Source organism: Sus scrofa, chromosome 1 (genome assembly GCF_054392235.1).
Source record: "Sus scrofa isolate SSC_HxYL_T2T_F1_AM1 chromosome 1, Sscrofa_HxYL_maternal_Yorkshire_Landrace_v2.0, whole genome shotgun sequence".
NCBI lineage: Eukaryota > Metazoa > Chordata > Mammalia > Artiodactyla > Suidae > Sus > Sus scrofa.
The window spans coordinates 85,718,001-85,845,718 of record NC_139383.1 but is presented as its reverse complement, the minus strand read 5'-3'; the positions used below and the strand labels follow the sequence as shown (position 1 = coordinate 85,845,718).

Sequence of the window (127,718 nt, the reverse complement as noted above, 5' to 3'; positions counted from 1 at the left end):
CTGGTCAATGCCTTCTTGCCTAAAGGTAGTCATCTAATCTGGCATCTATTCCAGCAGATTAGATTTGCCTTTTTTCCCTTCTTAATATCTCTTTTGTTTATCTTATATTTATAGCAGCTTTTCTAAAGTCTTTTTTGTTTAATATTCTTTTCCATCATAATCTCTCCCAGGAGGTTGGATGGAATTCCCTGTACTATACAGCAGGACCTCATTGCTTATCCATGCTAAATGTAATAGTGTACATCTACTCACCCCAAACTCCTCATCCATCCCATTCCCTCCTTTCCTTTGCAACCATAGGTCTGTTCTCATGTCTGTGACTCTGTTTCTGTTTTACAGATGGGTTCACTTTTGCCATATTTTATATTCCACATCTGTGACATCAGAAGATATTTTTCCTTCTCTTTCTGACTTACTTCACTTAGTATGAGAATCTCTAGTTGCATCCATGTTGCTGCAAATGGCATTATTTCATCCTTTTTTATGGTTGAGTAGTATTCTGTTGTGTATATATGTAATACAACTTCTTAATCCCTTCATCTGTCAATGGACATTTAGGTTATTTCCATGTCTTGGCTATTATGAATAGTACTGCTATGAACACAGGGGTGCAAAGATACTTTAGAATGAAAGTTTTGTCCAGATAGATCCCAGGAATGAGATTGCTGGATCATATGGTAGTTCTCTATTTAGTTTTCCGAGGAACCTCCATGCTATTTTCTATAGAGGTTGTTCCAATTTACATTCCCACCAGCAGTGTTTCTCCATACCCTCTCCAGTAGATTTGCCTGGTTTTAAAGCTCATAAACATGGAGTCATACAGTATTCAAAATATTATTAGTTAACTTAGTTATTGGCATCATTCAAAATAGTGGTGTGGTGTTTTGCAACTTTATAGGCTCTTTGTGTTCTCTGCAACTAAGAAGATTTGAGTAATTTTATTTATTGTGCTGAAAGCTACTTGGGTGATTTTCTTCCAAATGGAAATATCTTTTCTTTTCAAACAGGACTGTCCAATTCTCACTCAATATCAGGATCTAGTTCAAATCCACTATCTCTGTGAAGCCTTTTTCGTAACTATTCCAGTTCATATTATTGCCTGTTTTCTGATCTCCATGTTGTTCCTAGTCAGTAATGCTTAACATAGACATTAATCATACAGTGCCTCACATTATTTAACTGTTCCACATATTTTTAGTGTCCTCTTTCTAAAAAAATTGCATGCGGCAATGAAAAGATAGTTTTGTCTGTTGTTTTTGATTTTTAAAAATTTATTTTTATTTATTTAAACATTTATTTATCTACTTATTTTTTGGCGGTGTCCCATGGCATGTGGAAGTTCCTGGGCTGGGGATTAAACCTTCACCACAGAAGTAACCAGAGCCACAGCAGTGACAGTGCCAGATCCTTAACCAGCTGCACCACCAGGGAATTCCTGTTATTTTTTTAAATCCCAGTATAATGTAAATACCATTGTGTAAAAATGAGTGACACTCTGTGTGTATGTATGTTCTCCTTGTTACACAATCACCGTTTAAGGACAAGAGCTCCAGAGTCAGCCTGGGTGTGGGTTGCAGAGATCATTTATGATCAGTGAGCTTGTGCTCAGTTACCTACCTCTCTTTAAGTCTTCCTTTTACCATCCTTCAAATGAGGTTCATGGCAGAATTTACACATGCATATACACTGCTCAGCACTTTTTGTCTGGTCTAGGATTTTCAATCTTACTCCATTGTATCTATTGTAAAACCATCCTTTATCTGGGGTGCTATCACATTTTTCACTAATTGCTCTTGTCTTAGATTGAGCTAGTGAATTGTGTTTAAGTGCTTGTCCCTCAGAAAATTGTTTCAGAATGATGTCTTTTATTTTGAAAAAATATTTATTTATTTATTCATTTATGTTTATGGCTGCACTCCCAGCATATGGAAGTTCCCTGGTGCCAGGGAATCCTAGCCACAGCTGTGACTTATGCTGCAGCTGTGGTAATGCTGGATCCTGTAACCCACTGAGCTGGGGTGGATGGATCCTGCGTCCCTTCAGCAACCAGAGCCACTGCAGTTGGATTCTTAACCCACTATGCCATGGTGGGAACTCGAAGAGTAACACTTGTTAGATGACCAGGTAAAGAAATAAATTTCTTTCCCACTTTGGCCCCTATGTGTTGGCTTTAATCCCTGCTACTAACAGGACTTGCTTACATTCTGAAGTAGCATTTACTGGGCTCCTAATACTTGCCAGTGTTGTGACAGGTGTGTTTGTGCTATATTAATTTTTTAGTAGATGACCTCAGTCCTCGATAACAACATAATGGGTATGATATAAAATATTATTATCTAAGTATATAAAGTAGTTTTTCCTAAAAGTTTTTTTTTCAGTAAAATCTTTGAAATTAATCAAATTAGAAGTAAAATACTAGACAAAATATCAAACTATGTGACTCTTAACTAGTTTCAAACTCAGGGAAGCAAGGCAAGGTATCATTTGTATCCCAAACTGTAGTAATGAGTATATAGTTGGGTTGGAGAATTCCTAGGGGAAAATTAGACCAACATATCTTAAAAATTAGTGCAGTATTTCTTTTGAGGATTATGATGGAAAGGAATGATATTCTTGCCTACAAATATTCTAAAAGTACCAACCATGTTAAATTAAGCCTGAAGATGCAGGATGGGGGGAAGAGGAAGCCCATCTACAGACACTGACGTGGTCACAACATGGGGTGCACACCTGTGCCATGGATCTTTTCCTGAATCAGCCTTATGCTCAAGTAAGCATATCATTAAACAAATTAACAAAAACAAAAACAAAAGCTCCTTTCATTTTTCATGGACTCTCAGATGAATTTGGGTTTCCTACCATATTAGAATTAATTGAATTCTGACATAATACCCCATTCTTCTCCTCTCTTCTAATTCCTGGGTATTTATATAGCAATTTTGGTCATATTTTGGTAATGATGCAGACTTATGAAGAATTATAACAGATGACTCATATAAAAATTTTCTTTCTTTTCCTTTTTTCATTTCTGGAATCCTCTTGGCATGACTTTCAAAACTCAGCCACTAATAGAACATAAATACAGAGTGGTTATATTTCTATTTCTAGAGAAAATGTAGTAACCATAGTACTGAGGACCTGGGGGTGGTTGGATTTTGGTACTTCCAAATTAGCAGAACATACTCATTTGCAACTCTTTAGGGTCATGTTGCTGTGTTTATCTTGGTGCTTTGTAATAACATGACTGGATTTGGGAAATTCTGTTTTACATAGCATTTTATATTTTTTTCCTTAAAAATGTTCTACTCTTGGGAGAGATTTGTTTATGTTCTAAAAACATTCTGGGAAATTTGGGAACGAAAGGTGCAGTGCAAATATGTGGAACTTCTAGATAATGTTTTTGTTAAATTTGCTGATGTTTTCATACCTCTTTCTCCAAAACATTTAGTGTCTAGATATTCACTGGTTAACATGGTATTAAGATTGGAACTGGACTTCATTTGGCTAAATAAATCTTTTGTAATTAAGGGTAAGAAGAATCTGCCCCAGCTTGTCAAAGCATACAGAAATAAAAGACTAAATCCATTTGAATATGAAAGTTCAAACTTGTCATTTAAAAGTGTTTATTTTCACCTTTTTAATCTAAATTTGAAACAACCAGTAACCAGCTTCCTTCATGTTTGGGAAGAAGAACCAATTTACCTTTTTTAAAACAGAGATTTATAATCCTCTCTTCATTCACCAAATCTTTACTCAAGGCCTGCTATGTGCCAGATGTTTTGTTAGGGCCCAGAGACTCTGGGATGACCAGAACAGATGCAGAACCTACCCCGGCCCCCTGGAGCTTAGAAAAGGGATTCATGCATCTTCTTCATGTCTTTTTTTTTTTAAATCTTTTATTGCAGTTTATACACTAATTTCATGTAACTGACTTTTCAATAAAATATGGGTATTTCTTAATTATATCACATAAATAATGACTGATTTAAGTATGCAGATTTTATGAAATGCTTGTTTATAGAAAAGAAATATTTATATTAATTCCCAGTGTTTTTGAATTTTACATTTTATTGCTGTCAAATAAAGATACAAATAATTGCTAAATAATGCTGAATATAAATATTCATAATGAGACAGGATGTCTGTATATCTAAACTGTATTTTAAACAGATACACTCTAATCAGAGGCAGACTCTAAAATGATAAGATAGCTGGCATTTGCATCAACACAAAACATTAATAGAAGGTACATTTATCAAGTTAGGCACAATTATAGCTGGATAACTAAAATAACTTTTGCATGGGAGTTTAGAAACATATTGGGAAATTAATTTCCATATGCTCTGAGTTATAGTATTTTAATATATTTTTCTTCTCCGAAGTGGGTATTTCATTTATATTTTATGGGAATACAATGCATTTAAATTTGTTCTTTTTCCAGATATATTAAGGAACTAGTGGATACTATAACTCTAAGCTGTATTTATTCCCAGCTGAGAAATAGTTAATCACTTTTGATATTACATTGATGGACTGGGCTTGGTCTGGGTGTTAAAGTCTTAAATTTCTATGTCTCTACTGAAAGGATCATGACTGTTACATTTTATGCACACATGCTGGGTAGACTGTGCCATCCAGTTCTCTCTTATAGGAGGAGTGATGTTGGAAGAAGGCTCTCAGCTATCAGTCCCCTTTGGGACTGTGTCACACCCCTGTCCTGAACATCCCATGACCAATGGCTGAGCACTCTGGAGCCCCTGTGGGGTCAACAGACGCTATTGGGGTGTTGGGATTGCAGAGCAGTTCAACTCTGCTACCCGCTCCTGATTTCCACAGGCGTTGATGCCAAGAGCATCAGCAAAGAAACCACCTACCTTAGAGGGTGTGGCCTGGGGAATTCAGGCTGTGAAATCTGCCTGTTGATTCAGAAGTCAAATGTCTTGAGGGCATTACCTATAGACAGTAAATTCTAGCAGATATTGCTACCTTAACATTTCTCCTGGTCAATGAATTGTTGTCAATATTAACAAAGATAGAGCATCTCGATCTCACTTACATTTTCTGACTCTGAAACAATCCGCTCCTTGATTTTTTTCATTATGGTCAGCTGATGAATAATATGGCAAGTAATTGAACTCATCAGGAAAATAAAGTTAACCTATAGTAATCATATTTTTCTTTAGTGACAGTCTTCATGCTCTTTTGATCTGCAGACTGAGCAGGCTTTGGTCTGATTTTAAACAAAGGAAAAGATGAAACAGACGCTTGTTAATCATGCTAGAACTTCTCAAACAGCTGTTGCCATGGAAGATATTGTCCTGGTATTTCTTTTGAATTTTAAATGAGGACATTTACTCTGTCTTTGGCATTGCAAATTTCAGGAGTGATTGGGGTAGTTCTAAGACTCCCCTTCCTATTTGAATGCATGGCATTGCTATTTGGCATCTATTTGCAGGTAATACCTTTTCAGCAAAGCAAGGAAACAACTCGGTGAACTGTAATTGCTAACTGAAAGCATGTTGGATTATTAGCACAATCTCTCAAGCAAGCTGTAAAGAATAGAAACTGTGTTTAGGGAGTTAATAAAACAAGATCGCTCTTTCCCTAGGCAGTTTTTCCAGGTGCAGTGTCTGCCCCTCTCAAACAAAAGCTATGGTTTCAGAAGAGTGAGCCGTGTGCATGGATCCATGGTCAAACCCAGAGAAGTGGGACTCATCCAAGAGAAACAAGATTAAAAATTCAGTGAGAGACAGAATTCTGGACATGCACCAAACAGCTTTTCATCAGTGTGTCTGTCCGGGAGGGAAACATTTTCCTGTGGCCTCCTTCCTTTTTTCTTTTGAAATGAGCTCAACTGCCATTTTCCTGAGTGCTATAACCTGCAAACTGCTGTAGGCACAGAGAGGCAATCGTAAGTGAGGCTGTTTCCTGCAGGTGTCTTAGTTGTCCCGCCCCTCAAGTCAATGTCAAACCTAATGAGATTTCGTGAAGTCCACATGGGGACTTATGGGTGTGATTTTCCTAAGAGTCCTAGACTGGGGTCAGGCAGACAGGGCATATGCAGAGGAGGAGAAAGCACTCTTATATTTGTTGACCTCTGTTAGGGAAGGACAGAATTTTTGGAATTCATTAGCTAGCTGCTGCCTCTCATTCATTTATTTGCTACTTGCACTCCCTCCAACCTCGGTTGTGGATGCAGAAGCCATGAAGGCAGCTGGAGCAGGCCTGGCACCAGCAGAAAGTGCATCCCTTAGCCAGAAGACAAGGAGGCAGCCACCTGCCCACTGATATGTACAACTTTCTTGAAGATGCTAGCCTTAGTCTCAGCCTGATGCTCTGTGGCTTTAGCTAATAAACTGCCCCTATCAGGTCAGGACATTTGGAAGCTGGGGCAATGAAAACACACAGGGCTCAAGTGTTTTGCACCAAGTGATGTTTATGAGAACAGGAAAGCCTGGAGACTCATCTATTTTTAACTAGGAACTATGGGCGAATTCATATGTGTACATTGCCACTCCATGCGTTTAAATCAACCAAGCATTAAATATGAATATGCTACGAGGGTGATGACGTAGGGACTGAATGCTACTTACCGAATAGCTATAGTAGAGTGATTTTGAAATTCTTAGCTGCTTCATTTTTATCAATCTTGGCAACAGGGGGACTCTTCAGTATTCAGAACGCAGCAGGGGACATAAAGGTCACCATCATCAGTAAATCTGAATTACAACAAACTCTTTGCAAGTGGCACTCTGTCAACAGGCCATGATGTAGCTTCAAATAAAAGAAAGGAAGCAGGGCTCAAGGAGGAGAGAGGAGGGTTGGGGACGGGTTGTTTTGTTTTCTGAATGTTCTGTGACTTTCCTTTCAATGGGTGTGCTCCACTAATGCTTTTCAAGTTATTTCATCCCACATTTTTGCAGAGTCCTTCAACTTGTCATCAGTAAACTAGGTGAGTGTGCCCTTTTTTGTAGTCATTTAAGCTAATATTTATCTGCAAATATTGAACAGAAAGAGACCTATTGCTATATGTTGAGGAATCTTCCTCTGAGGAACCTGTTCCATTAATCAGTATTCCTGGACATAGTTGTTGAACAAAATATAAGTCCTGTTAATTGCTTTAATTCACCTTGCATTTCTTATATTATCTATGAGATCAAGACTTGCCAAGTGACTTACTGAATAATGATACACAGAGCTGTTTTTTCCAAGGTACCATGTGGAAAGCACAGACTTTCAGGCTAGCCAGCCTGGGGTTTGAATCTGAGCTCAGCTCCATACTATTAAGCTGTATATCCTTGGGCAAGTTACTTAACTCTGTGCCTTAGTTCCCTATCAGTAAAGTGAAGGCGAGAGTGTCGTTCTTGTAGGGTTTCTATGCAGATGAGTAGTGACAAGTGTTTATTCCTAGAAGAGTGCTGAGTCCATAGTCAGGTGTTTGCTGTCAATCATTGTCGTCATCATCAAACAAATGGTGAGCCTGTCATAGCTTGTTAGTATTGACCCTGTGTTGCCACCCAAAGACCACTGTTCACCTCAAGGAGCATGCAAAATAAAGGTTTAACAGCCAGTTCTAGGATTTTCCTACAAATCATTCCTGTTGAGGCAACTCTCTTTTACAGCACAGATTATATGCACTAGGAAATGCTCAATGGAATAAAAATGTGTAGTGAATATTAGATATCTCAACTATGAGAGCTCCCAGAACATACCATTAATAGGTTTTTCTACCACTAGCTAAAGTTGTGACAGCTGGGGAAAAGTGTATGGTTCTGCCACAGCACTGTGTGTCCTGGAGTAGTTTACTCTAGCTCTCTGAGCCTCAGGTTTTAATTTTTTCCCCTTCATCTTCATTTGAAATAGGAATGAGAATATAAATTTATTGAATTCATCTATTCAAAAGCATTCTATTGAGTAACTAATATGTATCTTGCATAATCTAGCTTCTAGACAGGTTTTATTCACATTGATTAATGTTGAAGTCTTTACTGTGACAATAAATAGATATAAAAAGCATCTAATGTATTCAATGACAAAATTGCTATAGGAATATGAAGTAGAGTAAGGGGCTAAGGAGTGAGCAAGGGGCAGCTATACGATTGCTTTTCTAATGGTAGATGTTCATGTATTTGAAAATTCTTACCGTCATCTATAACACTATAAATTTTTTGACAGGAACTGAAAGGTGAGGAAATCTCCTTTAAAACAGTCCACAGGTGTATGAGGCTCTTCTCCAATTATGTCCATTTTTGGAGCTCCCATAGCACAGCTTGAGATTTGCTGGGGGCCAGGGTAAGGGTGTTTTTTGGAGGATAGCTTCTCACCCCCCAGGTAAGAAGCCTGGATGATTGGGTCCTAAAGAAAAGGACATTTGCCCATGTTTTCATGGCTTCAATATCTCTTCATGAGAAAAGAAGGTAATGCTATTTGTAATTATTTCAATGATGAATCGTTTGCTCTGAAATCACTCAAAATAAACTCAACACTGGAATTGCCAATATTTTCCCTGTAGACTCTTCCTTCTCACACTGAAGCTCCTTGAGGCATGAGGATTGACTTTGCTGGCTACCTTTATTTCTACCCTCTAGAATTTTGTCCAGAGAAGTTGGAAATCCTCTTGGGCCTTTTCGTTTCTTGTGGCTTAGAGCATGGTCCCCCTAGAGAGTGTGGCAACTGAGAGGTATTTCTGGGCTATTTTAAATACTTAATAAAAAACTCTAGGAAACTTGGCAACTTGTGCCCAGCACATGTGATCTTAATGTGGAACTCTTGTTTGTCTGGCAAAACCCCAGGCAGCACAACTGGATTGGTTCCTTAAGAAATGTCAGCAAGGCGCCGAAAGGATTCACAGACTGAGCTTGGGTCAGAACCCGTAGGTTTTTTAGGACTTCAAATTGTCCATGACCGATACAGAAGACCCCTTGCTGACTGGTCCTCCCACCCAACCCCTGCAGCATTCTTGTGTCAATTTCATCTTTTTGCTGGGACCTTACCCTTTTACAGTTGAGGAGCTTCAATGTGTACATAAAAAATGGAAGTTGGACGGGGAGATTGGACCTGAACTTAGGTTTGTTTTCTTTATTTTCTTCTCAAATGGGGTTGTTTGAATTTCTGGCCATGTTAGTGTGCTTACTTTGGCTGAATTTCTTATGTCTTTTGTTGATTAATTCTTGATCTTAGATCGTAATTTGAACTAATATCATTTTCAATTATTTCCAAAGAGATCGTTGGAAATAATTTCATTTTCAGGGAATTATTCTGGGTTTCCCTCCAAATTTATGAGCCTTGTCATTACGAGCCAGATCTTGGATGTCTGAACAGGCCTCCCATGTAGTACGTTCTCCTGGCTTTGCCCTCTGAATTGCTGTATGGGATAGATCCTGGGTTTTAAGATTCGACAGGAATGCTAGACCCTATGTCATCACAATATTTCTTACGCGTACAGCCGGACAGATGGGTGATATAAGATGACAGTTGTGAACTTTATAAAGTTTAAAGTTCTTTTGTGTAGAGGAAATGTGTTTAAACACTTTAAGTTCTCCTTCAATTTGAACAACACTTGCATTAGTCATCAGCAGCACCAGGCTACCTGCTCAGGTTTAGGGCTGTTTTTGAAAGTGCTTTCTATTTGGGCTTTCAGAGATGCAGGTGGGATGAGGCAGAGTAAATAGTCACCATCTGTTCTCTGCCAGGATCAGATTACATGATAGTTGCTGAGGTGATGTCTTACGCAGACTATGTACCTTTATGTGTAAACACGGGGTTTAAAATTGCTGTAGATATGCCCTGGGTTGGAGAGGTAGAAAATTCATCCTCTTGGTTTCTCCCAAAAAGGTACTGGCAAGCTTGTGGGTGATAGGAATGTAAACAATGAAACAGACCTCCTACCAATGTTGATCCAAAATAAATAAATAAATAAAAGAAGAATTGGTGCCTAACACCCATAGTAGTAAAAGGTAAAACTAAGTGGAAAATGTCTCAGAAGTGCACGCATCTGTATACCAGTGCACCCTGTGACACTGTTTGCTTCGCTTTCTGTGAGTTTCCCATTAACGTCATCAAATATTTATAACCTACTTCCTCCCTTTCCAGAACTGTCTATTGATTCCATTCAATACTTAGTCATTTGGTGCTAAGTACCTTGTTCTTCTGCTGGTGCTCCGGGAGAGACAGGATGTTCTGATTTGGGTCTCAGCAATGCCTTTGTTGCTCTAAACAGGGCTTTGCAGGAAACTACCCTCAGCAAGAAGCCCCTTTTCTCTCACTTGAGCAAAGCTTATTGTAACTAACTTTTAAACCAGCCACCCCCAGGCAGATCTTTCACATCTTTTGATCACACTGTACCTTGCCTAAGCTGTTGGTTCATTCCATAGACCAGAGGAGTAGCAGTGAAGAAATCAGTCATTAACAGGTGACCAGATTTCTTCCCTAGCTTCGCTTTCCAGCCATCTCCTGAACAAACTGTGTGAAGATAACATCTAGAGGAAGATCACAAGAGGTCAATGAACCTGCAAGCAGTGGGGGGTGGCCATGACTCTGACCCTCCATCTCCATGATTAGCTGAGATACTTTTCTTCTCTTTAAAAGTTTCATGGCCAAGCAGAATCTTCAGAGGTGGTTTTGAGGGACCCTGAGTCCACCATCTCCCCAGATTGCTGGCTTTCTGATTAAAAGCACTTTTCTTTTCTACTGTTTGTCAATCTCTCTCTGAGTGTTGCTTTTTTGGAGCAGCCAGACCTGATTTGGTAATGCTGCTATTCCTTTCCTCCCAAGTATTGATGGTGTTGAGAGACAGAGAAATGAGGGACAGAGTCTGCAGAAGCTTTCCTTTCTCTTCTTTCTCTAGAGGGGCTACAAGGAAGATAAACCAGCAACTCTTGTGCAAGGCATTTCTCCCAAGGTGGAAAAGTGGTTCTGAAAATCAGGGACAAGGGGAGGGCTGATGCTTATATAAGCTCCTGGTTAAATTTTACTTAATTTCAACCCAAGCAGCCTCTGTACTCTTCCCTTTTTTGCTCTTAGAAAAAAAGCCCTCTTACAAATATTTAACCTGCAAACTTCATAGGTATGAAAACCCCTAAAGAGTCCAGTCGAAAGACCTCAACTCTGCCAGCATCCACCACCCAACGGCATCAGGGGCTGCTTGTTGAGGGTTACTTTGAAAGTTCAAGCAGGTAGATTGAGAAACAGCTTTTTGAAACCTAACATATTCTTAAATAGATTGTAACTCTATTATAAGTCCCTAAGAAGCTATCTTTAAATTACTTCATGTACAGTGTCCCAGAAGTTTATGAAAGTCCATTATCCATTTTTCTCTCTTTCCCACCACCTTCTCAAATTCCCTCACTTGATTTATTTTTCTAATTGGATAAATGAGCCATTTTCCTATTCTGTTAGAATGTCTATGAGATGATAAAGAGAAAAAAAAAGTTAATCAAATGGAAGAATTTGCGTAGGGATATTAGATTCAGAAATAAATTATTTCAGCATGTGAGGTTTTTACTGGGCTGCCAAAGAAAATCCATGCAGTAGGTCACAAGAATAGAATCAGTAGCTGGTAGGTTTAAGTTTCTTGGTTTAGCAAAACTCAAGATGGGTGTTCAGATATTATGTTTTCTAAGTTGGGTGGTTTGGAGTAGAGTATGCACTTATGAGTAGAATTTCAGAATGTAGATTTTGGCAAACTTGATTAGAAATAAATTTCACAATGATTATTCTTTGTCATTAATAAATGATGCACTATATTTTGTCTCATTTGAAATTACATGTACTGAGCTAGAAGAAAGGAAATTGAATTATAGTTATAATTTTGTCACTAACAAGTAATATAATTTTGGGAGAAATTCATTTAAATTTTAGGAGCCTCAGTTTACCAAAGATGAAAATTGTAATATCTATTTAGATATTTTCTAACTTTCTAAAGTTCCAGCTTGAAAATTCACCCCTAAGCAAAGTGGAAATATTTCCAGCATTGCTTCAGGTCTGTCCTCTGCTTTCCAGTTAGACTTGGTTTGAGACAGTACCACATTTCTGGATGCTTTTTAGTTATTACAAATCTGTTCTATCACAGAAGTAAACTTTTCTCCTTTAATGAAAATTTGAGAGCTGTTGGTTCTCTGAATAAGACACATGAACTGCTCCAGGTTTTCTAGGAAAAATTACATTTATTTCTTTTGTAAGCAAGAAATACTTTCTGCATGACTCTGAATTACATGATATTTTTGTTCTCATTTTACATGAGAATCTAGTTCTCAAACTACAATAGGGACAACTAGTATGATAAAATTAAAAAGCTCCATTAAGCTGGTCATTGGTAGTCAAAAAGCAAAAAAAAGAAAAGAAAAGAAAAAGCTCAGGATCCATAAAAAGAAAAATCACAATTTTAACCCTTTTCTAATAATTTTTTTTTTACGTTTTAATGAAGTGTATTTAATTTACAAGGCTGTGATAATTTCTGCTGTACAGCAAAGTGACCCAGTCATACATAGACACATATCCATTATCTTTCAGAGTCCCTTCCTACCTAGATTATCACAGAATACTGGGCAGAATTCTCTGTGCTATACAGCAAGTCCCTGTTGGCTAATTATTTCATATACCCCAGTGTGCATATGCTAATCCCAAGCCCCCAGCCTATCCTTCCCCACAATCTGTCCCTTTTGGTAATCTGTTTTCAAAGTTTGTGAGTCTGTTTCTGTACTGCAAATAAATAAATTCCTTTTTATCCTCTTTTTTTTTTCTTTTCATCATGTGATATCATGTGATGTTTGTCTTTTTTTTTTTTTTTTTTTTTTTTTGTCTTTTTGCCTTTTCTAGGGCCGCTTCCCGCGGCATATGGAGGTTCCCAGGCTAGGGGTCTAATCGGAGTTGTAGCCGCCAGCCTACGCCAGAGGCACAGCAATGCGGGATCCGAGCCATGTCTGCGACCCACATCATAGCTCACGGCAATGCCGGATCGTTAACCCACTGAGCAAGGGCAGGGACCGAATCCACAACCGCATGGTTCCTAGTCGGATTCGTTAACCACTGTGCCACGACGGGAACTCCTGATGTTTGTCTTTTATTGTCTGACTAACTTCACTTAGTATGATAATCTCTAGGTATATTCATGTTGCTGCAAATGACACTATTTCATTCCTTTTTATGGCTGAGTAATATTCCACTGCATATATATACCACATTTACTTTATCCACTACTCTGTTGATATACTTTTAGGTTACTTCCATATCTTGGCTATTGCAAAGAGTGCTGCAATAAACCTTCATGTGCATTATCTTTTCAAATTATCGTTTTCTCCAGATAGATGCCCAGGAGTGAGATTGCTGGATCATATTTTATCCCTTTTTTGAATCTTAGACTTTAGTAAGTTTGAGAAGAGCTTTGGAAGCTCCCGAAGTACGACAGGCATTCTTATATACATACATTTACATACAGTGTCAGGAGGTTCGAGGGCTAAGGAACTACTTCAGGGCTTTCTGAGTCCCAATAGGTGGTTTCTCTGTTTCAGTCTTTGCAGTAATCTTTGTTGTCTGTGCTGAGACATTAGAGGAAACTGCAGTAGACTTTCATTACCCAAAAAAGGGAAGAGTGCTGTGGTGCAGATAAAATGATGGATTATTCTCAAACCCTTTCTCTTTGATCTTGGAACTTCTTTTAGCTTCCTTTGCTTTGTGCTAATGTTGAAATCTGGGCTTCTTGTGAACATACTAGCTGTTGGTTAGCCATATCTGCGGTGAATTCCTGGGGCAAAGCCAGCTTGAATTTAAAATATGCTGTGAATGTTCTACAAAGCATATGCAATATATGTGGATAATCACAGGCTTTCAACAGGCTTTTATATATTAATCAGCATTTACTCCAAGGAGAAATCTGAGCACGTTCAAAAGAGTTGTAGTAATTTCCACATGGATAGATACATTTTACTGCAGTGTGTGAAGAGATTTCAGAGGTGGCTATAAATTCCCTTTGCAGATTTTTCAGATATTAATAATATTCTTTATTTGGAGGTGTTTTCTGCTCTGAAATTGCATGGAAGGGAAAAACAAAAAAATGTTTGGTCTCTCCTTCCTCTGTCTTCCCCAACCATCTTTTTTTTTTCTCTTCACGTCTCTGGAGTCTCTCTTCTCAACTTCTGAAGACAATTTTAGTCTGGGTTTTACTCAATGTGCTGTTCTGGAGGATTCTTGGGGACACCCTAAAAATAATGGTGAGTGTGATTCTTATTAGGGTCAGAGCTGAGCAAAGTTTTCAAATAAATGAAACCATTTGTAAGGTTTTCTTTTTCTCATGCTTGTATAATACATTTCACTGTTACAACAACATTCTCTGGTAGATATTATTAACAGTGTTTTATGAAGTGTAAATGAGGACCCTAAGGGCCTGAGTAAATTGTCTCCAGCCACTAAGGTTTTAAGGGCAGAGATAGGTCCAACTAAAGGCACATCTACATTTCCTTTATGCAGTTTTTTTTAGGGGGCCATGCCTGAGGCATGCAGAAGTTCTAGGGCCAGAGGTCAAACCTGCACCACAGCAGTGACCCAAACCACAGCAGCGACAATGCCAGATCCTTAATCTGCTAGCCACCAGGGAACACTGATATTCCTTTTATAGATCTTTAGCTTCAACTCCAAGCAGGGGTATACTAGATGCACAATTAATATTTAGTATATGTGGTTTGAAGGATAGAGCTACATTCAAAATGGTACTAGCTTCCTGATGTGGCATCTAGCCAAGCACACTGCCATTCATCATCCTCTATTCTTGTCACCTAATCAAAGCTTATACTGTTTGCTGCAGGATAAGCCAACAAATCAAGAAATGGGTTATTGGGACATGGAATAGCAACTTTATTTAGAAAGATAGCAGACTAAGGAAATGGTGGACTAGTGTGCTAAAGAACCATATTACCCAAGTTAGAATTCAGCCTTCTTTTATATTAAAAGGGGAGGGGGGTGTTGGGATGTCGCAAACTACTTAGTGTCAGAATCCTTTGCTCTTGGAGTGCAGCTGTCTATGTAGGTCACTGTCAACAAGACAAATATTACACTCTTTTCTGCAATTTTTTATCTCTCTATAAATGAAAAAGTGCTATATCCTTAAAGATCAGAGCCTTGAGAATGGGCTATCCTGTATATTTCAAGCTATAGGCAACATTTTTAACTGGAAACAAAAGCAGTAGAATAAGACAGAGGGTCTGATAAATTCTGTTTCTCTTGGTTGCTGCAAAAAAAAGGAACAAAGTTCATTGTGCTATAATTGTTTGCTCTGTATCCTCCAGTGTATTTCTGTGAGATGAGAACTCCATTTGAGGCATACTAAAGTACCCTTTCCTCTGTGTATGTTGTTACAGGTCTGATGATCAGAAGAGTTTTCTACAGATTAGCTTCTGAGTCTATGCATTTCAAGTCTTGTTTCGCTTTATATGATCCATATGTTTCCTGGATAGTGACTCATAGGCATGCTTATGTCCTATAAGCCTGAACTTTGTGTCAGGATGGAGAGTGAGTTTGTGCAAAGATAGGGAAGTATTTTTGGAAGATGTTCCTATGTTGTGAAGGAAAAGTTGTAACAATGAGGTGAATGCGAAGCACAGAAATATATCCCGCTAAGCCCAACAAATATGCCCCCAACTTAATTTCTTCTTGGCCAAATCACAAATACTCATGGCCACTCTAATTTACAAAAAAGAAAAACAAAATTATGACTGAACACATGGCTAAGCCCCCTTCCAGGGCCTTGGAAGTGTCTTGTGTAAGTGAAGAACCCAAGGCTCAGGTTTCATCAGCTTCAAGCTAAATTCACTTTTCTACCATTGGATTCTACCCTTTTCTTCAAATGAAGATCTTGACCTTCACAGTATGTTGTCTGCACCCGTCTTAGAGTTGTGTTCACCCTGTCTTACACTGTCTTGTCTATAATACTTTAGTGTGTGAATATGCAAAAACACATTCATATATATTCATTAACTATGTGTTTTTACCTCCTCTAGGACTGATCTCAGAGCTCTTTGAACTGTGAAATGCTCTTTTTGGCTTCCTATAGAATATTAGGCTTTGTAGATAAATCTTCCCACATGTATATAAACTTTTCTGTCATTGATGAGCAAAGGTAACATTTAAACAGATTTCTTTCTTTTTTTTTTTTTTTTTTGCTTCACCAGTAGCATATGGAAATTCCTGGACCAGGGTTTGAATCCAAGCTGCAGCTGTGACCCACACCACCACAGCTGTAGCAACACCAGATTCTTTATCCCAAACTTCCAGGCCAGGAATCAAACTTGAGTCTCTGCAGCAACCTGAGCTCCTGCAGTCTGATTTTGAATCCCCTGGGCCACAGTGGGAACTCCTCAAAGGCCTTTTGTTATAATTTCCACAGTTATCTTTCAAAATGTTCAGTTTTGTGGGCACTCCTATCACAGATACATTGTTTTACCACACTCTCCAAAAATGATTGCCGTGATTCAAGTTCCAAAACAATCCCATTGTGTGCATTCATTTAGGATCATTTTTATTTTTATTATATTGAGTTTTGTCATGTGGGATCATGGTAAATGTTTTTTCATTATTCAAGTAATCTTTACATGTCTAAGCAAAGTTTTACCATTTTCTCTCTATGCATTTAAAAATTTTCTGGCTATTTCATACTTTTCTGCTATTATGAAATAGTATCTTTTTTCTCTGCAATTGTTTATATAGTCATTGCTTGTATATATATATATATATATATATATAAACTATTAATTTTGTGTATTTATTTAGTAGTTATTAGTCATTTTGACTTGTTAATTATATAATATATATAATTATTACAATTATAATAGTTGTGTTAAGATAGATTTTTTTGAGGATGATTTTTTGGTTTACTATGGATTTATTTACTTATTTATTTATTTTAATTTAATTTTATTTATTTATTTATTTTGTCTTTTCAGGGCTGCACCCATAGCATATGGAGGTTCCCAGGCTAGGTGTCTAATCCGTGCTATAGCTGTGGGCCTACGCCACAGCAACACCAATGCCAGATCTGAGCTGTGTCTGTGACCTACATCACAGCTCACGGCAACACCGGATCCTTAACCCACTGAGCAAGGCCAGGGATCGAACCCACAACCTCATGGTTCCTAGTTGGATTTATTTCTGCTGTGCCATGGTGGGAACTCCCCTACTATGGATTTAGATATCAAGGTTAAGCCAATGTTTTGGGGGCTTATATAAAATTAATCATATTTAATCATAGTCTTTAAATCTACTTATACGATAAATTTGATTAAAATTTTCTTTAAGTTATAATTTTATTTCTGAATAAATCCTTTTTGGTCTGGGTATCTTATTCTTTTAATATTCTGCTGAACTTTCTCCTAAGAATTAAGGAAGACAAAGAGTGTTTATTGCAGCAGTATATAGGAAAACAAAGTGCTATGAACAAGTTAAATGTCAAAAGTAGGATATCAGTTAAAGAAATTAAAGCATATATCTCCAATTGAGACTTAGCAGACATTATAAAAATGTTATAATTAAAACCGTATCTCCTACATGTTTATGTTATTTGGTGAAAATGCAGTAAGCATGGAATAAGCCCATTAAAAAATTGTGTGTGTGTATGTGTGTATGTGAGTATATTTGTGTGGGAGTATATGTGTATGTGAAAGAGTGTGTTTGTGTATAGATATCCATTTGTGTGTATATACTTAGAATGATCTGTACTGGAATTCAGTCATGAAGATTCTCCAAGTGAATGCAGATTATATATTTTGTTTTATTATTATTATTTTTTTAAAGTGACACTATAGATTTTTTTAATAAAAATTTTTATTAAAAATTTTATACCAATTGAATAAGAAGTACCTTAATATCCTTACAAGGAAACAACCATTGCTAGCAATAAATGAACATCATTCCAGGTATCTCTTACATATATACAACTTCAGAATATTATCTCAAGGCTCTGCTCCATCCCATTAATATAACTTTTAGCTATTCTTTCCTGTTGTGCCTAATTTATCAGAAGGTATATAATGGCTCTGTTATTATTATTTTTTCAATGTTTTCTTTTTCGTGCAGCAGCTTGATGTGGGATCTCAGTTTTCAGGCCAGGGATTGAACCCAGGCCACAGCGGTGAAAGTGCTGAGTCCTGACCACTATGCCACCAGGGAACTCCCCAATGGTTGTAATGGGGGTCTTGTCCTCTCAGTGTATCTCTGCAGGCTTATTATTGTTTGTGCACTTTCTCTGTTTCTTCATATCCACATTAAGTTCCTGTACACTCAGAGTCAAGTGCAAGGAATCTCTTCTACTCTTAGAATATGTTTTCTTGCCAGCTGAAAATTTTCTGTCTCTCTCATAGGCCATGTTTCTTTTTCTCCCTTATTTTTTTTTGAATTTATGTATAACGGTAATGCCATTTTAAAAAATCTTGTTCATGCCTAATGAGGGCAGCATCCAGACCTTTGATTTGCTCTGTAAGTGTTTTGATGTGAATTTCTCAGGACACTTTCTGTGAGATCTCTCTCTTTGTACTTCTCTGAGCTATAGGCTGAGGCCCTGGATGTCATAATCACTGTTTTTTAGGGCCACACCTGTAGCATATGGAGGTTTCCAGGCTAAGGGTCAAATCAGAGCTGTAGCTGCCAGTCTATACCACAGCCAAAGCCACGGGGGATCCGAGCAGCATCTACAACCTACACCAGAGCTCCCCATAACACCAGATCCTTAACCCACTGAGGGAGGCCAGGAATTGAACCTGCGTCCTCATGGATACTAGTCAGGTTCATTACCACTGCATCCTCATGGATACTAGTCAGATTCATTACTGGGAAGTCCTATCACACAATTTTTTTCTCTCTAGCCTCTGGTCATGAAAGTGGGGCAGGTGGAAAGCTTAGGCTGTTTTTTTCTTCTCTGATTTGGGTAAATTTCCTGTTTGATGATCTGTTCCTTCTAACTGGGGATGTGTTCTCTTCTTGAACCCTTCAGAGCAATCTTCCGATTTGTGTGCAATAGCCTGATGCTTCCAGTAAAGAGAATTACTTTAGGTTTTTTCCTTTCCTTATTTCAAGTACACATTTCTCCTAGTAGTCTTCTGTGTATTCTCAGCTCTGCACCACCCCAGTCAGAATAGGAAAAAAATCACACACACTTCCCATAGGTTTTTGCCCCATTATAACATTAACTGAGGGCCCTCCATGGGGTTTCACCTTCTGCTTAATCTCAATTTTTGCCTATTGCAGACATTTCTTATTCTTGCTTCTTTATCTGCCCTTTTGTCTTTACTTCTGCAGCTTATTGCAGGCGGTCTTTCTTGCCCTCTCTTTTTCCCTCTCCAGCTGGGAGGGGGCAGGTGGCCTTCCCTGGAAGTTTCCTTCTCCATGAGTTCCTTTTGGGGAAGATGTTTGCAAAGATCTTCTCTTGGTTTTCTGGACAGCAGCCTGTTTTCCCAGCTTTTCTCTATTTTTAGGAGTATTAATAAGACTTTTGAAGACCTGGCTGAATCATCTGCTTTCCCTACTATGTCTTCTGAGAGATGTCGATAAGATTAAAGGTCTTCCTGAACCAAAATAAGCATCTTTTATTTATTTGCTTGGCCATCTCTCTTCAAAATCTGTCATATACTTTTGTTCCTTTCATCAAGTGTTGGGGTAGATAGATTCCTTCCTTTTCTACAGTTAACTGGGGAGACTGAACTATTTTGCTATCTTTTCTTTCTTTTCCTTTTTTCCCTGTCTTTTATGAGGTGTGCCCATATATGTTTATTTAATTTTTTTCTACCGTAGACATATGTTTCTTTGCTTAATAATTTAAAAAATTCAAAGCAGTGTGTAGAAATATGTTTTATATCATTTACTTAGTGTTGCATCTCTTTTTAACGCATCAGACCACAGTTTCTTTTTGAGTGACTGGTGTCAACTTTTATTTATTTATTTATTTATTTATTTTTTTTACATGGCCATACCTGCAGCACATGGAAACTGCCAGACCAAGGGTAGAATTGGAGCTGCATCGGCAGCCTACGCCACAGTCACAGCAACACTGGATTTGAGACTCATCGTGACCTACACTGCAGCGTGCAGCAATGTTGGATTCTTAACCCACTGAAAAAAGCTAGGGATTGAGGGTCCTCACAGAGACTGTGTTAGGTTCTTAACCTGCTGAGTCACATGAGAACTCCTGATGTCAATTTTGCTACCAGAATTATTTTGGTTTTATATAAAGACATGGAAATTGAAATATTTTTATGCATTCTGAAAAAATTTAAATGGCATGGAAATTGTTTATGTCTTGAAGATTTTGTTGAATTTACTCATGCATATCTGGTTCCAGTGGCCATTTCAGGGGTACATTTTGGTAATTGTTTCATTGTTTTTTGTGGTTATCAATCTATTTTTGCTTCTTGAATGAATTTTGGTAATTTCCTAGAAAATTGCACATTTCATCCAGGTTCTTCATATTTGACATCTCAAATTTTTGCAGTTTTTCTCTGTGTTTGTATAAGGCAGTTCTGATTTCTCATGTGTATATTTGTATTTCATCTTTTAAATCTTTACAAATTCTAGAATTTTCTTTCTTTTCTGATCTTTTCAAATAACAAAGGTTAGATTTCTTTATCAGGTCTAGTTTCCATTTTCTTTTTTTTTTAAATTGAAGTGTAGTTGATTTATAATGTTGTGTTAGTTTCAATCCTGTTTTCTAATACATTAATTTTCTTCTTTATTTATTGGTTTGAATTTTTATATCAGAATTTTTTCCCTACACTTTAGCAGAGTAAGTGTTTTTTGGATTATATCTTTTTATTTCCCCTAGATCTATAGATTTTTCACTGACAGCTTTTAACTTTTGATATTTTAAAGGGAAATATAAGGTCAGTCTCATATTTGCAACTTTGTTTGTGACATGTATATTTTCTACCTAGCTTTTTTTTTACATCCTCTTGTTTTTCTAAAATGAGGAAAAAAAGGGGGGGTGATGTATAATTACTAGTCTCTTTGTTTATTGAAGTATAGGTGATTTATAATATTATCTTATTTTCAGGTATAAAACATAATCACTTAATATTTTTATACATTGTACTCCATTTAAAATTATTACAAAATAATGTCTTTATTTCACTGTGCTCTACAATATATACTTGTTGCTTACTTATTTTATACATGGTACTTTGCATCTTTTAATCTCATCCCCCTATTTTGTCCCCTGCTTCCCTCTCCCCACAGGTAACCACTAGTTTGTTTCTTTATCTGTGAGTCTGCTTCTGCTTTTTTTTTTTAATTTTATGGTTGTACCCACGGCATATGGAAGTTCCCAGTCCAAGGATTGAATCCAAGCAGAAGCAGCAAACTATCCTGCAATTGCAGCATGCCCAATCCTTTTAACCTACTGTGGTGGGCCAGGGATTGAACCTGCACCTCTGCAGAGACTGGAACTGCTGCAGTTGGATTCTTAACCTACTATGCCACACCAGGAACTCCTGTTTCTTTTTTTGCTATATAAATTTTTTTTTTCTTTTGAGATTCCACATATATGTGATAACATAGAATATTTGTCTTTATCTGACTCCTTTCACTAAGTATAACACCCTTTAGGTCCATCCATATTGTTGCAAATGGTATAATTTCATTCTTTTTTATGGCTGAATAATATCTCATTGTGTGTGTGTGTGTGTGTGTGTGTGTGTGTGTGTGTGTGTGTGTGTATTTTCTTTATCTGTTGATGGATAATTAGGTTGCTTCCATATCTCGACTATAGTGAATCACACTGCTCTGAATGGTAGGGCACATGTATCTTTTTTCTTTTCTTTTTTTTTTTTTTTTTTGTCTTTTCTAAGGCCGCGCCCACGGCATATGGAGGTTCCCAGGCTAGGGGTCCAATCGGAGCTGCAGCCACTGGCCTATACCAGAGCCAGAGCAATGCCAGATCTGAGCCACGTCTGCGACCTATAGCACAGCTCATGGCAACGCCAGATCCTTAACCCACTAAGCAAGGCCAGGGATCGAATCCTCAACCTCATGGTTCCTAGTTGGATTCGTTAACCACTGAGCCATGATGGGAACTCCACGTGTATCTTTTCAATGTTTTCACAATAGCACCAATAATAATAGCAATAAAATGCAACATTAAAGAAAAGGAAAAAAAGATGAATATGGTTCAATATCACCAGATATTTTTCTGTGCCCTATAGTAGATAACTGTCAGAAATGAGCTCTCCTTCTGCTGTGTTTTCAGACATAAGATCCATTTCTTTTTCTCTGCAGTATTGCTTTGCAGGTCTACAAGGATGTTGTTGGGCTTGATGCCCATTCTAATGTCTAGATTCCTGGAAGTTTTTACCTGGAGTAATCTGTAGATTCCATTTTCTCTTCTCTTTACAGCTGGATTCTATTTTGCAGAACACACATTGCCATTAGACTCCCTCTGTCCATGTTTTCTTGGTTTGGGCATGATGCTAATGATCATTGCCCTCTTTCCTTCTGGGAGGTGCCACTTAAGCAAGTGTAGATGGATTGATGGGGACTCAACTATGGCTGATATAAGAAACAGCATGCACGTGGGAGAGGCTTGGGGGTCCAGCATCATGACCAGGTAGCTGGCCAGAGAAAGGAAGAATGGTACAAGGGCATGAAAAGCATCTTCCCACTTGTCAGCTCCATTTGAAGGATGTCCCTGACACATCTTTGTCTCATGCCTACACACAGGTGTCAAGGCAGCTGGCATTACAACCTCAATTTGAGTTATACTACACCCACCAGAAAAATCAGGGTACTGAGAAGGATGGGTGGGGAGCAGAGTGGGGGGCCAGACATTTGCGAAGGCTCCTAGAAGTGTTTGTTGCAGCCTAGGTCTCTCTGAGTCTGATCTGACTACAGAAAGGATTAAAAAAACGTTCCCTGTTATCAACCATAAACACCGTGAAAAGGAGTTCCGGTCGTGGCTCAGTGGTTAACGAATCCGACTAGGAACCAAGAGGTTGCAGGTTCAATCCCTGGCCTTGCTCAGTGGGTTAAGGATCTGGCGTTGCCTTGAGCTGTGGTGTAGGTCGTAGACGTAGCTTGGATCTCGCGTTGCTGTGACTCTGGCGTAGGCTGGCGGTTACAGCTCCGATTAGACCCCTAGCCTGGGAACCTCCACATACCGCGGGAGCGGCCCTAGAAAAGGCAAAAAGACAAAACAAACAAACAAACAAAATAAAACAAAACAAAAACACCATGAAGAGTCAGCACAGTTACAATCATTTTTTCCAGGTTTATTTATCTTCCTTGCATTATGTTCAAACTTATTTCTTCCTCCACCTCCAGTGGTTTCATGGAGCCTGCTGTGTAAGAAAGATGACGCAAACTGTTAAGATCTCAGTGGGTGTCTCGTCTTTCCACCTCCTCCCTTTTTGAAGGCTAGGTTGTTTATTCTCTTGTTTCTGCAGCAATGACTAGTAGGTTATTCATACAGTGATTAGTCAGCCCTGGTTCCCTGATCTTACTTCCTGCCCCCTCCCCTAATCAACACTTATCAGAATCATGGAACTCCCACTTTCCTCCTTCCTGTTGCCACCACAGTTAATTCCCCAGTTACATCTTCCTGCTTGATATCCACTCCATTCCTTTTATTTTGGCCGTGCCTATGGAATGCAGAAGTTCCCTGACCAGGGACTGAACCCATGCCACAGTGGCGACCTGAGCCACTTCACTGGCAACACTGGATCCTTAACCCACTGAGTCACCAGGGAACTCCACCTGTTTCATTACTAATAATAGTTTTAATTCCATCAACTACAGTGATTAACGTTTTTATTGTTATTTACTTCTTGCAAAAGATTTCGTCACACATTACTTTCAATTACTTTCATTTGTATCTCACAACCATTCTGCAATATTTTTTTTCTTAAATCCTCACTAAGGCACATGCTTTAGAGGTTACTGATTAAACAAATCCGTATGGGAATTTCTTCAGAAAACTAAAAATGAACTACCATATGATCCAGCAATCCCACTTCTGGGCATCTATCTAGACAAAACCATAATTTGAAAAGATACATGCACCCCTATGTTCATAGCAGCACTATTCACAATAGCCAAGACATGGAAACAACCTAAATGTCCACTGATAGAGGACTGGATAAAGAAGATGTAGTACATATATACAATGGAATATTAACCATAAAAAAGAATGAAATAATATCATTCATGGATGATTTGCAGCAACATGGATGGACTTGGAGATTATCAAATTAAATGAATTTAGTCGGATAGTGAAAGATAAACATCATATGATACCACTTATATATGAAATCTAAAAAAGAATAAAAATGAATTTATTTGCAATACAGAAACCGACTCAAGGTCTTTGAAAACAAACAAATTGGACCGATGGTAGGGGGTGGGATGGGCTGGGGGTTAGGGACTGGCAAATGCACACTGAGCTATATGGAATGATTGGCCAACAGGGACCTGCTGTATAGCACAGGGAACTCTACCCAGTACTCTGTGATAATCTATATGGGAAAAGAAATCTGAAAGAGAATGGATGTGTGTTATGTAGAGCTGAATCATTTTGTTGTACAGCAGAAATGATTGCAATATTGTAAATCAATTGTACTTCAACAAAACTTTAAAAAATTAAAAAAAAATCCATATGGATAAATGGTAAACCTCTAACTTCAACCCATATCTCCTAACCCCACATCTTATTATCTTTCTATCACACTCTGCTGCAAGTGGCAGCTCTGAGGCATTGCCTCTCAGCAGCAACGGTCAAACAATGAAAAGTCCTGGATTAGTGGGTCCATGGGAAGATGGCCTATAACGTCTACCTAATAGGAATAGAGACAATGGGACCAAGACAGGCGGGGAGGATTGTTGCTACAAAGTAGGAATGAACAAATGTTTCCCAGATATCCATGCTTAGGGATAGATAGATTCCAAAAGATTCTTCTCTTTTCCAAAGTATGCCTCAGACTGGGCAGCATTAATGGTGCAAACACTGCAGAGGTTTACAAGTGATGGACAGCTATAATAGCAAATCCTCTGGAGTGTTCTGTCAGAGCTTGTGTTCTCCCAGCTTAGTGCTAAGTGCTTCTTTAAGGGAAACAGTCCATGCATGGAAGCAACCATGCAGTTCAGAGACGATTAACCTTCTTGCCAGTGCATTAGACTCATAGAATGGCCTCTGATAAAAGAGGGAGCTGCAGGCAGAAAAGCATGAACTCCAGCGGCTGGCTGAAGCAGAAAGTGGTGGCAGTACCATGTTCATTTTTCCCTGGGGAAAGTCAAGTTAGACAGCTTCTGAGAGAACATGAGAATCACAGCTGATTAGTTTTGATCAAGGTTTCAACCTCTAAACTTGGGTTCCTCCAATTATTCTGGACTTTCTTTGAAATCACTGGAAATTAGAATCATACTTTGTATTATGCAAGTTTCTGTTTTGTTTTAACTACCACGCAGGCTGTAGTCAGACATTACCATTTTTTACCTAACTGAGCTTCAGCAGACTGGTTTGACACTTCACCAGGCATTTATAATTTTTCTGCCAGGTCTAGGTAGCGGTTCTGTGGAGAGTGCAGAGAAAAATTCTTGGCTTTCATGGAAATATACAGACTTGCAAAAGTCCCTTATACTTAATTCTGGCATTACCTGCTCTTCTGTACAATGTGGGATTTAATGAGTAGGGTGACTTGTCCAAATGAAAGACAATAGAGCTGTGTAATATTTTAAGATAACAATGTGCTCGTTTCTGCTCTACATTCATTTCTTTCTTTGCTCAGTCACTCAGTGGATATTTCTTGGTGCATCTACAGGGTATTGAGCCTGTTCTACCTACTGGGAACACAGCAGTGACTCAGGCCAACATCCCTGCCTTCAAGAAAATCATGCCTGCACTATATTCAGTGCCTTAGGAATAGCCAATAGGAAAGAATAAGTATACTTCATACTTTGCTTTCCGTAAAATGGAGCAATACTCACAAACAAGAAGCCTGTTTTACCATAGGCCTCAATATGTGTGTTGTTTGGTCTCTACAGTTGATAGTATTAATATGAATGCTTTTCAAGGTTCACTCCCTTTCCAGTGCATGGCCCTCTTCATCATTCTTTATTGTATATGCCTGACTTGTTTCTTTTTAAAATTATTATTATTATTATTTGCTTTTTTGGGGATGCATCTGTGGCATATGGAATTTCCCAGGCTAGAGGTTCAATCAGAGCTACAGCCACTGGCCTACACCACAGTCACAGCAATGCCAGATCTGAGCTGCATGTGCAACTTATATCACAGCTTGTGGCCATGTTGGATGCTTAACCCACTGAGCGAGGCCAGGGATCAAACCCTCATCCTCATGGATCTTAGTTGGGTTTGTTAACTGCTGAGCCAGATGAGAACTCCTTAAAATTATTTTTAAAATTAAAATATAGTTGATTTACAATGTTATGCCAATTTCTGCTGTACATAAAAGTGACTCAGTCATGCATATACATTCCTTTTCTTATGTTCCATTCCATCATGGTCTGTCCCAAGAGATCGGCTATAATTACCTGTGCTACACAGCAGGACCTCATTGCTTATCCATTCTAAATGTAAGAGTTTTGCTTCTACTAACCCCAAACTCCCAGTCCATCCCACTCCCTCTCCCTCCCCTTTGGCAACCACATGTCTATTCTCTATATTTATGAGTCTGTTTCTGTTCATCTATGCCATATTTTAGATTCCACGTATAAGTGATATCATATGGTATTTGTCTTTCTCTTTCTGATTTACTTCACTTAGTATACTTCACTAAGTATAAGTATAGTATAAGTTCCATCCATCTGACTTGCTGCTTTTATTTATTCTATACACATGGCTCCTGGGGGTTTGGGGCTTGTAGACATTCGGACTTAAGTCCTGGACACTTGGAAAGTTGTGAAGGAAGTAAAAGTGAGCGAAGGGTTCTTGAGCCCCACACAAGTGTAGGTCTGAATGCTGGAGTTCAGGGATTTGTTTCTCAACCCCAAACTGGAAAGAGGTTCCCTTCAGCCCAAGGGAGGCATGGAGCCAACAGTCTGTGGGCCCCAGAGCAGTGGCGGTGGGAGGGAGGGAGTCACAGGAAGATGGAGGAGAATGGTTCTGTGGGGCCCTCAGGCAGACTAGCCTGGAGGAAGGTGACCATACATTCTCACCCAATAGCCTGACATCCTGACTGTGACTTATTAGGGTTGATGACCAATATCTGAAGACCACAGACCACTGAACTCTATGCCACATCTGGGCCTGGCTAACTGTCCTTGAACTTTCAAAGTCATGATAACCCTGAGGTCAGGGGGCCACGTCACATATAACGGAAGGCGCATTTTCTCAGCTGGATCAGGAAGTTCAGCTGAGTACTAGATAATCTCATGCACCTCAGTCAGTGGACTGAGAGTCACACTTGCTTTGCTTTCTTGCAGAAGGGAGCTTCTACCACATTCCATTAGAGTGGAGGAAGAAGAGGCTGAAAGAAGAGTCCATATATCCTTGTGATCTATCTTAGTTGCTGCTACTTTATGAAGGGCCTGGCTTGTGACCTCTCTTTGTCCTTAGTGAAGTTTTTCTTACAGTTCTTTTTTTTTTTTTCTGAATCTTCCTCATTTTCATTTCCCTGGGGTCACTGTGGCCGCATGGAGTGTACCTAAGACCATAAGTCTTCCTCACAGATGGGCCATCAGGGCAGTCCCTTGTTTCCCAGGCCGCACCTCCTTTCCACAGCTTCTCTGACCCATGCTGTCCTCTTAGCTGCTCCAAGCCGCTCCCCCACCTCCCCAAGGCTGATGTCTAAAGTGTGCTCTTCAGTTCAGCATGGTCTGCAGCCCCTGGGGACCTGTTAAAAAGGCAACTTCTTGGGTCAGACCCTTGACCTAGTGAATCAAAGGGCTGTAAGGGGAACCCCACAGTCTGCCTCTTTCCAAGCCTGCCTGGGAGCTCAGGCGGTTGCTGGAGCTTGAGACTCATTCCTGGCAAAGGAAGTTATGAGAATGTGGTGTTCCCCTGGGGCCAGGGGGCAGCTGTTCCTTATGAAAAACACACTCACTCCAGCACAAGATTAAATCTTCCAGCTCTCCTGGAGAAATTGCAGCTACTTTTCTCTACACTTGGACCACAGTTACTTGTTTTGACCTTGTGGGCAACTTTTCAGGAGGATCCTAAAGTCTGGAGATTTCACTTTATTTTTAGTTTTCCTTGCCACATCTTCTCAGATTTTCTAATGTGTTGTGAGTAGTTTCATTGATATGTACTGGATGATATTTGATTGTCTTATTATTGGTAAAAAGAAAAATAAAAAGAGAAATAAAGGAAGAAAGAAAAGAAGGGAGAAAGAGAAAGAAAGAAGAAAGGAGAAAGGAACAAGAAGGAAGGAAGAAAGAAAGGAGGAAGGAAAAATGAAAAGGAAAAAAGAAAGAAGGAGGGAAGGAAGAAAGAAAGAAAGGGGGTGAAAGAAAGAAAAAGGAAAAGGAAGGAAGGAAGAAAGAAGAAAAAAGGAAGGAAGGAAGGAATAAAAAGATTCGACTTGGAAGAAAGCATGTGGAAAGTTAAATGGAAATTTTTATGTGAAGTGTTGCAAGAGCGGACTAAGTTGCTTTTGGTCATTCTGCCTGCTCTTCCAGAAACTCCTCAAAGGAAAAAAAAAAAAGGAGTACAGGAAGATGAGATTTAAAAAAACTGAAACCTGAACAAATTTAATATTGCCAACAAGGGAGTCAGAAATCAGCAGGACTTCCCTCTAGCTCTGTGTTCCAGTAACACGCAGAGGTTTGCTGCCTACCCATTTACATTTTCACTCAGCAGGCTGCCATGAATGAGATGCCTCACTTTTTCTCAGACAGTGAAGTATTGATTTTGCATCACAAGGGGAAAATATAAATGTAGGTCTTCCTAAGATGACCTCAACCACAATGTCAGAAAATTGCTAAGTGTTAGAAATCTTAAGTAGAGTACTGGCATAGAACAGAGGTTCCCAGTTGGTGATGCATAGTGTAAAATCCCTAGACTCTGTTTTTAATAGTCAAACCAATTCAAAATGGTGGGGCCTTTTAAAATCTCTATTAAAAAAAAACAGCACCATCAAACCTCCAGGGTCATACATTTGCAAGAATATCAACTATCAGTATAGATGACAAAGCATGCATTGTGAGCATTCTCAAAATTGAAAAGAAAATTCCCAGAGGGTCAATGACTGACCCTGAAAAAAATCTGGTTCCTGAATTCCCCAAGAATACCAAATCTTATTAAAAGTGCTTTTGGAATGGTGTTACCTCTTTCAGCTTATTATGAAAAAACTTCATTCCTATGTTATAGGCAATTCATTTCTACGTATGTCCTTCTCTTTTATAGCAGTAACCAGCCACTCGGTCACTGCTATCCTGATAGGAATAGCTAGTAATGATGTTTTATGTTAGCTTCTGCTGGCTCTTGTCTTCTCATTTCATTGCCTAGGGGGAAAGGTGGTATATTTGCATCAAATTATTGTTTTAAAACAAAGCATGGGGTTGTTGGTTGGGGCCATTGAGAAGATTTACTTTATCAGAATTGGTTTGTCTTGAAGCAGTTTGTCCAAAAGGAAGCCAAGTAGAAACATTCATGTTTCCATCAGGAGAAAAGTAAATATTGTGTGTATGCAAATAAATATACAAAAATGCAGAGCAGTTGTGTTTGAGTTTTTCCTTATCGTTTTGCCAACATGCGTAATTTTGTATTAGATGCTTAGTCAGTTTGGATTTCCAGTTTGACACTATCCATTCCTCTCTTCCCCTCTCTCGCCTTCTCCTCTCCATCCCACCCTCCACTCCCCACACCATTTTGTCACCTGGTATATTTACCTGGAGGAGTTTCCATTCTTTCAATTAAAAACTATTTGTTGATTTACCTGCTATAGGTGAATAACTGAGCTGAGTCTGAAGCTATGAAATAAAAGAATAGGCCCCTGAGGGTAAACGGAAGGGCAGAACTTGAGGAGCTAATGAGTTAGTGGTAACACAGCAGTGGACACAGAATTATAAGCCAAAGCAGTAAACTATAATAAAACCATGGACGATGTTTTGTGTTCATTCCATGGTACAGGAGGGAATTCATTCTTGTTTTTATAGAAGAGATAGCTTTGAACTGGACCTTTAAATATAGACAATATTTGAAAGGAGAAAATGGAAAGAAATTTTGCTCCACATGAAGATAACAAAGGTGGGTACCCTGGCTTAGACAGGAAGGCATATGTTGTGAATTATGGTTATGGAAGAATCATTAATTTCAAGAAAAAACTCAGCCTATAACCAGGACTCTAAGAAGTGGTTTAACAAAACCAAAAAAACAAAGAATGCTGTGGCAGAATGCCTCAAAGATGAAAGGTTGGTCAGTTACCCCCTTCTGCCCATCTCCACCCCAATGACAATGAGGCTACTCTAGTAATCTAGAATATGTTGTCTAATCTAGAAGCCAAAAAGCAGAGATGATAATAGGTAGTGGGTTCCAGGAGCGGTGAGCTCTATGAATTTGTCTATAAAACACCAGAGCATCCCAAAATTTCAGGACACTGTTCGTTAATCAAATAATTAGTCACTCAGTGCATATGCTATCTATATCCATTGTGGTTCAGTTTAGGTTTAATATTTCACAAGCAAAATGCCAGCTTACAGAAACAAATGTTAGAGTGAAACGTACTCGGTATTTGGGAATCCTGTAGACCCAGCTTATATAAAGAGACTCCTGGGCAGCGAGTTGGCTGGGCTTATTATTAAACAAAAGCCATAGCACTTTGTCATGTGCTTGATTTTAGTTTTCCTACCGCATCTTTTTTTTTTTTTTTTAATTCAAGTGAGTCACTAGAACAACATCCCGACCCCACAATATGTTACCAACGAAAGCACATCTTTATTTTTCTCTGGTTTCTCTTTGCAGCCAAGCAAGGCTTTGGCTGTATTATATTCATCAGCAAGAAATCCCCAAATACCAAGCAGCATACCAGCATCTGCATGGGTCGTGGATTCAGGAGAGATTTCAAATCCTGGGAGGGAGATTTAAATACCCCCCTCCTCTGGGCATGCTCTAGAGCAAACAATGATTTCACTCACCCAGGGCAGACTTAACACTTTGTTTCTCTGACACAGAAAGTGTCTCCAGCAGGTCTCATTTGTTGAGAGCAGGAAACAGGAAACTGGCCTTTGCAACATGCATAAATGAATCTTTGGCTTTGGGGTCTAGCCTTGTTCAGATCTCTTAAAGCCAGCGTTCCTGCTGAGATTTATCCCGAGTGTTTACATATTAAGACCAGAGGAAACTATTCCCCTTTTCCAAGTCAGCACTGCTGTTCTGAGAGGTCAGGGAACAGTATTTACCTTTTGCCATGGGCATTGCAATTACCAAAAAATTAGGTATGGATGTTGAATTGATGGAGACCCCTATATCAGTATCTAGCAGGCTGGGTGTCCACACAGGTAAACCCTGGAAGAGGAGTAGGTGTTTTCATTGACTTAGATCCCCAACTGCAGCGACACAGACTCCTTCACAGTGAGCTCCTGAGCAGCTGTTTAGGACCAGGATGAGGCTGACAGGAATGCCAGATGTGTTTGAACCAGGATAGGGTGCGGCTTTACACACACATTCACCACCATCCTTTGGAAAGCCTGAAATAGCCAGGAGGAGCTCACACAACAGCAGATGTGGACTTTTGTTGTATTTAAGCCAATAGTTTTGTTCGTCTCTGAATAGCAAAATTAGAAAGTCTCTGAGTCCTTAGACTGAAGGAAGACATAAATCTTAATCATGCTTGGATATCTCCTGAGCAGAGAGCCTACTGGTCCAAAATAGTCTCTGGTGGGAAACGAGCATATTCAGCTCCATCACTGACATCGTATTGAAATATCTTTCATCTACTCTTTAGCTTGGGCTAGATGAAAACTGAACATTGGGAGATGCCACCCCTAAATATCCTAGATTATTTATTTATTTTCTGGCATTATTATACTCTCTATGTCTTTAAAACTTTCATTGCTGTGTAAAGAGATCAGAAATCCTATAGAGGATATGTCTTTTCATTTTCCTACCTTTAGAGGGAGAAATTCTTTTATTTTTGTCTTTTATGGCTGCACTTGTGGCATATGGAAGTTCCTTGCTTAAGAGTTGAACTGCACCTGCAGCTGCTGGCCTACACCACAGCCACAGCAACATGGGGTCCGGGCCACACCTGCGACCTATGCCTTCTGGCTTGGATTCCATGTTGCTGTGGCTGTGGCAAGCAGGATCCTTAATCCACCGAGGGAGGCTGGGGATCAAACCTGCATCTTCAAGGAGACTGCATTGGGCTCTTAACCTGCTGAGCCACAATAGGAACTCGTAAAAGGAGAAATTCTTAACTGGAGTTGATGGCTGAGTCTCCTTGGAAATCTTTTTGCTTCATCCTCTTCTGAAATGATTAGATCTAGATTCTCAAGTTCCACAAAACTCAGGGTGTCCCTCTTGCTTTGCTTCGTGACACCTTAGTGTAGAGCTCTGTTGCTCAGATGTCATGGGGGGAGGGGTTCAAATCCCGGTTCTTCATTACTAATTGTGTGAACCTGGGCAACTTATTGTGGGTAAACGGTTCTCCATGGTCCTCTGAGTGTCTTCACATCTTTCAGGCAGAGGCACTGACTACCTTTGTTTTAAACTCTGTTTCAAGCATGTTTGTTTAGTCAATAACCTTTAAAGAAGGAGACAGTGTCTCCTTCGGAAGTACAGGGCAGGCATGTTTGTTATTCAAATTCCCGTAACCCATTGTGCAATACCTGTAACTCAATCTATGCCTGTGCAGGTCTCACCTGACCTTCTTTGTGTTGCTCTATGGGAACCAGGATTCAGGAAATTTGTAAAAGAAAATGCTGACCCTCTGTCTACTGCTAGTGCTCTGAGCAAGTCCTTTGTCTCTGACCTGGAAGTCTCCTGTCTTCTGCAAGGCTCAATGAAACTCGGGTAGGCAACTTGTTAGCTTTCAAGTATGGTAAAATATCAAACCCTTGACAGTTGTGGATACTTTAAAAAAAAAAAAAACACTATTAATCCTCAGTATCCTTATCTGTAAAACAGACTTCAAAACTAGTACAGACATGTTTGTAGTGAGGACAAGCCCGCCAAAAATATTTGCTATCATTGTTATTCAAGTCATACATATAGCCTCTACCTTAAATGAATCAATTCTTATGGGTAGTTACTTTCAGAGTCAATTTCCTTCATCTATGAGATTCACATTTTCTCTTCTCTCTTTTTTTGGGGGAGCAGTACAATTTCATATAAACCGCTAGATGAAGCTAATGTATAAACTTACACTCAAAAATAAAAACATTTCCTTTATTTGTTTTCATGTTAAGAAATGGGAAAAAGGAGAGTGGGAGAACAACTTTCTTATATTTGTTTGGCTTATAATTAAAACGTTAACTTCTTTAGTATCATTTTTTATTATATTCCACATAACAGTGATCTCATATGATCTTTTTCTCTTTCTGACTTACTTCACTTAGTATGATAGCCTCTAGGTCCGTTCATGTTGTTGCAAATGGCATTATTTCATTCTTTTTTTTTAATGAGTGAGTAATATTCCATTAAATAAATATACCACATACTTTTATCCATTCATCCTCGATGGACATTTAGGTTGTTTCCATGTCTTTGCTATTGTAAATAGTGCTGCAGTGAACATTGGGGTAGGTGGATCTTTTCAAATTATGGTTTTCTCAGATATGTGCCAGAATGGAATTGCTGGATCATATGGTAGTTTCCTATTTACTTTTTAAAGGCATCTTCATACTGTTCTCCGTAGTGGTTGCACCAATTTATGGTCCCACCGATAGTGTAGAAGGGTTCTTTTTCTCCACTATTCAGCTTATATATAGTAAAACAACAACAACAACACAACAAAATTGACGCAAAAATTTAACTTCTAAAACATCTTTATTCTTCAAGAGAACTGAGGGATGGTACAATGGAGAAGTTGGTTTCAGATGAACATTTGAGAGCTTGACCACTTGAGAGCTTAAGTTTAATATAAAGATTTATTGCTGCCCTTGATATATGTCAATGGAAGAGGTATATATTGTAGACATAATTGTGTTAACTCTTTTTTTTTTTTTTTTTAAATGATGCCTTCTTGGAGCCTTTTTGCCTACTGGGAAAAGTCATGATTGGCCAAGTTTTATAGGCCCTTTCAATCTGTCTAGTTTCGCCTTCAGCACATGTGCTTTAATTCTTTTACATCTTCACAGGTCCCTGAACACTCTATGCCATACATCCCTGCTGTATACTTTAGACATATTTCTTTTCTGTCTTTCTACCCAACACAGTTACATCCATCCCTTAAGGGTCAGTTCAAGTTTCTTTTCCTCCGGGAGCCTTCCTTGTTTTATCCGAGTAGAATTGGCTGATCCTTTCTTTGACTCACATTCTCAGTTAATATCACTATTCTTATGCTTAAAGAGTTGCTCTGTATTTATTTGGTGATGGTTTGTTTCACCTAACTGATTGCTGAGTGCTTGAGGGTAGAGATTCTCTTACTCATTTTCTATGTCTTCTTTCACATGCACAATGCATGACAAAGGATAGACTTTTTTTTTTTTTCTCCTTATCAGTGGGGCATCAAATGGGACTGGTCAGCTTTTCTGAGATTTAAGCCATAGCATTTGTTTCATTGGCACTTAGTTAAATCTCGGTGTTTTTCAACCTTGGTTGCTCATTGGAATCACATGGAGAGCTTTGGAAAAAGTTCCAGTGTGAGCCCAGGGAGACAGACACTTGCACCTAGGCTTCATAGATTTGGATTTAGTTGTATTTAAGTGGAGCCCAGGGGCTGTTAACAATAATAGTAAGCACTTACATAGCTCTTACTATATGTCACTATTTCGGGCACTGTTTTAAGCACATTATTTACATTAATTTATAAGCTTTTTTGGGGGGTGGGGGAAGCCAATGTTAAGAACAATTACACCCTGAATAAATGTCAAGAAAACATAATCACTGAGGCTGAAGTAAAATACTGGCACATGATGATAGACCTACGCTGGATTATTTTAGCAGAGCCTGTATTTTTAATTAATTTGTTTGTTTTAGTTTTTAATTAAATAAGGAAGTAAAGAAGCAGCCCCAATGTGTACAGTGTGATGAGTTGTGGTTAGACCAGAGAAAAAAATGTCAGTGACTTCAGGAAGAATTCAGATTGCTGAAGGATATATGAGACATTAAGAGTCCCTTTTCTAGTTTAAGGTCCAATTCTCATTAACCAGTTTGCCATAAAAGTTTGTCTTTGCTCGCTGGAGCTTTTTACTTTTGAAATGGAAGGGCTAATTTGATTTGACATCTTTGTAGTTCTTTAAAGAAATGTAACATCTGGAAAAAAAAAGAGACTGTACTGATTAAGGTAAAGCGATATTATGAGATTTTTACTGAAAATGGTCCTAGGTTAAAATAGTAAATTTAGAACAGTAAAAGGCAAATTTTATGTACCATATTTCATTATGAAAAGACTTTTTTTCCATACAAAACACATTATAAAAATAGTTTGCTTTTGCATTAAAATATTTTTCTAGCTTTCTTAAGGAACATTACTAGTAGGGTTCTGGCCACCCTCGATTCGGCTCACAGCTTCCTTAGTTATCTTTTGGTGCTTTTCTCTCTCCTCTCATTCATCTTTCCTTTCTGCTTGTCATCTGTCATCACATATACCCGAGCTGTGCATGGGGGGTTAACCTCACTGAGGAAAGGCCATCTTGTTACTGGGCCTGGAATAAACCTGCCTGCTTGGGTGGCGAGGGAGGGACAGGGACTAAGAGAAGAGTCTCACCAAATTCAGTGTCTACAAAGCAAGGCAAAAGGGAGCCATTTGATAGCAGCTGTTGGGTATCAGTGGAAGCTGGAAGAACATGACCACATGAAAGCCAGATCAAGCAACACTGAAAGAGGCACCCAGACAGGAGGAGAGGTCATGCCTGCCACAGGGGGCTGTAGCCATAGTGGGTTGGATTTTATTTGCTGTCATGGATGAGGGTGGTTTCAGGGATCAGTCTCCACCCCATTTGTCCTAAAGTATCAGTAGGGTTATAAATAAAGGGAATAAACAAGGGCCTAATTACTAGACTTGAGGATAAATTGGATATGGTCTTAAAATTAGAGAAATGGTTTTTGGTTCTTGGGCACAAACTCAGAGGCAGGTAAGTCACAAAGGTGACTTGATTCAAGGTCTCAGAATTATTCAGAGTTCCTTCAGGACCAGTTCCTTTAACCCACTGAGCCACCAAGGAACTCTAACTCTGGTCTTTCTGATACATTTTCTTCAATTATCTCCTATTGATGATAGAACAAATTGGTCTCATTAGTCTGACATGCAAGCCTCATATAATCTGGTTTCAACTGTTATTTATTTATTTTTTTCACTTTTCACTTTTCCATACATCTTCTTCCTCCAACTCCTAGACCTGCTTGCTTTGCCTAGAGCCTACAAATTCCATAATCCAGATTAGTTAAATATTCTTCCTTGTCTTAACACACCCTATAACTTCTCTGGCTTGAAGCTTTTCTCAAAATTTTCTCCTTCATGTCTATCCATTATGTAAAAATCATTCCTATATACCAATTGTTGACAGTAATTTGTTTTTTTTTTTCTTTTTGTTCCACTTCTACTATTGACATATATTTTCAAGCAAGGCTCATGTTTCAGTGTGATTCATCTTTTTTTTTTGGTCTTTTTGTCTTTGTTGTTGTTGTTGCTATTTCTTGGGCCGCTCCCGCGGCATATGGAGGTTCCCAGGCTAGGGGTCGAATCGGAGCTGTAGCCACCGGCCTACGCCAGAGCCACAGCAACGCGGGATCCGAGCCACGTCTGCAACCTACACCACAGCTCATGGCAACGCCGGATCGTTGACCCATTGAGCAAGGGCAGGGACCGAACCCGCAACCTCATGGTTCCTAGTCGGATTCGTTAACCACTGCGCCACAACAGGAACTCCCAGTGTGATTCATCTTAATATTTCTCATGCAGCCCAATATAGTGGCAAAGACAGAAACACAGGTTTTTAAGACCTAATTCATTTACCTTATTTTCTGACATTACATATACATATATTTTATTTTTAAAATTACATTGATTTACACTTTTGAGTTCTTCTTGAGTGACCTCTGAAGTCTTAGCAGTAGACTTAAGAACAACTTGAAAAATTCAGATTGCTAAGAATTTTAATATTTGGTTGCATAGCATATGTATGTACATCAAATTTTTTATTTGAACAACACAGGTTTGAACAGTACAGACCCACTTACACAGGACTTTTTTTCACTAGTAAATACTATGGTACATAAGTAAATACATGGTCCTTGGTTGGTTGAATCCATGCAGGGGGAGCTACCCGTATGGAGGAATCACGTACATGGAGGACTGACTCCATGGATTTTCGACCACACAGAGGATTGGCACCCCTAACCTCTATGTTGTTCAAGAGTCAACTGTATATTCATTCTGTTATATAATATGAAGACTTTTATATGCGATTGGATTTTCATGTTATTCAGAAAGGAAAACCCATGCTAAAATCACTTTGTGAACTTAGAAGACAAATGATTAACTTGGAATAAAAAATTCAACAATAGGTCTACTCATTACCTTGAGCTATTAATTTAGAGTAATAGCAATTAATTAATAATTGCCTATAAATGAGAAGGGACTGATCAGTATTCAAAGCTTATGCTCAAGCTTAAGCATAAGCTTAAGGTCAGTGGCTCTTAATAAGGAATGATTTTGACTTACCTCAGGGATATCTAACAATGTCTGGAGACTTTTGGGGGCAGTGCTACTGGCATCTAGTAGGTGGAGGCCAGAAGTACTGCTAAATGTTCTGCAAAGCACATGATAATTCCTCACAACAAAGATTTATCTGGTCCAAAATGTCAACAGCACTGAAGCTGAAAAAATGGGTAGAGATCAAGGCTAATGTTTGGTCTATTGAAATTGACTTTATACATATATATAAAATACTTAAAAATATAATATGTAATATGTATAATATAGTATACTAAGTTTATATGTATAATTTATGTATGAGCAATATAAAATATATAAATATTTTTTCAATGAAAGTGTCAATGATAGAGATATATTAGTTTCAGAAAGTAACCTAATCAAAGTAGAAATTACACATATCATAATTAAGATGTAGAATAATGACCTTTCAGCGAGTGTAGAGTCTTATTGCACAGAGATGAACTGGTTTGAGTTTTGCTTAAATAAGTGAACCCAATCTAAGAAATAATTTAATACTGAGTCTAAGAAATAATTTAATACTGCAGAGGCTTTTAAGGTGGTCCTATAAATTGAGATCATTTTGGTTTGGGTTCACGCATAGTTAAACTACACATTTCCATGGTTTCCCTGAATTTCAGGTTTTGATTGATGGCATAATATTGGTGAATGGAAAGATGGATGTAAGGTGTTTAGCTTGCTAATCAGCTGTAATGTTGGAATGCTCCTTTTAAAGCTTTGCATCACTTGGGCATTTAATACTTTTTAACCACATTTCTTATAATGTATATGATTTATAGAAGGCCTCTGTAAGGTGAGGTCAGCATGCACTTCAAGACAATATGAGAAAAAGAATATGTATGTGTATATATATATATATATATACATATATATATATATATGTATGCATATAAATGGGTCACTATGCTACACAGCAGAAATTGGCACAACACTGAAATCAACTATACTTTAAATAAATAAATAAATAAGTAAATGTAAAAAGCGAACAAAACAAAACAAAAAAAAAAAAAAGAAGAAAAAAGACAAGGGCTGAAGATCCTACTCCACCATTTGTTCTCACTGCTTTGTTTGGCTTGTCCATTACACCAGATGGATAAGCAGGGTTCAGACGATGTATGAACTGGCTGGCCTCCCAGCAGGCCTGAATTGTGGACTGTGTGGCCTGCTGCTGTGCTTTTATGTTGAGTTCAAAATTCTCCTACTTGTTTATGCAGAGGCAGAGGCCAGGCCCATCTAAGCTCAGCAGGAACTAGCAACTTTGAAACCCAGAATGCTCATCTAGAAGGAAAACTCCTTTGGGGGCCAAGGCCCTGTCATGTGTGACCCACTTTTCTCTTCTTTTGTGTCACTAGGCTCCCCATCTCAGGGGAAAGCAAAGAGCTCTGTGGGCACACAGTTCCTGACTCAGGCTTGTGGGCAATTCCCAAATTTTGAATCCAGTTTGCTATCTCTGGGTTGAATTTCCTCTGGCTAGTCTTGTGGCCGCTCTTGGAGGCAGCAAAACTGCTCTGTGGATTTGTAATGATCAGGAAAACAAAGGCCATCTCTAGTGTTGAAAACAGTAGCTCTGGGCCAGATGGTAGGTTTAGCCTGGGACAGCTGTCCATGATTAGTGGACCCACTGGTCCTCTCTGGGGGTGAACCACCTCAGGGAGACAGCGTGGATCAGCCCACTGCTATAATTTGTTCACTTTTCCTTCTGTTGTTTTTGATGATCTCAGTAACTTTCCCATTTTACCCAGTGGTCCTGTATTTAGGAGCCTGTAGTGGTTTTATGCACTCGTAAGTGGTTCTAAGTGTAGACTTTGGAATTAGAAAGTGTCCATTACATGTGAGCATAATAAACTTGCAAGTCATCTAACCCCGTTGAGTCTCAGTTTCCTCATCTGAAAATTGATATTGTAGTGCTTCTATTAACTTGATCAGATCAGATGTTGGTTGTGTTGTGTTGTAGTAAGAGTATGTGCTTTAGAGCTAGATGTCTTGGGATTGAATGCTGGCTCTGCCACTTACTGGCTGGCTCATCTTGAACACAATGCTTTAGCTTTCTGTGCTGTGGAGATAATAATAGGATCAATTTAGAAGGTTGTTGTCAGGATTAAGAGACTATTGGTGCAGATCAGTGTTGGGCATTGTGAGGTCCTTAATAACCATTGGCTAAATGATTATTTTGAGGGTGAGAAATACTTCTATAAGGAGAGCAATCTTTTTATGAGTTCGTGTTCACTGCATACATATATAGCATTTATGAATGTACTGCATAGAAACGCTTTTGAAAGCACTAAAATATTGCATTCTTAGGGTAATTTCTCAGTTTTCTACAGTGCTGAGAACTTACATCAGCTACATAAATGGCTACTTCTAAAACTAGACCAATGTGCTTGGTGTTATTCTTTGAACTGAGTAAAGTTTAAGAAAAGTGTACACACACACTCATGCACGTGCTTTATGGCAGGTGTAGATAGGAATTGGGTCTAATGAAGTTAAGCCATTGAAGTCACAGCTCAAGCGTGTCAGAAACCCTTGGTTCTAGGTACTCCAGGGAATTGAAAGCCAGTTTGCCACAATGACTCCAAATGATCTGCTATACAATTGACAAGTTACACTGGAATTAATTAATTAATTGGAAATATGGTTGACTTACAATATGTTAATTTCAGGTGAACTACATAGTAATCTGACATTTGCATTTTTTGAAATAATCACAACTGGAACAAACTGTCTTCAATTATTATAATATTATTGAACATATTCCTTATATTGTATGTTATATCTCCATGGCTTATTTATTATATACTTAGAGATTTGAACCTTTTAATCCCCTTCACCTGCTTTGCCGTTACCCCCACACCACTAGCCTCTGACAATCACTGTTTGTTCTATTTATGAGTCTGTTTTCATTGTTATATTTTTTAGATTTCACATATAAGTGAAAGGTGTTTGTAATTATATTTGTCTTTCTCTGACTTATTTCACTTAGCATGATACCCTCTAGATCCATTCATATTACAATATGAATGGCAAGATTTCATTTTTTATGGCTGAGTAATATTGTATATATATATTTATACCACATCTTTTTTACCATTTGTCTGTTAACACTTACATTGCTTCAATATCCAGGTTATTGCAAATAATGCTGCATTGAACATAGAAGTGCATGTATCTTTTAAAATCAGTGCTTTTGTTTTCTTCGGCAAATATCCAGAAAGGGAATTGCTGGATCATATGATAATTCTATTTTCAATTTTTTGAGGAACCTTCGTTCTGTTCTCCATAGTGACTACACTAATTCACATCCCCCCCACAGTATGTGAGTGTTCCTTTCCCTCCACATCCTCACCAATACTTGTTATCTGTTTTCTTTATGATAATAGCCTTTCTTACAGTTGTGAGGTGGTGTCTCATTGTGGTTTTGATTTTATTTCTGTGTGGATTAGTGATGCTGAACATTTTCATATGTTTGTTGGCCATCAATATGTCTTCTTTGGGAAAATGTCTATTCGGACACTCTGCCCATTTTTTAATTGTGGTGTTTTTTTTTTTATGTTGAGTTGTATATATTCTTTATATATTTTGGATATTAACACTGTATAGTTTATATTATTTGCAAATATCTTCTCCCATTCAGTAGGCTGCATTTTCTTTCTGTTGATAATTTCATTCACAGTGCAAAAAGCTTTTTAGTTTTATATAGTCCCATTTGTTTATTTTTGCTTTTGTTTCTCTTGCCTGAGGAGAGAGAACCAAAAAGACTTTGCTAAGACTGATGTCAAAGAGTTTACTGACTATATTTTCTTCTAGGAGTTGCATGATTTCAGGTTTTACATTTAAGTCTTTAATTCATTTTGAGTTTATTTTTGTATGCTGTGTAAGAAAGTGCTTAGTTTTCATTTTATTTTGCATAGATCTGTCCAATTTCCCAGCACCATTTATTGAAGAGACTGTCTTTTTCTCCATTGTATATTCTTGCCTCTTTTTTTTTTTTTTTTGAGATTAATTGACCGTAATGCATGGGTTTATTTCTGGAATCTAGTTTCTTTTTTTCTTTTTTTTTTTTTTTTCCACTGAGTCATATGTAAGTGTATGGTTAGTTTTTTTTTTTTTTTTTTTTTTTTTTTTTTGTTATTGTTATTTCCCCAATACAATTTGTTTCTACTGTACAGCATGGTGACCCAGTTACACATACATGTATACATTCTTTTTTCTCTCATTATCACGCTCTATCACAAGTGACTAGACATAGTTCTCAGTGCTACACAGCAAGATCTCATTGCTGATCCATTCTAAAAGCAATAGTTTACATCCATTAACCCCAAGCTCCCAATCAATCCCACTCCCCCCACCCCCACCTTGGAAACCACAAGTCTATTCTCCAAGTCTGTAATTTTCTTTTCTGTGGAAAGATTCATTTGTGCCATTTTTTAAGAGTCTAGATATAAGTTATATCATATGGTATTTGTTTTTCTCTTTCTGACATACTTTACTCAGTACGAGAGTGTCTAGTTTCATCCATGTTGCTGAAAATGGCATTAATTTGTTCTTTTTTATGGCTGAGTAGTTTTTTCATTGTGTATATATACACCACTTCTTCCTAATCCAATAATCTGTTGATGGACGTTTGGGTTGTTTCCATGTCTTGGCTTTTGTGAACAGTGCTGCAATGAATATGTGGGTGCATGTGTTTTTTCAAGGAAAGTTTTGTCAGAATATATATTCAAGAGTGGGGTTGCTGGGTCATATGGTAGTTCTATGTATAGTTTTCTAATGTAACTCCATACTGTTCTCCATAGTGGCTGTACCAGCACACATCCCCACCAACAGTGCATGAGGGTTCCCTTTTCTGCACACCCCTCCAGCATTTGTTATTTGTGGACTTATTAATGATGGCCATTCTGACTGGTGTGAGGTGGTATCTCATGGTAGTTTTAATTTGCGTGTCTCTAATAATCAGTGATGTTGAGCATTGTTTCAAGTTTTTATTGGCCATCTGTACATCTTCCTTGGAGAAATGTCTATTCAGGTCTTTTGCCCATTTTTCCATTGGATGGTTGGCTTTCTTCTGTTGAGTTGTGTAAGTTGCTTGTATATTCTAGAGGTTAAGCATTTGTCAGTTGCATCATTTGAAACTATTTTCTCCCATTCTGTAAGTTGTCTTTTTGGTTTCCTTTGCTGTGCAAAAGCTTGTCAGTTTGATTAGGTCCCACTGGTTTATTTTTGCTTTTATTTCTGTTGCTTTGGGAGACTGACCTGAGAAAACATTTGTAAGGTTGATGTCAGAGAATGTTTTGCCTATGTACTCTTCCAGGAGTTTGATAGTATCTTGTCTTATATTTAAGTCTTTCAGCCATTTTGAATTTATTTTTGTGCATGGTGTGAGGGTGTTTTCTAGTTTCATTGATTTGCATGTAGCTGTCCAGGTTTCCCCAGCAATACTTGCTGAAAAAACTGTCTTTTTTCCCATTCTATGTTCTTGTCTCCTTTGTCAAAGATTAATTGACTATAGGTGTCTGGGTTTATTTCTCGGTTCTCTATTCTGTTGCAGTCATCTGTGTGTCTGTTTTAGTACCAGTACCAGACTGTCTTGATAACTGTGGCTTTGTAATAGTGCCTGAAGTCTGGGAGAGTTAGGCCCCCCTGCTTGGTTTTTGTTCCTCAGGATTGCTCTGGCAATTCTGGGTCTTTTGTGGTTCCATCTAAATTTTTGGATTGTTTGTTCCAGTTCAGTGAAAAATGTCATGGGTGATTTGATAGGGATTGCATTGAATCTGTAGATTGCTTTGGGTAGTATGGCCATTTTTACAATATTAATTTTTCCAACCCAGGAGCATGGAATATCTTTTCATGTCTTTGAATCCTCTTTAATTTCCTTGATTTATGTTTTGTAGTTCTCAGCATATAAGTCCTTTACCTCCTTGGTCAGGTGTATTCCCAGGTATTTGATTTTTTGGGGTGCAATTTCAAAAGGTATTGTATTTCTGTATTCCTTTTCTAGTATTTCGCTGTTTGTATACAGAAATGCGACTGATTTCTGAATGTTAATCTTATATCCTAGTACTTTGCTGAATTTGTTGATCAGTTCAAGGAGCTTTTGGGTCAAGTCCTTAGGGTTTTCCATGTACAGTATCATGTCATCTGCATACAGTGACAGTTTTGCCTCTTCTCCTCCTATTTGGATGCCTTTTATTTCTTTTGTTTGTCTGATTGCTATGGCTAGGACTTCCAGTATTATGTTGAGTAACAGTGGTGAGAGTGGACATCCTTGTTTTGTTCCAGATTTTAGTGGGAAGGCTTTCAGCTTTTCTCCATTGAGTCTTATATTTGCTGTGGGTTTGTCATAAATGGCTTTGATTATGTTAAGATATGTTCCTTCTATACCCACTTTGGTAAGAGATTTGATCATGAAAGGATGTTGGACTTTGTCAGATGCTTTTTCTGCATCTATTGAGATGATGATGTTGTTTTTTACTTTTTGTTGTTAATGTGGTGTATGATGTTGATTGATTTGCATATGTTGAACCATCCTTGTGCACCTGGGATGAATCCCACCTGGTCGTGGTGTATGATCTTTTTGACGTGTTGTTGGATTTGGTTGGCTAAAATTTTGTTGAGAATTTTTGTGTCTATGTTCGTCAAAGATATTTGTCATAGTTTTCTTTTTTGGTGGTATCTTTGTCTGGTTTGGGAATTAGGATAACGGTGGCGTCATAGAATGTTTCTGGGAGTGTTCTTTCTTCTTCAACCTGTTGAAAAATTTTAAGGAGGATGGGTATAATTTCCTCTTTGTATGTTTGGTAGAATTCACTTGTGAAGCCATCTGGTCCTGGACTTTTATTTGTAGGGAGTGTTTTCATGACATATGCAATTTCATTTCTAGTGATTGGTCTATTCAGTTGATCTGTTTCTTCTTGATTCAGTTTTGGCAGGCTGTAAGTCTATAGAAAGTTGTCCATTTCTTCTAGGTTGTCAAATTTGTTAGCATACAATTGTTCATAGTATTCTCTCATTTTTTTTTTTTTTTTTTTTTGTATTTCTGTAGTATCCCTTGTGACTTCTCCCTTTTCATTTCTTATTGTGTTTATTTGGGTTTTTCGTCTCCTCTTCTTAGTGAGTTTAGCCAGAGGTTTTTCACTTTTGTTTACCTTTTCAAAGAACCATCTCTTGGTTTTATTGATTTTTTCTATTGTTTTTTGAATCCCTATTTTATTGATTTCCTCTTTGATTTTTATTATTTCCTTCCTTCCGCTGAGTTTAGGTTTTTCTTGTTCTTCTTTTTCTAATTCATTTAGGTGGTGGGTTAAGTTGTCAATTTGAGATCTTTCTTTTTTTTTGAGAAAGGCCTGTATTGCTATGACTTCCCCTCTGAGCACTGCTTTTGTGATGTCCCATAGATTCTGAATGGTTGTGCCTTCATTATCATTTGTCTCTAGGTATTTTTTAATTTCCTTCTTGATTTCCTCATTGATGCATTGGTTTTTTAGTAGTATGTTGTTTAGTCTTCATGCAGTCAATTTTTTCTCATTTCTTTTACTGTGGTTGATTTCCAGTTTCATGCCATTGTGGTCAGAGAAGATACTTGAAATAATTTCTATACTCTTGAATTTGTTGAGTTTAGATTTGTGCCCCAGCATGTGATCAATCCTTGAGAATGTTCCATGTGCACTTGAGAAGAATGTGTATTCTGATTTTTTGGATGTAATGACCTGATAATGTCAATTAATTCTAATTTTTCTATTGTGTCCTTTAGTATCTCTGTTGCCTTATTGATTTTCTGTCTAGAGGATCTGTCCATTGATGTGAGTGGGGTGTTAATGTCTCCTACTATGATTGTATTCCCATCAATTTCTCCTTTTATGTCTATTAGCATTTGTTTTATGTATTTGGGTGCACCTATATTAGGGGCATATATATTGGCGATTGCAATATCCTCTTCTTGAATGGATCCTTTAACCATTAAATTGTGTCCTTCTTTGTCTTTCTTTGTGGCCTTCATTTTAAAGTCTATTTTGTCTCATATGAGTATTGCAACTCCTGCTTTCCTATCTTGTCCATTGGCATGAAATATCTTTTCCCATCCCCTCACGTTCGATCTATATGTGTCCTTTGCTCTAAGGTGAGTTTCTTTTAGACAGCAGATTGAAGGTTTTTGTTTTCATGTAATCTGCCCCTCTGTGTCTTTTGATTGGAGCATTCAGTCCATTGACATTAAGGTGCTTATTGATAGATAAGTACTTATTGCCATTTTAAACATTGTTTTCCAGTTGATTCTGTGCTTCTCTTTTTTTCTTTTCCTTTTTTGGTTGGATGGTTTCCATTTATTTTATGCTCACGTATGTTTCTTTTCATTTTTTGTGAATGTGATGTTCAGTTTTGAATTGTCGTTGCCCTGTTTTTTAAGTATCTTAACCCCTTCCTATATCTGCTTACTTTAGCCTGATAATCATATAAGCTCAAACACATCATTAAAATAAAAAAAGAATCTATAATCATCATCTCTGCAAATGAATTTTCCAATTTTTCTTGTCTCCTCCTTATATTTTCTAGTTCCTTTCTAAAATAATCTACATTACTGTTCATACTTGCTCTTAATCCCTTCAGTATTTTCACTACATCCTTTTTGAACTTTTCAAAAGGTCTGTTTCATTGTTTGCTCCTCCAGGGGAATTCTTTTGTTCTTTTTAACGGGGAATAGCCCCTGTGCTTCTTCGTCTTGCTTATATTTTTCTTATTCAGTGAATTCAGGGAAAACAACTACATAGTCTTGGTGGGACTTTTATATGCAAGAGTGCCCCTAGGTATTTTGTGAGGGCTTATTATTATTATTATTATTTTGCATGAGGGCTGCTTTTGGTTTGGATGCTTGCTGTCTCTTTTCTCTCTATCCCCTTGATAGGGGGTGCTGGTGTACAGTCTGCCAATGCTTCCAGGGAGATGGCAGGATTGGGTAGGAGTAGTAACAAGTGCCTGGTTGCTGGGCCCTTGACAGTGGTGAAGACCCATGGGGAGGTGGCTCAGGCTGCTCCTGGTCATAGGACCCTGGGAAGTGGCAGTGACTGTCAACAAGTTGTATGCAGTGCTCAGCACATTTGGCACTGGCAGCAGCAGAGTGTGTGTGTGTGTGTTCCCAGGGGAGTGAGAGGAACAATAGGTGGTGCTCAGTTGCTATTCCCTCCTCTCTGCTGACCTCTGAGGTGACTGGGGCCACAGGTGGTGCTTGTTTACCAGCCCCTAGTACTGGTGGGTCATGCCCACATTTTGAGTCTAAGATAGCTGTGGCCGTTTGCCCCCACCACCCATAGCCCACACAAGAGGTACTCCACTATCCTTAGCCCATGCAAGAGGCACCTTGCTGCCCGAGAGCCCATATATGTGCAGAGAAATATATTCCTATGGCAGTCTGCCCCTCCTTAACACTGGTGCCTTGCTTTTCCTGCAGGCCCAAGGTGAGCTGCATAGACCCTTCTGTTATGTCTGGGCTGACTACTGTGGGTGCATTGATAGGCAGGGCTGGTCCTTGTACTGACTGGCTGTGAGGTTCTGCTTTTTGAAGTGGCCATGGGCCCAATGGAGGGCAGTGTAGCTATCTGCAAAGCCTGGTGGTGGGGGGAGGGGAGGTCTCAGGTTTGGTGCTGGCCAAGTTGTAGGTAGGGCTGGGTATTTGCATGGCTATCTAAGCAGTCTACAGGGGGGTGGGCTGGTGCTGGCCCATTGATGGATGGGGCAGGGGCCCCCACATGACTGTCTGAATGACCTGGGGGGCTCAGGGCTGGATCTGGCCCTCTGGTGCACACTTAAGACCCTGGCACTAATAGGTTAGAGAGAGGATTGCAAAATGACATTTACCAGCAAGTTGTTATTGTGGTAGAATGGGCTCCCCCAAATAGCATCTGCTAGTGTCTCCATCCTCAGGGGGACTCCCAATTTCCTCCTGCTGCTCTGGGAGGTTCTCCGTGATCAGCAATGGGTTTGACCAGGCCCCTTTCCAACCACTGCCTCTGCTTTGGGACTTGGAGCTTGTGAGCTTATGCATATATACTTTAAGAGCAGAGTCTGCTTCCCAAAGCCCTCCAGCTCTCCTGAATCTAAAACCTGCTGGTTTTCCATATGGGACCACTGGACTGGGGAGACCAACTTGGAGGTTTTACCCCTTGCTCCTTGGGGAGGAATCTGTGGTTATGATATTTCTCCACATGTGGGTCACCAAGGTGCTGTCTGTACAGTGTCTCCACTCCTCCTACCTCTCTCATTGTGCTTTTCTCTTTATGTCTTTAGTTGTGGAAAATCTCTTCTTATAGTCTTCTTGCTGAGCTCATAGATAGTTGCTCTGTAAGTAGTTGTGATGTGGGTGTGCCCATGAGAGGAGGTGAGTTCTGGGTCTTCCTACTCTGCCATCTTGACCCAAGTTACACCTGTGTTGTCTTCCCTGCCAGGTGCTTGTTTACTCCCAGAGGAACTCCCAAGCATCATCCCTTCCAAACTTCCTGGGCCAGGGATCAAACCTGCACCATAGCAGTGACGACACCAGATCCTTAACTCTCTAGGCCACCAGGGAACTCCCAGCTGTTCATTTCTAATTCTTTTGTTCTATACTACATTGGCTGGGACATCAAGCTCATTTGCATTATTCTTTTTTTTTTTTTTTTTAATAGTAGCACCCATAGCATTTGGAAGTTCCCAGGCCAGGGATTGTATCAGAGCTGCAGCTGCAGTAAATATCTTTTAACCCACTGCCCTGGGCTGGGATTGAACCTGTGCCCTCACAGTGACCTGAGCTGCAGCAGTTGGATTTTAACCCACTGTGCCACAGCAAGAACTCCCCATGTATGCTTTTAAAAACATTAAAATGAAGACCTATCTGCTCTTACACTACACTTGGTTCTGGCAAGTTTGGGTCTTCAAAGTACATGGCAGGTCTACTTTCTGGTTGATATTCTGGTATATTACACAAAAGGAGCATTCCTCCTTTTGTGCATGCATTTTATGAAATCTATTTGAAAAGAGAAAGGAGATGCAAAATGGATTATGAAAACCAATAAATTTCACGTCTTTCTTAAATTAGCAAGGTTTTATTTTCAGCTAAAAAGAAACACATGTTTTGGAATTGATAAAAATAATTTACTAAGAGATAATGTATGTATGAAGTCTTAATAGCTCTTCCTGAAGATAATTAGGTTTTAGGTATAAAAAGCATTGAAACATTCCCATGTTGCTGTGGTTGTGGCATAGGCCGGCAACTACAACTCCAATTCGACCCCTAGCCTGGGAACTTCCATATGCCACAAGTGTGGCCCTAAAAGACAAAAAGACAAAAAGAAAAAGAAAGGAGTTCCCCTTGTGGCTCAGTGGTTAATGAACCCAATCAGTATCCATGAGCAAGCAGGTTCAATCCTTGGCCTTGTTCAGTGGATTGAGGATCTGATGTTGCTCTGAGCTGTGGTATAGGTCGCTGATGCTGTTCGGATCCCTTGTTGCTGTGGCTGTGGCGTAGGCCAGCAGTTGCAGCTCTGATTTGTCTCCTAGGCTGGGAACTTCCATATGCTATAGCTGCAGCTCTAGAAAGACAAAAAGACAAGAAAAAGAAAAAAGAAAGTAAATTTCAGGATTGTGAAACTCAAAATGATTTCATTTGAAGTTTAGCTGGCATATGCTATGGTTACCAAAGGGGAAGTGGAGGGAGGGATAAATTAGGAGTTGGGATTAACATATATGCACTACTATATATAAAATAGGTAACAGGACCTACTGTACAGGGAATTATACTCAATATCTTATAATAACCTATAATGGAAGAGAATGTAAAAAAAGAATATATAAACTGAATATATATATATATATAAAACTGAATATATATAAAAAACTGAATATATATATAACTGAATATATATATATATAAAACTGAATCACTTTGCTGTACACCTGAAACTAATACAACATTATATCAACTATATTTTAATACATTTTTTTAAAAGAGGCAAAAAATGTTTAGCCAGTATATGTTTCCTTCAATAAGCTGAAGTAAAAAGGGGTTGATACTACAGATATTTTCTAATTTATCAAAATAAATCCATCAAATGTTTTGCCCTAGTCACATATATTATAGAACTGAAATGATTTAGTTTTTAACTTGTAGATGTTTGGAAAGATTTTCAAAAAAATTGTGGCATCCCAATGACATTAGGGCATGGTGAGGAAGGATATACAGAACTTCGAGACTTCCTTCAAAATAGAAAAGCATATTTTAAATTGTTCAGGTTTTCCAGTTCATCTGGGCTGGGCAGCTTCCTGCATGTCGTGTCATAATTACCATGTTCAATTTAGTTGTACGTTCAGAAAGTGGAGAAAAATATTCACCACTGGCAGGTGAAAACAGGAAATAAAAATGTTGACTCTGGATGTTCCCTGCACAATTAAATAGCTAATGAAAGGATTGTAGTTCCTAAGGCCACCGTGAATAGGAATGTGGGCATAACTGCCTTATTTGGCACCCAGTTGATTCCAATTCATGATGCCTATAATTTCTGGCTATGTGAGTACCATGGCAAAATAGCTTGCAATACAGTAAAAGGAAAAAAGTGCCTCCTAAAGGACTTGTATTTTTAGGATAACAGCAAAATCTTCTCTTTCACATTTCCTCTCTTTTAGAAACATCTGGAATTTTTGGAAATGCTCAGTCTTTAATTTTTTATTCCAGGTCTAAACAAAACAAGTACACACCTATTCACCAACAGCATTGTTCACCTGGAGGGCCAAGCTGTTTTGGATCTAACACGACCTCAAACCAGTATAGTTAAATGTGGTGGTAACACTGTCAGAAACTAATATATCATTTGTTCAAGTTCTGAATGGAATACAGTGATAAATTATCCAGAAAGAATTTCTTTAAGAGAAAGCTGTTCATCTAGGAATCTCTTGTGGAGGAGTGACCATTGATAAAGCATTATGAAAACAGAAAAATAGTGTTTATATTTTTATCTAGGAAAGTTACATTTGGTGGAATTTACTGAGAGGCAATGACTTGTATGTTCAGAAAACTATAAAAGCAATGACCATTTTTGGATGCATTTTGATTAAGGTATTAATCATCCAGACTGTGTTTCTTTTGTTTGCAAGTATTGTTGGTGGAAACCCTTTCTTACAGATGATGTCCGAAAAACAACTTTTGTTATAAATCACATCTAATGGTAAGATGGGAGCACTCATTTCCAGGGGAAGGAATGGGAGGAAGAAGTTTCAAAAGCAAGAGAGTAAGTCTTAGAAGTTCTCAGAGGCTAGGAATCTCAGAGGGACAATAAAATCTTCCAGCTGCCTTATACTCTCACAAGATAAAAAGATATTTGGGAACATGAGAGACTGGAGGACTTTGCTTTCCTCTTTCTTGGAGCCTGGGAAAATTATGGTGAACTCTGCCTGATGACAACATTATGTAACCAAGATGCCAGTATACTTGGCCCTCAAAAGGGGGCAAGATTTGCTTAGAAACCAGTGGTCCCTAAAGAGTTCTCTCAGTTGTGATGAGGGGTTGCCAGTGAGGAGTGGGTCAGGAGAAGCGGCTGCAGACCAGGTGAACATAGCAGACACCTCAGAGGATGCTGGAGTTGGGGGATGACCAAGTAAGAGGCTGACCACCAACTTACCTCCAGATATCCCCTTCCTGTGACTAGACACCCCTTGTGGCACAAATTGACTGAGTTTATGCCTCCCTTAACTAAGAAAACTCTGAAGTGCCTAAGAAGAAAACTTGGACTCCATTTAGCCTGCAACTAAGCTCAATTAGAGAGAGATATGTTATTTTACACATCTGAGTTTTTTTTCTTTTTATGGCTGCACCTGTGGCATATAGAATTTCCTGGGCCAGGGGTCAAATCAGAGCTGCAGCTGCAGGCCTACACCTCAGCTGCAGAAACACTGGATCTGAGCTGCATCTGTGACCAGATCCTAAACCCAGGCCAGGGATTGAACCTGCATCCTCAGACTCTACGTTGGGTTCTTAACCCACTGAGGTCACATGGGAACTCCCACACCTGAATTTTGTGTAGTAAAAATATTGTACTTACAAAAATTGCCATGATTTCAGTGAATGTGCTTTATTGCCTATGTATATGTATAAAATATAAGAAGTCTTAGGAACTTTTGGATGTTCTGTAACACTAAGAGTCTTGAAATATTTTAATATTTCATTCTAGGCAGAGATAAGTTCTCCATACATCTTTTCAGCATGCTGCTACTTCAAACTTTACCTTCCTCTTTTTAATGGAGGCAAAGATGAGTCAATAATTTCATTTACTTTCGTGAAATGACTCAATGTTTCTTGAAATCAGTTGTGCCAGGAAAATAGCTGTCCAAGACAAAGGGACAATGTTAGCCATTGAGTGGCAATATCATGACTGTAACTACATGAACTGAAAGTGAAGTTAGGATCTGGTGATCATATGATTAAAACATGATGAATTTTCTTGGAGTAAATAACACCCCCAGATGATGATGGTGATGATAGTGATGGTTGAATGGTGGTGATGAAGATATTAAGATTCCTATTTACTGAGTGCTTACCTGGTCTCAGGCATTGTTCTAAGCACCATTCTTGCACAAATCCATTTGCTCTCCAAGGAAACTTAGCAGGTATATTATTTTTACCTCCATTCTTACAAATAGTTTGAGGAACAGAGAGATTCAAAACTTGTTCAAGTTTCCACATTCGTTGTGGTAGACATGTGAATCAACTCTAGGTGATTTAGCCTAGATTCTCTACTCTAAACCACCACTTTTTATATAGGAAAGTGGCAAATCTGATGTTCTGAACTCTCTAACTATCTCACATGACTGTCTTCAGAAACAAAGAGACTGGTGAATGGGAAGCACTTTGAAAATTTGGACTATAATAAAATAAACCATGTAAGGCTGGATTATTTAACCCAAACCAAAACTTAAAAAAATATATTTAAAGTAATGGCAGACTTACTTGGTTTTACTGATGAGCTGTTATATCCAGGGCTAATGATACTGATGTCGGTTTTCTCAGAGAAACCTAATATGTGAGTCAAGAAGAAGATGGCCAGAGTTCCTGCTGTGGTGCAGTGGGTTAAGAATCCAACTGCAGTGGCTCAGATTGCTGCTGAGGCACGGTTTTATCCCTGGCCTGGTGCAGTGGGTTAAGGATCCAGTGTTGCCACAGCTATGGCACATATTGCAGCTGCAGCAGGATTCAGTCCCTGGCCCAGGAACTTCCATATGCCCTGGGTGTGACGATTAAAAACAAATACAAAAATCAGAAGGCCACCTACAGGGAATGTTTAAGGGTACTGATGGGCTTTATTGCTTCAGAAATATCCCTGCCCTGGTGATCATATGTCTCTCCTGGTGCTGGGAACTACTCTGCTGGAGGCAATGTGGGACCCAGCACCTGGGTGGCAAGGAGGAGGAGGTGAGGGAGGAGGATTTGGCTTCAGCTCATTGTAAATTAAGGTCCCTTCTACTTCTAACAACCCCCTGAGTGAAGGCAATACCTGTTAAGATGCATGACATTTTAGGATTGGTAATCAAATTCATCAGTAATACCTAATGAGAATTAACTAACTCATTCTTTCCGAGGCAAACCTATTGGAGAAGGGCGTGTACAAGAATTAAATGACAGTTGGAAGAGAGCAAGTGAATTGTCACTGGGAGGAAGTCCTGAGGAGCCTGTGCAAGACGCGAGAGGGCGCTATAGACCCTCAAGAAGAGAAGTGTGGTGGCGAATCAGAAAGGGAGGTGAGGAAGTTGTGAAAAGGGCCGTCATTTTTTATTTCGTCCAGGCACTTGGTCTGTTGTTATCATAATTTCATTGCCCCCTGTCCCCCTCATTGTACTCTGCAGTATTTTGGTTAGCTCTTCCAAGTTCTAAGGATCCGCTGCCACACTCTCCCCCTTATTAATTCCCTTACTCCCTCATTTCCTCATCCCCTGCACACATTACTCCTACAACTTATTTTTTTGATCAGCCTTTCCCAGTGCATGAGCTGTGGGGAGACTGAGTGGTGGAAAGAAAAGTATGTATGAGACTGTTGGTCTTTTTACTTCATTGTCTACTCCTTTCTTAAAGTATAAGATTGTCTTCTGGACCCCAGAGATAAATTTCAGGAGTTGTAGCTTCAGGTTTTGCAGGGGGAATCATGGAGTTACAGGGTTAGAGCTAATAGGACTGTAATTCATAGCTTTTTTTTTTTTTTTTTTTTTTTTTTTTTTTTTTTTTTTAAAGGAATGCAGTGATGCAAACTCAAAGATTTGAGACTTTCCTAAGATGTGGCAGGTCTTCTGGTTCTCAGTACCAAGTCACTTACATTTCACCACATCAAAATATTTGGCGCCCACCTGTTTAGGTGAACCTGCCAGCACACCTCTATATACTTCCACACTCCCATTGGTAGTAAAAGAAGCCCATGTGCCTGAGCTTTCTGTAATGGAAATGGCTTTCCTCATATTTTCTCACACAGCAGAATAGAAAAAAAAAAAAAAAAAATTAACCAGGTCTATGATTTGTGAATGGTTTAAAAAGGTGGTTACTATGCTGAGTGTATCTAGTTTGTCTACGTATCTAAGCACTGGTCTAAAAAGATTTATTCCTCTTCATTATGTCAAGATTCCTATGTGGCACCAGATAAAATTTCAGCCTGGGACATGGTTTCCCTGGTTACATTCCATTATGCATTGTGAGATGGGAAAGAGAAGAGGATTTCTGTTTGTGTTTTACAAAAATTAGAATTAAAATATCCTTCAGGGCAGGGATTTTGTCTGTCTTGTTCACTGGTGTATGTCAGCACCCAAAACACTGTGGGCTCTGAGTCAATTATTATTGTCTGAAAGATGTCAGCTTTACTGTATGTCTTGATCTTTGCAGGAGAATTAGGTGCTAGAAATATGGTGCCCTGTTTCTGTACATATCAACTGTTTTCTCTCACCCTAACTGCCAACTTCTTTTTTTACCATAACATGATCAAAATTCACCAGGATATAATTAGGTCACTATTATTTCATTGATTATTTGGCAAAATCTATGTAACTTTTTAATACGGTCAGTTCTGGGTGGGAAACAAAATTATTCTTGGCAATGAAAGCTTTTTAAAGCATTTAAAAACAAATACAATTTATAGTACCTAGACTTGAATGAAAGTGTATATTATACATTATCTCTGATCAATATATTAATAGACACTAATTTTGTCAATTTATTTGGCTGGTCGGAAATTATTTCCCAGAAAGCTCTGCTTACATTTTATAGTTTGGCTAACCAAAGAACAAAAAAGATTTTCTCTTGTTTTTGACTTAAACTTTAAAAAAGGGATGGATACCGGAAGTCTGATTCATTCTGGTCCCTTAATGTAGATAATTTTTAAAAACATCATCAATAAGCTGTGATTTTAGCATTGGGAACAGACTTGTGGTTGCCAAGGGGGAGGAGGAGGGAGTGGGATGGACTGGGAGTTTGGGGTTGGTAGATGCAAACTTTTGCATTTGGAATGGATAAGGTATGGAATCCTGCTTTGTAGCTTAGGGAACTATATACAATCACTTGTGATGGAACAAGATATAGGATAACGTGAGAAAAAGAATATATGTATATGTGTAACTGGGTCACTTTGCCGTACAGCAGAAATTGACAGAACATTGTAAATCAACTATAATAAAAAATAAAAAAAAATAAGTTGTGAGTTTAGGATCAGAAATTATGGGATATATTGTTGTTCTAAATGGTAGAAAATCATAAACAAATAGGATTTGCTTGGAGATGAAAGGGACCCTGCTTCCCACTGCTCTTTTAGAGCTAAAATAGACCGGTATTCCTATAATGCTAGATTTGATCGAATGTTCCCTAACTTAGGTTTGCTTGTTTTGAACTGATTTAAACCTCAACTGAGCAAACCTTTTGTTTTGGTCTGATTTTATTTATTTATTTTTTATTTATTTTTTATTTTATTTTTTTTTGTTTTTTTGCTATTTCTTGGGCCGCTCCTGCGGCATATGGAGGTTCCCAGGCTAGGGGTCCAATCGGAGCTGTAGCCACCGGCCTACGCCAGAGCCACAGCAACGCAGGATCCGAGCCGCGTCTGCAACCTACACCACAGCTCACGGCAACGCCGGATCCTTAACCCACTGAGCAAGGGCAGGGACCGAACCCGCAACCTCATGGTTCCTAGTTGGATTCGTTAACCACTGCACCACGACGGGAACCCCTGGTCTGATTTTATTTTAATGGTTGGAAATATCCTGACAATTTCAAACAACTGTTGAGATATACTTTATTATAAATTTGGACATCTGATTATTTGGTGAGGTTTTGACCTATGCTGAGTCTGAATATAAATTTTACAATTTTTATTTTTGTTCAGAAGATTGTATATTTATTGTAGAAAGGACAAAAGAATGAAAAGTTCTGGAAGCAGTAAAAAGTTGGTAAATACAAAAGACATTTTTTTCTTTTTAAAAAAAAACTTTAATAATGCTGTCATTGTTTAAAGTCAAGATGATAACATGGAATTGTGGTTTTTATGATACATTCAGAAGTAAAATGCATGACGATAATGGCATAAAGGATAGGCAGAAGAAAAACAAGTATACGGCTGTAAGCTGTTGTGTAGTACGTACACTGATGAATGATGTAAGGTTAGCATGTTAAGAGGAATGTTATAAATCTTGACTCACCACTAAAAAGAAACAGGGAGTTCCCGTCATGGCTCAGTTAGTACGAACCTGATTAGTATCCATGAGGATGCGGGTTCGATCCCTGGCCTTGCTCAGTGGGTTAAGGATCCGGCAGCGCTGTGAGCTGTAGTGTAGGACACAGCCACGGCTCAAACCCTGCATTGCTGTGGCTGTGGTATAGGCTGGAAGCTGTAGCTCCGATTTGGCTCCTAGCCTGGGAACCTCCATACGCCACAAGTGCAGCCCCTAAAAAGACAAAAGATGAAAAAAAAAAAAAGGATGAAACAAAGAAGTATTGCTAATAAACCAATAGAAATGATAAAATGAAATAAAAAATATTTAAGTGGAACAGAAGGGAAGAACAATTGGGACCTAGAAAACTATTAGGAAGATGGTAAATTTTTAGCCAAGCCATATTGAATTTATATGTTAATATGTAAATGTATGTGTAATTTTATCACATATGAAAAGCAGATTGTCAGAGTGACTGAAAAGTAAGACCCAACTACAGCTGGTTTAAAGAGGTCCACTTTATTTTTTTTTTTTTTTTTTTTTTTTTTTTTTTTTTTTTTTAATTTTATTTTCCCACTGTACAGCAAGGGGGTCAGGTTATCCTTACATGTATACGTTACAATTACAGTTTTTCCCCCACCATTTCTTCTGTTGCAACATGAGTATCTAGACATAGTTCTCAATGCTATTCAGCGGGATCTCCTTGTAAATCTATTCTAAGTTGTGTCTGATAAGCCCAAGCTCCCGATCCCTCCCACTCCCTCCCCCTCCCATCAGGCAACCACAAGTCTCTTCTCCAAGTCCATGATTGATTTTCTTTTCTGAGGAGATGTTCATTTGTGCTGGATATTAGATTCCAGTTATAAGTGATGTCATATGGTATTTGTCTTTGTCTTTCTGGCTCATTTCACTCAGGATGAGATTCTCTAGTTCCATCCATGTTGCTGCAAATGGCATTATGTCATCCTTTTTTATGGCTGAGTAGTATTCCATCGTGTATATATACCACATCTTCCGAATCCAATCCTCTGTCGATGGACATTTGGATTGTTTCCATGTCCTGGCTATTGTGAATAGTGCTGCAATGAACATGCGGGTGCATGTGTCAAAGAGGTCCACTTTAAAGTCACAAATGAACTAAAGTAAAAGGATGAGAAAAGATGTGAAAATACTAATTAAGGAAAGTCAGAAGACTTTATTTTAGTGTCCAAGTAGACTGTGCAAGAAATATTTGCATGAATAAAGAGAGATTACATGTTGATAATGAGATTGATTTACCAAAAGAATATAATAACTGTAACTGTTGATGTAACTAACAACTCAGCTTCAAAATACAGCAAAAACAGAACTGAACACTCTTTTTTTTTTTCTTTGCTTTTTAGGGCCACACCAGAGGCATATGGAGGTTCCCAGGTTAGGGGTCGAATCTGAGCTACAGCTGCAGGCCTACATCACAGCCACAGCTGTGGTGATCCAAGTCACACGGGATTCAAGTCATGTCTTTGACCTACACCACAGCTCATGGCAACACCGGATCCCTGACCCACTAAGTGAGGCCAGGGATCGAACCTGCATCCTCATGGATACTAGTCTGATTCATTTCTGCTGCACTATGAAGGGACCTCCCTGAACACTCTTTGAGGTAAGCTTTTAAGCTCCTCAGTGGTAATTCTAGCACTACCTGAATTTTCAAGAATCTAAATGTTGTGAGTGAGAAGGATTTACTGTATAATATTTCAACCATTATTTTTTTTTTTGATTTATAAAATTCTACCTATGTACTGTTTTTTGTGAAGATAAAACTCTTACTTCCAACATGAATACATTAAAGAGTGTTAATTAAAATATTTACTCCAGAAATACCAACTACATACCAAGCATCTCACATATGTTATTTAATTAGCATATTTCACATTTTAGATATGAAAACTGGGACCCAATGCGATTACGCACTTGCTCGAGATTACACAATAAGGAGCATAATCAAGATTTGAACTCAGGTCTGTTTGCCACTAAGCCTATGATGTTTCCACCACATGGGGGCTTGAAATATATATTATATAATATGTATTATATATATAAATATATATATTTAACTAACATTAATTATCATTAACATTGGTCTCAATGTAAGTGATGATCATTGCTGAATCATCAAGGAGGTTGTACAGGGAAAAAAATGCCGTTTGTTGGTAACCGCCTCTGCCTTAGGGTTCCACTAAAAATGATTCCATTTATTTTCACTGGGGTGCCCATTCTTTAGGAGACATGAAGATCAGCATAGTCTAAAGACATACAAAAACCATGAAACATTTTCAGTAAAGCACACCCTGTAACTTCAAAAACCCATATTCCATACTGCCATCTTAATATTTGTTAAATGAATGGGTCAAACAAGAATATTATAAGGATTTAGTGTGATTAATTAATGTATTTAAAAAGCTTACTGACTAAAGCAGTGAGGTTTGTGGGAATTATTATTTTTTTCTGGAATTGATAACATCTTCGGGTTGTCCATGTTCATGACCTTATTAATTAACCATGTCTTTTTTAAATGATTTTTATTTTTTCCATTATAGTTGGTTTACAGTATTCTGTCAGTTTTCTACCATACAGCAAAGTGACCCAGTCTCTCTCTCTCTCTCTCTCACACACACACACACACACACACACATTCTTTTTCTCACATTATCCTCCATCATGTTCCATCACAAGTGTCTAGATATAGTTCCCTGTGCTATACAGCAGGATCTCATTACTTATCCATTCCAAATGCAATAGTTTGCATCTATTAACCCCAGACGCCCAGTCTATCCCACTCCTTCCCCCTCCCACTCAGCAACTACAAGTCTGTTCTCCAAGTCCATGAGTTTCTTTTCTGTGGATAAGTTCTTTTGTGCTGTATATTAGATTCCAGATATAAGTGATATCATGTAGTATTTGTCTTTCTCTTTCTGACTTACTTCACTTAGTATCAGAGTCTGTAGCTCCATCAAACAAGGATCATTTCTATAGTTCGTTAACCAACTATTAAAAACTAATTTTATTAAAGAAGTAGAAAGGAATCAAAGAAATACAGGAAGCACCTTGGCTGACAAAAAAATAGGGTTGAAATAAAAGGTAAAGGTACATATTCTGATTGCAACCATAATTCAAAAAATATTTTAAGAATCATGAAAACGTCAAAGCCTGTGAAAGTTATCTTCATATTCCTATCTCAGACACATTCACTCTCTAAATCTCATGGAACAGACTTGGCAGAACTGAGGTGTTGCTAAGGAAACATATCAAGCACAAACATAAAAAGTCTAACAGGTTCAAAGGGTTCTGGGGAATTATTATAAAGACATAAAACCTGCCAAATAATTGGAACAATAAAAGTGGAAAATTAATTTCAGGCAAGACTAAACATTTCAACCAACTGCTGAGAGACTTTTGAAGACTCTATACATACTGGGAAAAAGAGGTGAGGACTTTTCATCCAAGCGGTTAATTAATGAAGACTGAAGCCATATGCAAGCATTGGGAGTATAGACGTAAAAGATTGGTTTCTGGTTTCACAAAGGGGAATTTACTTTAATCAAATTTATTAGTAAGAAGGATGAGGGTATAGAGAACAGGCTCCTTGAAGCAGTTGAAAAATGGACCAATATTCTATGCTTTGAGATTTGATGTGTTTCTTGGTCCAAGTAAAATAAAACCAGGGTGTTAAAGGAAGTAGAGACAGAAATAAGAGACCTTTTTTATGAATAGTTTTACAAGTGCACTTATTCTGGAGAGACCCCCTAGGATTAGCCAATATGATGGAATTATTTTTAAAGGGTCTGGGAATCTTCCAAGTAGCTTGCATACCAGTTGACATCACTCATAAGAAAAGTGTTAAAAGGTGTTTCGAGGGTCAAATGAAGAAACCCTTGGAAGCTTCCTTGCGGGATGAAGGCATGCCAACTGACTTTTTCAGATGGGAAAGAGATGCTTCATTAACTTGTCAAATGTCAGAAAGGTACCATTTCTGAGGAAGGAAAGAGGTGTTATAGCACATCTCTTGCATTTCGACAGTGGGCCATTTATTGAAAGGCTTGATTGGGGTTAAAGTGATCCCTTCTCTTAAAAGTGGCATAATGGGAAAATTGGTAGATTGAACCAAAGCTTGCTAAATTGGAAGATACAGAAGTTATTTGTCAGTTGAAGTGTTGCTAGCTCTGAAAATCGCTATCTCTATGTGACCTTATTTCGACAGCTGTGGGAACAGCCTCTCCCCGTGAGACATCTAGGAAGAATTCCTCTGTAAGTGCTGTGGGTATTTGCAGATTCATATAGACATGATGTCTGACTATAAAATTCAGAAACTTATTTTTGAATAAAATTTCAAAACTAAGGGAAAGTTCATCCTACCCGAGACATCACTTTGGCAGGCTCCATGCTCATTTCGTGGATGCTGTCTTTGGACAAGTCACTTTTGGAATTTCTCATGTGGAATCATCCCATGAGATCACAGCCAACCTTAAAAATTATAGTTACCAGTGAAAAAAATTTTCATACTCTGAGTGAAAATATTTTATTTGGGAAAAGTCCAAAGAAATCAGTTTCAGCTGGTAAAGAGTGAGTGATTAAACTGTTAGTAATTAAAAAAAAAAATGAGGTGTAACTATGAAGGAAAGAAAGTGATATTCTTTTGTGGCTTGTAACCTGGTTTTGAAAGTAATTCCCAAAGCATTTTAAACATATTTTGATCAGTGAGGGATGGTTGTAACAGGAGAAAAGATTCTCAGGGTGACTGCTTTGAAGGGTAATTTTAGAACGAGTTCCAGTATTCTGGCTAGAAAGCCAGTCTCATGGTGTTTATAGGTTTAACTTATAAAGAGAGAGAAGGAGAGGGATTTTGATGCCTAGTGAAAATTTCTTGGTGATTTTAAGACATGGGAGCCGTACATAGTTAAATTTTTATAGAAAAATAAGGAGTCAAGTTTTTGTTGTGGTGTGCTGTAGGTGAAAGGGTTGAGGCTATGTGAACTTGGATTAGTCACTTTAGCAACTTTCCAGTATCTGTTTTTTATCTTAAAACTGGGGCTATGTTTACTTTAGGAAGATGGGCTAAGATACCACTGTCCAAAGTGGAAAACATGTACATCAGATTCAAATGAGATACTGTATGAAAAAGCACTTGAGAAGTCTCACTCTTGGCATATATAATTTCAGAGAAGATCTTTCATGAGGAAAAATTAGAAGCATGTGAAGACACTTCTTCTGCCTCCCGACTTCCTTGAAACATTGTGTTACTTTAATTTTTGCATAAACAGAACATGACCTTTGTCATAATTTCTCTATACTTAAATGAAAGAGAAATAAAGTGTGCCTTTATGTTACCACATAAAGAGAAATACAAATGAAGTGAATATTTGCAGACACGTCTGGAGAAAATGGCCCTGTATAAAGTGTAAGTTTATGTGAATTGACCTTATTATTTAGGGTATTCAGTGTTCATGTGCTGTGGTTTGCTAGTCTAATACTTTCAACTTTACATATTTGGAACTTAGATTTGAGCATATTTTCCAGTAAAAATGCTGATATATTCTTTCCTTAATATATCAATGGTAGACCAGAAGATTCTAGGAAAGGGAAAAATAGCCTGCCTTTAGCAATAGAAAAATCCACCAAGTAATGGCAAGTATGGCTTCAATAACATGAATTTATCTGAAAACAGAGTCACAACAAACGGCTCAAGCCTGATTGTCAGATTTCTAAATTACACATTGAAATCAAGTGTACAAAGAACAGAAACGTTGTGCAAAATGCCCTGAACTGAAGAGAAATTTTGCGTTTGGCATGGAAAAATCCTCAGACCTCTGAAAGGATGAAATTTTGTCCATACTTTTGCTTCTCTTTTACTGGACCAGGCTAGTATAAATTGGCCCAGTATGGCCAGGGCAGGATATGGAATAGTCTCTCTTCAATTGGGAAGATGTCAATAATACATTTTAGAAGAAGTCAGACCCTTTCTTGGTCTATCTAATATTCTCCAAAGTACAGCTGATGATTCCATGGACTGGACTTTGCCATGTGAAAGCTCAAGCTCTGGAATGCTGTGGGAAGCAGAATGAGGGGACACCGGAAACACTGGCACACGAGGCTGATACCACAGAAAAGCCATTTTCAATAGAAAAATCCGGAATCCATCTTTATTAGGGCTTTATTTCGCCAAGCAGGTAAACACACTACAGGCTAGATCATTCCCTATTAGCAGTTCTCTTTCTGTATCATATGAAGTGTTTTGAAAATGTCCACTTTTTCTCTGAAACCAGTGGTAAAGTACTAGAACTATAGTTTTACAGGATGAGAACAGTAACTCTTCACTTCTGCAACATTTTAGGAAGTGCCCATCTTGTTATCATGAGAACGTCCTGCTTCTTGGTCCAAGGAGTGAAATTCTGAATGGATGTATATAACACATAGCCTTATTTATATATTTTACATATATTGACAATATAGACATATATTTAATATATATGCATTAACTTAGGTAGAGGGAGAGTGTTTGCTACAATCAGCAACATTTGGGCCATCTCTGTGAGGTAGAATCTAATCCATGGCCAAAAGTGGCTGGATAGAAGAGTTGGAGGAAGGTCAGTTGAGGTGATAACGCGGTTGAGGCCCAGACTGTTCTATAGAGAAGGGGACACAGTAAAACATGTTCACATGCAGAGGGTTTATGAGTATTAACTTGCTTAGCTAAGAGTTTATATGGGATAATGAAGAACTTCATGATTTTACCCCTTTGCAATTCTGTTTAAAATATCAGGAATTTAAGGGAATTGGTGAGGGTAAGTATATGCAACCTGGGAGACTGCTGTTGAATTGATTAGTAGTGCATGCTTTGTGCAACTTATAGGGAAAAAGCATCAAGGATAAATTTGTGATCTATAAGGCATAAGTACTATATTAATGTTGTAGGTATGAGTTTAAAGTTAAGGTTTTAAATTTAATCTTGATGCTTTAAAATGTTTTTAGAAAAAAAAGCAACCTAAGAATAATGATCTGTAATGGGAAAATAATCTGAAAAAGAATGGATATATATATCCAATATATGTCTTTACTTTGCTATATACCTGAAATTAACATAACATTGTAAGTCAACTGCATTCCAATAAACTTTTTAAAAAAAGAATAATGGCGACATGAAAAATGGCACCTGGTGTTTACTTAGAAAACTAATAAGAAGAGGTAAAGAGAAGATACTTATTTTTACTCTGCTTATTCAAATATTTCTGAAAACCCACTATGGGTCAGGAAATTTTCAAGGAGATGAAAACAAACAGGCCTTCCATAGATCTTTTTTTTTTTAATTTTAAGTTTTATTGAAGTATAATTAATTTACAAAGTTGTGATCATTTCCGCTGTACAACAAAGTGATTCAGTCATACATACGTACACATCCACTATTTTTCAGATTGGGAAACAGACAATAAGCAAATGACAAGTTACTATGTAGTATGACATGGCTGCTTTGGGTGGGTGGGTGGATAAGGACTGTTGCATTTTATGGAAGGTGATCATGGAAAACCTCAGAGATCACGTACCTCAAAGGTAAGGCTTCTGATGGAGCTGAGGGCACAAGCCATACACACATATGGGAAAAGCCATTGCACATAAAGGGAAGTGAGTAGGAAGACTTAAAAAAAGGCATACATTTATATAAGATGATTGTCACTGTAGTGACATAATTTAGCCTTTAGATAAACTTCATTAACTTCTGTGGGCATGTATTTTCTAAATTATTTCTTTGGAAAACTATTCCAGGAGACTTTTAATAATTTTTATGTAAAAAAGTGGTCCCTTGGCCAAATAACTTTTAGAAACAGGACTTTATATGAAGATAAGTAAACTATTTGAATGCGGGACTTCTTAGTCTTTAAAATGCTACTGTGCGTTGAACAACTCCAGGAAGGGAATGTCTTCGAATTATTTCATCATGGAGGGGCTGTTGTGAAACACCTATTAATACATCAATGAATTAGTTTATATACAGCACAGTTTTTCAAATGATGCTTTTACTGTGGTTAGTGAGAATGCACTCTGATTTTGCTTACAGCAAAATATTTTCTTTCCTGTGCTGTCTCAATGTGAAGGAACGTGGCAAAATAAAATATCTGGGGTAAGGGATGTGTAACTTTTCCTCCAATGTTTAGAAATCCCTTAGTGTTGATGTGTAGGTTATACTTACAAATATCTTTCTCTTTTATTCCTTCTTACCAATTTTTAAGAGCTAGGGATAAAGATCTGTCCATGATCTTCTTCTTTGCTATTTAACTATTTCTTGTCTTTCTTTGTGCCGTTGGGTCTTTACCTGATTCAGTACTCTTTGACAAGCTTCAGGTGTGGCTCTTCTCCTGCTATCACATGTAATGCCACCATTTACTTTGAGAACAAACACTTATCTCTTTGGCTTGTAAAGAGCCTTCTGTTCATTGGTGGTACCTAATAGGGGCTTTGGTATAATTTAACAGCAGAAGAGAGGATGTATGAGAGACATTTCCAAAATTTACTACATCCTTTTCTTGGGTTCCTCCTTTCTGCAAGCACATGTTAGCTTGAAAACTCTCAGTTTCAAACACAGCTTTTCACTCTGCAGAGTGTCTCCAACCACCTGTTCTATGTTGGCAGAACACAGGATGGTACCTGGAATTATGAGTTCCACTTATTTCCATTCTATTACACATTTTCTAGAAGAGTTCCATGAGGCTAATACTATTTGTTGAAGCAAGTTGGCTCATTGTTTCTGGGAAGACTTCTTCCATTTCTCAAGGCTCTTCTTTAGAAAGTGCGACAGCTTCCACCACCTATGGTTTTCCTCTTTTCTTCTCTTGGCATGGTGTCTTGTGGTCCCACATGGCTAGCCACCTGAGCAGAGACACCTGGGCACAGCATACTGGGACCCTAGGGCCTGGGGAGATTTCCACAGGGCCATCTGCTTTCCTTTGCACACATCTTCCAGGAATAAAACCTACAAAGCATTACTGGTAGGAAACTTCTGTTCATTCTCCTCCGGAAATATATGCAAAACCTGGCAACCTCTTCTCTCCTTCAGATTTTAAAGACTGCTTCATACTGAGATGGAGAGGGCTGGATAAGGTCACCATGGGCTGACACCTTTCTAGAAATGGTAACTGTTGGCAAGACCCTGCAAGGGTTTGAGGCAGCGGCCCCTTCTTGGCAGCAATTTCAGTCAGCATGGATGTGACCTTGGACTGTGGCAGCCAGTCCTTTTGGCAAAAGCTCCGATTGGCAGCTGCTTTCAGCAAATTAGCTCATAGCTGAGCCCTCTCAGTGGCAGAAGGCTATGGTGCTAAGTACCCCACAATTCTTTGAAAAATTCCTGCAAGTCCTCTGAAGTCACATTGGCAAAGCAAATCTGTGCCTCACACTACCCTCCTGTCCTTCCACTCAATCTCCTTTCATTCATAAAACTGTCAAATTTTTGAGTTGGGAAAAAAAAAAATCTCTAAGCTCAACTCCTTATTTGGTCACCATGACACATGGGCCTTGGAGAGGTGTCCTAAAACCTCAGTGTGACAAAACTGAACCAGGGTTCAAAAGAGATAAGCAACAAGTTTCTGCTGTACATCACAGGGAAATCTACTCAATCTCTGTAACAATATATAGGGGAAAGAATATGAAAAATCGATACATGCACATGTATAAGTTGCTGTACACCTGACACAAACACACTGAAAGTCAACAATACTCTAATAATTTTTTTTTTCTTTTTAAGAAATCAGAAGCACAGTGATGTGACAGCCTCAGTGGATCTCTGCATCGTTAAGTGCTCACATCCCTTCCTCCTCTCCTGCCTGTCTCTTTGTCCAGGCTCTTCAGAACAGCTGAGAGAGAGTCAGACATGAGTAGTCTCATCACTCTGTTGCCACTTGAGTTGAGGAGAAATTTTTATTGAAACGCATGCAGCAAGAGGAAAGCAGAGACATTACTTAGGTGATGGGAGCACATCATACCCTGGGTTTACCATTAGGTCATGTATGCAGGTTATTCTCTAGCCATGAGGATGGGTTGCCTTGGAACTTTGCTTGGTGATCCCAAAGAAACTGAAGAAATATTTCCCACATCCAATACAACTGTAACACTGAATTTCTATTTTACTTGACGAAATGAGAAATTCTATTCGTCTATGGCTATCAAAAGCATGAACTCGGGTGATGTTTTGACTGTGGCTAACAAATTTCTGAATAATCACTAGTATTAAACTCTAGCAACATAGTGTATCCATTAACCCTAAGGTCATGTGTGTGTGTTTGTGTGTGTATGTCTTAATTGAAGTGTAGTTGACTTATAATCTTGTGTTAGTTGCAAATGCGCAACAAAGTGACTCAGTTATACATACACATATACATATACATTCTTCTTCATATTCTTTTCCATTATAGGTTATTACAAGATATTGAGTACTGAGTATAGTTCCCTTGCTATACAGTAGGTCCTTTAAGGTAATGTATTTTGATGTCTAATTCTTTGTCTTAGTAAGAGTTAGAAAATCTAATGATAAAAAGTTAATTTTTTTTTTTTTTGCAAATGGCATTATTTTGTTCTTTTTCATGGCTGAGTAGCATTTCATTGTGTATATATACCACATCTTCTTAATCCATTTATCTGTTGATGGACATTTAGGTTATTTCCATGTCTTGGCTATTGTGAATAGTGCTGCAATGAACATAGGTGTGCAGGTATGTTTTTCAAGGAACGTTTAGACTGAATAAATGCCCAAGAGTGGGGTTGCTGGGTCATATGGTAAGTCTGTATTTAGTTTTCTGAGGAAACTCCATGCTGTTTTCCATAGTGGTTGTACCAGTTTACATTCCTACCAACAGTGTCTGTGTGACTGGGTCACTTTGCTGTACAATAGAAAATGACAGAACACTGTAAACCAACTATAATGGAAAAAATAAAAATCATTTAAAAAATAAAAATAAAATAAACAGGAAATTTTTTTTGGAAGACATAAAATTTTAAATTTAAAGGAAAAAAAACTGCCTATTTAAAGAAAAGGAACTGAAGTGTCCTCTCTAGAAAAGTTCTCAGCTACTCTGAGTTGTTCTCCTTTAAAACGTATCATATAGGGGAGAAGTACCGACCAATTCTATTAGACCTATATGACAACAGGCCATGGTTTTTATGCTTTTTCTCTCTGTTTCTAAGACTATATGGAATATTAGAGAATAAGTTTGCCCTCTGCCAAAAGGACTCTTAAGTGGCATGTTAAATTGTTTCATAGGTGACCCATTCTACATTAAGATCTTACATCCCTTTAAATATTTTATAAGGTTCAGTAAAGTAAAATGTATTCATTTGGGACTTGAAACATTATGAAGTATCCAGAAGCAATCCTGCTGTTCAGATCAGAAAGCTGAACATTTATTCGCTTTGTGAATGCACTTAATTATCTGTGGAAGCATTTAAACACGGTAGACTTAGATATACGTTAGGCATGGAAACAAAATGTACATATGCTGATTTTTCTCTTTTTATTGAGATAAAGTTCAGATGACATTCACCATTTTAACCATTTTAAAGTGTACACTAATGTAGTTTTTAGTATAGTCACAATATTATGCAACTATTGACACTAGTTCTGGAACAGTTCTCTTACCAGAAAAATAAACCCTATAGCCAGTGCTTCCTTTCCCTCCTGCTGGCAACCACAAATTTACTTTCTCTCTTTGAGGAGTTGTATAACCTGGACATTTCCTTTGGAGTCATACAGTGCACAGCCTTTTCGTATTTGGCTTCTTTAATTTAGTATAATATTTTCAAGATTTATCCAAGTTGTAGCATGTATCAATATGGCATTATTTTTTACGGCTGAATAATATTCTGTTGTATGGACCACATTTCATTCATCAGGAGCTCTTTCCACTTTTTTGCTGCTATAGTTAACATTACCATGAACATTTATGTACAAGCTTTTTTTTTTTTTTTTTGTCTTTTTGCCATTTCTTGGGCCGCTCCCGAGGCATATGGAGGTTCCCAGGCTAGGGATCTAATTGGAGCTGTAGCCACTGGCCTACGCCAGAGCCACAGTAACGCGGGATCCGAGCCGCGTCTGCAACCTACACCAGAGCTCACGGCAACGCCGGATCGTTAACCCACTGAGCAAGGGCAGGGACCGAACCCGCAACCTCATGGTTCCTAGTAGGATTCGTTAACCACTGCGCCATGACAGGAACTCCTTATGTACAAGCTTTTGATGAACATGTGTTTTCAGTTCTCTTGTGTAGATGCCTAGGAGTAGCATTGCTGGATTATATGGTAACTCTAACTTTTTGAGGAACTGTCAAATTCCACAGTGGCCAAACTATTTTTATATCCTTACCTCAATGTATGAGGATGAGGGTTCCAATTTCTCCAGAATTTTTCCAATACTTATTTTCTGTTTTATTTTATTTTAGTTAAATTATAGCCATCCTGGAGAATATCTCACTGTAGCTTTGACCTGCACTTCTCTAATAACTAATGATGTTGAGTATATACTCATTTTTAATCTATATGTTTATGTCAAGGAAGCAAAAAATGTAATTGGACAGAGAATTCAAACAGTGTGTGTGTGTGTGTGTGTGTGTGTGTGTGTGTGTGTGTGTGTGAATTAACATTATGATGCAGCCATGATGTCAACAGGTTGCAATTTCAGTATATTTCCCATAGTTACATCTATGTAAGACACATGTGAAAATCGACTCATGGAAGATTGAAGAGGGCCTTAAGATCTGGGATTCTCAGCTGACTGCAACACAAACCTGAGTGACTTTCTGAAAAGACATGGATCTTTCAGGAGTTATCAGAAGCCATGTGAACACTGAACACAAGAAGTGTCCTTGGAGTTCCTGTTGTGGCACAGCAGAAATTTATCTGACTAGGAACCATGACATTGTGGGTTCAATCCCTGGCCTCTCTCTCAGTGGGTTAAGGATCTGGTGTTGCCGTTAGCTGTGGTGTAGTTTGAAGACACGGCTTGGATCCCACATTGCTGTGGCTGAAGCATAGGCTGGCAGCTGTACCTCCGATTAGAACCCTAGCCCAGGAGCCTCCATATGCTGCCAGTGCAGCCCTAAAGAGCAAAAAAAAAAAAAAAAAAAAGGTGTGCTAAATATAAAAAGTGGAATGGATAACTGTCTTTAATAACTCCCACCTCCTGATTATGAACTACTCCTCTCCTCTGCAGGGCCCCTTTCTCCAGGACCTCCTATGTTCCTCAGGTATCTAGTGTCCTTAATATCTCTGGTTTTCTTCTTTTTAAGTTTAGTTTATAAAGAATCTTATTGCTCTTGTGTAATTGCTAATAGGAATGCAATCTATTGTATTGTAACAAGAATAATAATAGTAAGCTTGGCATTCCTTTGTGACTCAGCAGGTTAAAGATCCAGCATTTGTCACTGCTGTGGCTCAGGTTGCTGTTGTGGCAGGGCTTGCCTGAAAGTTCCACATGCTGTGGGCATGTCCTAAAAAAATGTGACTGATTCACTTTGCTATACATCGGAAACTAATATGACATTGTAAATCAACTATACTCCAATGAAATTAAATTTTTTAAAAAAATTTAGAGTGGATTTACAATGTTCTTTCAATTTCTGCTGTACAGCAAAGTGGCCCAGTAATAAATATATTCTTTTTCTTATATTGTCTTCCATCATGTTCTATCACAAGTGATTGGATACTGTTCCCTGTGCTATATAGCAGGACCTCATCCCACGAAATTAAATTAAAAAAAATTTGAATGTCAGTGAAATAATTGAGTTAGCTGCTTGTATAAGTGGACTCCAACTCTGATGCTTGTATTCTTTGTGTTCTCGTGAAGGTTTTTATGCTTTCTTCTATTCCTGACTGGGAGTCAGGGGTCACCTGACTTTTCTTTCTGTTTTCAGTGTCACTGTCCATTTTCAAATATAAGCCCTGAAGTCTGTTCCAACAAGCTGTTTAAAATAATAGTAAATATATGCTGAGTGATTTCCTTGCTAAGGTTATGTTACGGTTTTAGAAAATGGATTAGGTGATAGCTGTTTTGACAATTAAGTTATTTTTCGCTTTCTGTTGCTAGGATATTTTGGGATACATGACACCTGGTGTTTGATTACATATATTCCAATGACCTTCGTTTTTTTAGAAACAAAATCCCAATAAAGTGGATTTTGGCTTTTATGAAACAGGCAATTTAGATTATTAACCAAGAGTTAATCTAACTGGGGAAACTTTCAGAAAAGGCTAAGGTGGTCTGATGTCCCAGCAAACATTAACTGTGAGGCTACATGGCTGATCTGATGTCTGTCTTGAGTTCCATGAGCCTTGTGATATTAATTACCACTTGTAGCAAACATTTGTTGACAGTTCATGTACTCATTGCTTCCTGTTCTAGGTCCTGAGTTGACTCCTGAATTAACAGCAATTCTAGCTCCTGGGTTGACTCCTGAATTAACAGCACACACTCTCATAGAAGAGCTGTTCTTGCTTTTTAACCACCTGTCCTAAGAGTCATCTAAGTTGTGATAAATGTTACTTTGGGGCTCAGAGTAATGCATTTTTCTATCTCTGTACTTATTTATAACTATCACATTAAAATAAAATATGAACACTTTTATTTTTCCTTATTTAGATGTAAACTAGTCATTTATATAAGTAGTACTATTTATTTTGCTGTCTTTTTCAACTGCTTCTTTGCTATGTATAGTCAGTGATGTCTACACAGCCAGGTTTGGGAAGGTTCATTTTTTTTCCTAAAGAAAAATAGTGCTAATTAGTGCTTTAAGGAAAATGTATCTAAGTATTGTTATTTATAGTAAAGCTATTTTGTTTTATCCCACACTTCTGTCAGGCTAATACTGCCTGATATTTTGTTCCTAACCTCCACCCTCTTATCCAGGAAACCACAAGCTCTGATTTTCATGATGATGGAAAGAAATGATAATAATGCTTTGACTCATTAGTTCTTCATTAAATGAAGCCAGATCAAAATTATAAGTAGCTTAAATCACATCTGAACATTGAAAAAAGTGTTATCTCCAAGGAAAATAAAGAAAAATCCTTTGGCAATAACTTACAGGTTGTGTGGTGATGCTGCTATGAGTAACAGATTGGCTCATGAAAATTTTATTTTCCCAAGGGTTACATCTCCTCCCAGATTTCTATGCATCTGTTTCTCTCTCTGGTTCATCTGATCACACACATAGGTTTCAAAGTGTATATGGTGACAAAGTCTCCTTTGATCTAGAAGCTTCATGTTGTCCAACAAAGTGAAGGATTGATGGGCATCTCAAAGATCGAAGGTCTGAACAAAGAGTGAGCATGTCTGGGAAGACACAAGAAATTATAAAGTCATGCAAAAATAATGAGCTTGAAGAATAGAAAAGAGGGGGAGGCACGAGTTTGAAGAAATGTTGTTTCTTCAAACCATGCGCAGAGAGAAATACAGTTGCAAGAAGGATGAGATGCAAAAGAATTATTGTGTGTAGATGGATGTAGGTGAAAGATAAGGAGAGAAAAAAGTTTCTCTTCTTTGAGTTTCTGGTCATTGGCCTGAACTGGTCTCTGTTGTTATTAACAATGATGGTTGACTTCTTAAGTGATTATTTTCCCCTTGCTGTTTAGACTGAAGTCTTTTCCGTTTTTTTATTTTTTAATTTCTCCTCCATTTGCATAGAAAATTCATATAATCTAGGTTATGTTCTCTTTATAAAGCTTGAAATATTTGGGGATATTTCCTTTTAAAACTTTAGATGCTAATAAAAATTAAATCATGAAAGGAACTGTTACTATGTCTTAGACAAGTCGATAGCTTTTTTCAAATATAAAAATGAAATCTAATACTGTAAAACTAGTATAAATACACTTACCAGACATCAGCTGGATCTTTGCTTTCATTGAAATGATGGAGTTCCCACTGTGGCACAGTGGGTTAAGAATTTGCCTGCAGTGGCTCTGATTCCTGTGGAAGTGTGGGTTCGATCCATGGCCTGGTATAGTGGGTTAAAGGATCCTGAGTTGCTGCAGTTGCAATTTAGGCCACAGCTGCAGCTTGGATTCAATCCCTGGCCTGGGAACTTCCATATTCCACAGATGGTGGGGCCATAAAAGAAATGATATCATAGGTAACATTGCCCTCTAAATCTATACCAGTGATCGTAACTGCTAGAGCTAAGGGTATCTAAAATGATTCATTTAAGTTTTACGAAGGCAGTACATTACTGTGGTAAAAGCACATACGTTGGCATCAGACAGGCTTCAGTTTGAATTCTGACTCAGTCACTCTCTGTGTAACTTTGGACATATTACTTAGTTTCCTTGAACCTTCACTTCCTACTTTGTAAAAAAAAAAAAAATATATATATATATATTAATATACACTTACATAAAAATATATGTAATGCTTGTTAGGTATACACAGTTCCCTCTGTATGGTAACTCTTTATAAATATTTGTATCATGATGACTATTATGTCTTTCCACTTCTGTTATTTAAAAATAATTAGTAAGTCTCACCTTTCACATTTCTTTTCTTTTTGTCTTTTTTTTTGGTCTTTTTAGGGCTGTACCTGTAGCACATGGAGGTTCCTGGGCAATGGGTCAAGTTGGAACTGTAGCTGCCAGCCTACACCACAGCTACAGCAACAGGGGGTCTGGACTGCATCTGCGACCTATGCCACAGCTCATGGCAGCACTGGATCCTTAACCCACTGAGCGAGGCCAGGGATCGAATCTGTGTCCTCATGGATGCTAATCAGATTCATTTCTGCTTAGCCACCACAGGAGCTCCCATCTTTCATGTCTCTTGACATCTCTTTCTTCTCATTCACGTATCATTTAGTAAGACTTTAGATGAAATAGATTTAGCAATTTTAGAACCATAGGACTTTACTCTAGTCATACAACAAGGAAAAGGGGAGCTCTTTTTATGGAAAATGTCATCAAATTTCATTTTTAACTATTGTTTCATACACAGTGACTGATGTACAGTAAAAACTAAGAGGCATGAGAAGGAATAGAAAAATATGGTTCATAATAAAAATAAAAAATATAAGCACATTCACATAGAGTTGGAATTAGTAGATCTAGGGATGTTTGAAAATATGTATTTTACTGATATATTAAGAACCTGCTAATTAAAGTGGGCCTTTAAAAATAATTAACCAGTGTGAATATTATTTGGAAGTTTCTTATCTAAAAATTACATAAACAATATATTTAAATCATAGGTATAACTGTAATAATATTGGTTGTGATAACAATAATGACACTTGATAACTAAGAAACAATAGTCTTTTTAGGAATAGTACTAGTAATGTAATTAACAATACAGTGACATACAAGCCCAAGAAAATTGTATAGAATCTCATAAGTATTTGTTGTGTCCCAAACATTAATTTTATGTTTCATGGTATTTGGTATAAGAGCATATATATGCATGTATTTTCTTTAGCATTTGAAGCAAAAGATTTCTTCCCCCAAACCTGTATGAATCTGTGTATGCTTCCTGTTCTGTTAAAAACAAACACAGCCATGGAGAAAATTTCACTGTTTAAATCTCAAAGAAGACTCTTTTCTTGGTTGTTAAATTCCTTACTTTGGTGTAGCTCAATTTAGTGCTTACAGCATGCCAGGATAGCTTTCTGCAGTGATGGTGATTTCTTATTGAATAGCAATGTGAAACCAAATGTAAGAAATGTTGGAAGAAGATGACAGGGACAGTTTGATAAATGCCCTGCAGTGAATACTCCTGCTGCCAGGGGAAAAGAGGGTGACAGGGTCAGCTTTGGGTGTGGTAAAGTAGGATCGGAGTTCTGCCACTTTTCTGTGTTTGTAATTGCAGAAAGGTCTGGCTACATTGGAACCTCAATTTTCTCCTCTGCATAATGGGGATAATAAAACCTGCCCAACAGGATCATTATAATGATGGAAACAGACTGCAATTGTAAATAATTTAATACACTTTGTTTTTCTCTTGCTGCCTTTAGAAGCCTCTCCTTATCTTTAACTTTTTCCATTTTTATTAAAATACATCTTGTATAGGTCTGTTTGGGTTCGACTTGTTTGGGGCGCTCTGTACTTCCTGTATCATGATATCCGTTTCCTGTAGATTTGGAAAGTCATCAGGATTGGGAGTTTGGGTTTAGCAGATGCAAACTAGTATATATAGGATGGAGAGCAACAAGTTCCTACTGTATAGCACAGAGAACTATATCTAATATCCTGTAGTAAACCATAATGGAGGAGAAAAATTTAATGAAATAAAATTTAAAAAGTAATAAAAAATTTAAAAAATTAATACCGTGATAGGGACAGGTAGACACAATAGAGGCAACCAATAAAGTGAAAGGTAACCTTTCTACTTAAATGAAATATAAAACATTCTATTATTCCCATCTCGATATACTTCATCTCTCTATATAAATGATTAGCCCTCAATCAGCAGGTTACTTTAGGAAAACTTCAGTGGGAAAGTCCTTTCTGTATGATATCATCCATTAACACGAGGTTGAGGCTCTGGCTTTCCAAGGAGGCTTTGCTCTGTAAAAAAGGAGTTATTGGTGTTATGGATTCTTAGTGCCTGCTTTTCCATATTATAACCTGTTTATTATTTCCATAGCTTGGAGTCTGTTTCAATTACTGAAGTGAATCACAACATTTTTAAACAGGAAATGTTCTACATTCAATTTCTTAAACTAACCAGTCACTTAGCATACAGCTTTAATGAAGTTATTTGCCTAGAGGCAAAGCAATAATTAATCTCCCCATTTAAAAGCTATGATTTGGCTATTTCCTTTAAACACATCAGTTAAAAATAGAACCACCAACCTATAAAAAGTATATGTTTATTAAGTTGGAAGATGTTGCTAGGCTTCTTTTTAATAAGCTCTCTGAAGATTATTGCTTTATTTGAAAAGAAGTTGTAATTACCCTTGATCAGGTTGCTTATGTCTTAGCATTATATTCCTACTTCGTAATACCCACCAGCTCACACTGGTAATTCCTCCATAGTTATGGAGCTAGAGAGAATCATAATAGACAATTGATAGACTGGCTATGGGTTGACTAAGATGGAAAGAACTGCTTTATATTATTCTAGTTAGTTTAACATATATTCTTCTTCTTCTTCGTTTTTTTTTTTTTTTTTTTTTTTTTTTTTGTCTTTTGGGGCCGCATCAGCTGCATATGGAGGTTCCCAGGCAAGGGGTCTAATCGGAGCTGTGGCCACTGGCCTACACCAGAACCACAGCAATGTGGGATCTGAGCTGTGTCTGTGACCTACACCATAGTTCATGGCAACGCCAGATCCTTAACCCACTGAGCGAGGCCAGGGATTGAACCCGCATACTCATGGATGCTAGTTGGGTTCATTAACCACTATTTCTATTCACTTTTATTGCCCAAACTATGAGTGGTGTATAATATTGACAAATCTAACCACTCACTCTGTTCTGGCACCCTTGGCCTCCTCTCTATTCTTAAACAAGACTTAGAGACTTTGTACTTGCTGTGGCCTCTGCCTGGCATGTTCTCCTCCTGATATTTTCATCACTCACCTCCTCATGTCCTTCAAGTCTTTGCTCAATGTCATTTTCTCAGTGTTGCCTCCTTTGATCCCCCTATTTAAAATTACACAGTGCGCCCAAGATTCTCAGTCTGCTCTGTTTCTTTCTAGAGCCTTACCCTAATCATCTTCCACTGATCTCTTTAAAAATATATATGTTTTTTATTGATTTCCCTCTCTGCCATCAAATGTAAACTCTAGGAGCAAGGGAGTTTTATTTGCTTTGTCCAATGCTATCTTTCCAGTGCCTAGAATTTTGTTGGCTATATAGTGAAAACTGAATAAATACTTGAATGGATGATAAATGCTTTAATATTAAATAAAGAGAGTCAATGTACTAGTTTAAACACCTGGAAATGGTTCTAATTGATTACCTGGCTGACTGCATCAAACCTGGACTCATCAATGGAACATGAATAATAAAGTAAAAAATGCTAGAAATAAATTGGAATCTTGTAGAAAAATAAATCGAGGAGTTCCCTGGTGGCCTACCTGTTAAGGATTTGTCATTGTCACTGCTGTGGTTCAGGCTTGATCCTTGGCCTGGGAACTTCTGTATGCTGTAGGCACAGCCAAAAAAAGTAAATTTGGAACCCTTCTACACTATTGGTGGTAATGTAAACTGGTGCAACTATTATGGAGGACAGTATGGAGGTTCCTTATAAAACTAAAAATAGAACTATCATATGATACAGCAATCCTCTCCCTGGGCATCTATCCATCAAAAACCATAATTTGAAAAGATACATGCACCCCAGTGTTCACTGTAGCACTATTTACAATACCCAAGACAGAGAAGCAATCTAAATGTCCATTGACAGAGGAATGGATAAAGAAGATGTGGTACATATATACAATGGAATACTACTCAGCCATAAAAAAGAATGAAACAAATACCATTTGCTGCAACAGGAATGGATGGAGACATTATCATACCAAGTGAAGTAAGTCAGACAGAGAAAGACAAATGTCTTATGAGATCACTGATATGTGGAATCTAATGAGATGATACAAAATAACTTATTTATAAAGCAGAAATAAACTCACAGATTTCAAAATCAAATTTATTATTACCATAGGGGAAACCATGGGGAGGAGGGATGAATTTGGAAGAAGGGAATAACACATACACACTACTTGTAAAATAGATAATTATCAAGAACCTACTGTATAGCACAGCAAATTCTACCCTCTAATAGTATGCAATAACCTATATGGAAAAAATGGCTATATGTATATTTACAACTGATTCACTTTGCTATACACTTGAAACTAATATAATATTGTAAGTCAATTATAATCCATAAAAGTAAAAAATATAAATCCAAAGGATTTAGGAAGATTTGGTATTTCCCAACTGTATTCCTCACGAGGATATAGAAAACATTTCCTTCACTAGACATTAAGAAATTTTCAGAATTCTCTTGTGGTGCAATGGGTAAAGGATCTGGCATTGTCACTGCAGTGGCCTAGGTCACTGCTGTGGCACAGGTTCGATCCCTGGCCTTGGAACTTCTGCATGCCATGTGCATGACAACAACAATGAAGGAAATTTATTGCTGAGGGAAATGTAACATTTTTGAAAAAGACTTCAGTATCTAGCATCTCTAGGGCAGTCCATACCACCACATACATTGTAGCCTAGATTGATTGAGGACAAATAGCAGCACTTCATTAGCCAAGCAAAGTCTTGATGTGGTTCCTACAATAATCACCAGGGTGAGAGAAATAATAGTAAAATTTGACATGCAGAAAATTTTGGAAGTGACTAATTAATCAGGGGGATTCTTCAGCTGAAGTTGATGGTATCCTACTAAAGTCCTGCCTTAAAAAAATCTCTGTTTGGTCATCACCTGAGTGACACACCACATGGAAATTCATGGTCCCTCCCACACTTACCTGTCCTGAATCAGATCATAGACCAGAGCTCTTAAAGGAAGGGAAAGATTTATCTCATTGAGGAAGAACTCCACTGTTGTCATAAGTATATTTTCCTTCCAGTCATTTTCTGGCATTTTTTAAAGAGTGTATTGTGGACTATTAACTTTATTACTTGATCCAAAGGCACAGGGTGTCCAAATGAGCTTGTTACTGAACTTGATAGGGAAGGACTGGCTATCCCTCAGAGAAAGCTATGGTGGCTCTATGATGACAAATATTCACTTTTGGAAGAGGAGGCACGTGCTTTAATTTGGAATATAGACATTTTCTTTGTCAGGTATAAGCACACTTTTGTTGCTATGACTATTGTTTGCAAATATACGTAGAGGAAGAAGGTTGTGTTGTGGTGGAGAAGTCCAAAGATTGGATCATTAATGGTAGTATATCTTGCTCTGTTAGCAACCACTCCTTTCACGCTCTAACTTGTGATCTCTATCACATTTTTGAGTCTCCGTGCAACTTCTATTTATTGTTTATGAAATTTTCCCACTCTCTGAAGTCTACAACATGGAGTCAACACCACACAATTTAGTTCTTAATTATATTCTGTTTATTCCAGTATTTTTATATACAACTGTTTTACCTTCTTTATTACCACTATTTTAAGATGAGGATCTCTTATTCTCTTTTGTGCCATGCTCAGTAACCTTCAAGCTGATAATCTAATGGGACTTCCATTTTCATGGAATCTCTTTTTATCTAATATTTCACACTCATTTATAATTTAGACAAGCAAAGTCTAAACCCAGTCATAACAACTCAGTCACAAAACCTTAGTCACAACAAACAAAATAGACAAGTCTTAACACTTAAATACTGCAAGTCTGGGAAAGTTAAAATGCATCCGCCTTTCTGGAAAGAGATGAAAGTACCCATTCTTTATTTTATGAAGCCAACCAGCAGAGGGAGCAAAAGAGATGTCTAAGTGTCCCTGTTTTCTGCTTGCAGACCTTCCAGGATGCCTGCCGTCTAGAGCCAGACTATATTTTTAACATACGTTCCCCCTAATTCCAAGGCAGAAATTCTGCTGTCTAATTACCATATACCCGGGAAGTTAGTTGTACAGAATTTCTTTCTACAATCTTGAGTCCCATGAAAATCTCAAAACTACTAGATGAAAACCCAGGACTAAAATTTTAGGCCTTCAAAATCCCAGGTAGTTTAGGAACTAAGGCACAGGGATTTTGCATGAAAAAAATTTAGCTTTTTAGCTATTATGGAGGATAAATTGTATTAATAAATTTTTGCTGTGTTGCCTAAAACTTTTCAAGAGATTTTCACATATACTCTACGTTGGAGATTTTACTATGTTCACAATAAAATTGTATTTTACACATAACTAGGAAATTAGCAAAGAGATGGTCCCTCTGAAAAGAATCTTTTAAATATATATGTTTACACATATGGTATCTATAGTATACATTATATGCATCTACTTTCCCATTTAAAATGTCTTTTAAGACAGTATAGGCCAAAAGAGATTTTCATTATCCTAAGCATTTTGGTTTCCATAATTCTGTCAAGTAAAATCATGAAGATGGCCAAAGACTTGTCTGTGGCTTATCACATCCTTTGCAAAACTTTAGGAATGTTGTTTCTTGAATCCTTTGGGTGAATTCAATATGAGTGCTCCTTGGATGTATTAAGATCTAATTTCCAAAACGGTTCCTTGAATTTAATAAAGTTATGTTAAAGTACAGCCAGAAGGGAAGTGAAGAAGCAAAAATGGAGAGAAGTCCGTGATAACACAAAGCCAGTATGAGTTTAACATGAATCATTTTATTCATCTGCTAAAGGATATCAGGAAAAGGAAGTATTTCATTTTTAAAGAGAAGATAATGACAAATAATAATATCTGTGTAGTTTCTTTTGAGTTGGGGATGTAGAAACTCTTATACAAACAAAATATAACACAAACTCAGGAATTCCCAGATACAATGGCATGGAAGACATTTAACTTTAGGTGGGATTATATTAGATTTACTACTTGAGTTGATCTTCAAAAAAACAAATTATATGGAGATTCCCCTGATTGAGACTAATGGAATTATTTTTATGAGGAAGTAGATTGGATAAGTGTGTGTGTGTAAGTGTTTGTGTGACTGATCAACAGATAGAAATGACTTTTATTTGCTTCCTCAGGAAGAAACAAACTTTCTAATTATTGTGAAAGACCTTTTCCCCCTGTTATCTCTTTCTATCCTGTAGTGAATTAGTTTTTATTAGAATGTGATCATTCCTTGTGCTGGAGGCATAAAATCACAGGGTAACTGGACCTCAATGGGTGATACCTTGTTTGTCTTCTGACTGGGTAGTTGGATTGTGCAACCATGGAAAGAACAGAGCTACAGCTTGAGAGCACTCCATGAGCCTTTTGTAAGAACATCCAAATAAATAAACTAATGTTGGCTTTCTCTTTCCTGAAAGACACTGCTAAAACAAAGTTTGAAAACTCAAAGTCAAAAAGCATATTTTACTTTAAAAGAATTTCAACCCCTAGGAAGATTTAACTGCCCCTGGTACTTTCTTTATTACTTAATTCAAAAGCACAGGGTATCAGTGTAGCTGGAAGAAGCCCATTAAGAGTTTTGGTGGAGTGGGCATGGATAGTACTTGAACTTGTTGAAGAGACTCAAAGATGGAGAGAAATTACCAGAAAGAAGGTCGTTTGGTCTGGTGTGTTTCAGTGAGTTGGCTTGGATTAATAGCCCAGAGATGCCAGTTCTAGACCCAACTTTATCTCATAGTAATTGACCATCCTTGGCCAATTCAACACATTTATTTCCTTACCTGGTAAATATCTTACCTCTTATTATAGGATGACATGATCAGATGGAAGAACTTTGAAAATACCTAGCATGCTATACAAATATGAGCTGTCTTTATGAAAATTACTTTATGATATTAAAAAATATTCAAGTAGGTGATCCTTATGGATTTTAAAATACACTTTTTATTATACTTTTTTATTATATTATACTCATAGTCCTAGTTTAAGTTATTAAAACTTAACTAGGACTATGCCAAAGTACTCTGATCTTTGGGAATAAGATGAAAAGATGCAGCACTCATTAGAACATTTGTAGTGGTTAGGGAGATGACTTTAATAGGTTATCAAATTCACTACCTCTCGCAATGGACCAGGTTTAAGCCAATTCAATTAAATGAGATTTTTCCATTGTTTACAAAGACGACCACAGCCAGCCAGGACTCCATTCCAATACAAGCAGCTTTAATATTATGCAATCCTTTCTTATGTAATTCTTAATTCTCAGGGCACACTTGCAAGGGGATAAAAATAGAATGTTATGATTGTTGCCAATTCATATTTCTCTGGCTCTGCTCCTAGTCACTGTGTGAGAACTCGCTAGACCACCATTATACATCTATTAAATAGATGCAGCATTCTTAAGATGTATGCCATCTACAATCAGGAAATTCATCCTTGTAACCACCCAGTGGCATCCTCTGTTCTATTTTCTTTCTTACCCTGACTCCTTATAGAATGCTCACTGCCTTCTTGTATTTAAAACAGCAGTTTTATGGTCAATGTCACCCTACTGGGATCACTCTAGAAGCAGTAGTGTCTGTGTTCAGGCTGCCAGTGCCTATTGCTGAGTGTGCTGATGAATCTTTTATTGAATCAATCACCAGTATTGCCTCTTGGGGGTGGGGTGGGGAGACTGGCCCCAAGGCTACTGTTGCCTTGAGTGCTGTAGGTCTATTTCAGCTGTTCTTTTTTTTTTTTTTTTTGCTATTTCTTGGGCCGCCCCTGCGGCATATGGAGGTTCCCAGGCTAGGGGTCGAATCGGAGCCGTAGCCACCGGCCTACACCAGAGCCACAGCAACGCTGGATCCGAGCCGCGTCTGCAACCTACACCACAGCTCACGGCAACACCAGATCCTTAACCCACTGAGCAAGGGCAGGGACCGAACCCGCAACCTCATGGTTCCTAGTCGGATTCGTTAACCACTGCGCCACGACGGGAACTCCTCAGCTGTTCTTGTTCTCACTTGTTCTTCATGCTCCCATGTCCTGGTACTTGGCTATGAGTCTATGAGCTCGAGGAAAATAGAAGGGACTGACATTGCATTATACTTTCAGTTATTTCTTCTCTTTGGTTCCGGCACATCATCCTTGAACCAAGCACGTGTGCCTCAGCTCCTTTTCTCTATAAGTTTCACCCAGGAGGAGTTTCAGCTTCCTATGTAATACTACCCACCAGGCACACTGCAGTGCTCTGCCAGACACTGGTGAATATCATTTAGGCTGAAACTGATACACTTACTGTTCCCCAAATACCCCAATAAAATCTCTTGATCATACTAACTTTGCGCCTTCTCCTTTACTTTGATTCTTGGAGAGGACTCTCATTTTTATATTGAGACTTCATACACGTATGGATTATGGACAGCCTTCTCATCCACCTTTGCTGCAAAAAAAAAAAAAAAAAAAAAAATCCATCTCATGTTTTTACGTAAGTGTGTTGTTTTATAGATTTGTATCCACCTACATGCTTGGGTGGCTCGAAATCTTCTTTAACATCTTCATGAAGAAGGACACCTTATTCTAAAATGTAACTTCTCTCTTCCACAAAGTTTCTTTGTTCGTCAAGCCTAAATGATGAGATGAAGCATTATTTATGGGGTCCTAACATAACCCCTGTTCTCAGTATGCCTAGTTTTACTGGAATCACACAGAGCATGCATGCCTTTTAAATGATGCATAAGAATGAAGTGTTATAGCAGGCTCCTGGTTTACCCTGGCTTGTAGTTTCCCGAGAGATGCCAGAGTTGGCCAAGGAGCTCCTTTTTAAAAAGATGGAAAAAATTCCATGGAAGACAAACATAGATCACTTTAAAAATCATTTCTCTCGCATTTCTATTTGGCTCTTTAGTCTGTAAATATCAAAGCCCACTTTCAAAAGGTACACATACCGTATTTGTATTGGAATATACTAGCAGGGATTTTTGAGAACCATTTAGACATTTGACAGATGTCAGTTTGAAACAAATGATTTTATTCCTGGCTGGATGAGATTTTGAGTAGACATCAAATCTGGTTGTGTCTCTTAAATATGATATGTCAATTCATTGATGAATATCAGAAAGCAGATTGACATGTTGTGTCAATTTATTTTTTACTTAATTTATTTTAGATCCTTATATCTATATTCTTAGATCCTAAATGGTCTTTCTTTCATAATGATTCTGTGGGATGTTCTGGGAAAGAAGGGTTCCATGGTCAGTGAGTTTGGGAAGGTCTTCATACTGTATTCTGAGAAGTCCTGTAGCAAAAATCAATTTTCTTAACTCATTAACCCATCTAATACCACACTAATTTGACCATAATAACCATGTCCTCCCCTTTTGTTTTTAACAGGAACACCTTTTACATCTTGTGGAACTCACTTTGGTAAGTGTTGCTCTGTTTTAACCTCTCTGACTAACTCTTTGGACTGAATGGGTCATTTATTCCATTTTTCCTTCAATAAATATTTCAGGTATTTCACTGGTTTTATTGAGTCAACAGGAGTCTTGATATGACCTATACATTTAACCTCATCCACTCACATTTTCATTTGTATTTATGTCATATCTTTCTTTGGCAAAGTAGAATTAAATTCTCATCACAGGTTAAGACAAATGCAGAAACAATTTAAACTAGTGTTCCTTCGGTGAAGTGTAGTTTCTTTCTTAGGAGCAGGCTGGTGCTGAGTCTGGCTACATCTTGTCAGGCAAAATACAGAATGTGCGGAGCTGCCAGAGCAGAGAATCAATGAACTCAATAGCTAGGACCAGCTACCACCCAGGCTTAGTCTTCCACTTTGTGCCAAGAATCAGAGGTTACCAGTGTGACTGGCCTCAGCTTAGGCAGCAGTTGTAGCCTGACTGGATTTAAGCCTGGCTTCCCAACTCTTAGTCCTTTAATTTTTCTGCTAAATTTGAGGTCTTTTACACCTCTGGTGGAGTAGTTGGATCTTATTCAAATTCACCTCTGCTATTTTTGCCAAAAACAAATGTTCACAGCTGTTGTCCTTGGTTTTGAAGGGCACAGCTGTAGAGCTGACAATGCTGTGTAGTAATAAGCTCTTCCAAATATTAAACTGCACCCCAATCTTCCTAAAAAAAAAGCACGTGTTTTGCCTGTGTGTATGTTGTCTCTGTGTGTGTGTGTAAGTGCAGGTGGTGGTGGTGCTGATGGGGAGGGCAGAAAAGGCAAACGCACACACTAATGGGCTTAACTAAACTAAGATTACTTTTGTTCTGATCTTCCAGGAACAAAATAAAATAAGTAAAACTATCATCCTATTTGAATAATTGTTGAGTATATTTTCTTGCACAGTTCGTTCATTCATTTGCTAATTCCTTCCTTCCTCCCTCCTTTTCTTTTCCTTGCTTCCTTCTTCCTTCCTTCCTTCCTTTCCTTCCTTCCTTCCTTCCTTCCTTCCTTCCTTCCTTCCTTCCTTCCTTTTGGCTGTGCCCACAGCGTGTAGAAGTTCCTGGGCCAGGAATCAAACCTGTACCATAGCAGCAACCCATGCCATGGCAGTGACAACAGAGATCCTTAACCTGCCACGTCACCGGGGAACTTCTCAATTTCTTTTTTTAGAGAGCTAGTCAACGGGCTGTGAAATAAGTTCAGGGTGAAAAGTGTGCTGGTAGCAATTATTTCCCCATCCCCTTACTGACTTGGATACTTCTCCCCTTTCCTGGTTGTATACAACCTAACTGAAAATGCAGATCCAGTGACAAATGTCCCAGCTCTGTCAAGGTGTCAGGAAGGCAGTGTTTGCCAGTCATCTCTCTTTTCTGCATTTTCCTCCGTTTCTAGATTAATGTTCCTTCTAACCCATCAATCTACATCCTTTCATAGACGAGTACAGATTCTATTGCAATTATCTGGAGACAGCTCCACTGGAGGATTTGTTGGAAGTCCTCTGGGTTGAGAAGGGCTTTTAACAGGGGAATAAGCACTGCCGACGCATGTCCAGCTGTGTACAAATATTCACAGAACAGTCATGGTGATGGAAACAATTGATGTGAAGAAAAACAATTATGAAACAAATATTACATTATTTGGATAGAGCAGAATATTCCATTTCAATTTCTTTCTCTTGTGGTTGTATTTGTTAAATCTCAGATAGAAAAGGTTCTGAAATTGGAAAGTGCTTCCTGAGAGCTGGGTATGCATATTTACCATCACTTTCAAGAACAAGTACTCTTCTCAAAGAAAAGAGAAAGAATTATATTTTGGCCTATTTACCAAATATTAGACAAATAAAAAGTGTAAATAGGAGTTTCCTTCATGGCTCAGTGGAAATGAATCTGACTAATATCCATGAGGATGCAGGTTTGATTCCTGGCCTTGCTCAGTGCGTTAAGGATTCGGCATTGCGATGACCTGTGGTGTAGGTCACAGAAGTGGCTCGGATCTGGCATGGCTGTGGCTGTGACTGTGGTGTAGGCCAGCAGCTATAGCTTCAAGTTGGGAACCTCCCTATGCCACAGGTGCAGCGCTAAAAAAAAAGAAAAAAAAAAAGACCAAAAGAAAGTGTAAAAAAGAGCAAAGAATTATTTTTAACTCTTTTAAAACATCTTTTTAAAAAATGTCTGTATAAGAAATTTTATTTTATAACATAAAAAAAGTATATATATGTATGACAAATATATGTTGAAATTAGCACAGCATTGTAAATCAACCATATTTAATAAAAAATGAAAAAGGAAATTATAATTTATTCATCATTGTAGCATTGACATGAATTAGAAAAATAATGGTAAAATACATGAGTGGAATAGTATTTATTTCATTTACAAGGATAGCTTGGAACTCTTCTAGATTTATAATCTATCTCTTAGGATGAATCTAGTTCCCAAGGATTTGGAGGCCAGGGTCTGAGAACACTAGGTTTTAGCATAAAGACAGTACTTCGTGTAAGCTTTGCTGGCTTTTCGACCTCTTCCTTTTCCAGAACTCTGCAGAATATAGTCTTTATGAAAGCCATTTTGAGCTCCTCTTTCTTAGTCACCCTTTCCCTGAATTTCACTGTTCCCACCACTTCTTGCTGCCACACACAAAATCACTATCCATTCCATCCACCCAACATCTCTCAAATCTGTTTTTGAGACCAGAACTCTTGCAACAACCCCTTGCTAGTTCTCCTTCCTCCATTCTTGCTTTATTGAATCATCTCTTGAAACAGCTATCAGAGTAATAATATCTCTTATAGTCAAATGCATTGACTGGTTACTATATGCCAGGCACGTAACATCCACCTGGCCATTTAATTCTTGTAACAATATCATTACCCCATTTTGTTAGGTAAGAAAATAATGGCCGAGAGAAACCAGGCTGCTCCCTGGTCGCACAGCAGAAGAGGCAGAGCCAGCGTTAAATCCTCCAGGGTCTGAGGCCCAGTTTGCTTCTCTCTCTCTCTCTTTTTTTTGTGTATTTTTTCTGGGGCTGCACCCATGGCATACGGAGGGTCCCAGGCTAGGCGTCTAATCAGAGTTGTAGCTGGCTGCCTATACCACAGCCACAGCAATGCCAGATCCGAGCTGTCTCTGAGACCTATACCACAGCTCATGGCAATGCCGGATCCTTAACCCACTAAGCAAGGCCAGGGATCGAACCCGCAAACTCATGGTTCTTCATCGGATTTGTTAACCACTAAGCCACCACGGGAACTCCGCAGTTTGTTTCTCTCTTATGCTGCTTCTTCAAGCTAATCAGATCATGTCACATTTTGCGTTCTCTATCACTCATGAAATTGTCGGTTTGGGAAGGCAGCGGATTTTCTTGGTATGCTCTTGTTCTGCTGAGTTAAATAGTAAGGGGAAACTATGTGACATGGTATTTTTTTATGGCTCTTTTCTAGTATTGACTGTTAATTAAGCCTATCCCTAAACCAAATGTTTTAATGGTGCAAAGAGACAATGCATGGATAGATTTGTAGGTTAGAGGCATGTGAGTGGTAGAAAGGTTTAGATCTTTAATTAACTGTGGTTGCTTAATTCAGTTGATTAAAGCACCATAGGAATGAAGTCATGTTTCTGGGTTCAGTGCCTGTGTGGGCCAGTGTAGTCACGATGCACCCTTGACCTCCGCCCACCTCCTTACTAATACAGGCTACTAGCTGAAAGCAAAGCACAGTGGGAAAGGAAAAGAGCACATCCCTTCTCATACTTGGAAAAAATTACCCAACCAGCCTCTCCTATTGACACTGGTGGGGAAGCAGGGCAAGTCGTTAAATCTTTGATTGTTTTCATTTCTCCTGAAAAATTCATTATGTGACAAAATGCCTTGATTCATATGCAAATTTGAATCCCCATAGTGAAATTGATTTAACTGCGTTTTGACTTCATTTTATCAAATTAAGCATTAAGAGACAGAACAGATTTAGGTGAAAATAGAGTAGAAAGTATAGTGATCACCTCAGTTTTAGAAAGAAAAATACATTCGTGTTTCTCTACAGGAATGGTGCTAATCAGCTGCTTGAGCATTTTTCTTGAGGTGTTCTTTATTGAATTTCTACAAAATAAATACACATTTATCTTTCTGTTTCTTTTCTTTTTTTTTTTCTTTTTAGGGCTGCATGTACGGCATATGGAAGTTCAAATCAGAGATGCAGCTGCCGACCTATGCCACAGCCACAGCAACACAGGATCCAAGTCCAGTCTGCAACCTACACCATTGCTCATAGCAATGCTGGATACCCAACCCACTGACTGAGACCAGGCCTCGAACCCAGACACTCATGGATTCTAGTAAGGTTCATTACTGCAGATCCACAACAGGAACTCCCTCTTTTTTACTTTTTACAGCTGCACCTGCCACATATGGAAGTTTCCAGGCTAGGGGTTGAATGGGAGCTGCAGCTGCTGGCCTACAACACAGCCACAGCAACAGTGAATCCAAGCTACATCTGTCAAGCCGCATCTGTGAACTCTGTCGTGATTGTGGCAACATGGAATCCTTAACCCACTGAGGGAGACCAGGGATCCTCATGGACACCATATGGGGTTCTTAACCCACTGAGCCACAGCAGGAACTCCAACACATCCCTATGTTTCTTAAATTCTTTTCATCAGAGGTAGAAGATGGTCATCTGTGGTACTAGGTTCATTTTCATATGCTTGGAATAGGGCTGTTATAATTGGGGAAAAATAAAGGAAACTTAGGTTAATATTTTTCAGACCCTTTTTCTTCCTTTCCAACAAAAGCAATAATATAGTTCGCATAAATGAACCACCACTATCTTTGAGGTGCCAATTTAATTCCCATTTACAACTTCTTGCTTTTTTATTCATTCTGTCCATCTACCATGAAAGAATTATTCATTTCTTTGTAATATTATCTAATATAGAGGAATAAGTGCATTGGTTTGTTTAATATTTCTTTATTGAATTTCTACAAAATAAATATATATTTATTGGTCACTAGTCCCCAGAGAGAATTCTGAACAAAAGAAGGTATAATCCTTTCCTCCTGGAGGCCTGGAATGTGGTGGGATGATAGACATTAGTCAAATCAGAATTTATTAGACATTTATTGTGTAAATCTCTGTGCAGGGCAATTTTGCATGCCTTGAGGGCACAGAGATAACAATGACCTACAATATCCCCTTGCTTCATTGAAATTACATTCTTGTGAAAGGACAGTGTCTATAAATAAGATCTTCCATTATGGCTCGGCAGGTTAAGACCTAACATTGTCTCTGTTAGGATGCAGGTTCGATCTCTGGGTTCACTTAGTGGGTTATGGATCTGTTGTTGCTGTAAGCTGCAGTGGCATATGTTGCTAATGTGGCTTGGATCTGGTATTGCTGTGGCTCAGATGCAGCTCTAATTCAACCCCTGGCCTGGGAATATCCATATGCTGCAGGTCCAGCTGTAAAACAAACAAACAAAAATGTCTACAAGCAAATGAAAAACAGTAAAAAGAAAAAAAAAAGAAGTCAGGTAATAAGGAAAAGGGGAGAAACAAAGCAGAGGGTGCTATGGAAGTGGTGGGATATATGGATACAGTTTTAAATAAGGTGGTTGGTAAATGTTCCATTGAAAATTTGACATTTGAGGAGCTCCTGCTATGGTGTAATGGGATTGTCAGTGTCTTGGGAGCACTGGGACATGGGTTCAATCCCCAGCCTGGAACAGTGAGTTAAGGATCTTGTGTTGCTGCAGCTGTGGCTGAGGTTGCAGTGGAGGCTCAGGTCTGTTCCCTGGTGCAGGAGCTCCATATGCCACAGGGTGGCCAAAAATGAAAAAAAAAAAAAAAAAAAAAAAAAAAAAAGGAAGAAAATTTGACATTTGGGCAAAGAACAGAAGGAAGTTAAGACAAGAACCATACTTCTCAGGGAAGCGAAAAGAATGGGGCAGAGTCTTGAGGCAGGAAGATGCCTGGGGTGTTCTCAGAACCTCAAGAAGACCAAAGAGGTGAGGCAGAGCAAACAAGCTGGCAACTAGTATGAGATAAAGTCATGATGTCACAGGAAGCCAAGGCAGGGAGGGAGATGGAGGTCAGTGAAGGTTTTATGATCTGATTTAGATTTTAATAAGATCATTCTGGCTCATGAGTTGAGAATAGACTGCCAAGAGTAAGAGAAGAGCGGGGAGGAGCATCAAGAACTGATGGTGGTATTGGACCAGAATGTCAGTTTTTGGGGGTGGTGAGAGTTGGTTGGTTTCTATATATATTCTATTATTCCCAATAAGTGGTAGAATATCATTGATTATATTCTGGGCCAAAAATGTTCACATTATATTATCCTCTCATTGAAAACTGTCTAATGGGTTCCCACTCTATTTAGACTAAATTCCAAACCTTAAAATGATTTAGAAGTTCAACATGACTTACTGAGCTGTCCAATATGGTAGCTACTAGCCATAGGTAGCTATTGAGCATGTGGAATAAGGCTGGTCAAAAGTGAGATATAATAGATTTAAAGTCTCATTAAACTAGCAAGGAGGTAAAGTGCTATTAATTATTTTCTAAATAGTGGTTATGGAATGAAAGAATAATATCTTGGAACTATAGTAGAAATAGAGTATTAATATTAATTTCACCTTCTTTTTACTTTTTAAAAACTTGCCTGCTAAGGCATTTAAAATTACAAATATAGCAGGAATTTTTGGCTCACATTATATTTCTGTTGGGCAGTGGTGTTCTACATTCTATCTGACTTTATCTCAAACTTCTTGTTCACTACATTCCAGACACACTGGGTTTCTTTGAAATTCTTGAACTTGCCAGGCTCATTCTTGCCTCAGAATCTCTGTAAATCCACCTCCCCCTTTCCTGAAATGCTATTCCCTTAGAACTTCCCTTATCTCTCTCTATCCTTCACGTCTCAGCTCAAATGTCACTTCTAAGATAAGCATTTGCTGACTATACCAACCAAAGATCATGCTTGATCTCATCTCCTTTTAAATATTTTTCCACCATTTATTCCTTGATGAAAAGTTTACTTATGACCAATAATCCTCTAGAATGTGTGATATGTGGAAGCTGAGATCTTATTTTGTTGAACAGTACACCTCCAGAATAGGGCTTGGCATATACTAGGTACTTGCTAAATGAAAAAGTAATTAAGCTCTATGCTTAAGAGGATTTAGTGCTCTAAGTTAATATGTAAATAGATAGATTTGACCTCAAATGGGAAAATCAAGAGTCTTACTAAGAAGCAGACATTGAGCTAAGAGTAGAGAATGAGTAAGCAGTAACTAGGGGATTAAGAGAGGGAAGAGCACTCCAGGCAGAAGGAAGAGAAAGAGGGAGAAACTCACTAGTGGCTCCAGGAGCTGATACAATGTAAAGGATAAGGATTGCAAGCAACAGAAACAGTTGTCCAAATAGATGGAAAAGAGTTTTGTTGTAAGGTGATTGAGTAGCTCATGAAAGCAATAAGACCAGGGAGCGGCAAGCTTAGAAAATGGCTAGGCACCAAGGGAGGCCAGTAGAACCTGACATCATTCCACAGTGATGCTCAGGACATACTTATGCTCTTTCATCGAAGAGCAGCTTTGATGCAACCCTGCTGTTCCTTGATACTTGTGGCTCTCTGGATGTAATTTCAGCTCTGCCACACTTGGAATGAGTAAGCTGTGACTTACTCTGAGGCTTTAGTCATGACTTCCATATTTCAAATCCTGGTTGGAATTACCTGAATGACTGAGCCTATGTCCTTGTTGTCTGGAATCTGAAAGCAGCCTCTTTGACTTCCATATTGGGAGCTGAGGCTTTCATTCCCCTTTGTTTTGGGATTGACATCAGATAGAAAGGGTGTTGCTTGCCAGGCTTCCAAGATGACAAGTATTCACCTCAGTCCACTGCTTTTGTTGCCCCAACTGACATATGCATTTTTCACTCTTCCACCCCATCCAAAAGTTTTTGTCAATACAATTTGTGTTATATGGTCATATATAACTCATGGTTAAATATTCAGTCTTGACTAGGCCAGTTAAAATGCATGAGCATTTTCTTAAAAGGAGATAATATATATTGGGTAGTTCACAGAATTGATGGGAACCAGACTTGGAAAATTGGAAGGAACCAATGGACACAAAACCAGCCAAGGGGGTGGCTGATAATGCCAATACTGATACCATCACCAATAACCACTTACTGAAGCCACCTCTGGGCCCTGCTATCCAGAGAAACTCACCATCATGGCACAGGACTTTGAGTTCAGCACCAGGCACAACAAATAATGCAGACTGTGTCAAGGCTGTGAGTCACTTACGGCAGAATAAAGTTTTGAATTTGAATGTTTGATTTGTCAAGCCTAGGAACTGAAAAAGGGAATTTTATATTCTTTATCTTCTTTAGTGGGTTTTGGTTTCCCCCAAATAGGACATCTTGGCAACTCAAAATAATAAATGTCTACAGTAGCATATTTTTCTTACATCAATACTTAAAGCATTTTAAAAAGTATATTACTCTCTTTCCCCTTACATTTTAATGCCACTCTCTTGAAAATATTTCTGAATCTGTGAATCTATAAATTGAATGTATTTTTTTTGGTATTTTAGTAGTATTTACACTGACATTGGCTTAGTTATTTATTTTCCCCGTAGTAAATATTTTACTTTCTTTAATTTTTTTTATTAAAGAATGGTTGATTTAGAGTGTTGCCAATTCCTACTATACAGCGAAGTGACCCAGTCATACTATTTTTCAAAATAAATGTTCAAAATTGTTTACTCAAAAATATTTATTTCAGTATTTTGAGATAAAATTCTTTTTAGGATATGCCCAGATCTCTTCCTCCCCAACACTAGGTTAGAGATTTTAAGTTCAAATGCACTTTTCTAAAACAAACAGCTACCAATACATGATTTTAATGTTTAATAAATTACTTTGATGATAATTTAAGCACAAGTAGGTGGCTTGTTAAATTTTGGTGTGGCATATAGATGTTCAAATGTAACATTGGCTTGTAATTTAGCTCATGGTCTTGGAAAATTAAGCAAAATAATAATGACCTGATTTTTAAAGGAAGCATTTTTACCACATCTGAAACATTTTTCACTCCTTATATATCAAAAATGATGGCGAACAAATATACTGTACCTGATTGTTGAATGGTTTTTGGGGACCATCTTATGTGTTGATTCATTGTGTGAATTAAATTGATATTTAATGTGAAAATATATTTAAAAGTTTCTAGTTCTATTGGTCCGTTTGTGTTATAACTACAGTATCATACAGTCATCAAATGGATTTTTAAATATGTTTTTAACTCATTTTTCTAGTATAAATGTAGTGTATTTTTGGTGTAGAAATTTGGAAAATATGGAAAAGCAAATGAGATGTATTAAAAAATCAAACATGATCCTACTTTCTAGAAATAACAACTATTAACATTTTGATAGATTGCTTTTCAGTTTTTTCCCTGTGTTTACCTCTTTATACATACATGTATTCATGAGCGTGTGTGTGTGTGTGTGTGTGTTACTGGGTATACTGCTTAACAACCTACTTTTTTTTCACAGGATATGTGGAGTGATATGACTGTGAAGCAAGAAAGGGGCCTTGGACTATGGACATATTCAAAAGATCCATCGTAAATGCTGACTTTTGGAGTTTTAGAAGCTAATTTTTGTTTGGCCTTGCCTGTGTAAGAATATACAGGGAAATTCATCACAGGGCTTCCTGGCAAGGTCCATCCTAGGTCATTCAGAGGCTGCGTTCCTCAGCCACAGCTTTTTTGTTTCCTGGAAATCCTCAGATCCTCCTCTGTGATACCAAAATATCTGCTTCTTGCAACACACCTCGCCATTGCCAACACAATCTGTTGTAATGAACTGACTTTTTTTTTCTTTCCTTGTGTTCTTCAGGATTCTTAATCTCACTTGCCTTTTCCTGAATCAAAGCATTTGAGTTTGGCTTCAAGTTAATTTTCCATCTGTTTAATCTCCATGATTTCTGAGTGTATTCAGTGATGAGTGCACTGGACTGTTCTATTTCTTTTCTTTTCTTTTTTTTTTTTTTTTGTCTTTTTGCCTTTTCTAGGGCCATTCCCGTGACATATGGAGGATCCCAGGCTAAGAGTCTAACCGGAGCTGTAGCCGCCAGCCTACGCCACAGCCATAGTAACGCTGGGATCCGAGCCACATCTGTGACCTACACTACAGCTCACGGCAACACCAGTTCCTTAACCCCTTGAGCGATGCTAGGGACCGAACTCGCAACCTCATGGTTCCTAGTTGGATTCGTTAACCACTGAGCCACGACGGGAACTCCCTATTTCATTCTTGATCACAGTTTAGAAGGACAGATCATTTAACTATTCTGGGCTTCAGTTTCCTCATGATTTAAATGAGAATTTTAGTTGTGTGCTCCGTCAGGTCTTTTCCAGAGCTAACGGGGAGTCTGTATGCCTGTAAAAGCAAGTATAGAAGACTGGAAAGAACATGGGCTCTGCATCAAAGAAAGCTGAGTGCAAATCTTAGAGTTTTGTGATTTTGGCTTTGTCACTGTTGTTTTCTGAGGTGTATTTTCTTTTTCATTCATATTCCTTTTTTATCCTTCTGATCCAATGAATTGCACTGCCCCGTCTTCAAGTCTGCAGATCCTTTCTTTACATCATCAGTCTGCTCTTGAGTGCCTTTTTGGAGTTTTTCAGTTCAATTCTTTTCATTAGTTCTGTCTTTTCTCTTTGGTACTTTCTTATATTTTAGATCTTTGTTGAAATTCTCACTTTATTTATGCATTGCTCTCCTGACCTTGGTGATCATCCTTATGACTGTGATTTTGAACTCTTCATCAGAAATTTATTTATCTCCATTTCATTAAGGTCTATTCTGGGGTTTTATTTTACTCTTTTATTTGGAAAATATTCCCCTGTTTCTTCATTTTCCTTGACTTTCTGTGTTGGTTTCTGTGCATTAGATAAAACAGCCCCCTCTCCCAGTCTTGATGGAGTGGTCTTGTGTAGAAGATGAAATTTTTCTTTCAGCCTAACTTTAATTTTTGGATGTCTCTCAAATTTTTGTGATTACCCAAGCTACCTTTTCTGTTCTTAGTGGCTCCTGGTAGTTGAAGGTGAGACCCATCATTATACCAAAGGGAAGAATCTGAGTCAGCACCTAAATTCAGGATGATTGAAGCTGAACCTTTTAGCAACAGCTTTAGAAGTATGTAAATAGTCCTCCTTCAAGGAAGACTGGGAGCTAGGAGTTCCTGTCAACTCTCTCTGTGCTGAGCCCTGGGGGAGACAGCCAGTTAAGAAATGATTATATGTTTGCTGTGGTCATGTGGGACTTAGAAACAGGCTCCACTTGTCACCAGAGCCAGGTATCCAAAGGGTGCACTTTCTGGGTGGCAACTGCAAAAGGTGGGGCACCAGATGTGTGCACAAACTCCTTTCAGAGACATACCAGTGATCTGAGATGGATCAGATGGATCACAGAGAGGGCTTCTGCTGGCCTCCCCATTCTCTGGTCTCCGAGGAAGATGGCAATCAGCTTCTAGATATGTGCTCTGGAAGCCTCGCCTTCAGGTGGCAGGTTTTAATGTATACAAACAGACTCTTTTCAGGGAAAGACTGGGAGGTAGACTTTTTTTTTCTTTTTTCTGTTCCATCTGTGCTGATCCCAAGGGGGATAGCCATGATAAGTCCTCTAGGATCTGTTTAGAACTGTTTCTTTGCTGTTGTCTTGTGGGTCTTGTGAATACAAGCCCTATTGACTTTCAGAGCTATGTGCTTTGAGAGACTATTCCTTAGGTGGTAGTTTTAAAATTTTGGGTGTTAGATGCAGGTCCCAGCCCTTCATTCTTCAAGGAGAAGCTGGGAGTTGGGAGTTCACTCTCAATTGTATAATGCTACACCAGGAGTGGGGTTTGTGGCAAGAGTGTCTCAGCTTCTCCTACCCATTTCTATGTGGGTTTTTTTCTTGTTCATCTCATGTGGCAGCATCACTCAACTCATTTCCAGATTTATGTCAGAGGGAACTGTTCCATGTGTAGCTGGAGATTTAGTATGACTGAAGGAAGAAGTGAATTCAGTGGCTATCTTGGACTGGAACTCCCAAGATTTCTTATGGAAGAAAGGCAGGTGTAGACAGGTTTGTGTTTGAGTACAAGTAGCAGTACTCTGACTACAATGGGTTGAACAAACAAGGGGTTTACTTTTCTCATTTGTCAAAATATTTGGTAATAGGCAGTCCAGTGCTGGTGTGTCTGCTCTTTTGTGTAATTGTTAGCTTGGGCTGCTTCTACTGGTCTGCTCCACCCTCCACCGTGTGTGGTTTTCATCTTCAGGAGTGTACCACCAAGCATGGTATCCATATTCTAGGCAAGAAGAAGGGAGGGGTGGAGTTTGAAAGGGGCATGCCACATGGATTTTCATGGGGAAAACAAACCTCACAGCCCAATAGTCTCCCATTTCTGCCTCCTGGGCCAGAACTGTGATACAAGGTTATCCACAGCTATGAGGGAATCTAAAACATTTTTGCTGAACATACTGCTATCCTGAATAAAAAACCCCAGTTTGGCTAATAAAGAAGAAAGTGTGAATAGATAATGTGTAGGCAACACCACTGTCTGCAACCGAGGAAGCTTAACTTCCTTTGGTTGTTCGGAGAGCACATGATATGACACATAATGAGACACAGAATTCATATTGGGCCTTCAAAGAATGACCACTTTCTATTTTGTGGTTATTACTATTTTATGCTGAAGTGACTATTTGCAATGATCATGTAAATGGTGCCCAAATGATTTAATTATTGTGACATTTAAAAATACATATGTCTAGAGAACACGGTGTTTGCCAAAGGGGCGGGAGAAGGGATTGGGAGTTTGGGGTTAGTAGATACAAAATATTACATTTAGAATGGATAAGCAATGAGGTCCTACTGTACAGCACAGGGAACTATATCCAGGCTCTTGGGATAGACCATGATGGAAGATAATAGAAGAAAGGGAATGTATGTATAAATATGACTGTGTCACTTTACTGTACAGCAGGAATTGGCACAATACTGTGAATCAACTACATTTTAATTTTTAAAAATAATAAAAAATTAAAAATAAAAAAGTACATATGTCTAAAAAATGTAAGAAGTGTCTATTTCCTAGATATTTTGTATAAGTTCTGTTTTGTTTTCCAATGTGGCTTGAGAATCAGTTATCTCATTTTCATTTGGTCTATTAGATATTAAAAATAAAAAGAAGCAAATAAATTGCAAAGATATGTATTTAACTTTTGCAAATGTGAAAAGTCTAAATGAATGATCAAATCAACTTGGGGCAATATTTAATACTTTTGGGAGTCTTAATATGGGAAAAAAAATCCCATCAGTTAGAGTAAGTTACCCGTTATGCAGTGTGGTTCCAGAAGAAACTGTAAAGCATATTTTCTTTGGAAATGCCTCCTTGCCCTAAATGATTTCCTTGAGTCCTTTTGTTAGTCTGCCACATACCTGATACACCCGTGGTTAGGATCATTATGAGAATATATTTCCACAAGTGTCCTTTGAAAATAGGTTATCTGGGAGGAAATTCTGAGACATTAGCAGTGTGTATATATTATTAAAGTTCTTTGCAACTGCAGTGACCATGCTGCTGTGAAACTCCATAGAGACCAAGTGCATTTTTGTTTGGTTGGGGAAAGGAAAATTGGAATCTTTGGGAGAGGTCAGTAGAATGAGAAGATGGGGAGGAATTAAAAGATGGCTGGTGGGGATTGGAAAGGTAAAACACCTGGCAGACAGAAGCCTGTCTCTTATTTTAGTGCATCCATGTGCAAAACTAACACCGAAGTGCTAGATAATCATCATATAGCATTCATGGAATAGAAAGAATGCTTGACTTAAAGCCAGCTCAAGGACCCTGATATTTAACAGGAACTCTGAATTCTAACTCCATGAAATACTTAGAGTGCCATTCCAGATAGGACCAGTGATACCTTAAAAGCCCTTAGGGCCTCATCCAGGCCCTCCTGTGATCCCTACCATGACCACTAAACACTGTGCAGGTGGGAATGTTTCATGGGTCTACGAATGTTCTTGTGATCATCAGCATGGTACCCTGAAGGCTGCCGGAATGTTTACATTCAAGTCATTTCTCCAGGTTGATTGAAATGGAGATGTAGCTTCTTTCACCTGAATTGCTAAAAAGTTGCCACCTAGGGTGCTGCTTTAGCCATAATTTGCATGGTCAGGGCAGCAAAAGCAATATTGAATAGTCATGTAATTTATGAGACTAAACTGCACTTTCTTCTATAAATCAGCTCCCTGGAGAGATTTAGATTAGATTTCTAATCCATTTGTTTGTTTTTGTAGTCCTTTAAATTTCCTTATGTTTATTTAGCAAACACAATGTGGTATTTACAAAATGCCTTGGTAGGCATTTAAAATATTTACAGATTTAATCCTTATTATAGCCCAGTGAGTTAGGTTTTATTATGATCATCATTTAACAGTGGAGGAAACAGTCACAGAAAGGATGAGCAACTTGCCCAAGATCACATAAGCTAGCAAGCAAGACGGCCAGGATTTGGCTCAGGACCTAAACTCTAAGCCATTGTTCTAGGCCTCGAGGAACATGCAGTCAGACTGACTCAGTCTTTCTCCTTAGCTGTCTTCTGTCTTAAAGTCCTCTGCAATCTGGAATTTTAACATGAAGTATTTTTTTAAAATTGTAGTTGATTTACAATGTTGTGCCAATTTCTACTGCACAGCAGAGTGACCCAGCCATACATATATATACATTCCCTTTCTTCTATTATCTTCCAATCATGATCTATCCAAAGAGCCTGGATGTAGTTCTCTGTGCTATACTGTAGGACCTCATTGCTTATCCATTCTAAATGTAATATTTTGCACCTACTAACCCCAAACTCCCTGTCCATCCCACTGCTTCCACCCTCCCTCTTGACAACCACAAGTCTAACATGGAGTATACTGATAGTTCTTTACCAAGAAAGCAACTATCTTGCTTTCTGCACAGTGGATCTATAACCATGATGTCAAATTGATCAGATGTTAGATTTTAACTTATCTAAGTCATAGTATTTACACTTCATTTTCCAAAGACAAATGAAGACATAGAGTCTTTACATATTCCCAGAATTAGATTACCTCCTCTTATACCTTGCATGAAAATAATCACCAATCAAAAGCATTAAACATTTGGAAGCATTAGACACGAATTGAAGAAAAGCTAGCAATGACAGGCAAGAAGCTACTCCATGTGGTGAATGTGTCAATGGTTTTATGCCATGATAAGCCTTATTGTGCAAAAATAATTTAAAAAAATCTTAATATCAATTTTAATTTTCAGTGAAGTGACCATTTCTATGCCCTTTCACATATTGCTCATAGGACAACTGGAGCAACCCAAGAGAGCTGAATGAGCAGGTATGAGAGTTAAAAAAATAGAAACAAAAAGCTATGTGTTTATGTGTATGTATATACATATATATACACACACGCATATATATACATATACACTCATATATATAGGTATACACATGTATATATACTATATATGAGTGTATATGTATATATATACATATGTATTTATATGTATATATATACATATAGGCACATGTATATACATATATATATATATCCTTTAGCCAAATAGAATCATAGTTTGATTTTTGGGAGTGATTCTGTGAAAAAGTCAATGATCTTTTATTGTACATGAGGATGAGTCCCTATTTGCATTTAGAGGGCCTGTGGTGTTGGAGCTGGCACCAGCTTACAGGAGTGCTGAATGTTGGCAATTTTCTCCATTTTACATGTCACGTTTAGTCACTCGTGCTGTAGCCTGAAATTGGCCATGGTGGGAGGGTATACACAATGGAAATCAGGAAACCGTGGAAATCAGGTCCTTTTCTTTTCCCCCAGAGATGGTTGTCAAACACTTATGAACACATCACTGCTGCCTGGATACATAATGAATGCACAGTGGTAAAAAATTTCCCTCTAATAATTCAGAAAGAAACCATTGAGATAAACGCAGCCTCTTCGATTTAGCATTGTTTTTTTTCATCAGATTTTTGGGATTGAAAGCCTATCTCAGGAGGAGGAGTGTGCTAAGAATTAAAAAATTCACCCCTGAACCTTTTAACCAGATCTCCCCAAACACAAGCCTGATCAGTCTTGGAAGGCTTGTCAAGAACAGAGCCCTCACTGGGTTTTCATTTCCATTTTTCACCAGACAATTGTGGAGAAAAATTACTTCCTCCTGAGTAACATCAGCCCCCAGCACTGATGCTAATGAGTAAACTGTGAGCGAGCTGGACTGCAAATGGATATGAATCACCAATACTCTTAGCCTGCTCGACCTCCTGCGTCACCACAGACATTTGTTCCTTCCTGGTCAGGGGAAAAGTCACAGTCTACAGTTATACATTGGCCAGAGACTGCTGATCTGAAGGTGCTCCCTTAAATGATGCACTGATGTGTTCTCATGAAAACATCTGCACACATATTCCCTGTATTTGTATTTGCATCCAGATTGAAATGTTCTTAAAAGCATAATACATATATTTTTTCTATTTTAGGATGGCACCCACAGCATATGGAGGTTCCCAGGTTAAGGGTCAAATCAGAGCTGTAGTTGCCTGCCTACACCACAGCCACAGCAATGTGGGATTCAAGCTGAGTCTTCAACCTACACCACAGCTCACGGCAATGCTGGATCCTTAACCCACTGAGCAAGGCCAGGGATTGAACCCGCATCCTTGTGGAGCCTAGTTGGGTTCCATTAACTGCTAAGCCACAAAGGGAACTCCTTAAATACATAATATTAAGCCAAGAGCACGGATCCCTTTTGTTTTATTTTTATTTATTTATTTATTTATTTTTTAATTGTTATTTCCTCAATACAATTTTTTTTCTACTGTGCACAGCCTGATGACCCAGTAACACATACATGCATACATTATTTTTTTTCACATTATCGTGTTCCATCATGTGATCAGACATAGTTCCCAGTGCAACACAGCAGGATCTCACTGCTAATCCATTCCAAAGGCAATAGTCTGCCTCTATTAACCCCAAGCTCCCAATCCAGCCCACTCCTTCCTCCTCCCCCTCCCCCTTGGCAACCACAAGTCTACTCTCCACATCCATGATTTTCTTTTTGGTGGAAAGGTTCATTTGTGTCCTATATTAGATTCCAGATATAAGTGATATCATATGGTATTTGTCTTTCTCTTTCTGACTTTCTTCAGTCAGTATGAGAATCTCTAGTTCCATCTATGTTGCTGCAAATGGCATTATTTTGTTCTTTTTTATGACTGAGTAGTATTCCATTGTGTATGTATACCACATCTTCCTAATCCAATCATCTGTCAGTGGACATTTGGGTTGTTTCCATGTCTTGGCTGTTGTGAATAGCATTGCAATGAATGTGCAGGTGCATGTAACTTTTTCAAGGAAATTTGTCTGGATATATGCTCAAAAGTGGGGTTGCTGGTCTTATGGTAGTTCTATGTATAGATTTCTAAGGTACATCCACGCTGTTCTCCACAGTGCTTGTACCAGCTTACATTCCCACCAACAGTGCAGGAGGGTTCCCTTTTCTCCATACTCCCTCCAGCATTTGTTATTTGTGGACTGATTAATGATGGCTATTCTGACTGGTGTGAGGTGATATCTCTTGGTAGTTTTGATTTGCATTTCTCTAATAATCAGTGATGAAGAGCATCTTTTCATGTGCTTGTTGGCCATCTGTATATCTTCCTCAGATCCCTTTTAAAATACATGGCTTCATCAAGAACAGAAAGCCGGACTAATAGAATTGAGAGCTAGCCTGCTTTTTCTGTACAAATATAAAGAAATAGGTAATGCCAAACACCGCTAAGCAGTCAAGAGTGAGGGAACAGGAAATTCTCCCCCAGAAAGGCCTCACTCTCTGGGGTTTTGTTAGTTTATTTTTATTTTGTGCCTTTCTAATCACAGATGCTGCAAATAGAAGAAAGGACGGAGAATTCTGTGGCTCTAGGGCTTTTCTAGGAACACTTCACAGAATTGGATAGTCAACAAGCAGCAGCTAGAACAAGGAAAAATTTCTGATTAGTCTCCAGGAAGGTGGTGATGCATTTTATGTACAGGGGATACTAATGGAAACAAACGGTGATTTCAAGTTCATGTTACTGAACAAATGAGTGAATGAACATTCAATAAGAGACATTTTTATTTTTAAGAATGATATTTGTCAACCAGGAGGAGGTGAGCATAATAAGGAAAAACTTTGCTTCAGTGGAAACTCTTAAACAAAACTCGAGTCTAATTCATTTGTTTATATTCTTCTTGGTTCCAAATATTATTTAAACCACTCTGTGAAAGAATAGGTAACATAACTGAGTGAGTAAATTGAGCCAAAGAGAAAATAAAGATGTAGTTCCCTTGTGGTACAGTGGGTTAAGTTTCTAGTGTTATCACTGCTGTGGCTCTAGTTTGATCCCTGACCAGGGAACTTCTGCATGCTGTGGAGAAAAATAGGGAGTTCCCGTCATGGCTCAGTGGTTAACGAATCCAACTAGGAACCATGAGGCTGAGGGTTCGATCCCTGGTCTTGCTTATTGGGCTATAGATCTGGCGTTGCCGTGAGCTGTGGTGTAGGATCATAGCTGTGGCTAGGATACCGTGTTGCTTTGACTCTGGCATAGGCTGGCAGCTGTAGCTCCATTAGATCCCTAGCCTGGGAACCTCCACATGCTGCAGGTGCGGCCCTAGAAAAGACAAAACAAACAAACTGACAAACAAGATGAAAAAATAATAAATGTGGAAAGAGTTTAGTTCAAATTTGCATGACTGAGGCTGCCCTTAGGTACACTAGAGGTAAGCTGTAGTATTGGTTCTGAGCTTTTAAGTCAATGATGAATCATTCAATGTCTATAGGATGAAATCAAACCAGTTGCTCAGGCAAAAGTCTGTGATTCTACACTGAGTAGAAAGACACATTTGACTGAAAAGGTCAGTAAACACTTCCAAGTTGGGAGGGACACCGAGCAACAAGTATTCGCATTTTTTGGGCCTCACATTTAATTAATTTCTTTTTGTGTGTGTTTATTTATTTTTTTTTTTGAGTTTTTTTTCTTCATTTTTTTTATTACTCAAATGAATTTATCACATCTGTAGTTGTATAATGATCATAACAATCTGATTTCACAGGATTTCCATCCCACAGCCCAAGCACATCTCCCCACCCCCCAAACTGTCTCCTTCAGAGACCATAAGTTTTCATTGTCTGTGACTCAGCATCTTTTCTGCAAAGAAGTTCCGTCTGTCCTTTTTTCAGATTCCACATGTCAGTGAAAGCATTTGATGTTGGTGTCTCATTGTATGGCTGACTTCACTTAGCATGATAGTTTCTAGGTCCATCCGTGTTGCTAAAAATGCTGGTATTTCGTTCTTTTTGATGGCTGAGTAATATTCCATTGTGTATATGTACCACACCTTCTGGATCCACTCCTCTGTCGATGGACATTTAGGTTGTTTCCATGTTTTGGCTATTGTAAATAGTGGAGTACATGTGTCTTTGTGAGTCATGGTTTTCTCTGGATAGATGCCCAGGAGTGGGATTGCTGGGTCAAATGGTAGTTCTATGTTTAGTTTTCTGAGGAATCTCCATACTGCTTTCTACAGTGGTTGCACCAATTTAAAATCCCACCAGCAGTGTACTAGGGTTCCTTTTTCTCCACACCCTCTCCAGCACTTATTGTTTGTAGACTTTTGGATGGTGGCCATTCTGGCTGGTATAAGGTGGTACCTCATTGTGGTTTTGATTTGCATTTCTCTAATAATGAGTGACGTTGAACATCTTTTCATGTGTTTCTTGGCCATCTGTATGTCTTTTTTGGAGAACTGTCTGTTTAGATCTTCTGCCCATTTTTGGATGGGGTTGTTTGTTTTTTTGGTATGGAGCTGCAGAAGGTGTTTGTAAATTTTGGAGATTAATCCCTTGTCAGTTGATTCATTTGCAAAAATTTTCTCCCATTCTGTGGGTTGTCTTTTTGTGTTGTTTAGGGTTTCCTTTGCTGTGCAGAAACTTTTCAGTTTGATTAGGTCCCATTTGTTTATTTTTGTTTTTGTTGTCACTACTCTGAGTGGTGGATCTGAGAAGATGTTGTTGTCGTTTATGTCAGAGAGTGTTTGGCCTATGTTTTCCTCTAGGAGTTTGACAGTGTCTGGTCTTATATCTAGGTCTTTAATCCATTTGGAGTTTATTTTTGTGTATGGTGTTAGGGAGTGTTCTAATTTCATTCTTTTCCATGTGGCTGTCCAGTTTTCCCAGCACCACTTATTGAACAAGCTGTCCTTTCTCCATTGTATAATCTTGCTTCCTTTGTCATAGATGAGTTGGCTGTAAGTGCATGGGTTTAATTCTGGGCTTTCTATCCTGTTCCACTGATCTATATGTCTGTCTTTGTGCCAGTACCATGCAGTTTTGACGACTGTTGCTTTGTAGTATAGTCTGAAGTCCGGGAGCCTGATTCCTCCAGCTCCATTTTTCTTTTTCAGGATGTCTTTGGCTATTCTGAGTCTGTTGTACTTCCATACAAACTTTAAAATATTTTGTTCAAGTTCTGTGAAAAACGTCCTTGGTAATTTGATAGGGATTGCATTGAATTTGTAGATTGCCTTGGGTAGTATAGTCATTTTGATAATATTAACTCTTCCAATCCACGAGCATGGTATATTTTTCCATCTATTTGTGTCATCTTTGATTTCTTTGATCAGTGGCTTGTAGTTTTCAGAGTACAGGTCTTTTTGTCTCTTTAGGTAGGTTTACTCCTAGGTATTTTATTCTTTTGGATGCGATGGTAAATGGGATTGCTTCTCTAATTTCCTTTTCTGCTTTTTCATTGTTAGTATATAGAAATGCTATCGATTTCTGTGTATTGATTTTGTATCCTGCAACTTTGCCAAATTCGTGGATAAGCTCTAACAGTTTTCTGGTAGAGTCTTTAGGATTCTCTAGGTATAGTATCATGTCATCTGCAAATAGCAATAGTTTTACTTCTTCCTCTCCAATTTGGATTCCTTTTATTTCTTTTACTTCTCTGATTGCTGTGGCTAGGACTTCCAGAACTATGTTGAAGAGTAGTGGTGAGAGCAGACATCCTTGTCTTGTTCCTGATCTCAGCGGGAATTCTTTCAGCTTTTCACCCTTGAGAATGATGTTTGCTGTGGGTTTGTTGTATATGGCCTTTATCATGTTGAGGTAGGTTCCCGTTATGCCCACTTTCTGAAGGGTTTTTATCAGAAATGGGTGTTGGATTTTGTCAAAGGCTTTTTCTGCATCTATTGAGAGGATCATATGGTTTTTCTTCTTCAGGTTGTTAATGTGGTGTATCACACTGATGGATTTGCGGATATTGAAGAACCCTTGCATCCCTGGGATAAATCCCACTTGATCATGATATACATTCCTTTTAATATATTGTTAATGTGGTGTATCACACTGATGGATTTGCGGATATTGAAGAACCCTTGCATCCCTGGGATAAATCCCACTTGATCATGATATACATTCCTTTTAATATATTGTTGGATGCGGTTTGCTAGTATTTTGTTGAGGATTTTTGCGTCGATATTCATCAGTGATATTGGCCTGTAGTTTTCTTTTTTTGTGGAGTCTTTGTCTGGTTTTGGTACCAGGGTGATGGTGGCCTCATAGAATGAGTTTGGGAGTATCCCTTCCTCTGCAATTTTTTGAAATAGTTTCAGAAGGAGAGGTGTTAGCTCTTCTCTAAATGTTTGATAGAATTTGCCTGTGAAGCCATCTGGTCCTGGACTTTTTTTGTTGGAAGTTTCTTAATCACAGTTTCAATTTCAGTTCTTGTGTTGGGTCCATTCATCTTTTCTATTTCATCTTGGTTTAGTCTTGGAAGATTGTACTTTTCTAAGAATTTGTCCATTTCTTCTAGGTTTTCCATTTTATTGGCATATAGTTGCATATAGTAGTCTCTTATGATCCTTTGTATTTCTGTGGTGTCAGTTGTTACTTCTCCTTTTTCATTTCTAATTTTATTGAGTTTGAGTTCTCTCTCTTTTGCTTGATAAGTCTGGCTAGGGGTTTATCAATTTTGTTGATCTTTTCAAAGAACCAGCTTTTCGTTTCATTGATCTTTTCTATGGTTTTCTTTGTTTCTATTTCATTGATTTTTGCTCTGATCTTTATGATTTCTTTCCTTCTACTAACTTTAGGTCTTGTCTGTTCTTCTCTCTCAAGCTGCTTTAGATGTAAAGTTAGCTTGTTTATTTGGGCTTTTTCTTGTTTCCTGAGGTGGGCTTGTATTGCTATAAACTTTCCTCTTAGAACAGCTTTTTTTGCATGCCATAGGTTTTGGAGTGTCATATCTTCATTGTCATTTGCTGCTAGGTATTTTTTATTTTAGTTTATTTTTATTTATTTATTTATTTTTGCTAGGTATTTTTTAATTTCCTCTTTGATTTCTTCAGTGATCCATTGGTTGTTTAGTAGCATGTTGTTGAGTGTCCATGTTTTTGTGTTTTTAACAGTTTTTTTCTTATTGTTGATTTCCAGTCATATAGCATTGTGGTCAGAAAAGATGCTTGATATGATTTCAATTTTCTTAAAGTGACTGAGGTTGGATTTCTAGCCCAGGATATGGTCAATCTTAGAGAATGTTCCATGTGCACTTGAGAAGAACGTGTATTCTGTTGCTTTTGGATGGAATGTCCTATAAATATCTATGAAGTCCATCTGGTTTAATGCTTCATTCAGGGCCTGTGGTTCCTTATTGGTTTCTGTCTGGTTGATGTGTCCATTTCTGTAAGTGGGGTGTGAAAGTCCCCCACTATGATTGTGTTATTGTCGATTTCTCCTTTTAAGGTTGTTAGCAGTTGCCTTACATATTGTGGTGAACCTGTGTTGGGTGCGTAGATATTTAAAATTGTTATAACATCTTCTTGGATGGATCCTTTGATCATTATGTAATGTCCCTCTTTGTCCCTGAAAATATTCTTCATTTTAAAGTCTATTTTGTCTGATATGAGTATTGCTCCTCCAGCTTTCTTTTGATCCCCGTTTGCATGAAATATTTTCTTCCATCCTCTCCCTTTCAATTTGCATGTGTCCCTAGAAGTGAAGTGGGTCTCTTGAAGACAGCATGTGTATGGGTCTTGTTTTTGTATCCATTCAGCCAGTCTATGCCTTTTGGTTGGGGCGTTCAGTCCATTCACATTTAAGGTAATTATTGATATGTATGTTCTTATTGCCATTTTATTAATTACTTTGGATTTGTTTTTGCTGTTCTTTTTCCTTTCCTTCTTCTCTTGTTCTTTTCTGCCTATAGAAGTTCCTTTAGTATTTGTTGTAAGGCTGGTTTAGTGTTGCTGAATTCTCTCAGCTTTTGCTTATCTGAGAAGATTTTGATTTCTCCTCCAAATCTAAATGAGAGCTTTGCTGGGTAGAGTAATCTTGGTTGGAGTTTTTTTCCTTTCATCACGTTGAGTATATCATGCCACTCCCTTCTGGCCAGCAGAGTTTCTGCTGAAAAATCTGCTGATAGCCTTATCTGGGTTCCCTTGTATGATACTTGTTTCTTTTCCCTAGTTGCTTTCAAGATTTTCTCTTTGTCTTTAATTTTGGTCAGTTTGATTAGTATGTGTCTCGGGGTGTTCCTCCTTGGGTTGATTTTGTATGGTACTCGTGCTTCCTGGATTTGAGTGAGTGATTCCTTCCTCATATTAGGGAAGTTTTCGGCTATTATCTCTTGGAATATTTTTTCTGTCTCCTTCTCTCTCTCTTCTCCTTCTGGCACCCCTATAATATGGATGTTGGTGCATTTCACATTGTCCCAGAGTTCTCTGAGACTCTCTTCATTTGTTTTCAATCTTTTTTCTCTTTTCTGTTCTGCATCCGTAATTTCCACTAATCTGTCCTCCACCTCACTTATTCGTTCTTCTGCCTCCTGTATTCTGCTGTTAGCTGCTTCTAGTGAATTTTTTATTTCAGTGATTGTATTTTGCATCTCTTCTTGTTTAAGTTTTATATCTTGTATCTCTTTGGTCAGTGTTTCCTGTAAGTTATCCATCTTTGCCTCCAGTTTATTTCCAATGTCTTGCGTCTTCTTCAGCATCAACAGTCTAAAGTCTTTTTCCTGGAGGCTGAGAATCTGCTCATGGCTTAGCTGTTTTTCTGGGGTTTTTTCTTTCTCCCTCATCTGAGTTATAGTTCTCTGTCTTTTCATTTTTATAGGTTTTTGGAGTGGTGACCTTTTTACAGATAATAGAGTTGTAGCCTCTCTTACTTCCAATGTCTGCCCCCCTGTGGCTGAAGTCAGTATGGGGGCTTGGTGTAGGCTTCCTGATGGGAGGGGCTGATGCCTGCCCCCTGGTAGGAGGAGCCGATTCTAATCCCTCTGGTGGGTGGGGCTTAGTCTCTGGATGGGATTAGAGGCAGCTGGGTGCCTCAGGGGTTTTTAGGTAGTCTGTTTACTGAGGGGTGGGGCTGTGATCCAACCTGGGTTGTTGTTTGCCCTGGGGCTTCTCAGCAGCTGACAGACAGGAGTGGCCAGATTTTCCCAAAATGGCCACCTCCAGAGAAAGGCACTGCTGCTGAATATTCCTGGGAGCTTTGCTTTCAATGTCCTTCCCTCACAAGCCACATTCACCCCTGTTTTCCCAGGATGTCCTCCAAGAACTATCATCAGGTTTGACCCAGATTCCCTTGGAGACTTTGCTCTGCCCTGGGACTCAGTGCCCGTGAAAGTCTGTGTGTGCCTTTTAAGAATGGGGTCTCCGTTTCCCCCAGTCCTGTGGAGCTGTTGTGCACAAGCCCCACTGGCCTTCAATGCCAGATGCTCTGGGGCTCTTTCTCCCTGTGCCAGATCCCCACACGTGAGAGGTTTATGTGTGGCTCAGCACTCTCACTCCTGTAGGTGAGTCTCTGTGAACCAGTTAGTTTCCAGTCTGTGGAGCTTCCCACCCAGGAGGTATGGGGTTGTTTACATTGAGAAATCACTCCTCCTACGTCTTTTTGTGTCCTCCTCTTTTTCTTCTGGAGTTTGGTATCTTTTTTAAAGTTTCCGGTCTGTTTTGGTGAAGTGTGCTCAGTCTTTAGTTGTGAATTTTGTTGTTTTTAGGAGAGAAGTTGAGCTCCAGTCCTTCTATGCCGACATCTTAATCCTGTCTCTTAATTAATTTCTTAAAGGATGTTACACTAAAAAAAATGATGACTAATATTTTAGTACTAAAAGTACTGAAAAATTATACTTAAAAACACCTCGGTGTTCCTGTCATGGTGTAGGAGAAACAAATCTGACTAGGAACCATGAGGTTGTGGGTTCAATCCCTGGCCTTGCTCAGTGGGTTAGGGATCCAGCATTGTGGTGAGCTGTGATGTAGGTCACAGATGTGACTCAGATCTGGAGTTGCTGTGGCTCTGCTGTAGGCCAGCAGAAACAGCTCTGATTAGACCCCTAGCCTGGGAACCTCCATATGCTATGGGTGCAGCTCTAAAAAAAAAAACCCAAAAGACAAGAGACAGGAAAAAAAAGAAAAGAAAAAAGCCTAAAAAAATCCAACCCCCAAAATGGGAGTTAATCTAAATGGAAAGCATTTGATTTTATTGAAGTTTTGTTCCTGTACAGTATGACATAAGTTACAGTATACTATATAGTGATTCACAATTTTGAAAAGCTATGCTCCATGTAGAGTTACTGTAAACATTAGCTATATTCCTATGAGTGATATTAGCTACATATAGTTATATATAGTATTATGTATATATAGTATAATTACTATATATAGTATAATTACATTAGCTATATATAGTTCAACATATACATTAGGTATATATAGTACGACACATATATAGTATATGTACTGTAGTATATGTACATATACATATAGTATATGTACTATATATAGTACAATTACTTTATATTATATGTTGTACTATATATCCTTATATATAGTACAACATACTACTATATATAACTATATATGGTACATTATCTATATATATTTGTACTATACAACTATGTTGTATATGCTGTACTATATATCCATATAGCTTATTTCAGACCTAATATTTTGTCCTGCTCATTCCTCTACCCATATTTTGCTCCTGTCCCAGTCCTTTCCCCACTGGTAATCACAGTTCATTCTCTGAGTTTGCTACTTTTTTTTGTTGTTATATTTGCTAGTTTGTTGTACTTTTTAGAGTCCATATGTAAATCATATCAAGAAATATTTTAGGAGTTTCTGCTGTGGCACAGTGGGTTAGGAATCCAAATGCAGCAGCTCAGGCTTCTATGGAGGTGGGAATTCAATCTTCACCTAGTACGGTGGGTGAAAAGATCTTGTGTTGCCACAGCTGTGGTGTAGGTTGCACCTGCAGCTCAGATTCAGTCCCTGGCCAGGGAACTTCCATATGCTGAGGGTGCAGCCGTAAAATAATTTAAGTATTTAACAAAATTAATGGAAAGGAAACTTCTATGCTGGTAAAATGACATATCAATCTAAACTGAGTAGTAGTAAAAGTGACACAAGTCTGCAAAGATGAGTAGGCTTTAAAAGTAGGTCTTTATATTACAAAGCCTCGCCGGAAGTTGTAGCTGTAAGCACTCAGAAGAATTGAAGCAATGCAGCTCTGAACCGCAGTTCCCTTCACAGAACACTCTTTCTTATTTAACTTCTCATTTTAAACTGAAGGGGGACTGCCTCTTTGTGAGGCAGTCTTGATCTTTATCCCTGACAGCTTATTCTCTTTTTTCTTTGGTTTGAAGAGCATTACAGACTAAACCTCATCAAGGACGTAGCTATGCATGTAAGTGTTGATGTTTAAACAACTGTTTACTTTTATTTTATTCTGCATTCAACTTCTTTTCATTTTTTAAGGTTTTACTGAAGTACAGTTGATTTACAATATTGTGGTATTTCTTCTGTACAACAATCCAGTTAAACATATACACCCATCTATTCTCTTTCAGATTCTTTTCCCACATAGATGATCGCAGAATATTGGGTAGAATTCTCTTGCTATACAGCAGGTCCCCATTGGCCAATCTTTCCATATACTTCAGTGTGCATTCAACTTTTATCTTGCTACTTCAGCCCATACAGGGTGGGTTTGACCATACCTTCAGGACTGCACAACTATGATCCAGTGATTCTTCATGTTGACTAAAGATTAGGGGAGGAGAAAGGGAGCTATTGATCATAAAAATGTGGGGGTTGAGAACACCTTGACAAGGAGGGGATATCTTTTCCTGATTGTTAGAAGGGATGGAAGAGGGTAAGTGGACTTTGAACAAGACTGGATGGTGCAGCCAGCAGGAAAAATAATCAAGAGATTCTCGCTGGATATTTTCATCATACAACATAAATCTGAGAGCTTCTCATTTGGTTCTCAGACCCTGTTAGGCCCAGGATACCTGGAAGCTTGTTGATAGTGCCAATTTCTGAGTCCTGGAACCCAGAAGTTCTGAACCAAACAATTAGGGAGGGCAGGGCAGTGGTGGTGGGGGGAGGGGCTCAGAAATATAATTTTGAAATTTACTTTAAGGTACTCTAATGCAGATGAGTCATAGATGCTATTTTGTCTATATCCTTTTCCTTTTCATGCCAGTGCCACTATTCTTCTTATTACATGAGTTCATAACCACAGAAAGTTTTGCTTTTGATTCTAAACTCTACATTCAGAGCCAGTCTGTGTCATCCCCCTTTTCACCATCCCAAACACCAATCTTATTTGTCTCCTCCATCTATCTGTCCAGTGTCTGTTTGTTTCTCTCTTTTGTTTCCTGAAAAGAGTACTCATATTATGTATGACTTTTTATTTTTCTTTCACTAACTAACAGATCTTAGAGTTCTTTCTACAATAGCACATATATACCTGGACCTTCCTTTCAGTGGTTCATATAATTACATAACTGAATGTGCCAAACATTATTTAATCATTGCTTTAGTGATATAAATTTAGATAGTTTTAATTTTTTTCTGTTATAGGAGACCATACAATGAATTGGTTAACTTTGAGAGTATGTCTATAGAGCAAGTTCTTAGAAATATGACTGCTGTATAAAAAGTTTTGATGTTGTAAGTTTCCTCCAAAATGTTTAATCTAAATCATATTCCCAGGAGGTCTCTGGTTGCCTAGTGGTTAAGGATTTGGCATGGTTCCAAACCCTGTGGCTTGGGTTCTATCCCTGGCCCAGGAACTTCTGCATGCTACAGGTGTGGCCGGAAATGAAAAAAAATCATAGTAGACAAAGAGTCTCTTCCCCAAGCATAATCAGAGAAAAAAAAAATCATTTTTATTTGTATTTCTTTTTTTTTTTTTTTTTTTTTTGTCTTTTGTTGTTGTTGTTGCTATTTCTTGGGCCGCTCCCGCGGCATATGGAGGTTCCCAGGCTAGGGGTCAAATCGGAGCTGCAGCCACCGGCCTACGCCAGAGCCACAGCAACGCGGGATCCGAGCCGTGTCTGCAACCTACACCACAGCTCATGGCAACGCCGGATCGTTAACCCACTGAGCAAGGACAGGGACCGAACCCGCAACCTCATGGTTCCTAGTCGGATTCGCTAACCACTGCGCCACGATGGGAACTCCCCTATTTGTATTTCTTTAATCATGAATAAAGCAGATCTTTTTGTTCATAGGCCTGCTATGTCTTTTAAAATATGTAAATCATATGTCTGTGACCATTTTTCTTTTGGGTTGCTTATTTTTAAATAGTTTTATAAAAGTGCTTAGAAAATTAACAGCCTAATCCTTTTTGTATACCATCTAGGTTGAAAACACTTTTTTAAAAGCATTTTGATCTTGCATTTATTTTCTATTCTTTTTTTGCCATTTTTTTTTTTTTTTTTAAATTTTAGGGCCACACCCGCGGCATGTGGAGGTTGCCAGGCTAGGGGTCGCATCAGAGCTATAGCTCTTGGCCTATGTCACAGCCACAGCAACATGGGATCCGAGCCACATCTTCAATCTACACCACAGCTCACGGCAACACCAGATCCTTAACCCACTGAGTGAGGCCAGGGACTGAACCCGCAACCTCATAGTTCCTAGTCGGGTTTGTTTCTACTGCGCCACAACAGGAATTCCTAGTTTCTAAATTCTAACACATAGAACAGTTTGTCAAGAAATGTGAAGGGTCTGTAATTTTATCATGCTTTGAATCTAACTGCTATAGTTTTATAAATGCAGGAGGAAGAATGAGTTTGTTAGCTCAGAGGTGAGGGACGATGGAGAACTCACAGGAAGAGCAGTAGCAAAATTATCAACACTTTTGCATGGTTTCTTTGAGCCCTAGTTCTCGCAGGTGACACAAAAATGGCCAGATGACACTTGCATAGACAGTGGGATGCATTATAGGAGGTGGACCCCGAGCTTAGAGAACCCAAATATTTTTAATGGGCAGTAAGCATGTCTGCTATTTGCTTGGGAGCATGGTTCCAAACCCTGTCACTATTGACATCTGGAACCAGTCTATTGTTTGTTGGGGATTTGATCCTATGCATTGTTGGATATTTAGCAGCATCCCTGGACTACTGGATGCCAGTATCACCCTCAGTCTTGACAATCAGTTATACCTCTAGACTCTGCCCAATATTCTGTGGTGGACAAAATCACCCTTGGTTGAAAATTTTTGCTCTACAAGGTTATTACTATCTTCCAAGGCTCTTCACTCTACAGACTTCCTTTCAATAAAAGTTTGGAACAAAGGCGAGCTGTCAGTGCTCTCTCATAAGTTGTGCATATATGTGACAGACCCATAAAGAATTGTCTCAGGATATACTGTAAACAAATGCATGTTATTCATATGTGTGAAGTCATAAAATTAGGATAACATTAATTTTTATGATTTTATAATACTGTTTCACAACACATTAATTTTAATACTGCATCATAAAATTAGTATAATGATTTTTGGTATATCTTATATATTTATTTTATATGTTTAAGATCAGAACATAGGGACACATCTACTCACAATCTTTCTCATGACACCACATGCTCTACAGTGTAAATGGCCTCTTCTGTCTTCTCTATAGAATTTTCCTCTCATCAATAACCTTGTGCCAAGTCTTGGGAAGATTGGAGAAGAGCATCAGGGTTCAGCTAATAAATGGATTTCCAGTTTTCAGACAAAAGAGATATACTGCTTTAATTTAAAGCAATGTCTCTCCCTGGAAATACTACGTAAATGTTATACAGATAGTTTAAAAATGTTGACATAGGGAGGTCAATTTATTAGGCTGCTCAGAGATGCCACTTATTTCAGTGCTTAAGGGAACTAAAAGTAGAAAAAACTAGTCAGTAGAGGGGTGAGGAAAGAAATAAGGTAAAATTGGGGCCCTGGAGGTGTTATCAGCAAGGCACAAAAGGTGTTGTTGCAAATCAAAGTCCTATGATTTAATCTGAAACTATATTTCACAGTATTTTTCCAATTTTTAGGAAAATTTTTACACATAAGATATTTCCAAACTAGAAAGAGAAACATTATATTTTGACTAATTAATGTTTTAAAACTTTCATTTAATATATCCTCAATTTATTTCTGTGAAATAATGTGTTCAAACTGAGCTATTTTTTCTTTTCTGTATGGACTGTGGACTATGGAATCAAGCTTAGATTCAGAGAATGGTAAACAGACACTGGCCTCTTCAAGGAAATCTTCAAAGTCACAAAGTAACCGGTATCATTACAAAGACGGGTAAAGGAATGATGCTACTGGTACAACCTATTGAAGAGCTCTTTTTTCTGTAGCCAATTTTATCCTCTTGCCCTCGAGACTGGCTTCCTTCACAGATAAAGACCACGGCTGTCTACAGCTCTTGAGCTTTTCATCCTGTATCCTCCACATCAGAGTGAAGCTGGCCATCTTCCTTTTGTTTCTGCTAGAAGAGTCTCTGAAGAATAACTCTGACTGGGCTGGCTTGGCCATTTGTCTAAACCTCCCCTTTACAATATTTTGGCCAGGGATTTGAGGTCCCGGAATAGGTCAGGATTCTGGTCACCCATCTCTCTGTGTTTCTGAAACATTCTCAGTAAAGGGAAAATTATTGTTACTAAGCACATCCAGTTTTTATTTATCATATTCTGTGTTTAAAGAATCCAAAATATTTAGCAGCTGTAATTGGAATACATTGAGGTATTTGATAAATCTGGTTGGATGTGTTACACTTGACAAATATTTGTTGAATAAGTGTTATTTTCCAGTCCTGTATTAGGTTTTCAGGATAAGTTAAAAAGTGAAGACAATAAACTCCTTCTTATAGCTTATATATGTTGTGAGCAATAAGTGGATGAGAATGATGGGTCTGTATAGAGAAACCTGAGTTCTAAAAAACCTTGGTTTCTGGATACTTTGGGTTGCATAATTGTGATAGGTCATCCAAAAGCATTATTTCCCCTTCTTCTGGATCACATAATGGCTCTGGCATTACTGAAAATGTAGATCTTCTGTGAGGCCCTCTGTCACACTGTTTACTAAGTTACGCAAAGTTCTTGTCAAACTGAAAGCACACACGTCAGATCACTTGAACTGAAAATGCTTTTCTTTCTAATATAAATACAACTTTCAAATTGAGGATACACAGCACCAAGGGGGTAAATAAATACTTTTTTCTCTAAGCCTGTTTCCAACTCTGCTCTGCTAAATTATGGGCTTCCAAACCTTCAGTAAAATAATGATCAGATTTCACAAATTATTTTCATTACTTTTGAATCTTAGGAATCCCATTGACTATAGTTCAAATTCTGATGCCACATTCTATCAAAGATGTTCCTCCTCTTTGCTATTGGCTAAAGAAATGCCTAAAGGTAGTCTAGTAGGACACTCTGCAGTGACAAAATGACCCTCACCCAAAATCTGGTTCAATGTCCAGACTCATGAACATGCACCAAGAGGTTAATTACTCATGAGGAGGCTTTTTAGGGAGAGTGGAAAGGCTCTCAAACATGTCCAAAAATGGCCCAAGGGAGCAAGGAAAGGAGAGTGGGATGAGCCTCCCAATGCCTTGGGACAAAAGTTGGTCATGGAAAATATCCCAAACGTTGGTCATTACAATTTTTTTGGTAACATTGCACAGTTTTATTTTATATAAATACAGTCTACTAAAATAATAATATTTTACTTAATGAGCAAAAGGAATCTATTTTACTTGGTGCACAGAGGATGTAGTGGCAGATGAAGAACATAATTTTCTGAGACTAAATCTGGAAACCAAGATGTCATCCCACTATGCACTTACTAGCTGCGTGACCTTGAACTGGTCACTCCTCATTTCCGGCTCACAGTTTCCTAGTCAGTAATATGAAGTTACCAGATTATAGTCGCCATCATTAGGATAAATAACTGCATGAGGGTCTCTCCTATGGAGTTTCTCCTAACATCTGGTTGGGGTTGTCACAAAGATCATTTAAATGAATTGACCTATCAGTCTAGGTAAATAGTAATTATTAGCTCATCAAAATGATTGTGCTGGCTCTAGGTATGGTGTATGAACAATCCAGTCAGAGGTATGGATGGATGGGCTACCTGTGTAACGTGTAGGGAGGGTATCTGAGATCTATGACCCTATTGGTAAATCCAGATTTCTATGGGAGCAATCATGTAATTTGTCTGCAATGCAATGGGCTTGGAGTCCTTTACTCATAGCACCTGCACTTGCCCACATCCTGTCACCTTAGGAAATGGGCCATGTATTGATTCTCACTGAGGCTGGTGTTTACTAGCCAATCTCTTAGAAGCCTCAACATTTTGAGCACAAAAGAAACACAGGCAGCTAGATGTCAAGATTATTAATAGACTATAAGTACCTGTGTCAAGATGCATTTCTCCCTTGAAATTGGAATTGTGATTTTAATACTTACATTTTCAAACAAGCCATCTTTCTTTTAAATAAGATAATAATGGTTCTCTCCCTTTATGCTAACAAATAGCACTAGCATCTCACTTATCAATGCTTAATGGTTTGATGTGTTTAATATTTTATGACTGCTTTGCTGATTTTTCCTGTTTTTATAGAATTATTATGCTATTACCTATACCACTAAAAAGAGCTAATATTTATTAAGTGCTTACTCTTATTACATGCCAGGCACAGAGCTTAGTGCTCTATGGACACTATCATCTCCCTCCCTTCTTCCTCTCTTCCTCCCTTCCTTCCTCTCTCCTTTCTTTCTTCCTTCCTTCCTTCCTTTCTTTTTCTTTCTTTCTTTCTTTCTTTCTTTCTTTCTTTCTTTCTTTCTTTCTTTCTTTCTTTCTTTCTTTCTTTCTTTCTTTCGGTATAGTTGATTTTCAATGTTTTGTTAGTTTCAGGTGTACAGCAAAGTGATTCAGTTATATATACATATATATATTTTTTTGCAGATTCTTTTCCATTATAGGTTATTAAAAAATATTGACTAGAGTTCCCTGTGCTATAGAGTTGGTCCCTCTTGGTTATCGATTATATATATAGTAGTGTGTATCTGTTAATGCCAAATTTCTAATTTATTCCCCTTCCTTTCCCCTTTGGTAGTCATAACTTTGTTTTCTATATCTGTGGATCTATTTCTATGTTGTATATAAGCTCATTTGTATCATTTTTAAAAATTTTAACTTTTATTTATTAATTATTTGGCTGTGCCCACAGCATACAAAATTTCCCCTGGCCAGAGATTGAATCTGAGCCACAGCAGTGATAATACTGAATCCTTAACCACTAGGCCACCAGAGAGTTCCTGTATCTTTTTTTTTTTTTTTTGATTCCACATATAGATCATAGCATATGATATTTGTCTTTATCTGGCTTATTTCATTTATATGATTATCTCTATATCATATTTCTGCAAATGGTATTATTTCCTTCTTTTATGGCTGAGTAATATTTCATTATATAAATATACCATATCTTCTTTATCCATTGTTCTATTGAAAGATATATAGTTTATTTCATTTCTTGGCTATTGTAAACAGTGTTGCTATGAACACTGGGGTGCATGGATCTTTTCAAATTATGGTTTTATCTGGGTATATGCCCAGGAGTGGGATTGCTGGATTGTATAGTAGTTCTATATTTAGTTTTTGAAGGGACTTCCGTACTCTTCTCCACAGTGGTTGCCCCAACTTATGTTCCCGCCAACAGTGCAGGAAGATTCCCTGTTCTCTACATCCTCTCCAGCATTTATTATTTGTAGACTTGTTAATGAGGGTCATTTGTGTGAGGTGATACCTCATAGTAGTTTTGATTTGCATTTCTCTAATAATTATTGAGGTCAAGCATCTTTTTATTGGGCACCATCCCCTTGATTTTTAAATGCCTCCTAGAGTAGTCTTGTCTCTCTCACATTAAAATGTGAGGCAGCTGAGCTGTGGAGGAGAGGATAAATGGGTAACCCAAATGTGCACAACTGGTTAGGGAATTGAACAAAAGAGTTTCAAATCTGTCTGATACCATAACTCATATTCTTAACTTAGACATTTCACTGCTTTGCCAACATCACCTCATACTAATAACAAAAGAGGTATTATGTTGAGGGTAAATGAAGCATTTATACCATTCTGTATGTTTTATTCATGTTTTCTCCTGGTCAGACATGACCATTGGCAAGAATTTTCAAATATCTTTCCACATGTTACTTTTGCTAACCACAAATATGGAGAAAGAAGAAATTAAAAAACAACTTTAAAAGTTGGATAAATATTTCAAAATGGGAAAATGAGTCCATCATTGAGTTGGGGTTGTGGCCAAAAGAAAAAAAAAAAAGAATTTCAATATAATGAAAGCAATCTGTGCTTCCATATAGTGAAAAACTGATGAGTCCCAATATGATATGATCTCCTATGAAGCTAGATCTAGGCCAAACTGGACCCCACTGGACTTTCTTGCACCAGGATAGAGCATATTTTCAGCCAGAGCACTACAGGACGCTTTGTAGCCAAAAGCCAGAAGTGAAAAGGCAAGAGGATTGCAATCATGCAAATTCTAAAATTTCATGGCAGTAATATATAAGCAACTACAGGCTGTTTTGCAGTGAACTTTTTTTTTTTTTTTTTGGTCATGCAATTAATACTTTCAAAAGAACAAAGTCAAATTTAAACTTATTCCTGTCCTTCTAATTACCTTTTTGTGTTGTTTTTTTGTTTCCAGAAAGTAGTATTCTTGGTAAATAGAATTTGTGGGCTGTTAAGAATGGATTAAAATTAGACTTTAAATTCATTGATTTTTTTTAAAATTTATTTTTATTTTTTTAGTTTCTAACTAGTTTACTTGAATATGTGAAAACTACTGATAATGTATATATTTTTTATAGTTATTTCCCTAATACAATTTTTTTCCTCTGTACAGCATAGTAACCCAGATACACATATATGTATACATTCTTTTTTCCCCCATTATCCTGCTCCATCATAAGGGATTAGAGACAGAGTCCTCAGTGCTAAACAGCAGGATCTCATTGCTGATGCATTCCAAAAGCAATAGCCTGTCTCTATTGACCCAAAGTTCCCAATCCATCCTGCTCCCTCCCCCTCCCCCTTGGCAACAACAAGTCTGTTCTCCATGTCCATGATTTTCTTTTCTGTGGAAAGGTTCATTTGTGCCATATATTAGATTCCAGATGTAAGTGATATCATATGGTATTTGTCTTTCTCTTTCTGACTTACTTTACTTAGTATGAGTCTCTAGTTCCATCCATGTTGCTGCAAATGGCATTATTTTGTTCTTTTTTGTGTCTGAGTAGTATTCCATTGTGTATATATACACCATTACTTCTTAATCCAGTCATCTGTCTATGGACATTTAGGTTATTTCCATGTCTTGGCTATTGTGAATAGTGTTGCAGTGAACATGTGGGTACATGTGTCTTTTTCAAGGAAAGTTTCTTTCTGGATATATGCTCAAGAGTGGGTTGCTGGGCCATATGGTAGTTCTATGTATAGTTTTCTAAGGTACCTCCATACTGATCTCCACAGTGGTTGTACCAGCTTACATTCCCACCAACAGTGCAGGAGGGTTCCCTTTTATCCACATCCCCTCCAGCGTTTGTTATTTGTGGACTTATTAATGATGGCCAGCACAACTGGTGTGAGGTGGTATCTCATGGTAGTTTTGATTTACATTTCTCTAATAATCAGGGATGTTGAGCATTTTTTTCATGTGCTTGTTGGCCATCTACACATCTTCCTTGGAGAATTGTCTATTCAGGTCTTTTGCCCATTTTTCCATTGGGTTGTTGACTTTTTTGCTGTTGAGTTGTATAAGTTGCTTGTGTATTTTAGAGATAATTTTCATCATTTTAAACTATTTTCTCCCATTCTGTAAGTCATATTTTTGTTTTCTTTTTGGTTTCCTTTGCTGAGCAAAAGCTTGCCAGTTTGATTAGGTCCCACTGGTTTATTTTAGCTCTTATTTCTGTTGCTTTGGGAGACTGACTTGAGAAAACATTTGTAAGGTTGATGTCAGAGAATGTTTTGCCTATATTCTCTTCCAGGAGTTTGATGGTGTCTTGTCTTATATTCAAGTCTTTAAGCCATTTTTTGTGCATTGTGTGAGGATGTTTTCTAGTTTCATTGATTTGCATGCAACTGTCCAGTTTTCCCAGCAATGCTTGCTGAAAAGACTGTCTTTTTGCCATTTTATGTTCTTGCCTCCTTTGTCAAAGATTAATTGACTATAGGTGTTTGGGTTTATTTCTGGGTTCTCTATTCTGTTCCATTGGTCTATATGCCTGTTTTGGTACCAGTACCACACTGTATTGATGACTGTGGCTTTGTAATAGTGCCTGAAGTCTGGGAGGGTTAGGCCCCCCTGCTTGGTTTTTGTTTTTCAGAATTTCTCTGGCAATTCTGGGATTTTTGTATTGTTTGTTCTAGTTCTGTGGAAAATGTCATAGGTAAATTGATGGGGATTCCATTGAATCTGTAGATTGCTTTGGGTAGTATGGTCATTTTTACAATATTAATTTTTCCAATCCATGAACATGGAATATTTTTTCATTTCATTGAATCCTCTTTAATTTCCTTGATTAATGTTTTATACTTCTCAGCATATAAGTCTTTTACCTCCTTGGTCAGGTGCATACCCATGTATTTGATATTTTGGGGCTGCAATTTTAAAAGGTATTGTATTTCTTTTCTAATATTTCATTGCTAGTATACAGAAATGTGTCTGATTTCTGAATGTTAATCTTATATCCTGCTACTTTGCTGAATTTGTTGATCAGTTCAAGTAGTTTTTGGGTTGAGTCTTTAGGGTTTTCTATGTATAGTATCATGTCATCTGCATACAGTGACAGTTTTGCCTCTTCTCCTCCTATTTGGATGACTTTTATTTCTTTTGTTTGTCTGATTGCTGTGGCTAGGACTTCCAAAACTATGTTGAAGAGCAGTGGTGAGAGTGGGCATCCTAGTCTTGTTCCAGATTTTAGTGGGAAGGCTTTCAGTTTTTCTCCATTGAGTCTTATATTTGCTGTGGGTTTGTCATAAATGGCTTTGATTATGTTCAGGAATGTTCCCTCTATGCCCACTTTGGTAAGAGATTTGATCATGAATGGATGTTGGACTTTGTCAGATGCTTTTTATGCATATATTTAGTTGATCATATGGTTTTTGACTTTTATTTTGTTAATGTGGTGTATGATGTTGTTTGATTTGCATATATTGAATTATCCTTGTGCACCTGGGATGAATCCCATCTGGTCGTGGTGTATGATCTTTTTGACATGTTGTTGGATTCAGTTGGCTAAAATTTTGTTGAGGATTTTCGCATCTATATTCATCAAAGATATTGGCTGATAGTTTTCTTTTTTGGTCGTATCTTTGGGTTTGGGATTAGGGTGATGGTGGCATTATTGAATGTCTTTGGGAGTGTTCATTCTTCTTCAACTTTTTGGAAAAGTTTAAGGAGGATGGGTATAAGTTGCTCTTTGAATATTTGGTAGAATTCACCAGCGAAGCCATCTGGACCTGGACTTTTATTTGTAGGGAGTGTTTTCATGACATATGCAATTTCATTTCTAGTGATTGGTCTATTCAGTTGATCTATTTCTTCTTGACTCAGTTTTAGCAGGCTGTAAGTTTCTAGAAAGTTGTCCATTTCTTCTGGTTGTCAAATTTATTGGCATATAATTGTTGATAGTATTCTCTCATGGTTTTTTGTATTTCTGTAGTATCCCTTTTGACTTCTCCTTTTACATTTCTTATTTTCTTTATTTGGGTTTTTTCTCTCCTCTTCTTAGTGAGTCTAGCCAGAGGTTTGTCAATTTTGTTTACCTTTTCAAAGAACCAGCTCTTGGTTTTACCGAATTTTTCTATTGTTTTTTGAATCTGTATTTTATTGATTTTGACCTTTATGATTTGCTTCCTTCTGCAGACTTTAGATTTTGTTTGTTCTTATTTTTCTAATTCATTTAGCAATGAAATCCTGCTGTGTAGCACTGAGAACGCTGTCTAATCCCTTATGAGGGAGCATGATGATGGGAGAAAAAAGAATATATACATGTATGTGTGACTGGGTCACCATGCTGTACAGCAGAAAAAAATTGTTGGTGAAATAACAAAAAAAATTAAGTTGTTGATTTGAGATTTTTCTCATTTTTGAGGAAGGCCTATGTTGCTATGAACTTCTCTCTGAGCACTTCTTTTGATACATCCCATAGATTTTGAATGGTTGTGTCTTTATTATCATTTGTCTCTAGGTATTTTTAAATTTTGTTCTTGATTTCCTCATCGACCCATTTGTTTTTTAGTAGCATGTTGTTTAGTCTCCATGCAGTCAATTTTTTTCTCATTTCTTTTACTGTAGTTGATTTCTAGTTTCATGTCATTGTGCTCAGAGAAGATACTTGAAATAATTTCTATACTCTTAAATTTGTTGAGGTTAGCTTTGTGCCCCAATATGTGATCAATTCTTGAGAATGTTCCATGTGCACTTGAGAAGAATGTATATTCTGATTTTTTTCAGATGTAATGTCCTGACAATGTCAATTAAGTCTAACTTTTCTATTGTGTTCTTTAGGATCTCTGTTGTCTTATTGATTTTCTGTCTAGAGGATGTGTCCACTGATGTGAGTGGGGTGTTAAAGTCTCCTACTATGATTGTATTCCCATCACTTTCTCCTTCTATGTCTATTAGTGTTTGGTGTAGGTATCTGGGTGCTCCTATATTAGGGGCATATATATTGACGATTGTAATATCCTCTTCTTGAATGGATCCTTTTATTATTAAATAGTGTTCTTCTTCATCTTTATTTATGACCTTCATTTTTTGCCTGATATGAGTATCAAATGCTGCTTTCCTGTCTTGTCCATTGGCATGAAATATCTTTTCCCACCCCCTCACTTTCAATCTATATGTGTCCTTTGCCCTAAGGTGAGTCTCTTATAGACAGTAGATTGAAGGTTTTTGCTTTTCATGCAATCTGCCACTCTGTGTCTTTTGATTGAAGCATTCAGTCCATTGACACTTAAGGTGCCTATTGATAGATATGTACTTATTGCCATTTTAAACCTTGTTTTCCAGTTGATTCTATGTTTCTCTTTTCTTCCTTTGTTTTTTTTTTGGTTGGATGATTTCCATGTATTTTATGCTTGCGTATTTTTCTTTTCATTTTTTGTGAATGTAATGTTCAGTTTTGAATTGTGGTTGCCCTGTTTTTTAAATATGTTAACCCCTTCCTATATCTGCTTACTTTAGCCTGATAATGATATAGGCTGAAACACATCATTAAGATAAAATAAAGAATCTTTATTTTCTTACTTTCCTTCTCCACATTGCATGATTTTGCATTTTTTTTAATTTTTTTTTGCATCTTCATGTTTAGAACTGTATACTGGCTTATTTAAGTGATTGCTTTCCAGCTGTGGTTTCCTCTATCCTATTACTTCTTACTACTTCTTTTTTTTTAATTTAGAGAAGCCCTTTCAATATATCTTTTAGAATGAGTTTAGCATTGCTGTACTCTTTTACCTTTTGTTTGCTAGATTCCCCTTCTGTTTTAAATGATATTCTTGCTGGATAGACTATTCTAGGTTGCAGATTTTTTTCCCTGTAGCTCTTTAAATATATCTTGCCACCCCCTCCTGGCCTGTAGTGTTTCTGTAGAGGAATCAACTGATAGCCTTATTGAGGTTCCCTTATAATTAACACTTTGCTTTTTCTCTTGCTGTCTTTAGAATCATCTCTTTATCTTTAACTTTTGCCATTTGTATTACAATACATCTTGGTTGGGCCTGTTTGGGTTCAACTTGTTTGGGGCCCTCTGTGCTTCCTGTATCTTGATATCATTTTCCTTTAGATCTGGAAAGTTTTCAGCCATAATTTCTTCAAGTGTATTTTCAATCCTCTTTTATTTTTCTTTTCCTTCTGGATTTCCTATTATTCATAGATTGGCTCACTTTATATTATCCTATACATCTCCTATATTGCTTTCATGTTTATTCATTTGCTTTTCTGTCTGCTGTCCTGATAGAGTGGTTTCCATTATTCTATCTTCCAAGTCACTAATTCGTTCCTCTGCATTACTCATTCTGGTCTTTAGTGCCTTTAGCTCAGTTTGTATCTCTGCAAATTAATTTTCTAGTTTTTCCTGGTTCCTCCTTATATTTTCTAGTTCCTTTCTGAGAGTATCTGCATGTCTGTTCGTGTCTGCTCTTAATTCCTTGATATTCAGCTGTAATTTCTTCAGTATTTTCACTATCTCCATATTGAACTTTTTTTTTTGGCTATTTCTTGGGCCGCTTCTGCGGCATATAGAGGTTCTCAGGCTAGGGGTCTAATCGGAGCTGTAGCATATAGAGGTTCTCAGGCTAGGGGTCTAATCGGAGCTGTAGCCCCCGGCCTATGCCAGAGTCACAGCAACGCGGGATCCGAGCTGCGTCTGCAACCTACACCACAGCTCACGGCAACGCCGGATCGTTAACCCACTGAGCAAGGGCAGGGATCGAACCCGCAACCTCATGGTTCCTAGTCGGATTCGCTAACCACTGCGCCACGACGGGAACTCCCTCCGTATTGAACTTAATGTCTGCCAGACTGCAGAGGTCTGTTTCATTGTTGACTGCTTTAAGTGACTTCTCTTGTTCCTTTTACTGGGAATGGTTTCTGAGCTTATTCTTCTTGTTTATGTTTTTCTTTTTCTGTGAGTTTAGGGAAGCCAAACTGTGGTCTTGTAAGGCTACTTCTATGCAAGGGCACCCCTTTGTATTTTTTTTGGGGGGGTTACTCTTCATTTTTGGTCTGGGGGTTTGAATATTTGCTGTCTCTTTCTTTGGTGTTATCCCCAGGATGCTCAGTGTATTTTCAGGGAGAAGGAGGCAATGGGTAGGGCCAGCAGTCAGTGCCTGGTCATTGGGCTCTCAACAGCAGCAGGGACCTGCAGGAAGGTGGCACAGGCTACTCCTAGTTTCAGGGCCCTGGGAAGTGGTAATGAGCTCTAGGCAGATCTACAAGGTGTCCAGAGCATTTGGCAGTAGCAGCAGCAAGGTGTGTGAGTTCCCAGGGGAGGGAGAGCAACAACAGCTAGTGTTCGATTTCAATGCCCACCTCTGAGGTGACTGGAACCTCCGGTGGTGCCTGTTCAGGGACCCCTAGTGGTTGCAGGCCATGACCACCTCTGGAGTCAGTGATAACTGCAGTGGTTTGCCCCCACTACCTGTAGACCATTCATGAAGCACTCATCTCAGCCCACATAGGAGGTGCTGCACAGACTGCTCCTAGTTGCAGAATCCTGGGAAGTGATAGAGATCAGGTGTGTGGGAACTGTCTGGAGCATTCAGCAGTGGCAGCAGCAGGGCAGGTGTGTTCCCAGGAGTGTGAGAGCACCAATAATTGGTATTTGGTCACAGTGCCCTCTTCTGTGGTACCCTTGAGATGAACAGGGCTGCAAGTGGTGCCTGTTCATGGACCCTTAGTGGTAGCAGGCCACTCCCACCTCTGGAGACAGAGATAACTATGGTGGTTTGCCCCTGCCTTCTGTAGACCATGCAAGAAGCATCTCATCCTGCTTAGCCCCTATAGCAGATGCTGCACAAACTGCTCCTAGATGCAGATTCCTGGGAAAGGACAGTGGTCAAGAATCTGGGCACTGCCCAGAGCGTTTGACAGTGGCAGCAGAAGGGTGGGTGTGCTCCCAGGGGAGTGAGAGCAACAACAGGTGGTGTTCTATCTCAGTGTCCTTCTCTGTGGTGCCTTCTGAGACTGCAAGTGATTTTTGTTCAGGTATCCCCACTGGTGGTGGGCCACGCCCACCTCTGGAGTCAGAGATAACTGCAGTGTTTTGCCTCTGCCACCTGCAGACCACACAAGAAGCACCCTGTCTCACTTATCCCACACAGGAGGTGCTGCCCCAGCTGCTCCCATTTATAGGGTCTTGGAAAGGGACATTGACCAATTGTCTGGGCATTGCCCAGAATGTTTGGCAGTGGCAGCTGCAGGGCAGGTGTGTTCTCAGGGAAATGAGAGCAACAGCGTATGGTGCTTGGGTGCAGTGCCTTCTTTTTTTTTTTTTTTTTGCCAATCCCTGAGGTGATGGGGCCACAGGTGGAGCCCACTCATAGGCCCCCAGTGGTGGCAAGCCATGCCTCCACCTGGCCTTCAAGACAATCACCATGGTCTGTCCCTGCTGCCTGTAGACCATTCAAGAGGCACCACAGTCCTCTTATCCCTTAGCCCACACAAGAGGTGCCTGGCCACTGGTAGCCTGTACAAGAAGTGCCCAGTCTCTTGTAAAGGAGCAAGGGGCTTCTTGCCACCTGGAGCCTGTGCCAGAGCCACGCCACCCTCTAAGGGCCCACAGGCACATGCGCACAGATGCTCAGGTGCAGGGAATTTCCTATGGTGGTCCACCCCTCCTCTTCTCTCCCTCTCCAACAATGGCACCTTGCCTCTCATGCAGGTCCAGACCTTCTCCTGGGTTCCCTCTGCCATGGCGTTCCACTACCCAGCCCATAGCACACCACTCCCCAGCCGATAGCACACTGGTCCTTAGCCCTTCAGGCTGTCCCCACACAGCCAGCCCCAGTCCTCTCCCTGGGACTGACCTCCGGAGCCTAGGTCTCAGTGCCCAGCCCCCAGATGGTGTCTGGGCCAGTGGTTCACTTGATCTGTGAGGCTCTCACTCTGCTTTTCTCTCCTCAGTCCAGCTGCTGTGCTTTTCTCGGCCTCTTTGCGGTCCCTCTGACTTGGATGATCTTTCTATCAGGTGGCTTCCCAGGATGTGGGTTCCTTTTCTCCTTCATATCTCCCTTTCAGGAATGCTAGTCCCTTCCTGATTCCTTTTCTCTCTCTCTTTCTTTTCTTTTGTTGTACACAGTTATGTCAAGAATTTCTTGCCCTTTTTGGAGGTTTAAGTTCTTCTGTCAGCATTCAGTTGATGTTCTGTGCCAGTCATTTTACACGTAGATGTGATTTTTTGATGTGTTTGTGGGAGAAAGTGAGTGAGACATCTTACTCCCCCGCCATCTTGTTCCCCTACTCGGGTTCTTGACCCACTGAGTCACAACACAAACTCCAACAGTTCTACTTTTTCATGTCTTTTCCCACATACTTGGATCATTTGTTAGGTCCCGGCCTATTAGCATCCATGGGCTCTGGGAAGATTTATTTGCAAGTTATCATGCAGGAGGGGTGATTTTTTTCCCACTTCCCTAATGTATTAAACTCACTCAGAAAAACTTATAGGCTTTGATTACTTCCCTTGTTTTCTTTAGTAGAGACAGAAAAATGGGAAATGGCTTTTCTGAGAGATAGTGTTGATGATGTATCTGTGCTGATAGTTACTCTTCAACTTTTGCTGTGTCCTGTGTAAAAGGACAGGGATGTCTCCTGGTATTTTTCATTATATTGTAATCAAACATGGATTTTACATTATAGTATAGTGTGAGACCTTATAAAACATCAGTTTAATGATTACTCTATTTTTAAGGTCTTCAATCATTTCTGAAATCCATGGTGGCTTAGATATGATCTGCAAATATAAAAGTATCTTTTTTTTATATGGTGACAAGTTTAATTAATTTTTTGAACACAGTATCTTTCAGTTAGAGGATATTTGCTTAGGCAGGAGAGTCTTCCTTTATTGATTCTGTAACTGCCCCAATCATTTTGATTGCCAATACTACTAATCACCTCACTTCCCTCTTCACAGTTCTATGTTGTCTGCTCTCCTAGAATTTTGTCTTTTTTTTCTTCTTTTCTTCAGCCACACCTAGGGCATATGTAAGTTCCCAGGCTAGAGGTTAAATCGGAGCTGCAGCTGCAAGTTTACCCCACAGCCACAGCAATGCCAGATCCAAGCTGCATCTGTGACCTACGCCACAG

At 38.4% G+C, this 127,718-nt stretch overlaps 1 long non-coding RNA gene across 3 annotated transcripts; it reads left to right on the top strand.

The window, feature by feature from the left end:
* Positions 1–6,796: 6,796 nt before the first annotated feature.
* LOC146406176 (uncharacterized) lies at positions 6,797–96,527 on the top strand. Of its 3 annotated transcripts, none has more exons than XR_014807692.1 (3): positions 6,797–6,952; positions 83,348–83,380; positions 92,962–96,527. It is a non-coding gene; the product is annotated as an uncharacterized LOC146406176 (long non-coding RNA). The 3 variants fall into 3 exon arrangements; XR_014807691.1 differs by lacking the exon at positions 6,797–6,952 and adding an exon at positions 8,809–9,067; XR_014807685.1 differs by lacking the exon at positions 6,797–6,952 and adding an exon at positions 52,184–53,501.
* The last annotated feature ends 31,191 nt before the right edge of the window (positions 96,528–127,718 follow it).